The 144,179-nt window shown below is 45.0% G+C and overlaps 3 protein-coding genes and 4 long non-coding RNA genes across 9 annotated transcripts in view; 4 read left to right on the forward strand and 3 right to left on the reverse strand.

Annotated features, from left to right (window-relative positions):
* Positions 1-2,346, reverse strand: part of LOC127326910 (uncharacterized) — a 3,292-nt gene extending 946 nt beyond the window's left edge. For 2 of the 3 annotated variants that reach the window (XR_011750631.1, XR_007868199.2), the window contains exons 1-5: positions 2,211-2,346; positions 1,959-2,091; positions 1,726-1,821; positions 264-1,526; positions 1-80 (exon numbers count right to left, since the gene is read on the reverse strand). The exon at positions 1-80 is cut by the window's left edge and continues 1 nt beyond it. This is a non-coding gene — a long non-coding RNA (uncharacterized lncRNA). The remainder of the gene's footprint in view (positions 81-263; positions 1,527-1,725; positions 1,822-1,958; positions 2,092-2,210) is intronic. The other variant, XR_011750630.1, reaches the window with a different exon arrangement.
* A 4,231-nt stretch (positions 2,347-6,577) lies between these two features.
* LOC127326923 (uncharacterized) lies at positions 6,578-65,870 on the reverse strand. The gene is made up of 5 exons (XR_007868215.2): positions 64,837-65,870; positions 28,386-28,654; positions 7,695-7,973; positions 7,259-7,500; positions 6,578-7,154 (listed from the first exon to the last, which is right to left on the reverse strand). It is a non-coding gene; the product is annotated as an uncharacterized lncRNA (long non-coding RNA).
* Positions 65,871-66,072: 202 nt separating this feature from the next.
* LOC139834299 (uncharacterized) lies at positions 66,073-67,786 on the forward strand. The gene is made up of 4 exons (XM_071824774.1): positions 66,073-66,136; positions 66,230-67,201; positions 67,291-67,526; positions 67,631-67,786. The coding sequence occupies exons 1-4, from the start codon at positions 66,073-66,075 to the stop codon at positions 67,784-67,786; spliced, it is 1,428 nt and encodes a 475-aa protein (XP_071680875.1).
* Positions 67,787-75,874: 8,088 nt separating this feature from the next.
* On the forward strand, positions 75,875-77,422 carry LOC127338187 (uncharacterized). The gene has a single exon (XM_051364410.1). The coding sequence runs from the start codon at positions 75,875-75,877 to the stop codon at positions 77,420-77,422; it is 1,548 nt and encodes a 515-aa protein (XP_051220370.1).
* Positions 77,423-80,320: 2,898 nt separating this feature from the next.
* On the forward strand, positions 80,321-81,591 carry LOC127326894 (uncharacterized). The gene is made up of 5 exons (XR_011750632.1): positions 80,321-80,460; positions 80,685-80,735; positions 80,833-81,048; positions 81,131-81,208; positions 81,277-81,591. It is a non-coding gene; the product is annotated as an uncharacterized lncRNA (long non-coding RNA).
* Positions 81,592-87,571, reverse strand: LOC127326904 (uncharacterized). Its single transcript, XR_007868193.2, has 6 exons — positions 87,026-87,571; positions 86,303-86,489; positions 84,792-85,054; positions 84,226-84,295; positions 81,916-82,977; positions 81,592-81,785 (listed from the first exon to the last, which is right to left on the reverse strand). It is a non-coding gene; the product is annotated as an uncharacterized lncRNA (long non-coding RNA).
* A 26,503-nt stretch (positions 87,572-114,074) lies between these two features.
* On the forward strand, positions 114,075-123,438 carry LOC127326887 (homeobox protein HOX1A). Its single transcript, XM_051353662.2, has 12 exons — positions 114,075-114,226; positions 116,208-116,833; positions 118,598-118,763; positions 118,848-118,971; positions 119,059-119,171; positions 119,270-119,842; positions 120,313-120,597; positions 120,709-120,798; positions 120,891-121,466; positions 121,969-122,226; positions 122,354-122,443; positions 122,532-123,438. The coding sequence occupies exons 2-12, from the start codon at positions 116,337-116,339 to the stop codon at positions 122,994-122,996; spliced, it is 3,237 nt and encodes a 1,078-aa protein (XP_051209622.1). The 5' UTR covers positions 114,075-114,226; positions 116,208-116,336; the 3' UTR covers positions 122,997-123,438.
* Positions 123,439-144,179: the final 20,741 nt, after the last annotated feature.

A 144,179-nucleotide genomic window follows, 5' to 3' on the forward strand; every position in this document is an offset into this window, starting at 1 on the left:
TCAATAAGCAGAAGGTGCTTTGCTTGGTCTGTGACATTGCAAGTTGCTTCGTTCATTGTTTTGAAAGTACAATTCCATATCTGCACATAGCCTAGCATTAGGACATCAAATTGATATGAACAGAAGAAGAAAAGGTGCATCCAAAGCATGCATCATGAGTTACTGGTAGTTTGCAAATGCCATGCCCAGAAGTGAAATTTAGGAACCTTAGATGTAACATAAATACTCTAAATTTATGATGTACATGGATCCTGATAACTTACCTTTTGTCGTTAGTAAGCATTTCCCAGTCCAGAACATACATTTAGTGACCATAGCCTAGAAGAGACGACAATTAAGTACCAAATTAATAAAGTACACCAATAAGATTGGTGTGTTTGCGGCTTCTTCATTCCTGGAACATCAGTATTTGTCGATATCGTGGACCATAATACGATCATCCATGCCAAGTAGATGGAAACACGGGAAGCAAAAAAAAAAACTAAGGAAGAATAAGCAAGTCGGAACGCATTAGAATTAAGAACTTGTTTGTAAGTATTTCCTTTTGTTCTCAAGACAGAAGAATTAGACAGACTGTACAAAAAAATGTAAGGAAAATAAAATAGAGCATAAAAAAGAACCTATCTTGCTAGCAAATGAATTAGCAGTTCGATTATTTTTGTTGTGAATATAGAAGATCAGACAGATCGGGGGAACTAAATGTAAGGAAAAGAAAACATCACATAATAATTAAGGAGTTCCCGAGAAGAAAAAAACCCTAACATGACAACAGATGAATCAGCGGTTCAACTATATGATAGCCGGAAATTTCAGACAACAGGTAAATGGTGGAGAAAAACACCATCTCAGCAACAAATGAATCAGCAGTTCAAAACTTCAAATACATGACAACATAAAAGTTCAAGCAGCAGATAAAGTGCGGAAAATATATAATCTAGTAGGAGTACAACAGGGGACAAAACAGATACATTATAAAAGGAGGAAGCGCAGCCATGCTTTATAAGAAGAATCAACTCACTGCTGCTTATGGCTAGTAATTACGAAATCCTATAATGATGTTGAATTTTTTATGTGTGTATTTTGTAAATTATACCTTGTGTCAGGTAAGGCATGCCATCTTGGTTCTTGCTTTTGATCAGCATTTTTAGTAATCCAACATCTTACCACAGAAAATTAAATTCAGCATGTCCAAAACAGATCAGTAGCAATAAAAAGAAGTAGCAAATAAAACGGGAGGCAGGAAGAGAATGTGTAACAACAAATAGTGCATTAAGTAAGAATTCAGCTCCTGGTAGAACAGCATTATTTTCCAAACAGAGGAATATTTTCAGATCGAGGAGTGACTTCTTGAATCTCTGTGCATTGAGTAAACTTGAGTATGAACGGACGGTGTGCTGTTCTGAACATCTTCTATGAGACGGCTACGATAAACATCATAAACGTTTCTCTGAATATCAAGCATGCTTTCAAATTTCTCTGAATTGATCTATGTGGTTGGCTGGTACACAACCCTCCATTTTGTTTCCCTGAAATGGCGGCCACGCATTTATATTAATTATACATAGAAAACAATTAAGTTTGCTACCCAAGAATTGCAAAACATGAGGAAAATGTCTATGGGCAGCTGCAATGAATGAAACTAAAACTTTAATTGGCCAATAGGGAGGAATTGCCACACTTAGCAGAACATTTGATCACTTTCATTTTAGGAATTGGCTGACATACAACTAAACCTGCACATGAATCCGCAATGCATTTCTTCTTCAGGAACACAATAACTGGGAGCAGCTTTGTGGGAGAATAAAGATACAACTTGATACTCTGTGGAGAAGGAGAACAGAAAGCATGTTTGTAAATCTGCTGAGAAACAATTTTGGTTCACAGTACGTGACAAAAACATAGCATGTGAAGCAAAATCAAAGGAAAACACTTTGAATGGCGAATCGACAACAGCTAACCTGGGCGAAACATATTTTGAGGGCCGCTGAGGAGGAAGGCGGAGGAGGGTGATAGGAGAAGGGCGGGAGCCGGCGGTGGGCTAACCGAACTCGACATCCTGACCCATCTCTGCGGCGTTGGCCGGTGCTTCTCCTGTTGAGCGCAAGGAGAGAGGTTAGAAAGCAGAGCAGCAACACGAGCTAGGCGTCGGGGACGCCATCGCTGGAGGAGAAAACCAGGGGCTAACAGAGAATGAATCGACAGCGACTCACCTCGAGTTAGCAACACCGTTTTCCTCTGGTGCCGCTTGGCGGTGGCTCGTGTTGACCCCTTTAAGCCGGAGGATAAGGGACCGCCGGAGGCGCGAACTGGAGCAGGGCCTTGTGCCCCAGGTAGTTGCACCGGTCGATGACGGCATAGATAACCTCCAAACGCGCCTCCCTTCGATGGAGTCTGCGGCCGACGATTTTTTTTCCTCCCTGGAGGCGTGGCCTCAGCTAGGGCACAAGTCCCGCGGCGAGATGTTGCGCTGGCTGCTGCAATCCGAGCCGACCATCGTTGCAGCCATGCGAACGGGAACCGTCGCCGCTACCGTCGATGGGTGCTCCGGATCCCCACCCAGCCTGTGGCATGTGATTCTTACTCGGTTCCTCCTGCGCCATCCTTCACGGCGGCGAGGAGTCTTCCGCCAAGCGGCGCCGCAAGCTGTAGCCAGAACTTTGGTTGGACTCGTTTTTTGGAAATGTTACAACAAAAAATGGGGTGCGGGCGCAACTAGTTGCAAATGGGAGTTTCCCATCTCTTCCTGGACTGTTTGATGTGGACAGCGTGGCAGTAGCACCGCTTTGACCGAGCACAAACATCGGTGGAACACGCACGACCGCCTCGAACCGGCGAGACCCGGATATTAGAGGTACAGCAAAGGAAAGAAATAAACAGCAAAGCAAATTTACCGGATGCAATGCATAGGGCAACCGGAAACCTTCCGGTAAGCACGATTTTTTACATCTCCACTAATATATCTTTACTATTAAATGCCAAAACGACCGTGGTACGTCTCTGGCTTCGCACGATCAATCGATCGATTCCAGCGGCCGTGTTGCAGCGTCTATGGCCCATATAACAACAGAAAAAAAAACAATCGATCAATTCAGCGGCCTGGCCCATATTCGCAACTCTGCCGGGTAGTCCACCTAGCGCGTGCCGCGACTAGCACCAAGCGAGACGGCCAGGTACTAGGATCGCATCCGATTCTCAAAAAAAAAAGGATCGCATCCGGGAGCTCCAACACGTGATGCGGCGGCCAACCTGAACAGCATATTTACATCTATTGCAAATTCAGTTGTGCTGTCTCTCTCCAGTCTCTAATGCTTTGTGGCAAAAACGAACAGAGCTTTCAAGGGAGACTAATTCCAGTCTGGTTCCGTGGTTCTACTGTGTTGTTTAATCACATGAGCTCAAAACTATTAGGAGTACGACCGAATCGATCTAGAGCCTGGCTGTTCGAAGTTCACTAGCTAGCTGAGCCTTCTGTTGAAGCCACCCTCACCTCTTTTATGTTTTATTTTTATTGAGTGCTAACTTCACCTATGCTAGCAGGCTGCAATTTTTGTATTACGCATGATTAATTATAAAAAGGGATGGTTAATTGGGAGCCTACTTGATTCATGATTTTAGAGACTGTTGCCCGTTTACAATGCAACTCCTATGTTTCAGAGGAAGAAGTTGCCCAAAAAAGGCATGATACTAGCATACCCCCGACCCAGCGTCGTCTCTTAGGGGCGGATCGGGGGAACCCTAGCCCGCTGCGCCACCACCCCACTCCGCGCACGCCCGCCGCTCCGCCTCCACCGGAGGAAACCACCGGGCGAAGCCCTCACGGTGGACGGCGACGGTGGGGATTTCGTCTCGTGCCCGCAGCGTCCCCGGTGGCGCAGGATCTCGGTTGGGGAGGCTCGGCCCCAAGCTCCGCGGGCGGCGCTTCTCCGACGCCCTGGGCCTCTGCAGTGCCCTGCTGGCGGTCTTCTCTGGCGAGTGGCCGGCGCGGCGGCGCCTACAATCTTGATTAGCGCTTCAGGGTGGGGTTGCAGCCCCCTTCTACTTCTACGACGTGGGTTGTGTGGTCCGTCGTGTTGCTGCGGCTTGGCGCGCCGGACCTGGTCGACGCCTTGGTGCAGTCTGCCGGCTTCGTCGGTGGTGAGGTTGTTGGCTCATGCGTGTTGGCGCCGCCCCCGCGTTCGGAGGTGTCGTCTCGCTCGCGCAGCCGTCACAGCGGCGCGGGATCTCGCTAGGGGATGCTCGGCCCCAAGCTCCACGGGCGGCGCTTGTCCGACGCCCTCGGCCTCTGCGGCGCCCAGCTAGCGGACTTCTCCGGCGAGTGGACGCTGCGGCGGCGCCTGCAATCTTGCTCGGTGCTTCGGGGTGGGGTGCCAGCCCCTTCTTCTTCTACGATGTGGGTTGTGTGGTCCGTCGTGTTGCTGCGGCTTGGCGCGCCGGACCTGGTCGACGCCTTGATCTGGTCCGCCGGCTTTTGTCGGTGGTGAGGTTGGTGGCTCCTACGCGTTGGTGGCGACGCCACCGCGTTCGGAGGTGTTTGGATCAATGGGATTGCAATGCAACTCCTATGTTTCAGAGGAAGAAGTTGCCCAAAAAAGGCATGATACTAGCATACCCCCAACCCAGCGTCGTCTCTTAGGGGCGGATCGGGGGAACCCTAGCCCGCTGCGCCACCACCCCACTCCGCGCACGCCCGCCGCTCCGCCTCCACCGGAGGAAACCACCGGGTGAAGCCCTCACGGTGGACGGCGACGGTGGGGATTTCGTCTCGTGCCCGCAGCGTCCCCGGTGGCGCAGGATCTCGGTTGGGGAGGCTCGGCCCCAAGCTCCGCGGGCGGCGCTTCTCCGACGCCCTGGGCCTCTGCAGTGCCCTGCTGGCGGTCTTCTCTGGCGAGTGGCCGGCGCGGCGGCGCCTACAATCTTGATTAGCGCTTCAGGGTGGGGTTGCAGCCCCCTTCTACTTCTACGACGTGGGTTGTGTGGTCCGTCGTGTTGCTGCGGCTTGGCGCGCCGGACCTGGTCGACGCCTTGGTCTGGTCTGCCGGCTTCTGTCGGTGGTGAGGTTGTTGGCTCATGCGTGTTGGCGCTGCCGCCGCGTTCGGAGGTGTCGTCTCGCTCGCGCAGCGTCCCTGGCGGCGCGGGATCTCGCTAGGGGATGCTCGGCCCCAAGCTCCACGGGCGGCGCTTGTCCGACGCCCTCGGCCTCTGCGGCGCCCAGCTAGCGGACTTCTCCGGCGAGTGGACGCTGCGGCGGCGCCTGCAATCTTGCTCGGTGCTTCGGGGTGGGGTGCCAGCCCCTTCTTCTTCTACGATGTGGGTTGTGTGGTCCGTCGTGTTGCTGCGGCTTGGCGCGCCGGACCTGGTCGACGCCTTGATCTGGTCCGCCGGCTTTTGTCGGTGGTGAGGTTGGTGGCTCCTACGCGTTGGTGGCGACGCCACCGCGTTCGGAGGTGTTTGGATCAATGGGATTGCAGGTCGGTGGCATTGCGGGTCTTCCTCGCCTCAGTCCGATTGCATGGGGTTGAGGGGTCTGGGCATCTTTGGGGTGTCGTCGTGGAGCTCCCCTTTCCCCTCAACCTCAGGTCATCTCTCCAGGTGAAAGCCTTGACCCTACGGTGCAGGGTTGGACGACGGCGTTGTTCCGTGCCGCTTCCCCTCCTGAGGGCGTCATTTTTGGAGTTCGTGATTCTCTTTGTGCTTCCCCGAGGCTGGACTTGCACAACATCGTGGTTCACAGCTGGTCGGCGATGCGTGTGTTTCGTGTGGTGGCTTGTGTGGCAACGATGGTGTTCAAAAGAGTGTTGGTTTGGTTGCGGCAAGACCTTGTTAGTTTGCTAGCCGGCATGTCCGATATTCCTTCATATTGGTATTCCGTTGCTGCGAAGTCAAAGCTACCATGTTCTTCGTGGTCTTCTATTGGGCAGCTTACAATGACCTGCAAGGGGCGGTCAAGGTGAAGTTCTCCTTTGGCGCGGGTCTTGCGCATCCCCTCTCTGGAGCCCGTCATCCGAGTCAGAGCTGCTTTCCCCTTCACGAGGAGCCACATGTTTGGCGGAGGCCGGCTTGAGCCTCGCGGTGCCACTTTGGCAAGGTATTCTTTGGTGGTTGCTTCTTCGGGGAAGTCGGAGTCGCTGCGGGTGCAGAGTGATGACGATGACGTCGGTGAGCAACCTCGACAACGATCTTCGCCTCGGTGGTGTTTGTGCAGCTTTGCTGGGTTGCCAGGGTGGTTGTGTGTGCCCATGCGACGGTCGTGTTTTGAACACGGTCGGCATGTGTGTTCGTACTGCTTTTTGGCTGGTTTTTCGTTAACAAACCGACCACCTATTCTTCTCTATTAATAAAATGGCAAGTCTTGCCTCAATTAAAAAAAATGATATTGCTAATGGTACAAGTTGCCTGAAACATTGAGTCAGACTACATGTATAAATGGTATTGGATACAACTATCTAAAACAGTGTGGTAAAAAGATTAAGATACAATCAATAATATTGAAGACTTAATTTGTTCCTTTGTACTTTCGTGTGACATAACTTTTTATCCCGTTGCAACGCACGGACATTTTTGCTAGTATAATATATAATAATATAAAAAGACACAGAGGGTGGTGATCCAAACAATCTCAGCCATAGATCATCCATCCAACGCTACAAACAAGGGCGGGCACTCCCTGGTGGACTGGAACCTCTCGCGATCAGAAATCCAGCCAACGATCGAACCACGCTGGCGTACTGGAAGCTCTGGCGCTAAAAAAAAAAAAAGCTTTCCGCAAGAGAATTGAACGTAACCGCACCAGACGTGCGCCGACGCACGACGCACCACGCCTCCGTTGCCGTCACCACCGGCCTGTCGCCGCCGTGCTTCATCGCGCCAGCTGCGCCGATTCCGTCCAGCGCTTTTGCCAACAGCGACCACTGCCACTGCAGCAACGGCTGCCGTCATCCAGTCGTCGCGCTTCTGTCGCGCACGGTGATCGTCACCGTGGGGCGCCAACCACCTCCGCCGAGATCTCTGCGCCGCGGGGTGCCGGCCGCCGCCACTGCGCCATCGTCCGCCTTCCATCGTCGTCCAAACGTCCGGCCATCCGTCCACAAATCGACGACAGCCGCCTAAGGAGGAGCCAACGCTGCATCACTGCAGCTTCTTTTCAAATTTGAAGCCTGCAAAATCACAGGTTTGTTACAATTGCAAGACGCTTCCATTTATTTTGCAACAGATAGTTGCTATAGACATGCAGATTTTGAACAAAGTAATAAGTGCCTACCAAATATGAATCATACTCGAATTAATATATAGCTATATTTCATACTGCGCTTGGACGTAGTTCATAACTGAATAATAATTGATACTGCGCTTGGACTTAATTACCGCAGCTGTAATTGTGTACAGGCACCACTTCATTTGCAGCATCTACGCACTCTCTTCGAAGAAACAAGCTCCAGGTGCAGGGAGCTCCATTAAGCACCAGGTTAAATTAAATGACTCAATGTCAACAATAAAAATGTACTGCAATTGTAAAAACAGAATAAAGTTAATATCAAATCATTTCTGACACATAAACAGAACCTGGCAACGATGACATCTATTTTCTTATGTATCATGTATTATCGTATTAGTGCTAATTCTATGTTTTCCATGGTCAATATTTTCTGAGTATAATTTAAACCAGAGCCGTAGTTGTTGAACTAATTGTTACTTACTTTTCATACAGAGGAAGCACAGATCATAATGTCATCTTCTAGCCACCATCCATTGCAGGACATAACTAACACGAAAGTACAAGGTAGATAACATGAACCTATATTATGTCATTTATACAAGAACATTGTGAACCATTACACAGCTGCAGATCCTAATGAAGCCAAAAAGCAAAGAGATAGAGAGAGGTATGCAAGAAATAAAGATGACATTTCAAATCGCCGGCGCGAAGCACGGGAGTTAAAAAAAAGGCCAACAGACCCAGGGCTTGCTGAAAACACCTCACTGGTAGAAAAACAGGCTTCCGGTGAGCCCCATAAGTCGCGAAGCTATAGGAACCGCGACTAATGGGACCTTTAGTCGCGGTTCGGGAGGCGAACCGCGACCAAAGGCCTGGGCCCAGGGCGCTCGGTGGCCAGCCGGTGCACGTGGGGGGCTTTAGTCGCGGTTGGCCAGGCCAACCGGGACTAAAGCCCCTCCCCTATATATACCCATCCAACAGCCAACACTTAGCCATTTGGAGCCATTCTCTTCACAAACTTCACAAGTGGGTGTTAGGTTTGCTTTTGGTTCCTCTTATGCACATAAGGTGTTTGATGAAATGCCCCAAGAGTATGAAACAAACATGATATGAAGTGTTGGAGCCACACTTGAGCTTTCTCATTTATTTTTTCCTCCTCGATCGCGGTTAGCAACTTGAACCTTTGATGTGTCGTTGATAAAATATGCATGTGTGTGTAGTTCATTGTTTAATTTATATTGTTTGTAGCTAGTTAGTTTAACAAATGCATGATGGTTAATTATATATTTTATATTATATATTGTGCAGATGAATCGACAATGGATGTACGGTAACCGACTCTCCGGCGAGTTCAGTACGGGTTTGAAAGATTTCCTCGTAGTGGCTAATGCGAATAAGCAGGGGGGTTTTGTTATCTGTCCATGTGTTAACTGTAAGAATCAGAAGGGTTACTCTTCCTCAAGAGATGTTCACATGCACCTGCTTCGGCACGGTTTCATGCCAAGCTATAATTGTTGGACCAAGCATGGAGAAAGAGGGGTTATAATGGAAGAAGATGAAGAAGGGGATGATTTCATCGATGAAAGCTATCTTGCTCATTTCGGTGATACTTTCATGGAGGATGCTGAAGGTGAAGGGGAAGGTGAAGGGGAAGGTGAAGAAGAGGCACGTGATGATCCCGTTGATGATCTTGGTCGGACCATTGCTGATGCACGGAGACGCTGCGAAACTGAAAAAAGAGAGGGAGAATTTGGATCGCATGTTAGAGGATCACAGGAAGGCGCTGTACCCCGGATGCGATGATGGTCTGAAAAAGCTAGGCTGCACACTGGATTTGCTGAAATGGAAGGCACAGGCAGGTGTAGCTGACTCGGCATTTGAAAACTTGCTGAAAATGTTGAAGAATATGTTTCCAAAGAATAACGAGTTGCCCGCCAGTACATACGAAGCAAAGAAGGTTGTCTGCCCTCTAGGTTTAGAGGTTCTGAAGATACATGCATGCATCAACGACTGCATCCTCTACCGCGGTGAATACGAGAATTTGAATGAATGCCCGGTATGCACTGCATTGCGTTATAAGATCAGAGGCGATGACTGACATAGGCATCCCAAATGGGCCTGCCGAAGATAGTACCCGGGGTTTACTGAAGGCCCAATACCCGAAGAATAAAGAAGATTCGGGAGCCCAAGATATATTAAGGAAAGTTAGAGTTGTAATAGGAAGTGTTATTTGTAAATCTGGCGGGATGAGTTAGATACCGTCCCGGACTCTGTAACTTGTACAAAACGAAACCCTCGGCTCCGCCTCCTATATAAAGGGGGAGTCGAGGGACGAAGAGGCAATCGAATCATTGTTACAAACCCTAGTTTTCATAATCGTCGAGTACTTTTCGGCTGAAACCTTCGAGATCTACTTGCCCTCTACTTCTAACTAAACCCTAGCCTACAATCCATAGGCATTGACAAGTTGATACCTTGTCAATTGGCGCCGTCTGTGGGAACTAGAGGCGTAAGGATCTGATCTCGATGGCACGTTCAAGATCTTCGACATCATCAACCGCAAGCAACGCTATGGATCGAGGTAAACAGATCGCTGCTGGTCCTGTCGATTTTGTTCCTCACCCACCCTCCCGTTTGGATGCATATGCGTATCTGGCGGAGCCCATGGAGATGACGTTCGGAAGGTTTCACTTTCGCGTCGAGAAGGAAGGATCGTATCGTGTCGAGATTCCGATTTCGTCGGGATCGTCGGCGGTCGATTCCGATTTTTCAAGCTATGCATCGTCAACCGAGTCAGGAGAAGAAGAAACTTCGTCGACACGCTACGTCAGCACCAGAGCAAGAGAGAAACTCGCCAAGATCTTCAACGACATATCGTTTGAGTCATCTGCGGACTCATATATAAGCGATGGCTCAAGCGATGTCGACAGTTACGACTTCATCGACAAATCTATCACAGTGGGCAAGGTCTTCATCAATCTCAACGATGATGTCACCAAACCCAACATAGATCTGAATACAAAATATCATCAGGTTTATGCCATTGAGGATCAAGAGGAAACATCTGAGGCTTTCGACGATCTGGGAAATCCATACGTCGATCCCTCCAACCTGCGACAAGGCCTGGGCAACAAATATGTCGGGCCAGAGCCGCGAGATAGAGTTCAACTTTCACAAGCAGCGTGGGACAGAGCCGCGAGAGCTATGAACGGTACAGAACCAATGGCTACCACGGCCACACCAGAGGAATTACAAGCATATCAATATAGGCTCTCACGAGCTGCCAGAGAATTGGAAAAACAGACAGCCGAGTTAAACAGGAGAAAGGAGGCAGCTTCTGCATCCAGCAGGAGAAGGGCAGATCTAAGTCGATAATCTAGAACTTCGGGTGATAGCCACAGGGAGGCTCGGAACAGAGCAAGATCAAGGTTGCAACATATACCCGAGGCAGAAAGAGAGCACTTGGTCCAAAACCTCGACATGTCCTTCATGTCGATAGATACAAGAGGAAATATCATCCCTAAAACACCAGAGGCCGGGTATATGGCGACACATGCTTTTATCCTTGCATCTAAACCACCTCCAGGTGATCCAAGGGAAACACTATACAATATGGCGGTAGCAGGAGTTGGAGCTATGGGGACAGCGTTTGTATCAACGCCTCCCGAAGGAGCGGCACGGCAAAATAGTCCACGACCTGCAGCAGCAACAGCGGCAGCACCTGAAGGACCAAGTGGAGCAAGAGACACAGCAGCACAAGCAAGGGTCGATAGAGCGCGGCAAAGCAGAAGGGATCATCGGCAATCTCCGGAGCTTAATGACGAAGATATGTGCGGCCTGCCATGCTTCACGAGGAGAGTCCGAAAAACTCGAGTCCCCTCAGGATTCAAGTTACCCGACAACTTCAAGAAGTTCGACGGCCTTCAAGATCCAGAGGATTGGCTAGTTGATTATCTCGAGACAGTGAAGCTCACAGGAGGAACCAGGGCAACAGCTATGCAAAGCATCCAGGTGCATTTGAGTGGAGCCGCACGATCTTGGATAAAGAAACTCACTCCAGGATCTATCGACAGCTGGGAAAGTTTCGAGGATGTGTTCGTCAAGAACTTCAGATCCACGTGCAAAAAACCTGCGTCGTTAGAGGAGTTGAGAGCGTGTCGACAAAAGCCAGATGAGCCAATGAGAAAGTACATTCAAAGGTGGAATATCATCAAAAACTCGGCAGAAAATATATCTGACGAGAGAGCAATAGATGCGTTTGTCGCAGGAATCAGGCGTGGAGATTTTGTCGAGGACTTAGGAAGGACCAATCCAAAGACAGTATCTGCGTTAATGGAGATAGCAAACAGATGGGCAGATGGAGAAGACGCTGTCCACAACAAACGGCACAGGTCGCCAGAGGAGGACCGTGGTCGAAATTATCAACCGAGGCGACGATTTCCTCGGCAGTACCCGAACTATGACGCTCCAGGGCAAATTTCGGCAGGTTTCCGGGCAATCACAGGAGGAAGCAACGAGAGATGATTATCGGAGAAGCGATGAACAGCGAGGCGATAACAGGGATGATTCTCGCAACAACAGACAAAATAGCGGGCCTAGGTTCCCAAGGCCTTTCGTGTCCCCTGAAGAGATGATGAATGGGCCGTGTCAAATGCACTTTTTCCTCGACAGCAACGGTAAAAGACAGTCAGGACACCTGCAGAAAGACTGTCGAAATTTTTAGGCAATGCTAAGATATGCAGAGAACGCTAACGCGCGGGCAACACAGAGAAATCCTCGAGAACCCAGAAGCGAGATTCACTTGCCGCCTCCTCCCGCGATTACAGACGACAATCGGCATCAGCTCAGAATAGCGGCAGCACCTCCACCACCACCTTATGTTGATCCTAACTCCAACGGAGCGGTGTCAATGATTCAGAAGGGAAGGCCGTCCAATAGAGCTCGAGAAAGTAATCTCACGACAGGTGTTTATGGCAGAAAAAATGCCTCCACCAACAGTTGAGTATCTTAATTGGTCAGGACAAGATATTGGCTTCACAATAGCAGATCACCCGCAGCAAGTCCCTCGACCAGGGCAGTCAGCACTTATTCTGCCAGCAGTTATCGCAGGATTTGATGTCTCTTGAGTGTTCATAGATGGTGGCAGCAGCCTAAACCTTATGTATGCAGATACATTGAGGAAGATGAACATATCCTTAGCAAACCTGAAGCCAACAGACACAAGGTTCCACGGCATCACACCGGAGAAACCAAGTTATCCATTGGGGAAGATCAATCTCGACGTTCAGTTTGGGACCCGAGAAAATTACAGAATCGAGAGGCTGGAATTTGAAGTCGTGGATTTTCCGTCGCAGTACCACGCTTTGTTGGGACAACCAGCATATGCTAGATTTATGGCGGTGCCACACTATACATACCTGTTGTGGAGATTGCCTGGACCAAAGGGACCAATCACAGTTAAAGGAAGCTTTGCCTTAGCCGATAAATGCGACAAGGATTTTCATCGGCTATCAGAAACTTTCGGGATGCAAGCTGAGTACTTGGCGTCAAAAAGCATGACCGATTACGACGTACTGCCAGACGTTGGAAGGCCAAATAAAGAATCAACTTTCAATACCAAGAAAAATTCTAAGGAGGTGCAGATTCACCCGACAGACCCGAAAAAGACGACATCTATCGCAAACGACATGGATATCGCATAGGAAAGCGCGCTCGTCGAGTTCCTCCGTGAGCACTGGAAAATCTTCGCATGGTGTCCAGCTGACATGCCAGGAGTACCCAGGGAACTTGCCGAGCACCACCTAAACTTGGATCCATTAGCGAGACCAATCAAACAACCTTTGCGGCGTTTGAACCAAACCGCAAAGCTATGCTATCGAAGTAAATCGACCGAGGAAGCTGGTTTTATCAAAGAGATATCTCTGAAGCCACATGGGTAGCTAACCCGGTGATGGTGCCAAAGAAACACACGACAGTCCTTCGCATGTGCGTCGACTTTACGTGTCTCAATAAACATTGTCCAAAGGATCACTTTCCCCTCCGAGGATCGATCAAATTATCGACTCCACGGCTGGATGTGAACGTCTTTCCTTCCTGGACGCATACTCTGGTTATAACCAGATCAGATTGAAAGAAGAAGACGAGGCCAAAACAGCGTTCATAACACCTTACGGCGTGTTTTGTTACAGAACAATGCCTTTCGGTTTAAAAAACGCGGGAGCAACATACCAGAGGATGATGCAGAAGTGTCTGGCGACACAGATCGGGAAAAACGTGCAAGTGTACATCGACGATGTTGTCATAACGTCAAAAGAGGGGGCAACACTGATCGAGGATCTCAAGGAAACCTTCGACAACCTCAACAAATTCTGCCTCAAGCTGAACCCGACGAAGTGTTCCTTTGGCGTCCCAGCAGGAGAACTTCTGGGATTTCTAGTCTCAGCAAGAGGGATTGAAGCAAATCCCGACAAAATACAAGCTATCATAACAATGAGGAAGCCAACAAAGTTGAAAGAAATACAGCAGCTAACTGGGCGAGTCGCAGCTTTGAGCAGATTCGTCGCCAGGTTGGGAGAAAAAGCGTTACCATTTTACGCTCTAATAAAGCAAGGAGATAAATTCCAGTGGAACGAAGAGGCCGATAGAGCCTTCGAGGATTTGAAGCGCACAATCTCGACACCACCAATTCTGGTGGCGCCGAAGGAAAAGGAACCTCTCCTGCTGTATATTGCAGCCACGCCCCAAGTGGTGAGCACGGTGCTAGTTGTCGAAAGAGAAGAAGAAGGAAAACTCCACGGAGTACAGAGGCCAGTATACTTTATCAGCGAAGTTTTATCGCCATCAAAACAAAGGTACCCTCAGTACCAAAAGCTAGCATATGGAGTGCTCACAACAGCACGAAAATTGCGCCACTATTTTTCGGCACACCCGATCATAGTGGTCAATGAAGCTCCCTTGTCAAATATACTAAACAATCCAGAAGCTACGGGTCGTGTCTCCTTTGGGGAATAGAACTTTCCCTCGGGACATCACGTATGAAAAAAGAAAAGCAATCAAGTCGCAAGTTCACGGGACTTCATCGCAGAATGGATGGAGTTGCAAAATACAGGACCTCCAGATTTGTCGAGAACCTGGACCATGAACTTTGATGGGTCCAAAAGACTAGAAGGAGCTGGCGCAGGAGTAGTACTCATATCACCTGAAGGCGACAAGTTGAAGTACATCCTTCGGATGATGTTCCCTAACGCATCTAACAATGAAGCAGAATATGAAGCCCTCATACACGGGATGAAGATGGCGAAAGCTTGCGGTGCAACTCGATTAAAAATATTTGGCGACTCACAATTGGTGGCTCAGCAAGTCATGAACCAATGTGTGTGATCAATGATAGCATGATGGCATACAAGGAGGTGTACAACGAGCTCGAAAAGTTGTTTGATGGATGCGAAGTAAATCATATTAGCAGATTGAGCAACGACGAAGCCGACGTTCTTGCAAACATCGGGTCGCAATGCCTTGCAGTTCCGCCAGGTGTATTTTGGGAAGAGATAACAGAGAGATCTACAAAATCGACAAAATCAAAAAAGAAGGAGAAGAAACCCTCGGGGGCTACCAAGGAAAAGCAAGAGGAAGAAGAAGAAGAAGATCAGGACCTGGTCATGGTGATACAGATACCATGGATGCAGACGTACATATCGTACATCCTCAGGAAAGAAATACCCGATGATCCAGTTGAGGCAAGACGAGTAATTCGACGCTCCAAAGCTTTCACGGTGGTCAAAGGAGAATTGTACAAGCGAAGTATTTCAGGCGTCCTGCAGAGATGTGTCACACCCGAAGAAGGAAGAATAATTTTGAAGGATGTACACGAAGGAATATGTGGCCACCACGCAAGTAGTCGAGCTATTGCAGCCAAGGTTTTTCGGGCAGGATTCTACTAGTTGACAGCAATCGAGGACGCTAAGGAAATAGTAAGAACTTGCGACGCGTGTCAAAGATTTGCCGCAAAACCCCACTCTCCAGCAGCAGAACTAACACCAATACCATTGTCATGGCCCTTTGCCCAATGGGGACTTGATATGGTGGGCAAGTTACACAAATCCTGGCCAGGAGGAAAGGAGTACATGCTAGTAGCTGTCGACAAATTTACAAAGTGGATAGAAGCGAAGCCGATAAATTCACCAGATGGAGCATCCGCAGTAAAATTCATAAAAGGACTCGTCTTCAGATTTGGAGTGCCCCACAGCATCGTCACAGACAATGGCAGTAACTTCACATCCCACGAATTCAAAGATTATTGCGAAGAAGTGGGTATCAAGTTGCACTTCGCGTCAGTTGCACATCCTCAAACCAATGGGCAAGTCGAGAAAGCCAATGGCATCATCTGCAATGGCATCAAGAAACGCCTGTTAGGACCACTGGAAAAAGCTCGACAAAACTCGCAACAAGAACTACCAAGAGTGATGTGGAGCAACCGAACAACACCAAATACGACACAGAGACACCGTTTTTCCCTGGTCCATGGAGCAGAGGCAAGATACTACCAATAGAAATAGAGCACGACTCCCGCAGTCACAGTATAATGAAGAAACTTCCAAGATAGCATTGGAAGACGACATCGACGCACTCGACGAAGCTCGAGACGAGGTACTATCAAGGGTAACCAAATACCAACAGGACTTGAAGAATTACCACAGTCGACGTTTGCGGCCAAGATCTTTTCCGGTGGGAGACCTAGTTCTTCGGCTCACGCAAAAAAGTCATGAAAAACTCGAGTCACCATGGCTTGGCCCTTACATTGTCACGGAAGTAATCGGAGGAGGAGCATACAGGATAAAGGACAAGAAGACAGGGGTGGAGGAGCAAAACCCCTGAAACGTGGCGCAACTCAGGCGGTTCTACGCCTAGAGTCGAAATATAGTCCTTGTAAAACTTCAATGTACTGAAACGCCCGCGAGTTTTCAGACGCACTCTTTTCCTTTTTCGGGGCACCGAGTGGGGCCGAGAAAGGTTTTTAATGAGGCGGGCTCGCGGTGCTGCAATATAATAAAGATAGTGTCAATATAACTTTTCTTTATCGACATGCTCAAAGTCTTTGACCCGACGAATTTCAATATAGTTCATCGACAAAGAAAAGACTTGCCTTGGTACTAAAATACCTCGTGAGTCAACGAAAATACAAAATAGTACTCAATAAAGAAGCTCGGGGGCTGATATTCGCCATCAATACATATTAAATAAATGCCTTGGTTCAAAACCTCGCAATATACAAATACAGTAAATAGCCACCGAAACACTCGGGAGCTAGACAAATATAGAAATATAATGATTGCTTCACAATATAATCACAATCATGGGTTACAAAGAAGAGTTATCTACAAAGGAAGATAATTAGTCTTGATTCAGTATGTCATCAAGGGTAATTCTGTTTTCTTCAGGAGCAGCGCCAAGAAAATCAGCATAATGACCATCGGCAAAAAAGTCGGCATCCATCCGAAGAAGGTCTTCAATCATTTCTTCGGCTACAGGCGAAACCTTCGTGTTAATTCAGTCGACACCAACTCTTCGGCGCTTTACTTTCTGATGAACTTTCGCAACAACTTGGGTCAGGTCAAGATTTGAGTGGCAGATCTGAAGCATGATAAGAGCAAATCTGGCACCAGCTACCAGTTGAGCTTTGACAAAATCATGGATCCTGTGGGCATCCTTGAATTTCTCCATTAACTCGGGAAGAGTCTTTGGTTGAACGTTCCAAGGAAACATGGAATTATAAACCATGGACAGGGTCTTGGTACAGAAGTCAAGGAAGTCGCGAGTTTGAGAAGCGCGATCCTGAAATCTGACAATTTGGCGGGTCCTCTCTGGGGTAGCCCAAAACAAAGAACCATGATCAAGGGAAAGATTAACGAGGAGGTTCGTCCTAGTATTTACCCTCTCTTCTTCGGCAACAGCATCAGTAAAGGAACCTATTAAAACAACGGAGCAGAAAATTTTAAGAGACGTAGCATGAAGACGGAAGATATTGAGGTTGAAACAAGCATACCCGACATATCCGCACCAGCTTCATTCATCAACTCGAGCATGAAATTTTCTCGAGTAGTCGCCTTTTCAGCCTCGGAAGCAGTGATTTCCTTGGCAGCCACGGCCTCACGAGCTTGCTGAAGTGCAATTTTTTCGGCTTCAGATGACTTGCGAGATTTTTCCATCATCACAAGTGTTTGCTTCTTTGCATACTGAAGTTGCTGCCGAAGTTCATCCAATTCTCGCGGCAAGGAATCTTCGACAGGTGTAGCATCAGCAAGAGTTCTCTTTGAGCGAGAAGAAGAAGGCGAAACATTGGAAGGAGTGGAAGATGGAGTGTAGTTATCAAATACCAACTGAAATTTAAAAGACAACATCAATCAACAAGCAAAAGATAGAGTTTTCATTAATCTTTCGGAATAATTACAAAGGCCTTACAGTGGAGCTAACGAAGTACGTGTCGCCAAATAACTACTTTGGCGACAAGAGCAAAAGAAACAGAGAAAGAAAAACAAAGAGGCATGCAACTAGACCTCCGGCCTTGATGAGCTAGGAGTCGAAGCTGGTTTGATCCCGAGATAAGCCAAGATTTTCTTCGTGTTGGGCTTGGCTGCCTTAATCAGGGACCTCCATCTGGATTGCTCTATTTGCTCGGTGTCGCCAACTTTCGTCCAGTCAACAGTCTGTTGGCTGTCAGCAACTAGAGCAACAGTGCTTTCGACAGCAATCTTCATGTTCTCCTGACGCATCTTTAGTCCAAGATCTTCTGGTGAATTGAAAGTCTTGGCAAGGGTAAGGAAAGTCGGGGGCTCCTCTTTCTTCGGGAAGAAGTAGGGGAACAGCGCCGACAATCCTGCATTCGCATTGGCCACGCCTTCACGAATTTCGGACCCATGAAGCTCCAGATAAGTAAGTGCGTCAAGGAGAGGGTCATTGACAGGATTCTCCAGATCAAAATCTTGGTTTGTTTGGTCTGTCAAGGAAACAAAATGTTGGTCAACAACAAGAAACAGCGGTTCTCATAAAAAATAGAAGGGATCAATAATATTACTGTGAGTGCGTCGACTTTGTGATTTCAGGCGCTTGAGGATCCCCTGCTCACGAGAAGCTTGTGCAGCTTTATGCTCGTTTAAGGCAGATCCAGCATCCTCAAGTCTTTTCTGCAGTTCCTCAACACTAGCAGCTTTTGCTTTGGCTTCATCAGCCTCGGCTTTGGCTTCGCTAGCAACAAGTTCGGCCTTCTTGCGAGCCGCCTCACTTTGCTCAAGTTTTTGAGCAAGTGCGTCGGCACGTTTGTTGGCCTCTGCAAGTTTCTCTATCGAGATATAAAAAAAAGGGGAGAAGAAAGATCAAAAATCGAGACAAGCAACAGGAGCAAAAAGTCAAGAAAAAACGGCAAGTATAAAAGTTGTTACCTTCGGCTCTGCTAGCATACTCACGGTACCCAATAAATTGGGATCCGATTCGGAGAAGCTCTTTGATCATGGGCTGTTAAAGAAGAACATAGCAAGAGAAACATCGGCATGAAAAAGAGAGTGAAGGCGTGAAAAAGCAAAATAGAAAAAATATAGATATCGACAAACTTACATCATCTAAGAGCAGAGTCGACGAGCTGCCCAATTGAGGGGCAGGTTCATCAATTGTTTCAATCCTTGTCCTTTTTGGTGAAGGAGCAAGGGGGCTTGACGGCGGAGTTGTGGTGACGACGTTTCGTTGAGGAGGCGAGGATTCTTCTCCTTCAACTAGCGTGTCTGAGGCAAGTACAGTATGTGACGTGCTTGTCCGAGGAGCCACGTCAACAGTTGGTATTTCTTCCTCGTCATCACTGTTGATCAAAAATCGGCAGCATAAAAAGTAAGACAAGATAAACACCTCGAGCACAGAAAAAGGGAGAAATAAAGGTGACTTACGAGCTGACGAGGGATTCAATATAAGGATCATAAGCTGCCTTCGGATGAGAAGGAACAACTTTTTCAGCCTTAGAAGTGCCAGAATCCTCGGCATCATTCCTTTTCCTTTTGTTCCTTGGGGAAACAGCAGGAGGAAGGGATTGCGTCGACTCGGCGGCTTGATTCAACTTCTTTTTCATGGGAAGCCGCAGATTTGTGAGAACCCGCGACTTCACTTTCAGGAATAGAAGAACCTTGGGTGTCTTCGGCAACGATAACTTTGTTCTTCGACTTCTCCATCCTCAGGAAGAGGAGGAAGGGAAGCCATAGTAGGATGGTTCTGCAAGAAAATAGCGACAAAAGAAAAAATTAGAGAGATATCAATACAATGAGATGCAAGGAAAGTTCGGAACAAGACAGAAACTCGAGAAGACAAAATACCTCGGGGAGAGGATTGGCGGAGCTGTATGGTTCCACGCGACAAGAGGAGGGAATAGGATCCTTCTTGGCCAAGCGGGAAACTCTTCGAATCAACTTCTCCAAGTCCTTTGCAGAAAGATCACTGGAGACTCTATTGGCGTCGTTTTCTCCGGAATACGTCCAAAGGGGATTTTTGCTAGCCTGAAGAGGCTGCACTCTAATCCTAAGGAAGTAGGCAGTGATTTGAACACCAGATAGTTCTTTGCCTCGAGTATTTTGAAGCTGATGAATACGAGACATAAGTGCTTCTGTCGCCTTTTTCTCTTCTTCGGAAGCTTCAGCGTCCCAGGAACGGCGGCGCTGAATTTTGGCACTTCCGTCGAAAGGGATTATGTTGTGTTCCACAGAGTTGGCACTTTCTTCGTGAATGTAGAGCCATCTTTTGTGCCATCCTTGGACAGAATCAGGAAACTTGACGTCAAAATAATCAACGTCAGTTCGGACACAGATAACAACGCCGCCTATGTTATAGGTGGCGTTGTGGGAGCCATTGCGGCGGAGGCAGAAAATGCGTTTCCACAGAGCCCAATTAGGAGGGATTCCAAGGAAGCATTCGCACAGTGTGATAAAAATGGAAATGTGGAGGATGGAATTAGGGGTCAACTGGTGCAGTTGAATCCCGTAAACAAAAAGAAGGCCGCGGAGGAAATCGTGAATTGGGGCCGAAAGGCCGCGGATGAGGTGATCAACGAAACTAACCCGGTACTACATTTGAGGGTTGGGGTACCTTTCTTAACTGGGAAAGCGCATGGCGTCTTCTTTCTTCATCAGGCCAAGCCTCTTCAGCGTGTTGACGTCCTGGTTGGAGATTTTAGATCTCTCCCACTCAAGATCTTCGGCGGCCATCTTGGACTCTGGAGTGCTGTGGCGAGTGAGTCGCGTGCGCGGTGGCATCAACGGCAATGAAAAAAGCAATGTTCGTGAGTGCGGAAGATCAGAGAGAGTTGGGCGCAGGGGAAGTTTTTGCAAAGGGGAACAGATGTGCGGCGCAAGCGAAGGAGTGAACGGAGGTTGAAGAAAGGTTTATATAAGAATCAGGCGAATCAATGCACCGTTGGATGAAGAAATCGTGTGGTGAAAAAAGATCTTCTAGATAAAAGGGTAAAATGGTATTTTTACTGAGATAGGCGTTACTGTACGTGCGCCAGAAAAAGCGGAGGACGTGTGTCCCCCACTTGCACGACGTGTCAACGTGGTGGAAACAATGGACCCACAAGGCAGAAAAATCACGACTATTAACAGAGATGAAGTAAATTTGGTTAAGGGAAGCATGCCGATAAGAAAAATAAAAGAAGATTGGCGACAGGAGAAGTTATTAAATACTTCGGGAGCCTTTGATCAAATACAAGTTTTTGCCCAAATGCTCGGGGGCTACTTCGATAAAAAGTAAAATTTCGAGTATGGCAATATAGAAATTGCGGGAGCCTACAACCAAGCACAAGTCCTTGGCTGTAGCCTCGGGGGCTACTCCCATCGGGAGCGCTGTTCGCGCACCCGAGAGATAAAAAAAAAAGAAGAAGAGAGATCATATTGGGAAATAATGACAATATAGCGACAAGGTGGACTAAAATATTGAGCCTACAACCAAGCACAAGTTTTTGGTTGTAGCCTCGGGGGCTACTCCCATCGGGAACGCTGTTCGCGTGCCCGATGAAATTAACAAAGAAAAGATAGAAAAGCAAGAGAGTATATTTCGAGTTATAATTAACTCTACATATACTCCCATCGGGAGAGCAATATAAGTCATATTTGACTCGATAAAATGTGCCATTCCAACAGCCGGAAAAGCACTCGACAATATATTCTCAGAACGCCAAAGTTGTGATCAATTTCTGAATGCCGCAAATTTGCGAAGGTAAGACCCCAGATCCGTTCTGCTGGGCGTGGCATCGCCGAAGACTGCGCTCTGCTACTTTTATCCGTATCAACAGATACGAAGAAAAATCCTAACGGACGCGTTAGGTACTCGATAAATTTGACTGGGACTCGACAGAATGGTAAGACCTTAAGCGGCACCTGTCGAAGTTTACACCAGTATCCCGGAATCATGTCCTGGGACGTGATCTCGAAGTAGGTTTTTGCGGATTGCCACTAGAGCAGTTAACTAGTACCTGATCCGTCAGATGAACTAGCCCCAACTACCAGTATCCCTGTACAATATAGAATTTTATGTGAAGAAATATAAAAAAGTTAAAGCTCTCGAGTAAAAATAAACAGTGGAGATTTTCCCTGATTCTACGATTCAAGCAAAATCTCGGGGGCTACTGACATAGGCATCCCAAATGGGCCTGCCGAAGATAGTACCCGGGGTTTACTGAAGGCCCAATACCCGAAGAATAAAGAAGATTCGGGAGCCCAAGATATATTAAGGAAAGTTAGAGTTGTAATAGGAAGTGTTATTTGTAAATCTGGCGGGATGAGTTAGATACCGTCCCGGACTCCGTAATTTGTACAAAACGAAACCCTCGGCTCCGCCTCCTATATAAAGGGGGAGTCGAGGGACGAAGAGGCAATCGAATCATTGTTACAAACCCTAGTTTTCATAATCGTCGAGTACTTTTCGGCTGAAACCTTCGAGATCTACTTGCCCTCTACTTCTAACTAAACCCTAGCCTACAATCCATAGGCATTGACAAGTTGATACCTTGTCAATGACCCTGGTGACGATGTTGAGGGCCAGAAACCCAGGAAGAGGGTTCCCGCCAAGCCGATGTGGTATGCTCCTATAATACCACGGTTGAAACGTCTGTTCAGGAACAAAGAGCATGCCAAGTTGTTGCGATGGCACAAAGAGGACCGTAAGTCGGACGGGGAGTTGAGACACCCCGCAGATGGAACGCAATGGAGAAAGATCGACAGAGAGTTCAAAGATTTTGCAGCTGACGCAAGGAACATAAGATTTGGTCTAAGTACGGATGGCATGAATCCTTTTGGCGAGCAGAGCTCCAGCCATAGTACCTGGCCCGTGACTCTATGCATCTACAACCTTCCTCCTTGGTTGTGCATGAAGCAGAAGTTCATTATGATGCCAGTGCTCATCCAAGGTCCGAAGCAACCCGGCAACGACATCGATGTGTACCTAAGGCCATTAGTTGATGAACTTTTACAGCTGTGGGGCAGACCTGGTGTCCGTGTGTGGGATGAGCACAAAGAAGAGGAATTTGACCTACGAGCGTTGCTTTTCGTAACCATCAACGATTGGCCTGCTCTTAGTAACCTTTCGGGACTGTCAAATAAGGGATACAATGCATGCACACACCTGCTTACATGAGGTGAAAGTGTACATTTGCCAAATTGTAAGAAGAACGTGTACCTTGGGCATCGTCGATTTCTTACGAAAGGTCATCCAAAGAAGAAAGAAAGGCAAGCATTACAACGGCAAGGCAGATCACCGGCCGAAGCCTGCGGAACACACTGGTGCTGAGGTATTTGATATGGTCAAGGATTTGAAAGTCATCTTTGGAAAGGGTCCTGGCGGACAATCAGTTCCGAAGGGAGCTGACGGGCACGCAGCCATGTGGAAGAAGAAATCTATATTCTGGGAGCTAGAATATTGGAAAGTCCTAGAAGTCCGCTCTGCAATCGACGTGATGCACGTTACGAAGAATATTTGCGTGAACATCCTAAGCTTCTTGGGCGTGTATGGGAAGTCAAATGATACAAAGGAAGCACGGCAGGACCAGCAAAGTTTGAAAGACCCTGATGACCGGCATCCGGAACGGTTTCAAGGTCGTGCCAGCTACGCTCTGACCAAAGAAGAGAAGGTCATCTTTTTTGAATGCATGAGCAGTATGAAGGTCCGTCTGGATTCTCGTCCAATATAAAGGGAATAATAAACATGGCGAAGAAAAAGTTCCAAAACCTGAAGTCTCACGATTGCCACGTGATTATGACGCAATTGCTTCCGATTGCTTTGAGGGGGCTCCTGCCGGAAAATGTTCGAGTAGCCATTGTGAAGCTATGTGCATTCCTCAATGCAATCTCTCAGAAGGTAATCAATCCAGAAGTTCTACCACGGTTACAGAACGATGTGATCCAATGTCTTGTCAGTTTCGAGTTGGTGTTCCCGCCATCCTTCTTCAATATTATGACGCACCTCCTGGTTCACCTAGTCGATGAGATTTCCATTCTCGGTCCTGTATTTCTACACAATATGTTCCCCTTCAAGAGGTTCATGGGAGTATTAAAGAAATATGTTCGTAACCGTGCTAGGCCAGAAGGAAGCATCGCCAAGGGCTATGGAAATGAGGAGGTAATTGAGTTTTGTGTTGACTTTGTTCCTGACCTTAAGCCGATTGGTCTTCCTCAATCGCGGCACGAGGGGAGACTAAGTGGAAAAGGCACGACCGGAAGGAAATCAACGATATGTATGGACGGCCATTCTCTGACTGAAGCACACCACACAGTTCTGACCAATTCCAGCTTGGTGGCTCCGTACTTTGAGAAACACAAGAATATTTTACGCTCGGACAACCCTGGGAAGCCTGAATCCTGGATTAGGAAGGCCCACATGGAGACTTTCGGCAGTTGGTTGAGAAAACATTTAATGAATGACGATCATGTTGTAGATCAGCTGTACATGTTGGCCAAGACACCATCTTCGACTATAACGACTTTCCAAGGGTACGAGATAAATGGGAATACATTTTACACGATCGCCCAAGATAAAAAGAGCACCAACCAAAACAGTGGTGTCCGCTTTGATGCAGCAACCGAGAATGGGCAAAAGGTCACATATTATGGTTACATAGAGGAGATATGGGAACTTGACTATGGACCCTCCTTTAGGGTCCCTTTGTTCCGGTGCAAATGGTTCAAGCTAACAGGAGGTGGGGTAAAGGTGGACCAGCAATACGGAATGACAATGGTGGATTTCAACAATCTTGGTTACCTTGACGAACCATTCGTCCTAGCGAAAGATGTCGCCCAGGTTTTCTATGTGAAGGACATGAGTAGCAAACCGAGGAAACGGAAAGATAAGAAAACGATCAGTACATCATGCGATGATCCAAAGCGCCACATTGTTCTTTCAGGGAAAAGAAACATCGTGGGAGTGGAGGACAAGACAGACATGTCAGAAGATTATAATATGTTTGCTGAAATTCCGCCCTTCAAAGTGAACACCGACCCAAGCATTAAGTTAAATGATGAGGATGCTCCATGGATACGGCACAATCGTAAGCAAGCAGGGACACAAGGGAAGAAATGATGTGTAATAATTTATTGTACCAAACTTTGTTGAATGAATCATGTGAATTATATTACCCGTGATGTGTTTAGTGTCCATGTTCGAATGATTCAATTGACTCGAGATAGCACTGATGATACCTGCTGGTAGGTTAGAGTGGGTGCGGTGGAAGCCATGAGAGAGTGATGAGAGATTGTAGAGATGTGATAATGCAGGCCAAGCCGGGCTACATATATGTAGTGACAAATGGCGGGAAAAATGGGAGCGGGAAGACAGGAGGCGGGAAGAAAGTGGCGGGAAGAAAGAGGCGGGAAGAAATTGGCGGGAAGAAATTGGCGGGAAGAAAGAGGCGGGAAGACAGGGAAGAAATGGCGGGAAGAGGGGGTCGGCGGAAAGACAGAGGGGGTCGGCGGAAAGACAGAGGTGGGAAGAGGGGGTCGGCGGAAAGACAGAGGCGGGAAGAGGGGGCCAACGAGAAGACAGAGGCGGCCGGGAAGAAATTTTGAATTGAATTAGTTTTATTTTTATGAATTTTTTGATAAATTGTATTTTTAAAATTTTGAATTGAATTAGTTTTATTTTTCTGAATTTTTTGATATATTATTTGTATTTTTAAGATTTTGAATTGAATTATTTTTATTTTTATGAATTTATTGATATATTATTTGTATTTTTAAGATTTTGAATTGAATTAGTTTTATTTTTCTGAATTTTTTGATGTATTATTTGTATTTTTAAAATTTTGAATTGAATTAGTTTTATTTTTCTGAATTTTTTGATATATTATATGTATTTTAAACATTTTGAAATGAATTAGTTTTATTTTTCTTAATTTTTTGATATATAATTTGTATTTTTAATATTTTGAAATGAATTAGTTTTATTTTTCTGAATTTTTGGATATATTATTTGTATTTTTAAAGTTTTGAATTTAATTATTTTTATTTTTCACATTTAGAAAACGAAATAATTTCGAAAAAGGCCTTTAGTCGCGGTTGGCCAGGCCAACCGCGACTAAAGGTCGTTTTCCTTGAGGAACCTCAAATGGGCGAAAAAGGCTTTAGTCGCGGTTGGGGTCCCCAACCGCGACTAAAGGGTACCTTTAGTCGCGGTTGGGGACCCCAACCGCGACTAAAGGGGTCCTATAAAAACTCGCCGCGCGAACCGCCACGGCACTTCTTCTTCTCGCGCGATCCAGAGTGCTTTGCGCTCCTCGACGCCGCCGCCCTCGACGGGAAGCTCTACCGCGCCCGACGCCCGCTGCTGCCGCCACACGCCGACGCCGTCATCCGCCGCCGACGCGAAGCTCGTACGTCGCCGTCGTCCGCCGCCGCGCGCGCCTCTCCCCGGCCTTCTCTCACTTCGATCGCGCGCGCCGCCACACTACCGCGCCGCCGCGCGCTGTTTCTGGGCGCCCCTTGACGCCGCCCTCGACGCGCTTGCTCTCCAGCGTTGCGCCGCCGCCGCCACACGCCGCGCCGCGCCGCCGGCCGGTTACCGCCGTCGATCCGGAGCCACCGGCCAGAGAGAAGGGGGCCGGGGCGACCCGCGGTGAGAGAGAGAGAGGAGATCAGAGAGGCTGCCCCGGCCGTTTTTTTTTAGTTTTTTTTCTTGTTAAAAATATGTGTGTACTAAAATTTCACTTAAAAAGGAACTAATTAAAATTTGACTTAAAAAACTAAATAATTGATACTTAAAATTTACTAAATATATAATTGAGACTTAAAATTTTGAGACTTAAAAAACTAAAAAAAGACTTAAAATTTGAGACTTAAAATTTGAGACTTAAAAATTTGAGACTTAAAATTTGAGACTTAAAATTAACTAAATAATTTGAGACTACAATTTGACTTAAAAAACAAATAATTGAGACTTAAAATTTAAGACTTAAAATTAACTAAATAATTTGAGACTACAATTTGACTAAATAATTTGAGACTACAATTTGACTTAAAAAACAAATAATTGAGACTTATAATTTCCCCACCGGCGCCACACAGACAGGGGGAGAGGGAGGCCGGCGGCCGGCCGGGGGCGCGCGCCACACACGCACACATGCAATCGCTAGGGCGGCGCCCGCCGGCGCCCCAGCCCCTCCAATCTCTCCCGGCGCACACACGCGCTCTTCCGCGACACCCTCTCCCACCCCTTCCAGCTCGCCGGCCCCCTCCTTTTGGCACCGCCCTTTCGCCACCGCCACCGCCCCCCTTCTTCACTTAATTAATTTGTTTTTACTACATGTTTTCAGGACTGACATATGGCGGACGATAGAGCTGACCCGATTCTGGACAACTATGATCCGGACCTTGAAGACCATATGTTCATTGACCCACAAATCGTTAATTCATATGTGTTAGAACACCACCCCGACGACGTGGAGGATGACCTGTGGCGGTTTTTTAGAAAACAGGAACTCAAAAGTGATATTCTATTTCCTTACCATTTTGGGTGAGTGTTTCTGTCTTGAGCACATTCTCTTTTGTTTACTCCATGCATGGTATGTGGCTAATCGATGAGTTATGCATGACTGTGCATGTATCGTGTCCGCAGGTTCCACTGGATTCTTATGGTAATTCAATTTCACACCTCCACAGTTCTCGTCCACGACTCTCTGAATATGGATCCGGCGCTTTGGGCCGACATGAGAAAAATGATGCAAAAGTAATTATTTTCATTCATTTGCGCTCTATATCGATCGGCCTATTTCGTTCATCATTTCCTAATATCAAGTAACTAATTAATAACTCTCTTGTTCATTTAATTTTCTTTGCCTCGTAGGGTTTGGAGATGGTTCGTAGATAAAAAGGTCGGTGAATTCAAAAAAGAGCTACAATTTAAAATGGCAGTGCGGACGACTGGGGATATTCAGCCACCGGGGACCAATCTATGTGGATACTATGTTTGTGAGAGGATCCGGAGATACTGCAATGAGCGGGACCAGAAGTGTGAGAACAACATCATGAGGAATAACCTCCGGAAGACGCTTAGTCTAGAAGCTCGCTTCCGACCACTTCAAGAGGAACTAGCTGGATGGTTGGCGAGGGAAGTCATCGATCCTAGAGGAGAACACCATTACGATGACGTAGAACTTCATATGCACTAAATTATGGATGGAAACTTGTTCAAAATTGTATATGGTCATCCGATATTGAATATATATTGTATATGGTCATCCGATATTGAATATATATTGTATATTCCTCTTGAATTCTTTTTGGTTCTAATTTCAAATTTGTTTGAAATTGTACATTCATATGCATGTATGTAGTACCGTAGGATATGTGAAACTCCTTCAAAATTAAAACCCAAAAGAAATAAAACAATACAAATTAAAAAGAAACCAGATTTAGGGGGAGGGGGGCTAAACCCTAAACCCTGCGGAGGCCTTTAGTCGCGTTTGGCCAGAAGAACCGCGACTAAAGGTCCTCCGCCCTGGCGCTCGCCTGCGGCCCACGTGGACGGGCCTTTAGTCGCGGTTCGTAAGGAACCGCGACTAAAGGGGGGGGCCTTTAGTCGCGCTACTTTGGTCGTGGTTGCGCAACCGCGACTAATGGCAGTTGCCAACCGCGACCAAAGGCCCTTTTTCCACCAGTGCCTTATGTCATTCTCAAACTACTAGGCACATCGATGTCACCCAACAGCAGTACAGAGCACCTGCAGGTAATGTGTTCTAATATGTTCCTATATTGCAAAATTATATACGGAATTCTGATATTTTTTTTGAGAATGTAATTGTAGGTAAGGATCCAATAGTTGAGCAAACCAAGCCATCTATGATGACCACTATATCTAATTCATCACAATTATTAGGTGCAAAATCTTTGTTAAGTGTGGACAATGAGTCCAAAGGTATGTAACATCAACCTGTTATCACCAGAATTTGACCGGATCAGAGGTGGGCCGCGATTGGAGATGGGCTTGAAGGATATACATGGAAGGAATACATGAATCGGCCTTATATGCAAAGTTTGGGCTAGTTTGCCCGTGTATCTGTAATATAGTAGGATACGTGTCGATTAGATAGAGTTTGGCTCGTGCCCGGTTGGGATTATTCCCACGTTAGAAAGTCTACGGACTATAAATATGTATCTAGGGTTTATGAAATAAACAACAATCACGTTCACCACAAACCAATCTAGGCGCATCGCCAACTCCCTTGTCTCGAGGGTTTCTTCCGGGTAAGCATCATGCTGCCTAGATCGCATCTTGCGATCTAGGCAGTACACGTTTATTCGATGTTCATGCGTTGCTCGTGCTGAAACCTTGTTGATGGCGAGCAACGTAGTTATCTTAGATGTGTTAGGGTTAGCATTGTTCATCGTATCATATGCTGTCGTCGTGCAACCCTTAGACGTCTAGCCGCCCTTACACCTATCTTAGGTGTAAGGGCGGCACCCCGCTTGATCATTATTTAGTAGATCCGATCCGTTATGATTGCTCCTTGTTCTTCAAGGATTAGTTTAATATCTGCATAGTTAGGCCTTACAAACGGGTTGAAGGATCCAGTGGCGCGTAGGGTGTAGTTTGCTAGCCCTAGACAGGATGTTCCGGGGATCAACTTCGTGTTGGTTTTTAGGCCTTGTCTAGGGTCGGTTTACGATCACCGTGCGTGGCCGCCAGGCTCAATCACGAGTAGGATGTTCCGATTATGTGGTGAAAACCCTAAATCGTAGTAGGTCGTTTTAGCTTTATATTGATCAAGCAGGACCACCATATATTCGTACACCTCGTACGGATCATGGGTGGATCGGCTCTTTGAGCCGATTCACAGGACAACCTGAGAGCCGATCGAGGCTCGTATTTAATGTTTACGTGTATGCCATGCAGGAAACTAAGCGAGGCACATCCATCACCTTCCTGACCAGGTATAGGTCAGGTGGCACGCCCTTGCACCAGCATCGGACGTGCGTGCCGAGTCTTTGCGGGCCGTCGCTCGGAGGGACCAGGGCCAGCCGCGATCTGGGAGCCTCCCGGCTCTACTGTGTTGCCCGTCGCTGCTCGCTGGTGGGTTTCTGACCGCAACACATTCTGGCACGCCCGGTGGGACAGTCTTCGACATCAACCGCATCGCCATCTACATCTGAGATGGCGGAAGGCACTCCAGTCACGTACGAGGATCTGACCGAGGAGCTCAAGAAGAAGTATGACGAGGTCAAAGCAATCCTCGAAGCCGACCTCATCGGCTCTTTTCATAGAACCCGCTCACATGGCATCAGGTGGAAAGGGTTCTCACCTGAAGGCGCGCTCGATGGAGTGGACCTGTCCGCCCCGTCAGAAGAACGCACCAGGTCTCTGCGTCAGGAGATTAACTTCATGGTAGCTCATTCGCTACACCGCCATTCTGAGAGCCTGGTGAACACTTTGGAGCGTGTCGCTCTTCGGGTGATCCAGAAAATCATGAGGCATCAGTACTCTCCGTCGGGACCAGCTCTAGGGACTCACCAAGGAGAGACGCCACTCCAGTCCCGACCGCCGCTGCCATTCGCGTTGGCAGCACCAGAAGTGCCGAATTCACCGGCATACGCCGTTGACATGCTGGAATGCACGTACCCTGGGAGGTGCCAGCCAAGATTCTCGTTCAACATCAACATGGTAGGACTTGGGCGCCACCCTGGTAAGGACAGAGACGAGGGCAGCTGCTCTCATAGCGAGGACAAGGAGGAAGCCGTTCCACGCGATCGGCTCCGACACTTCCAAAAAATCCTGGTTACAATCAAGATGAAGGCCGATTCCAGAAATCGGCCCGTATTATCCTTACCACACGTTCTCCCTGTATTTAGTGTCGACCTCACAGGTGACGGAAAGCTAGGGTATGGGTTTACATCGGCTGATGAGCTAGAAGAAGTCGACATCGGTCCTGGGGATAAGCCGCGACCAACTTTTATCAGCAAGAAGTTAGATCCACATCTTAGGGGTCAGATGATAGCTCTGTTAAAAGAATACCCAGATTGCTTTGCATGGGATTACACAGAGATGCCTGGGTTAGACAGGAGCATCATTGAACATCGGCTCCCCCTTAAGAAGGGATTTCGGCCGTTCCAACAACGAGCACGTCAGATGAAGGCCGAGTTCTGGAAGAGGTCAAGAAAGAGATCGAGAAGATGTTGGCCGCCGGGTTCATCGAGGCCATGCGGGTATGCTGAATGGATCTCAGTGTCGTTCTGTAGAGAAGAAGGACGGCCGATGGCGTGTGGCCATCGATTTCCGAGATCTCAACAGAGCCACTCCAAAAGATGAATATCCGATGCCTGTGGCAGAAACGTTGATCAATGCAGCTGCTGGCCACAAGGTGTTGAGCTTCATGGATGGCAACGCCGGCTATAACCAAATCTTCATGGCTCCAGAAGATATACACAAGACCGCATTCAGAGTACTGTGGGCGTAGGGCTTGTTTGAATATGTAGTCATGACCTTTGGGTTGAAGAATGCTGGTGCAACGTACCAAAGAGCCATGAATTATATATTTCACGACCTGATCGGCAAGTTGGTGGAAATCTACATCGATGACGTGGTAGTCAAATCTGTCTCCATGGAGGGACACTTGGATGATTTGCGATGCATCCTAGACCGAACTCGAAAGTTCGGACTGAGAATGAATCCAAAGAAGTGTGCTTTTGGTGTGACGGCCGGTCAGTTCCTAGGTTTTCTGGTTCATGAACGGGGAATTGAGATCGGCCTGAAAAGTCAAGAGGCAGTGCGTACCATGCAGCTGCCCACCACGAAGAAGGAGCTCCAACGTCTTATCGGCAAGATCAACTTTGTCCGACGATTCATCTCTAACCTGTCAGGACGAATCGAGCCGTTCATAGCGCTGGTGAAAATTAAATCTGATGACGAGTTTCACTGGGGGCAGAACAGCAGCAGGCGTTTGATGAGATTCAGCGGTATCCGACAACGCCACCTGTGCTAGTTCCGCCCCAACAAGACAGGCCGTTCTATATCTACTTATCAGTAGCTGACACGTCCATCGCTTCGGTGGTGGTGCAACTCTATGAGGGTGTTGAAAAGGTCGTTTTCTACCTCAGCAGAAGGATGTTGGACGCGGAGATAAGGTATCCTGAGGTCGAGAAGCTTTGCCTTTGCCTGTTCTTCACCTGCACCAAGCTTCATCACATCCTTTTGACGACAGAGATCATCGTCATATGCAAGTCAGACGTTGTCAAGCACATGCTGTCGGCCCCTGTTTTGAAAGGCCGACTTGGTAAGTGGATGTTTGCGTTGTCGGAGTTTGATCTTCGGTATCAGCCTGCGAAAGCAGTCAAGGGACAAGCGTTGGCCGATCTTATAGCTGAACGGATTAATACTAATATAGCAGCACTATCTGTACGTGCATGGGCTATGTTCTTTGATGGATCGGCTTGTGACGATGGTTGTGGCATCGGCATTCTGCTCGTGTCGCCTCGGGGGGCAACATATTCTTTCGCCATCAGGCTATTGATACGTCCAATTTGCATCACTATTTTATATCATAATTTGCTGTTATTCATTGATATATTTCATATTGGGACACAATACTTATGTTATTTCATCTATTTTGCATGTTTCATCATTATTGGAGGATCGAACACCGGAGCCAGGATTCTGCTGGAAAAAGCACCGTCAGAACGCAATATTTCGGAAGATCAACTCTGGAAGGAAATTATACCAAAAATCCTATTTTTCAAGATGACGAAGGAAGCCAGAAGGAGGAGCCAGGAGCAGCCAGGGTGGGCCCACACCCTAGGGCGGCGCGGCCCAGGCCCTGGCCGCGCCGGCCTATGGTCTGGGGGGCCCACGACCCTTTTCGCCTCCTTTTCTTCGCCAAACCCTTCGTCCCGAAGACCTAAGCCACAGAGGGTACCTCGCGAAGACTTACAGCCGCCTCTGCGGGGCGGAGAACACCAGAGAGAAAAGAGCTCTCCGGCGGGCAGGAATCCGCCGGGGAAATTCCCTCCGGGAGGGGGAAATCGACGCCATCGTCACCGTCATCGAGCTGGACATCATCGCCATCACCATCATCATCATCTCCACCATCATCACCGCCATCATCACCGCTGGACACCGTCACCGCCGTAGCAATTTGGGTTTGATCTTGATTGTTTGATAGGGGAAACTCTCCCGGTATCGATCTCTGCTTGTTGTTGATGCTATTGAGTGAAACCATTGAACCAAGTTTATGTTCAGATTGTTATTCATCATCATATCACCTCTGATCATGTTCCATATGATGTCTCGTGAGTAGTTCGTTTAGTTCTTGAGGACATGGGTGAAGTCTAAATGTTAGTAGTGAACTATGGTTGAGTAATATTCAATGGTGTGATATTTAAGTTGTGGTGTTATTCTTCTAGTGGTGTCATGTGAACGTCGACTACATGACACTTCACCATTTATGGGCCTAGGGGAATGCATCTTGTATTCGTTTGCCAATTGCGGGGTTGCCGGAGTGACAGAAACCTAAACCCCCGTTGGTATATCGATGCGGGAGGGATCGCGAGGATCTCGAGTTTAAGGCTGTGGTTAGATTTATTCTTAATTACTTTCTTGTAGTTGCGGATGCTTGCAAGGGGTATAATCACAAGTATGTATTAGTCCTAGGAAGGGCGGTACATTAGCATAGGTTCACCCACACAACACTTATCATAACAATGAAGATTATTTAGCCGTATGTAGCGAAAGCACTAGACTAAAATCCCGTGTGTCCTCGAGAACGTTTGGAAATTATAAGTAAACAAACCGGCTTGTCCTTTGTGCTAAAAAGGATTGGGCCACTCGCTGCAATTGTTACTCTCGCACTTTACTTACTCGTACTTTATTCAACTGTTACATCAAAACCCCCTGAATACTTGTCTGTGAGCATTTACAGTGAATCCTTCATCGAAACTGCTTGTCAACACCTTCTGCTCCTCGTTGGGATCGACATTCTTACTTATCGAAGATACTACGATACACCCCCTATACTTGTGGGTCATCAAGACTATTTTAAGCGCCGTTGCCGGGAGTGAAGCGCTATTGGTAAGTGGAATTGGTAAGGAAAACCTTTCTTGTTGTGCTGATTTTATTTACTTTCTTGCTATAAGTCATTATGGAGAGATCTTCTCTTCAATTTCTATTTGGGAAATCTACTACTACTGCAACGGTAGTGGATGAGGTGCCAGGTGAGGAAGTGATACCATATAAAATACCTATGAAAATTATTGAACGTGTTATGGATAACCGCTATGAAGGGGATGGAACTGTCCATCCCGGTGATCATTTACTGTTTTTGCATGAATTATGCGGGTTATTCAAATGTGCAGGTATTGCTATGGATGAAGTGAGGAAGAAACTATTCTCTTTGTCGCTGACCGGTAATGCGGCGCATTGGTATAAATTACTGGATAATGGGGATTCTCTTGAATGGAATGATATTGTGCCCCGGTTTTATTCTAAGTTCTATCCTCCAAGTGAAATTCATAAGGATCGGAATCGCATATATAATTTTTGGCCTCATGATGGAGAGAGTATTGCCCAAGCTTGGGGGAGATTGAAGTCTTTAATGCTCAAATGCCCCATTCATGAGCTTCCTGGTAATGTTATTATTGATAATTTCTATGCAAGACTTTCTTTTCAAGACAAGACCTTGCTGGATACTTCTTGTTCTGGATCATTTACACGCAACAAAGAAGAGTTTAAAAGGGACCTTCTTGATCGGATCCAAGAAAATACTGAAGGATGGGAGAACGACAAGGATAGAGAATCAGGTATAATTTATGATTATAAATGCATTGAAGCTTTTATGGATACTGATAAATTTCGTAATATGAGTGCTATATATGGTCTTGATTCTCAAGTTGCTGTAAATCTTTATAAAGCTTTTGCCTCTCATTATGAATTGCCAAAGAAGAATTTTGATAAGTATCATGAACCGTATAAAGATAAAATTGATTCATCTATTAATAAATGCGTTGTAGTTGAAACTGCTGATCATGTTATTCCTGAAGTTTATATTGAAAAAACTCCTTTCCCTGCTAAAATGAAGGAGTACTCTGTTATAAATAGTGCGGTTCATAAAAGTGAAAAGAAACCTGTAGAACCTGAAGAACAAATAAAAGTTGAACCTGCTGTTGCAATAGTTAAAGATCTTGTGACTGAAAGTGTGGAGGATGGTCATATTATTTTCTGTGAAGATGCTTCTAATATTGTTTCACATCCTAATAAACCCAAACAAGCTAGTGTTCCGATGATATCTATTAAAATTGGTGATCATTGTTATTATGGATTATGTGATATTGGTGCAAGTGTTAGTGCTATTCTGTATGAGCTTTACACGGAGATTATGCACGAAATTGATTCTTGTGAACTTGAAGATATTGATGTGGTTATTCAGCTGGCTAATAGAGAAACTATTTCTCCAATTGGTATTGTTCGAGATGTGGAAGTTTTATGCGGTAAGATTAAATATCCTGCTGACTTTTTGGTACTTGGTTCTGCTGCTAGTGATTATTGTCCTATTATTTTTGGTAGACCTTTTCTAAATACTTGTGGAGCTATTATAGATTGCAAGAAAGAGAAAATTTTGACTAAATTCGCTGGTGAATCTTATGAGTTTAACTTCTCTAAATTTACTAAAACTCCTTATAAAGCTGATTTGCCTAGTAATGATTTTAAAATGGAGCAATGTGCATCTATTGTTCTTGTTCCTAATAATCCTTTGCAGCAACATTTGGAGGATAGCGAGAGCGAAATTTTTAGGAAAGAAAGAGATGAGCTTGAGGAAATTTTTCTTCGCCAACCTATTTTCAAGCATGATTTACCGGTGGAAGATTTGGGTACAACACCGCCACCAAAGGAAGATCCTGTTTTTGATTTAAAGCATTTACCTGATAATCTTAAATATGCTCATATTGATGATAAGAAAATATATCCTGTTATTATTAGTTCTAAGCTTTCAGAGATTGAGGAAGAAAGGTTATTGGAAATATTGAAGAAGCATCGAGGCGCTATTGGTTACACTCTTGATGATTTGAAGGGGATTTCTCCGTCTATATGCCAACATGCTATTAATATGGAAGATGATGCAAAGCCTGTTGTTGAACCTCAGCGTCGTCTAATTCCGAAGATGAAGGAAGTGGTAAGGAATGAGGTATTACGACTTCTTGAAGCTGGTATTATATATCCTATTGCTGATAGTAGATGGGTTAGTCCTGTGCATTGCGTTCCCAAGAAAGGAGGTATGACTGTTGTGCCTAATGATAATGATGAGCTCATTCCTCAAAGAGTAGTTGTAGGGTATAGAATGTGCATTGATTTTCGAAAAGTTAATAAAGTTACTAAGAAAGATCATTACCCTTTACCATTTATTGATCAAATGCTAGAAAGATTGTCTAAAAATACTCATTTTTGCTTTCTTGATGGTTATTCTGGGTTTTCACAAATTGCTGTTAAAGCTAAAGATCAAGAGAAAACTACCTTTACTTGTCCTTATGGAACTTATGCTTATAGACGCATGCCTTTTGGTTTATGTAATGCTCCTGCTACTTTTCAAAGATGCATGTCTGCTATTTTTCATGGTTTTTGTGAAAGTATTGTAGAGGTATTCATGGATGATTTTTCCGTCTATGGGAATTCTTTTGATAGTTGCTTAGAAACCTTGATAAAGTTTTGCGAGAGATGTGAAGAAACTAACCTTGTTCTTAATTGGGAGAAATGCCACTTTATGGTTAATGAAGGAATTGTATTGGGACATAAAATTTCTGAGAGAGGTATTGAAGTTGATAGAGCTAAAGTTGAAGCAATTGAGAAGATGCCCTATCCGAGGGATGTTAAAGGTATTCGTAGTGTTCTTGGTCATGCTGGGTTTTATAGGAGATTTATTAAAGATTTCTCCAAGATTTCAAAGCCTCTTACTAATCTTCTTCAAAAAGATGTACCATTTGTTTTTGATGATGATTGTAAGGAAGCTTTGAAACTCTTAAGAAAGCCTTAACAACTGCTCCTATAGTTGAACCCCTGATTGGAACTTACCATTTGAAATTATGTGTGATGCTAGTGATTTCTTGTAGGCGCTGTTCTTGGACAGCGAGTAGATAAAAACTGAATGTTATTCATTATGCTAGTAAAACTCTTGATGCTGCTCAAAGAAATTATGCTACAACTGAAAAAGAATTATTAGCTGTAGTCTTTGCTTGTGATAAATTTAGATCTTATATTGTTGATTCAAAAGTTACTATTCATACTGATCATGCCGCAATTAGATACCTAATGACAAAGAAAGATGCTAAGCCGAGGCTTATTAGATGGGTACTTCTTTTGCAAGAATTTGATCTACATATTGTAGATAGGAAAGGTGCTGATAATCCTGTTCTTGATAATTTGTCTAGATTGGAAAATATTGCTTATGATCCTGTTCCTGTTAATGATAGTTTTCCAAATGAACAATTGGCTGTAATAAAGGTGAGCTCATGAGACAGGTCCTTGGTATGCTGATTATGCTAACTTTATTGTTTCCAAGTACTTGCCTCCAACCTTTTCAGCTCAGCAAAAGGAGGAAATTCTTTTATGACTTGAGGTATTATTTCTGGGATGACCCACACTTATATAAAGAAGGAGTGGATGGTATTATGCGAAGATGTGTTCCTGAGTATGAACAACAAGAAATATTGAGTAAATGTCATGGTAGTGCTTATGGAGGACATCACTATGGAGAAAGAACCGCGCAAAAGGTTTTACAATCAGGTTTTTATTGGCCAACTCTCTTCAAGGATGCGAGAAAGTTTATTTTATCTTGTGATGAATGCCAAAGGGTTGGTAATATCTCCAGACGCAATGAAATGCCTATGAATTATACTCTTGTTATTGAACCGTTTGATTGTTGGGGATTTGACTTCATGGGACCTTTTCCGTCTTCGGAAGGTAACACTCATATACTTGTTGCTGTTGATTATGTTACTAAATGGGTGGAAGCTATACCTACAAAAAGTGCTGATGGTGAGACCTCTTTAAGAATGCTCTTAGATATTATTTTTCCTAGATTTGGAGTACCTAGATATATTATGACTGATGGAGGTTCTCATTTTATTCATGGAGGTTTTAGAAAAACTCTTGCTAAGTATGGTATTAATCATAGAATTGCTTCTGCTTATCATCCTCAAACTAGTGGTCAAGTAGAATTATCAAATAGAGAGATTAAATCTATTTTGGGAAAGACCGTTAATAAAACTAGAAAGAATTGGGCTAGTAAATTGAAGGATGCACTTTGGGCTTATAGAACTGCTTATAAAAATCCCATGGGAATGTCACCTTATAAAATGGTTTATGGGAAAGCTTGTCATTTACCTCTAGAACTAGAGCACAAAGCTTATTGGGCTGTTAGAGAATTAAATAAAGACCCTAAACTTGCCGGTGATAAGAGGTTGTTGCAATTGAGTTCTCTAGATGAATGGAGAAGTGAAGCATATGAAAATGCTAAACTCTTTAAAGAGAAAGTTAAAAAATGGCATGATAGGAGGATTATCAAAAGAGAATTTAATATTGGGGATAAAGTCCTATTGTATCGGTCTCGTCTTAGATTCTTTGCAGGGAAATTACTCTCGAAATGGGAAGGACCATATGTTGTCGAGGAGGTGTATCGTTCAGGAGCAATCAAAATTAGCTCTCTCCAAGGCAATGCTACGCAAGTGGTGAATGGACAAAGACTCAAGCATTATATCTCGGGTGATTCCTATAATGTTGATGTTGATATTATTCAAGTGGAAACACCGGAAGCTTTCATCAAAGGACAAATTGACAGTCCGCCAGAACTCGACTTCGAATAGGTAACAGTACTGGTAATGAAAAGTACGCAATTTACTTTCCGAACTATATTTTTGCTGTTTTTGGAAAATATGAGAAATTACGAGTTCGAAACGGAGTGGAAAGGACGCACGAGGGGGTGCCACCATAGGGCGGCGCGGCCTGACCTGGGCCCGCGCCGGCCTATGGTTTGGCCGCCTCGTCGCCCCTTTCCGACTCTGGTTCGATCTGGTACTTTCCGTTTGTCGTGAAAAATTTTGCTATATAATCCCCCGGACCCCTGGAGGTCCGTATATCGTGTTTTTGACGTGTTTTGTTTCGAGCTGTTTCTGCCAGGATCTGTTTTCGGTCTAGAAGCACCATGGCCTCCAACAACAAGGGCAAGGGGCTTTCGGAGGAAGAAGTGAAGGAGGTGCCATCAAGACAAGAGCAGCAAGCCGGAGGGAGCAAGCAAATCTTGGTGGGATCTGTTGACACTCGACGTTCTTTTTCTCATAACCTGCAGGGACCTTTACCACCCGCTCTTAGCCTCGACTCCTTCCCCATGATGGAAGAAGTTCTACGGATTACCGATGAGTTTTGTGATCAATATCGGGCTCTAAGAAGAGAAGTGGAGATACTCCAGGAGGAGAATTGCCGTCTCCGAAGAATGATTGAATACCACTCGATTCGCATCACAAGGTCATCATCGCCAACTTCAGATAACAATGAATCTCTTCGAATCTTAGTGTAGAATTGTCAAGCTGAGAAACTGAAGTTGAAGGAGCTTATTAAGAAGCGCGGGAGGAGTTCATCACCACCATCGCCGCAGGAGTAATTCATCATCGGTATTGGCATCCCCTTGGTTTGTTCCAAGCTTGGGGGAGTGCCGCGGTATCACATTATCACTACCTTTTACTTTTATTGTCAAGTAGTGTCATATCATGAGTAGGGAAGTTATCATATAAGATGGGTTGCGTTTGGAAGTATCTCTCCTTTAGTTGGTTATCTATGTATCCCTTGGTGTGAGTTATCGTTATGGAATATTAATGAGAAGTCTTATCATTTACATATTGCACATCTTATTCTAGTTTGCAATCTCTATCATATGATTTACCTTGTTGTTAGTATTGGTATCACTTTGGGAGCATTGAATAAATCTATTTGGTTTTGGCAAACTTAGCATTGGTCAATAGCAACAACACTTTGAGGTTTAAATAGAAAAGAGAAATACATGTAGATGTTTCATTGTCTTTCTTGTTAGCTCATAGCTTATTATTCTGAAGTTAAAATTGTTTGTACTTACAAGGAAGATGCATGATTGTTTCTATCAGATGTATATTTGTTTGTTTCCCTCGACTCTTATGCTTGCTAATTAACCTTGCTAGCCAAAGACCTCATCTTGAGAGGGAATACTTCTCGTGCATCCAAACCTTAACCCAAACCTATGCCATTTGTGTCCACCATACCTACCTACTACATGGTATTTTCTGCCATTCCAAGTAAATACTTCATGTGCTACCTTTAAACAATTCAAAACTTAGTATCTCTTATTTGTGTTAATGTTTCATAGCTCATGAGGAAGTATGTGGTGTTTTATCTTTCAATCTTGTTGGGCAACTTCCACCAATGGACTAGTGGCTTCACCCGCTTATCCAATAATTTTGCAAAAAGAGCTGGCAATGGGATTCCCAGTCCCAAATTGATTAAACTAAATAGACACTCCTCCATGGTATGTGATTGATGGACGGCACCCGAAGGATTCGGTTAGCCATGGCTTGTGTAAGCAAAGGTTGGGGGGAGTGTCATCATCATAATAAAGCTAAAATAAAAAGGCACTCCTTCATGGTATGAGATTGTTGGCAGGCACCCGAGGATTCGGTTAGCCATGGTTTGTGAAAGAAAGGTTGGAAGGAGTGCCACACAAAATGAAAATAATATGGGAGCCGCTCTTAGGAGGTTGTCTGGCAAGGGGGTTAGAGTACCCGCTACCAGTCGTTGACAACAACAAACACCTCTCAAAATGTTACTTTTATTCTCTTTATATGATTGCAAAAATTGAAAAAGCTCTAGCACATGATTTAATCCCTGCTTCCCTCTGCGAAGGGCCTGTCTTTTACTTTATGCTGAGTCAGTAAACCTATTTCCCTCCATCTCAAGCAAGCATTTGAGTAGTTGTGATCAAACCATTATATTGTGATTTGCTACATCATGTCTTTTATTCTTCTTTGTTTAGTACAAGTTTTATCTGAATGAATATAGCTTTGCAAGTTATCAATGATCATGAGTAGACCATTACGATTGAGTATGCAAGTTGTGCCTTATAAACTCTAACATGGGAGCGCTGCTCAATGAGATATAATCTGTTAATTGTTCTCTGACCAAGAACGAAGTTTGCCATCACCAATTATGATTTCTTATGCACCTTTACTTGTGATTACCTTATACTTGTTTCAATATGAGTTATAAGAGATCGTTTACTATAATGTCCTGTGTGAATGAATATGATGCTTCTTGTCCGTATTTTATTCATCGACTCTTCACTCCATAAACATGTGGTCATGTCTATCGAGCGCAGTTTCGCGTGGGGACATGCGACGTCTAAGCTGGGGGGGCGTTGATACGTCCAATTTGCATCACTATTTTATATCATAATTTGCTGTTATTCATTGATATATTTCATATTGGGACACAATACTTATGTTATTTCATCTATTTTGCATGTTTCATCATTATTGGAGGATCGAACACCGGAGCCAGGATTCTGCTGGAAAAAGCACCGTCAGAACGCAATATTTCGGAAGATCAACTCTGGAAGGAAATTATACCAAAAATCCTATTTTTCAAGATGACGAAGGAAGCCAGAAGGAGGAGCCAGGAGCAGCCAGGGTGGGCCCACACCCTAGGGCGGCGCGGCCCAGGCCCTGGCCGCGCCGGCCTATGGTCTGGGGGGCCCATGACCCTTTTCGCCTCCTTTTCTTCGCCAAACCCTTCGTCCCGAAGACCTAAGCCACAGAGGGTACCTCGCGAAGAGTTGCTGACCGCCTCTGCGGGGCGGAGAACACCGAGAGAGAAAGAGCTCTCCGGCGGGCGAGGAATCCGCCGGGGAAATTCCCTCCGGGAGGGGAAATCGACGCCATCGTCACCGTCATCGAGCTGGACATCATCGCCATCACCATCATCATCATCTCCACCATCATCACCGCCGTCATCACCGCTGGACACCGTCACCGCCGTAGCAATTTGGGTTTGATCTTGATTGTTTGATAGGGGAAACTCTCCCGGTATCGATCTCTGCTTGTTGTTGATGCTATTGAGTGAAACCATTGAACCAAGTTTATGTTCAGATTGTTATTCATCATCATATCACCTCTGATCATGTTCCATATGATGTCTCGTGAGTAGTTCGTTTAGTTCTTGAGGACATGGGTGAAGTCTAAATGTTAGTAGTGAACTATGGTTGAGTAATATTCAATGGTGTGATATTTAAGTTGTGGTGTTATTCTTCTAGTGGTGTCCTGTGAACGTCGACTACATGACACTTCACCATTTATGGGCCTAGGGGAATGCATCTTGTATTCGTTTGCCAATTGCGGGGTTGCCGGAGTGACAGAAACCTAAACCCCCGTTGGTATATCGATGCAGGAGGGATCGCAGGATCTCAGAGTTTAAGGCTGTGGTTAGATTTATTCTTAATTACTTTCTTGTAGTTGCGGATGCTTGCAAGGGGTATAATCACAAGTATGTATTAGTCCTAGGAAGGGCGGTACATTAGCATAGGTTCACCCACACAACACTTATCATAACAATGAAGATTATTTAGCCGTATGTAGCGAAAGCACTAGACTAAAATCCCGTGTGTCCTCGAGAACGTTTGGAAATTATAAGTAAACAAACCGGCTTGTCCTTTGTGCTAAAAAGGATTGGGCCACTCGCTGCAATTGTTACTCTCGCACTTTACTTACTCGTACTTTATTCAACTGTTACATCAAAACCCCCTGAATACTTGTCTGTGAGCATTTACAGTGAATCCTTCATCGAAACTGCTTGTCAACACCTTCTGCTCCTCGTTGGGATCGACATTCTTACTTATCGAAGATACTACGATACACCCCCTATACTTGTGGGTCATCAGCTATCTACCCCTTGCACCAACAATGTTGCTGAGTATGAGGCAGTGCGCAAGGGAATGGAGTTCCTTTTGGAAGCCGAAGCATCCAATCAAAGCCTGATCAAGCTGATTAAGAGGAAGATTGACGAGAACCCTAGGGTGTGGCATGAGACGTTGTCAGAAGCTTTGTGGGCCTATCGCATGTCATGCCATGGAGCTATAAAGACTTCGCCGTACCAGCTTATCTATGGGCAGGAGGCCGTATTACCTTGGGAAATTACGGCTGGATCGAGACGTGTCACGTTTCAGAATGACCTGATGATACGTCTCCGACGTATCGATAATTTCTTATGTTCCATGCCATATTATTGATGTTATCTACATGTTTTATGCACACTTTATGTCATATTCGTGCATTTTCTGGAACTAACCTATTAACAAGATGCCGAAGTGCCAGTTGCTGTTTTCTGCTATTTTTGGTTTCAGAAATCCTAGTAACGAAATATTCTCGGAATTGGACGAAATCAACGCCCAGGGTCCTATTTCGCCACGAAGCTTCCAGAAGACCGAAGAGGAGACGAAGTGGGGCCACGAGGTGGCCACACCCTAGGGCGGCGCGGCCCACCCCTTGGCCGCGCGGCCCTGTGGTGTGGGCCCCTCGTGCCGCCTCCTGACCTACCCTTCCGCCTACTTAAAGCCTCCGTCGTGAAACCCCCAGTACCGAGAGCCACGATACGGAAAACCTTACTGAGACGCCGCCGCCGCCAATCCCATCTCGGGGGATTCAGGAGATCGCCTCCGGCACCCTGCCGGAGAGGGGATTCATCTCCCGGAGGACTCTACGCCGCCATGGTCGCCTCCGGAGTGATGTGTGAGTAGTCTACCCCTGGACTATGGGTCCATAGCAGTAGCTAGATGGTTGTCTTCTCCCCATTGTGCTTAATTGTCGGATCTTGTGAGCTGCCTAACATGATCAAGATCATCTATCTGTAATTCTATATGTTGCATTTGTTGGGATCCGATGAATAGAGAATACTTGTTATGTTGATTATCAAAGTTATGTCTATGTGTTGTTTATGATCTTGCATGCTCTCCGTTACTAGTAGATGCTCTGGCCAAGTAGATGCTTGTAACTCCAAGAGGGAGTATTTATGCTCGATAGTGGGTTCATGTCTCCGTGAATGCGGGAAGTGACAGAAATCTCTAAGATTATGGATGTCTTTGTTGCCACTAGGGATAAAACATTGGTGCTATGTTCAAGGATGTAGTTACTGATTACATTACGCGCAATACTTAATGCAATTGTCTGATGTTACCAACTTAATACCGGAGGGGTTCGGATGATAACCTGAAGGTGGACTTTTTAGGCATAGATGCATGCTGGATAGCGGTCTATGTACTTTGTCGTAATGCCCAATTAAATCTCACTATACTCATCATAATATGTATGTGCATGGTCATGCCCTCTTTATTTGTCAATTGCCCAACTGTAATTTGTTCACCCAACATGCTATTTATCTTATGGGAGAGACACCTCTAGTGAACTGTGGACCCCGGTCCAATTCTCTATACTGAAATACAATCTACTGCAATACTTGTTCTACTGTTTTCTGCAAACAATCATCTTCCACACAATACGGTTAATCCTTTGTTACAGCAAGCCGGTGAGATTGACAACCTCACTGTTTCGTTGGGGCAAAGTACTTTGGTTGTGTTGTGCAGGTTCCACGTTGGTGACGGAATCTCTGGTGTTGCGCCGCACTACATCCCGCCGCCATCAACCTTCAACGTGCTTCTTGACTCCTACTGGTTCGATTAAACCTTGGTTTCTTACTGAGGGAAACTTTCCGCTGTGCGCATCACACCTTCCTCTTGGGGTTCCCAACGGACGTGTCAACCACACGCATCAAGCAACTTTTTCTGGCGCCGTTGCCGGGGAGATCAAGACACGCTGCAACGGGAGTCTCCACTTCTCAATCTCTTTACTTTGTTTTTGTCTTGCTTAGTTTTATTTACTACTTTGTTTGCTGCACTAAATCAAAATACAAAAAAATTAGTTGCTAGTTTTACTTTATTTGCTATCTTGTTTCCTATATCAAAAACACAAAAAAAAAAAATTTAGTTACTTGCATTTACTTTACTTATTTCATCATGTTTCCTCCTAAGTTTGTTCTTAAAGATGTACCGGTAGGCCGAGGGTCTATCCTTGGGAAAGACAATATAGAAGATTTTTTCACTCATATTAGTACGGTCGAAGATTTTGAAGATAGACACTTGGTAGAACTTGCTCCCACTTATGAAATTGCTGTTGCTTCTTTAGTACACGCGTTAGAAGCTAGATTTGTTAATCTTAATCCTGTGATTCAACATATGTTTCTTACACTCAGTGATATGGAAGAAGGAGAAAAGAAAGATTTTGTATTAGAAACCCTTCTTAAAGAATTTGGGGGAATAGCGAGAGAAGCTAGAAAAGTCTTCACTAAATATAATATGCTAGGCTCTTATACCAACTTTTCCAGTACCCTTGAGAAGATGGAAAAGGATAGACAAAAGTACACTAATGAAGTTAATTATGAGGGGGATATTAAAACATCAATACCTTGCAAGCTCTTGGGAATGTGTGAGGCACTAGAAAAGAATTTTGATTGGATTGTTCCTGAAGATTTGTTTAATGAGAGTAGCAAGCCCAAGACTAATGAAAAGGGAGCCTCTGAAACTCACATAGAAAAGATAATATGCATAGTTGAGAAAAATCCACACCCCGCTGTAGAAGTACCACCCTTCGATAATACTTGATACACACTTTCTGCGCCTAGCTGAAAGGCGTTAAAGAAAAGCGCTTATGGGAGACAACCCATGTTTTTACCTACAGTACTTTGTTTTTATTTTGTGTCTTGGAAGTTGTTTACTACTGTAGCAACCTCTCCTTATCTTAGTTTAGTGTTTTGTTGTGCCAAGTAAAGTCGTTGATAGAAAAGTTCATACTAGATTTGGATTACTGCGCAGAAACAGATTTCTTTGCTGTCACGAATCTGGGCTGTTTTCTCTGTAGGTAACTCATAAAATTATGCCAATTTACGTGAGTGATCCACAGATATGTACGCAACTTTCATTCAATTTGAGCATTTTCATTTGAGCAAGTCTGGTGCCTCGATAAAATTCGTCAATACGAACTGTTCTGTTTTGACAGATTCTGCCTTTTATTTCGCATTGCCTCTTTTGCTATGTTGGATGAATTTCTTTGATCCATTAATGTCCAGTAGCTTTATGCAATGTCCAGAAGTGTTAAGAATGATTGTGTCACCTCTGAACATGTTAATTTTTATTGTCGCTAACCCTCTAATGAGTTGTTCTAAGTTTGGTGTGGAGGAAGTTTTCAAGGATCAAGAGAGGAGTATGATGCAACATGATCAAGGAGAGTGAAAGCTCTAAGCTTGGGGATGCCCCGGTGGTTCACCCCTGCATATTCTAAGAAGACTCAAGCGTCTAAGCTTGGGGATGCCCAAGGCATCCCCTTCTTCATCGACAACATTATCAGGTTCCTCCCCTGAAACTATATTTTTATTCCATCACATCTTATGTGCTTTGCTTGGAGCGTCGGTTTGTTTTTGTTTTTGTTTTGTTTGAATAAAATGGATCCTAGCATTCACTTTATGGGAGAGAGACACGCTTCGCTGTAGCATATGGACAAGTATGTCCTTAGTTTCTACTCATAGTATTCATGGCGAAGTTTCTTCTTCGTTAAATTGTTATATGGTTGGAATTGGAAAATGATACATGTAGTAATTGCTATAAATGTCTTGGGTAATGTGATACTTGGCAATTGTTGTGCTCATGTTTAAGCTCTTGCATCATATGCTTTGCACCCATTAATGAAGAAATACATAGAGCATGCTAAAATTTGGTTCTTTGGTCTCTCTAAGGTCTAGATAATTTCTAGTATTGAGTTTGAACAACAAGGAAGACGGTGTAGAGTCTTATAATGTTTACAATATGTATTTTATGTGAGTTTTGCTGCACCGGTTCATCCTTGTGTTTGTTTCAAATAGCCTTGCTATCCTAAACCTTGTATCGAGAGGGATTACTTCTCATGCATCCAAAATCCTTGAGCCAACCACTATGCCATTTGTGTCCACTGATACGTCCAATTTGCATCACTATTTTATATCATAATTTGCTGTTATTCATTGATATATTTCATATTGGGACACAATACTTATGTTATTTCATCTATTTTGCATGTTTCATCATTATTGGAGGATCAAGCACCGGAGCCAGGATTCTGCTGGAAAAAGCACCGTCAGAACGCAATATTTCGGAAGATCAACTGTGGAAGGAAATTATACCAAAAATCCTATTTTTCAAGATGACGAAGGAAGCCAGAAGGAGGAGCCAGGTGGACCCAGGGGTGGGCCCACACCATAGGCGGCGCGGCCCATGGCCTGGCCGCGCCACCATGTGGTGTGGGGGCCCCACAGCCCCTTTCGCCTCCTTTTCTTCGCGAAACCCTTCGTCCCGAAAACCTAAGCCACAGAGGGTACCTCGCGAAGAGTTACAGCCGCCTCTGCGGGGCGGAGAACACCAGAGAGAAAAGAGCTCTCCGGCGGGCAGGAATCCGCCGGGGAAATTCCCTCCGGGAGGGGGAAATCGACGCCATCGTCACCGTCATCGAGCTGGACATCATCTCCATCACCATCATCATCATCTCCACCATCATCACCGCCGTCTCCACCGCTGGACACCGTCACCGCCGTAGCAATTTGGGTTTGATCTTGATTGTTTGATAGGGGAAACTCTCCCGGTATCGATCTCTACTTGTTGTTGATGCTATTGAGTGAAACCATTGAACCAAGTTTATGTTCAGATTGTTATTCATCATCATATCACCTCTGATCATGTTCCATATGATGTCTCGTGAGTAGTTCGTTTAGTTCTTGAGGACATGGGAAGTCTAAATGTTAGTAGTGAACTATGGTTGAGTAATATTCAATGGTATGATATTTAAGTTGTGGTGTTATTCTTCTAGTGGTGTCATGTGAACGTCGACTACATGACACTTCACCATTTATGGGCCTAAGGGAATGCATCTTGTACTCGTTTGCCAATTGCGGGGTTGCCGGAGTGACAGAAACCTAAACCCCCGTTGGTATATCGATGCAGGAGGGATCGCAGGATCTCAGAGTTTAAGGCTATGGTTAGATTTATCTTAATTACTTTCTTGTAGTTGCGGATGCTTGCAAGGGGTATAATCACAAGTATGTATTAGTCCTAGGAAGGGCGGTACATTAGCATAGGTTCACCCACACAACACTTATCATAACAATGAAGATTATTTAGCCGTATGTAGCGAAAGCACTAGACTAAAATCCCGTGTGTCCTCGAGAACGTTTGGTCATTATAAGTAAACAAACCGGCTTGTCCTTTGTGCTAAAAAGGATTGGGCCACTCGCTGCAATTGTTACTCTCGCACTTTACTTACTCGTACTTTATTCAACTGTTACATCAAAACCCCCTGAATACTTGTCTGTGAGCATTTACAGTGAATCCTTCATCGAAACTGCTTGTCAACACCTTCTGCTCCTCGTTGGGATCGACATTCTTACTTATCGAAAATACTACGATACACCCCCTATACTTGTGGGTCATCAAGACTATTTTCTGGCGCCGTTGCCGGGGAGTGAAGCGCTATTGGTAAGTGGAATTGTGTGCAGGTATTGCTATGGATGAAGTGAGGAAGAAACTATTCTCTTTATCGATGTCTGGTAAAGCGGCGCATTGGTATTGGTAAGTGGAATTGTGTGCAGGTATTGCTATTGGTAAGTGGAATTGTGTGCAGGTATTGCTATGGATGAAGTGAGGAAGAAACTATTCTCTTTATCGATGTCTGGTAAAGCGGCGCATTGGTATAAATTACTGGATAATGGGGATTCTCTTGAATGGAATGATATTGTGCCCCGGTTTTATTCTAAGTTCTATCCTCCAAGTGAAATTCACAAGGACCGGAATCGCATATATAATTTTTGGCCTCGTGATGGAGAGAGTATTGCCCAAGCTTGGGGGAGATTGAAGTCTTTAATGCTCAAATGCCCCATTCATGAGCTTCCTGGTAATGTTATTATTGATAATTTCTATGCAAGACTTTCTTTTCAAGACAAGACCTTGCTGGATACTTCTTGTTCTGGATCATTTACATGCAACAAAGAAGAGTTTAAAAGGGACCTTCTTGATCGGATCCAAGAAAATACTGAAGGTTGGGAGAACGACAAGGACAGAGAATCAGGTATAATTTATGATTATAAATGCATTGAAGCTTTTATGGATACTGATAAATTTCGTAATATGAGTGCTACATATGGTCTTGATTCTCAAGTTGTTGTAAATCTTTATAAAGCTTTTGCCTCTCATTATGAATTGCCAAAGAAGAATTTTGATAAGTATCATGAACCGTATAAAGATAAAATTGATTCATCTATTAATAAATGCGTTGTAGTTGAAACTGCTGATCATGTTATTCCTGAAGCTTATATTGAAAAAACTCCTTTTCCTGCTAAAATGAAGGAGTACTCTGTTATAAATAGTGCGGTTCATAAAAGTGAAAAGAAACCTGTAGAACCTGAAGAACAAATAAAAGTTGAACCTTTCTTGTTGCAATAGTTAAAGATCTTGTGACTTTGAAAATGTGGAGGATGGTCATATTATTTTCTGTGAAGATGCTTCTAATATTGTTTCACATCCTAATAAACCCAAACAAGCTAGTGTTCCTATGCTATCTCGTTAGAATTGGTGATCATTGCTATTATGGATTATGTGATATTGGTGCAAGTGTTAGTGCTATTCCTTATGAGCTTTACACGGAGATTATGCACGAAATTGATTCTTGTGAACTTGAAGATATTGATGTGGTTATTCAGCTGGCTAATAGAGAAACTATTTCTCCAATTGGTATTGTTCGAGATGTGGAAGTTTTATGCGGTAAGATTAAATATCCTGCTGACTTTTTGGTACTTGGTTCTGCTGCTAGTGATTATTGTCCTATTATTTTCGGTAGACCTTTTCTAAATACTTGTGGAGCTATTATAGATTGCAAGAAAGAGAAAATTTTGACTAAATTTGCTGGTGAATCTTATGAGTTTAACTTCTCTAAATTTACCAAAACTCCTTATAAAGCTGATTTGCCTAGTGATGATTTTAAAATGGAACAGTGTGCATCTATTGTTCTTGTTCCTAATAATCCTTTGCAGCAACATTTGGAGGATAGCGAGAGTGAAGTTTTAGGAAAGAAAGAGATGAGCTTGAGGAAATTTTTCTTCGCCAACCTATTCTCAAGCATGATTTACCGGTGGAAGATTTGGGTACAACACCGCCACCAAAGGAAGATCCTGTTTTTGATTTAAAGCCTTTGCCTGATAATCTTAAATATGCTCATATTGATGATAAGAAAATATATCCTGTTATTATTAGTTCTAAGCTTTCAGAGATTGAGGAAGAAAGGTTATTAGAAATATTGAAGAAGCACCGAGGAGCTATTGGCTACACTCTTGATGATTTGAAAGGGATTTCTCCTTCTATTTGCCAACATGCTATTAATATGGAAGATGATGCAAAGCCTGTTGTTGAACATCAGCGTCGTCTAATTCCGAAGATGAAGGAAGTGGTAAGGAATGAGGTATTAAGACTTCTTGAAGCTGGTATTATATATCCTATTGCTGATAGTAGATGGGTTAGTCCTGTGCATTGCGTTCCCAAGAAAGGAGGAATGACTGTTGTGCCTAATGATAATGATGAGCTCATCCCTCAAAGAGTAGTTGTAGGGTATAGAATGTTCATTGATTTTCGAAAAGTTAATAAAGTTACTAAGAAAGATCATTACCCTTTACCATTTATTGATCAAATGCTAGAAAGATTGTCTAAAAATACTCATTTTTGTTTTCTTGATGGTTATTCTGGGTTTTCACAAATTCCTGTTAAAGCTAAAGATCAAGAGAAAACCACTTTCACTTGTCCCTATGGAACTTATGCTTATAGACGTATGCCTTTTGGTTTATGTAATGCTCCTGCTACTTTTCAAAGATGCATGTCTGCTATTTTTCATGGTTTTTGTGAGAGTATTGTAGAGGTATTCATGGATGATTTTTCCGTCTATGGGAATTCTTTTGATAGTTGCTTGCGAAACCTTGATAAAGTTTTGCAGAGATGTGAAGAAACTAACCTTGTTCTTAATTGGGAGAAATGCCACTTTATGGTTAATGAAGGAATTGTATTGGGACATAAAATTTCTGAGAGAGGTATTGAAGTTGATAGAGCTAAAGTTGAAGCAATTGAGAAGATGCCCTATCCTAGGGATGTTAAAGGTATTCGTAGTGTTCTTGGTCATGCTGGGTTTTATAAGAGGTTTATTAAAGATTTCTCCAAGATTTCAAAACCTCTTACCAATCTTCTTCAAAAAGATGTACCATTTGTTTTTGATGATGATTGTAAGGAAGCTTTTGAAACTCTAAAGAAAGCCTTAACAACTGCTCCTATAGTTGAACCTCCTGATTGGAACTTACCATTTGAAATTATGTGTGATGCTAGTGATTTTGCTGTATGCGCTGTTCTTGGACAGCGAGTAGATAAAAAACTGAATGTTATTCATTATGCTAGTAAAACTCTTGATGCTGCTCAAAGAAATTATGCTACAACTGAAAAAGAATTATTAGCTGTAGTCTTTGCTTGTGATAAATTTAGATCTTATATTGTTGATTCAAAAGTTACCATTCATACTGATCATGCTGCAATTAGATACCTTATGACAAAGAAAGATGCTAAGCCGAGGCTTATTAGATGGGTACTTCTTTTGCAAGAATTTGATTTACATATTGTAGATAGGAAAGGTGCTGATAATCCTGTTGCTGATAATTTGTCTAGATTGGAAAATATTGCTTATGATCATGTTCCTGTTAATGATAGTTTTCCAAATGAACAATTGGCTGTAATAAAGGTGAGCTCGCGAGACAGTCCTTGGTATGCTGATTATGCTAACTTTATTGTTTCCAAGTACTTGCCTCCAACCTTTTCAGCTCAACAAAGGAGGAAATTCTTTTATGACTTGAGGCACTATTTCTGGGATGACCCACACTTATATAAAGAAGGAGTGGATGGTATTATGCGAAGATGTGTTCCCGAATATGAACAACAAGAGATATTGAGTAAATGTCATGGTAGTGCTTATGGAGGACATCACGCCGGAGAAAGAACCGCGCAAAAGGTTCTACAATCAGGTTTTTATTGGCCAACTCTCTTCAAGGATGCGAGAAAGTTTATTTTATCTTGTGATGAATGCCAAAGGGTTGGTAATATATCCAGACGTAATGAAATGCCTATGAATTATACTCTTGTTATTGAACCATTTGATTGTTGGGGATTTGACTTCATGGGACCTTTTCCCTCTTCAGAAGGTAGCACTCATATACTTGTTGCTGTTGATTATGTTACTAAATGGGTGGAAGCCATACCTACAAAAAGTGCTGATGGTGAGACCTTTTTAAGAATGCTTTTAGACATTATTTTTCCTAGATTTGGAGTGCCTAGATATATTATGACTGATGGAGGTTCTCATTTTATTCATGGAGGTTTTAGAAAAACTCTTGCTAGATATGGTATTAATCATAGAATTGCTTCCGCTTATCATCCTCAAACTAGTGGGCAAGTAGAATTATCAAATAGAGAGATTAAATCTATCTTGCAAAAGACTGTTAATAAAACTAGAAAGAATTGGGCTAGTAAATTGAAGGATGCACTATGGGCTTATAGAACTGCTTATAAAAATCCCATGGGAATGTCACCTTATAAAATGGTTTATGGGAAAGCTTGTCATTTACCTTTAGAACTAGAGCACAAAGCTTATTGGGCTGTTAGAGAATTAAATAAAGATCCTAAACTTGCCGGTGATAAGAGGTTGTTGCAATTGAGTTCTCTAGATGAATGGAGAAGTGAAGCTTATGAAAATGCTAAACTCTTTAAAGAAAAAGTTAAAAATGGCATGATAGAAGGATTATCAAAAGAGAATTTAATATTGGGGATAAAGTCCTATTGTATCGGTCTCGTCTCAGATTCTTTGCAGGGAAATTACTCTCGAAATGGGAAGGACCATATGTTGTCGAGGAGGTGTATCGTTCAGGAGCAATCAAAATTAGCTCTCTCCAAGGCAATGCTACGCAAGTGGTGAATGGACAAAGACTCAAGCATTATATCTCAGGTGATTCCTATAATGTTGATGTTGATATTATTCAAGTGGAAACACCGGAGGCTTTCATCAAAGGGCAAATTGACAGTCCGCGAACTTCGACTTTGAATAGGTAACGATCGGTAATGAAAAGTACGCAATTTACTTTCCGAACAATATTTTTGCTGTTTTTGGAAAATATGAAAAATTACGAGTTCGAAACGGAGTGGAAAGGACGCACGAGGGGGTGCCACCATAGGGCGGCGCGGCCTGACCTGGGCCCGCGCCGACCTATGGTCTGGCCGCCCCGTCGCCCCTTTCCGACTCTGGTTCGATCTGGTACTTTCCTTTTGTCGAGAAATTTTTTGCTATATAATCCCCCGGACCCCTGGAGGTCCATATATCGTTTTCTCGACGTGTTTTGTTTCGAGCTATTTCTGCCAGGATCTGTTTTCAGTTTAGAAGCACCATGGTCTCCAAGAACAAGGGCAAGGAGTTTCCGGATGAAGATGATCGAGATCTTGGGTGGAAAGAGGAAGACAAGGACGTCAAGGAAGAGGATGAAGAAGAGGTGGAGGAAGATTCGCGTGCACACCCGCGTGCTACCATCGCAAGCATCAAGGTGGTGGACAACCCTTTTAGTGCAAACAAGAGCGCAAGAATTCGCACTGGAGGAGCGGTTCCACGTCATTACCTATCTCCGAAAACATCTCTATCAGGAATTCACCATCCCTTCCACAATCTAATTTTCAATAATCAAATTGAAGGGACTCCAAAGGCAGCATTGCCTAGCCAGTGGGATATAGATCGTTCTAACACTGCAGGAGGGAAGGAGCCTGAGGCTGAAGAGTGGGGAAATAACTCCAAGAGCTGGGACTCGCCATCGGACAGACTCCTTAACCGCATCGAGCACAATTCAGAGATGATTCGCAATCTCACATACATGATTGATGAGCTTCAGGAGCTTATTGAGAAGCTTGTCAGGAATTCATCACCACCATCGCCAAAGGAGTAATTCATCATCGGTATTGGCATCCCCTTGGTTTGTTCCAAGCTTGGGGGAGTGCCGCGGTATCACATCATCACTACCTTTTACTTTTATTGTCAAGTAGTGTCATATCATGAGTAGGGAAGTTATCATATAAGATGGGTTGCAGTTTGGAAGTATCTCTCCTTTAGTTGGTTATCTATGTATCCCTTGGTGTGAGTTATCGTTATGGAATATTAATGAGAAGTCTTATCATTTACATATTGCACATCTTATTCTAGTTTGCAATCTCTATCATATGATTTACCTTGTTGTTAGTATTGGTATCACTTTGGGAGCATTGAATAAATCTATTTGGTTTTGGCAAACTTAGCATTGGTCAATAGCAACAACACTTTGAGGGTTAAGTAGAAAAGAGAAATACACGTAGATGTTTCATTGTCTTTCTTTCTTGTTAGCTCATAGCTTATTATTCTGAAGTTAAAATTGTTTGTGCTTACAAGGAAGATGCATGATTGTTTCTATCACATGTATATTTGTTTGTTTCCCTCGACTCTTATGCTTGCTAATTAACCTTGCTAGCCAAAGACCTGTACTGAGAGGGAATACTTCTCGTGCATCCAAACCTTAGCCCAAACCTATGCCATTTGTGTCCACCATACCTACCTACTACATGGTATTTTCTGCCATTCCAAGTAAATACTTCATGTGCTACCTTTAAACAATTCAAAACTTAGTATCTCTTATTTGTGTCAATGTTTTATAGCTCCTGAGGAAGTATGTGGTGTTTTATCTTTCAATCTTGTTGGGCAACTTTCACCAATGGACTAGTGGCTTCATCCGCTTATCCAATAATTTTGCAAAAAGAGCTGGCAATGGGATTCCCAGTCCCAAATTAATTAAACTAAATAGACACTCCTCCATGGTATGTGATTGATGGACGGCACCCGAAGGATTCGGTTAGCCATGGCTTGTGTAAGCAAAGGTTGGGGGGAGTGTCATCATCATAATAAAACTAAAATAAAAAGGCACTCCTTCATGGTATGAGATTGTTGGGAGGCACCCGAGGATTCGGTTAGCCATGGTTTGTGAAAGAAAGGTTGGAAGGAGTGCCACACAAAATAAAAATAAAATGGGAGCCGCTCTTTGAAGGTTTGTCTGGCAAGGGGGTTAGAGTACCCGCTACCAGTCGTTGACAACAACAAACACCTCTCAAAATGTTACTTTTATTCTCTTTATATGATTGCAAAAATGAAAAAGCTCTAGCACATGATTTAATCCCTGCTTCCCTCTGCGAAGGGCCTGTCTTTTACTTTATGTTGAGTCAGTAAACCTATTTCCCTCCATCTCAAGCAAGCATTTGAGTAGTTGTGATCAAACCATTATATTGTGATTTGCTTCGTCATGTCTTTTATTCTTCCTTGTTTAGTACACGTTTTATCTGAATGAATATAGCTTTGCAAGTTATCAATGATCATGAAGAGACCATTATGATTGAGTATGCAAGTTGTGCCTTATAAACTTTAACATGAGAGCGCTGCTCCATGAGATAAGTATAATCTGTTAATTGTTCTCTGACCAAGAACGAAGTTTGCCATCACCAATTATGATTTCTTATGCACCTTTATTTGTGATTACCTTATACTTGTTTCAAGTTGAGTTATATGAGGAAGTTGACTACTATAATGTCTTGTGCGAATGAATATGATGCTTCTTGTCCGTATTTTATTTATCGACTCTTCACTCCATAAACATGTGGTCCTGTTTATCGAGCTCAGTTTCGCTTGGGGACAAGCGAAGTCTAAGCTTGGGGGGAGTTGATACGTCCAATTTGCATCACTATTTTATATCATAATTTGCTGTTATTCATTGATATATTTCATATTGGGACACAATACTTATGTTATTTCATCTATTTTGCATATTTCATCATTATTGGAGGATCAAGCACCGGAGCCAGGATTCTGCTGGAAAAAGCACCGTCAGAACGCAATATTTCGGAAGATCAACTGTGGAAGGAAATTATACCAAAAATCCTATTTTTCAAGATGACGAAGGAAGCCAGAAGGAGGAGCCAGGTGGACCCAGGGTGGGCCCACACCATAGGGCGGCGCGGCCCATGGCCTGGCCGCGCCACCATGTGGTGTGGGGGCCCCACAGCCCCTTTCGCCTCCTTTTCTTCGCGAAACCCTTCGTCCCGAAAACCTAAGCCACAGAGGGTACCTCGCGAAGAGTTACAGCCTCCTCTGCGGGGCGGAGAACACCAGAGAGAAAAGAGCTCTCCGGCGGGCAGGAATCCGCCGGGGAAATTCCCTCCGGGAGGGGGAAATCGACGCCATCGTCACCGTCATCGAGCTGGACATCATCTCCATCACCATCATCATCATCTCCACCATCATCACCGCCATCTCCACCGCTGGACACCGTCACCGCCGTAGCAATTTGGGTTTGATCTTGATTGTTTGATAGGGGAAACTCTCCCGGTATCGATCTCTACTTGTTGTTGATGCTATTGAGTGAAACCATTGAACTAAGTTTATGTTCAGATTGTTATTCATCGTCATATCACCTCTGATCATGTTCCATATGATGTCTCGTGAGTAGTTCGTTTAGTTCTTGAGGACATGGGAAGTCTAAATGTTAGTAGTGAACTATGGTTGAGTAATATTCAATGGTATGATATTTAAGGTTTGGTGTTATTCTTCTAGTGGTGTCATGTGAACGTCGACTACATGACACTTCACCATTTATGGGCCTAAGGGAATGCATCTTGTACTCGTTTGCCAATTGCGGGGTTGCCGGAGTGACAGAAACCTAAACCCCCGTTGGTATATCGATGCAGGAGGGATCGCAGGATCTCAGAGTTTAAGGCTGTGGTTAGATTTATCTTAATTACTTTCTTGTAGTTGCGGATGCTTGCAAGGGGTATAATCACAAGTATGTATTAGTCCTAGGAAGGGCGGTACATTAGCATAGGTTCACCCACACAACACTTATCATAACAATGAAGATTATTTAGCCGTATGTAGCGAAAGCACTAGACTAAAATCCCGTGTGTCCTTGAGAACGTTTGGTCATTATAAGTAAACAAACCGGCTTGTCCTTTGTGCTAAAAAGGATTGGGCCACTCGCTGCAATTGTTACTCTCGCACTTTACTTACTCGTACTTTATTCAACTGTTACATCAAAACCCCCTGAATACTTGTCTGTGAGCATTTACAGTGAATCCTTCATCGAAACTGCTTGTCAACACCTTCTGCTCCTCGTTGGGATCAACATTCTTACTTATCGAAAATACTACGATACACCCCCTATACTTGTGGGTCATCAAGACTATTTTCTGGCGCCGTTGCCGGGGAGTGAAGCGCTATTGGTAAGTGGAATTGTGTGCAGGTATTGCTATGGATGAAGTGAGGAAGAAACTATTCTCTTTATCGATGTCTGGTAAAGCGGCGCATTGGTATAAATTACTGGATAATGGGGATTCTCTTGAATGGAATGATATTGTGCCCCGGTTTTATTCTAAGTTCTATCCTCCAAGTGAAATTCACAAGGACCGGAATCGCATATATAATTTTTGGCCTCGTGATGGAGAGAGTATTGCCCAAGCTTGGGGGAGATTGAAGTCTTTAATGCTCAAATGCCCCATTCATGAGCTTCCTGGTAATGTTATTATTGATAATTTCTATGCAAGACTTTCTTTTCAAGACAAGACCTTGCTGGATACTTCTTGTTCTGGATCATTTACATGCAACAAAGAAGAGTTTAAAAGGGACCTTCTTGATCGGATCCAAGAAAATACTGAAGGTTGGGAGAACGACAAGGACAGAGAATCAGGTATAATTTATGATTATAAATGCATTGAAGCTTTTATGGATACTGATAAATTTCGTAATATGAGTGCTACATATGGTCTTGATTCTCAAGTTGCTGTAAATCTTTATAAAGCTTTTGCCTCTCATTATGAATTGCCAAAGAAGAATTTTGATAAGTATCATGAACCGTATAAAGATAAAATTGATTCATCTATTAATAAATGCGTTGTAGTTGAAACTGCTGATCATGTTATTCCTGAAGCTTATATTGAAAAAAACTCCTTTTCCTGCTAAAATGAAGGAGTACTCTGTTATAAATAGTGCGGTTCATAAAAGTGAAAAGAAACCTGTAGAACCTGAAGAACAAATAAAAGTTGAACCTGCTGTTGCAATAGTTAAAGATCTTGTGACTGAAAATGTGGAGGATGGTCATATTATTTTCTGTGAAGATGCTTCTAATATTGTTTCACATCCTAATAAACCCAAACAAGCTAGTGTTCCTATGCTATCTGTTAGAATTGGTGATCATTGCTATTATGGATTATGTGATATTGGTGCAAGTGTTAGTGCTATTCCTTATGAGCTTTACACGGAGATTATGCACGAAATTGATTCTTGTGAACTTGAAGATATTGATGTGGTTATTCAGCTGGCTAATAGAGAAACTATTTCTCCAATTGGTATTGTTCGAGATGTGGAAGTTTTATGCGGTAAGATTAAATATCCTGCTGACTTTTTGGTACTTGGTTCTGCTGCTAGTGATTATTGTCCTATTATTTTCGGTAGACCTTTTCTAAATACTTGTGGAGCTATTATAGATTGCAAGAAAGAGAAAATTTTGACTAAATTTGCTGGTGAATCTTATGAGTTTAACTTCTCTAAATTTACCAAAACTCCTTATAAAGCTGATTTGCCTAGTGATGATTTTAAAATGGAACAGTGTGCATCTATTGTTCTTGTTCCTAATAATCCTTTGCAGCAACATTTGGAGGATAGCGAGAGTGAAGTTTTTAGGAAAGAAAGAGATGAGCTTGAGGAAATTTTTCTTCGCCAACCTATTCTCAAGCATGATTTACCGGTGGAAGATTTGGGTACAACACCGCCACCAAAGGAAGATCCTGTTTTTGATTTAAAGCCTTTGCCTGATAATCTTAAATATGCTCATATTGATGATAAGAAAATATATCCTGTTATTATTAGTTCTAAGCTTTCAGAGATTGAGGAAGAAAGGTTATTGGAAATATTGAAGAAGCACCGAGGAGCTATTGGCTACACTCTTGATGATTTGCTAGTAAACAAACCGGCTTGTCCTTTGTGCTAAAAAGGATTGGGCCACTCGCTGCAATTGTTACTCTCGCACTTTACTTACTCGTACTTTATTCAACTGTTACATCAAAACCCCCTGAATACTTGTCTGTGAGCATTTACAGTGAATCCTTCATCGAAACTGCTTGTCAACACCTTCTGCTCCTCGTTGGGATCGACATTCTTACTTATCGAAAATACTACGATACACCCCCTATACTTGTGGGTCATCATCCACCATACCTACCTACTACATGGTATTTTCCGCCATTCCAAAGTAAATTGCTTGAGTGCTACCTTTAAAATTCCATCATTCACCTTTGCAATATATAGCTCATGGGACAAATAGCTTAAAAACTATTGTGGTATTGAATATGTACGTATGCACTTTATCTCTTATTAAGTTGCTTGTTGTGCGATAACCATGTTCACTGGGGACGCCATCAACTACTCTTTGTTGAATTTCATGTGAGTTGCTATGCATGTTCGTCTTGTCTGAAGTAAGAGAGATCTACCACCTTATGGTTAAGCATGCATATTGTTAGAGAAGAACATTGGGCCGCTAACTAAAGCCATGATCCATGGTGGAAGTTTCAGTTTTGGACAATATCCTCAATCTCATATGAGAAAATTATTAATTGTTGTTACATGCTTATGCATAAAAGAGGAGTCCATTATCTGTTGTCTATGTTGTCCCGGTATGGATGTCTAAGTTGAGAATAATCAATAGCGAGAAATCCAATGCGAGCTTTCTCCTTAGACCTTTGTACAAAGTGCATAGAGGTACCCCTTTGTGACACTTGGTTAAAACATGTGCATTGTGATGATCCGGTAGTCCAAGCTAATTAGGACAAGGTGCGGGCACTATTAGTATACTATGCATGAGGCTTGCAACTTGTAAGATATAATTTACATGATACATATGCTTTATTACTACCGTTGACAAAATTGTTTCATGTTTTCAAAATCAAAGCTCTAGCACAAATATAGCAATCGATGCTTTTCCTCTATGGAGGACCATTCTTTTACTTTCATTGTTGAGTCAGTTCACCTATTTCTCTCCACCTCAAGAAGCAAACACTTGTGTGAACTGTGCATTGATTCCTACATACTTGCATATTGCACTTATTATATTACTCTATGTTGACAATATCCATGAGATATACATGATGTAAGTTGAAAGCAACCGCTGAAACTTAATCTTCCTTTGTGTTGCTTCAATGCCTTTACTTTGAATTATTGCTTTATGAGTTAACTCTTATGCAAGACTTATTGATGCTTGTCTTGAAGTACTATTCATGAAAAGTCTTTGCTATATGATTCACTTGTTTACTCATGTCATATACATTGTTTTGATCGCTGCATTCACTACATATGCTTTACAAATAGTATGATCAAGGTTATGATGGCATGTCACTCCGTAAATTATCTGTTATCGCTTTACTCGCCGGGACGAGCAGAACTAAGCTTGGGGATGCTGATACGTCTCCGACGTATCGATAATTTCTTATGTTCCATGCCATATTATTGATGTTATCTACATGTTTTATGCACACTTTATGTCATATTCGTGCATTTTCTGGAACTAACCTATTAACAAGATGCCGAAGTGCCGATTCTGTCGTCGCTGTTTTTGGTTTCAGAAATCCTAGTAACGAAATATTCTCGGAATTGGACGAAATCAACGCCCAGGGTCCTATTTCGCCACGAAGCTTCCGTAAGACCGAAGATGAGACGAAGTGGGGCCACGAGGTGGCCACACCCTAGGCGGCGCGGCCCACCCTTGGCCGCGCGGCCCCGTGGTGTGGGCCTCGTGCCGCCTCCCCGACCTGCCCTTCCGCCTACTTAAAGCCTCCGTCGCGAAACCCCCAAGCATCGAGAGCCACGATACGGAAAACCTTATCGAGACGCCGCCGCCAATCCCATCTCGGGGGATTCAGGAGATCGCCTCCGCACCTGCCGGAGAGGGGATTCATCTCCCGGAGGACTCTACGCCGCCATGGTCGCCTCCGGAGTGATGTGTGAGTAGTCTACCCCTGGACTATGGGTCCATAGCAGTAGCTAGATGGTTGTCTTCTCCCCATTGTGCTTAATTGTCGGATCTTGTGAGCTGCCTAACATGATCAAGATCATCTATCTGTAATTCTATATGTTGCGTTTGTTGGGATCCGATGAATAGAGAATACTTGTTATGTTGATTATCAAAGTTATGTCTATGTGTTGTTTATGATCTTGCATGCTCTCCGTTACTAGTAGATGCTCTGGCCAAGTAGATGCTTGTAACTCCAAGAGGGAGTATTTATGCTCGATAGTGGGTTCATGTCTCCGTGAATCTGGGGAAGTGACAGAAATCTCTAAGATTATGGATGTGTTGTTGCCACTAGGGATAAAACATTGGTGCTATGTTCAAGGATGTAGTTACTGATTACATTACGCGCAATACTTAATGCAATTGTCTGTTGTTAGCAACTTAATACTGGAGGGGGTTCGGATGATAACCTGAAGGTGGACTTTTTAGGCATAGATGCATGCTGGATAGCGGTCTATGTACTTTGTCGTAATGCCCAATTAAATCTCACTATACTCATCATAATATGTATGTGCATGGTCATGCCCTCTTTATTTGTCAATTGCCCAACTGTAATTTGTTCACCCAACATGCTATTTATCTTATGGGAGAGACACCTCTAGTGAACTGTGGACCCCGGTCCAATTCTCTATACTGAAATACAATCTACTGCAATACTTTTCTACTGTTTTCTGCAAACAATCATCTTCCACATAATACGGTTAATCCTTTGTTACAGCAAGCCGGTGAGATTGACAACCTCACTGTTTCGTTGGGGCAAAGTACTTTGGTTGTGTTGTGCAGGTTCCACGTTGGCGCCGGAATCTCTGGTGTTGCGCCGCACTACATCCCGCCGCCATCAACCTTCAACGTGCTTCTTGACTCCTACTGGTTCGATTAAACCTTGGTTTCTTACTGAGGGAAACTTGCCGCTGTGCGCATCACACCTTCCTCTTGGGGTTCCGAACGGACGTGTCAACCACACGCATCACCTGACACCTGAAGAGTATGCAACCCTGATGAGTGACACTATTGAGGATGCAACGGAACTCAGACTTTGGTCGTTGGAGAAGATTAAAGAGAACAAAGCCAGGGTAGCTCGGGCATACAATAAGGAGGTGAGACCAAAGGAGTTTCAAGTTGGTGATCTAGTATGGGAAGCCGTGTTGCCACTAGGAACCAAGGATAAAGCATATGGCAAATGGTCTCCTAATTGGCACGGTCCTTACAAAGTCATCCAGGTTCTGAAGGGCAATGCCTACATGCTTGAACAGTTGGATGGTGTGAAGTTCCCAGTGGCCGTCACTGGCCAACATCTCAAGAAGTATTTCCCAAGCATGTGGGATGATGGACAGTGAGATATGGGGGCCGATTTTAAATCGGCCGGTAAAAAATTAATGTGCGTGTGTACATACAAATCACAGCCGATGCACAGACATCGACTTGAGAAAATATGCGAAGACAACAGTATGCTAGTACAGCCGATGCACGGACATCGACTTCAGAATAATAAAAGCCGATGCATTGTTATCGACTCTAGAGGAACAAGCTCAATTGAGCAGGTTAACAGATCGGATTCAGATCAGTGATCATGATATTTGAGATAAATCTCCTAGTGGATTTACTGAGGAGTTGAATCTGTGCAGTTAAGGTTGGGGGATGGTTTGGACATGGGCTGGACCTGTTTGACCATGTGAATAGGCAACTAGTGCAAGCCGATGCCCTGCCATCGGCTCTCTGTACAGCGACTTCGTTCGACAATCGGAAAAGTTGACAAGAAAGCAAAATTAATGGGGAAATACTTCTTCATTGATAATGGGATTTCTTACAAGAGCCGATTGCTCGAGGAAGGAAGAACAAAAGAAAGGTCTATTGACCAATCTACTACTACTAGGCCTATACTAGTAGATCCTAGTCTACGGGCCGTCGCTGCCCTTGTCATCGTCCTCGGAGCTCTCGTCGGCACTGCTGCCGGCGGGCTCCTCGTCGCTGCTCCCGTAGCCCTCTACGGGAGCTTCATCCTCCTCCTCGTCGTCGCTATCGTCGTCATCCCACCAGGTGCGGAGGCGTTTCGCCGGCGGGTAACCCTCGAGGGAGTCGTCGTCGTCTTCCTCCTCCTCTTCCTCAGAAGAGGTGTAACCGTCCCAGGAGAACGAGTCGTCCTCGCTCTTCGACTCCAGCTCCCCATCAGCAAGGAACTGGAGGTCTTCATCTCCGCTGGTCAAGGACTTGTCGTCCTCGGACCAGACGGAGGAGGCGTGGTCCTCCTGATCCCACTCCTCCGGGGCGCGTATGTCCTCCGACGTCGGCTCGCGGGAGGAGGAAGACCGGTAGGAAAGACCGGAGGAGGAAGAGGAGGAAGAGTCCATGGTGGGAGAAGGTTTTTCGAGTGCTACAGAGGAATAGAGGATGAGGAGGGGAAAGAGAAGCGAATTGCTCAATGCGGTTAAATAAAAAGGATACGGTGGAGATTCAGTGCCACAGCAGTTTCCGAGGAAGTGGTGCCCAAAGAAAAAAAAATTTGCCAGGTCACGCGGAGAAGCGGAGGAGGCAAGGCATCATGATGATGGATACTGCGACGGTTCTGCTCTGCCACGACATGACCCGACGAAGGAAAAGCAGAATGATTTTGGAATTGTCATTTCCAAAACCAGGGGGGCATGTGTTATCACCAGAATTTGACCGGATCAGAGGTGGGCCGCGATTGGAGATGGGCTTGAAGGATATAGATGGAAGGAATACATGAATCGGCCTTGTATGCAAAGTTTGGGCTAGTTTGCCCGTGTATCTGTAATATAGTAGGATATGTGTCGATTAGATAGAGTTTGGCTCGTGCCCGGTTGGGATTATTCCCACGTTAGAAAGTCTACGGACTATAAATATGTATCTAGGGTTTATGAAATAAACAACAATCACGTTCACCACAAACCAATCTAGGCGCATCGCCAACTCCCTTGTCTCGAGGGTTTCTTCCGGGTAAGCATCATGCTGCCTAGATCGCATCTTGCGATCTAGGCAGTACACGTTTATTCGCTGTTCATGCGTTGCTCGTGCTGAAGCCTTGTTGATGGCGAGCAACGTAGTTATCTTAGATGTGTTAGGGTTAGCATTGTTCATCGTATCATATGCTGTCGTCGTGCAACCCTTAGACGTCTAGCCGCCCTTACACCTATCTTAGGTGTAAGGGCGGCACCCCGCTTGATCATTATTTAGTAGATCCGATCCGTTATGATTGCTCCTTGTTCTTCAAGGATTAGTTTAATATCTGCATAGTTAGGCCTTACAAACGGGTTGAAGGATCCAGTGGCGCGTAGGGTGTAGTTTGCTAGCCCTAGACAGGATGTTCCGGGGATCAACTTCGTGTTGGTTTTTAGGCCTTGTCTAGGGTCGGTTTACGATCACCGTGCGTGGCCGCCAGGCTCAATTACGAGTAGGATGTTCCGATTATGTGGTGAAAACCCTAAATCGTAGTAGGTCATTTTAGCTTTATATTGATCAAGCAGGACCACCATATATTCGTACACCTCGTACGGATCATGGGTGGATCGGCTCTTTGAGCCGATTCACAGGACAACCTGAGAGCCGATCGAGGCTCATATTTAATGTTTACGTGTATGCCATGCAGGAAACTAAGCGAGGCACATCCATCACCTTCCTGACCAGGTATAGGTTAGGTGGCACGCCCTTGCACCAGCATCGGACGTGCGTGCCGAGTCTTTGCGGGCCGTCGCTCGGAGGGACCAGGGCCAGCCGCAGTCCTGGGAGCCTCCCGGCTCTACTGTGTTGCCCGTCGCTGCTCGCCGGTGGGTTTCTGACCGCAACACAACCTAAAACATCATATATATAAAAAATTAGTTTCAGGCTCTGGTGATTTTTGTCCTAAAGAGGTAGTATATGCAGACCCTAAAGAGCTCAAGAGGCAGAGGGATAGGGAACGCTATGCAAAAAATAAAGATGAAATTTTAAAGCGCCGCCGCCAATCCCGAGAGCTCAAAAAGCAATCAACAGTCCGTATGAATGACGAAAACATGGACCCTGCAGGTCTTCTCTTCTAAACTGACATCATTACTATTCCGTGTTTTCGTAATACAGATTATGGTACATTGCAGAACTAGGTGTTGCAAAATGTTCATAGGTATGGCTACAGTTGTACAGCAAATAGATGCATCCCACAATTCACACACAGGTTCTGCACAATTACATGAGTCCGGAGCTTTGCATATTATCAAGGCTGCAACTCGGAGTGATGTTAATTCTGGGCAAATGTCTAAAGCTTCTACGGAAATTTTAGGGAGCTCACAGCATACTCCACTAAGCAACATAACTAACTACCATATAAATGGTACGTAACCAGCATTAAATTTAAATACTTTACTGCATAAATTTTTGACATGACATCACAACCTAATTGTTTTCATGTTGTATACTACTTTAGCTGTTACGCGGATCGGTTCTGCATACTCCCAGATGTCCAACGATCTTCACATGCCGTGCAACGAGTCAGCTATGTTCGACGACGATAGCAGTGATTGGCTACACAAAAATGATGCATACATGTGGAAAGTGTCTACATCTTCCGGGTTGCATGGCCAAGACAGCTTCGTAACGAACAGTTCGTATTCTGAGAAGAAACGACAACGTGATTGTTCTGAAGAGACACGACAGCGCCATAGGGAACGGTACTCATTAATGCCAGATGGACAGAGGCATGCACGATTGCAGAAGAACCGTGATTATAAAATATCCACTCGGGAAACCAGGTCAGTATCTAGCAAGGATGACATTGTAGCGGTCACAATCTCCTTGCCATGTACACCTATCATACATGCAGAACCCTCAGCAACCCGGCGAACTGGTATTGTTGGCATGCTAATTATGATATTTCCTGACATTTTGTTGCATCTTCCAGGTGAACCTCACACAAACAGCAATGAGGACGCCGATCCTTCGGGGATTTTTGAGCCAACTGAACAAGATGTTGTTTTCGCATGTAAAATTGCAGACTTTAAAAAAAAATGTTTTACCTGTTTAAAAATGATTCTCTCACAGATAACTTGGAAACCATGCAAGAGGAGGAACAAACAATACAGGATGATGACGAGGAGTGCAGGATTTTTAGTGGTATAGGTAAATTACGCCAGAGAATAAATTTATTGCCTCTAAAATTCTAATATAATATTGTGGCACATATATTTTACTCCTAATTATATCTGTGTGCAGGGGATGTGTTCGATTCTTACAGAGTGGCAACTGATGTTCCTCAAGGTAAACAGAATGATGATCCTTATGACTTCGTGTACCACAATCTACCAAAGAAGCATCATGTTTTGAAGCCAGTCAATGACTGCATATATTGTGGAGCAATGAGGCTCCAATATGAGGGCCCCGCGTTCTGTTGCCGAAAAGGAAAAGTCAAGATAGCTACCCCTGAAGTTCCTCAAGAGTTGCGCTTGTTGTTTACAAGTCAGGTTGATGCTGATGCAAAATATTTCAGAAAACACATACGATATTTCAACACCCACTTCTCCTTCACAAGGCTTGGAGTCACCCTTGATAAGACAGTCAGCACTGCGGCGAGAACCGGTGTGTATACATTTGTAGCACAAGGAGCAATGTATTATAAGATGGACGATCTGGTGCCTGGTGGTCAAGGACCTAGACATCTCCAACTCTACTTCTATGATACGGATGAAACATTGGAACATAGAGTAAAGCGCTCTCCAGACCTTGATATCAATATCATACGGAAGATTCTGGAGATACTAGAGGACAACCCATATGTGCAGACCTTTAAGAGCATTGGATCCGTTCCGAACCTAGAAGAATATAGGATATCCCTTAACACAGATATAAGGCTGGACCAGCGAAGGTACAATGCCCCCACAGCTTCCCAGGTTGCAGCGATGTGGGTTGAAGGGAGTGACCCACAAAACACTTTTGATAGGCAAGTTGTCCTCTATGGAAAAGGGGACCGTCCTATTTTTATTAGAGCTTACTATGGTTGCTATGATCCTTTGGCGTATCCATTATTTTTCCCGAGAGGGGAGACGGGATGGAACCACTGGATACCATATGAGACACCACCTAAAGTCGGTCAAGAGGACAACGACGATGACATCGAGCGTGAAGACTTGCAAGGTCTAGATCGGAGTTCAAATGTACTTCTGGAACAAAACACGGATGAGGTAGCAGGTAATTATCCGCATGCTTTTAACTTGTTTGACATTTTATTCTTTGTTTCTGGAGATCAGCAACCAATCATTTCTTTATCCATGTTCTAGACGATGAAGAGAACCACGATGATGATGCAACCGGAGGGTCCAGAAAATTTGTTAGCGCAAGGGAGTACTACTGCTTCAAGCTGCAAGTCAGAAAAGGACTTTTTAACATTATATTGTTTGGTGCACGTGGGTTCCAGCAATGGGCAGTCGACATGTACATCAAGATGGAGACTATGAGACTTGATTTCTTCTCTGATCCTAAGAATCAAAAGAGCATTCGTGCTGATCTATACCAGGTATCATGTTGTTCTCCGTTTCCATTTTATATACACACGCATCGCCCCTTACACATTTAAAAATACCGTGCTAAATGATGTTTTGATTGATTTATTTTCTTAAGGGTGTTGTTGATGTCATGGATGCTGGAGAGACACGTGGTTGTCGGGTTGGTAAGAGAATCGTGCTTCCGAGGACTTTTCCAGGAGGTGATAGAGACATGCAGCGAAGATTCCTTGATGCGATGGCGATAGTCCAACGGTTCGGGAAGCCTGATTAATTTATCACAATGACTTGTACCCCGCACTGGGCCTTGTGGCGAGAGTATACAGGGCCAAATTGCGAAGTATGAAGGATCTCTTGATAAAAAAACATTACTTTGGTGAGGTTGTTGCATATGTCCATGTTACCGAGTTTCAAAAGAGGGGGCTGCCACATGAGCACATGCTTCTGATCATGAGCTCGGATAGCAAGCTAACAAACCCTGACGGATACGACAAGGTGATATCAGCAGAACTTCCTAACAAGGACAAGTACCCTGTATTGCATGCTCTGGTGGTCAAACATATGCCCCATGGACCATGTGGTGCTCTGTTGCGGTCAGAAACCCACCGGCGAGTAGCGACGGGCAACACAGTAGAGCCGGGAACAACTTAGGGCTGCGGCTGGCCCTGGTCCCTCCGAGCGACGGCCCGCAAAGCCTCTGGTACGCACGTCCGATGCTGGTGCAAGGGCGTGCCACCTGACCTATACCTGGTCAGGAAGGTGATGTAGATGCCTCGCTTAGTTTCCTGCATGGCATACACGTAAACATTAAATACGAGCCTCGATCGGCTCTCAGGTTATCCTGTGAATCGGCTCAAGGAGCCGATCCACCCATGATTCGTACGAGGTGCACGAACATATGGTGGTCCTGCTTGATCAAGATAAAGCTAAAACGATCTACGACGATTTAGGGTTTTCACCGCATAATCGGATCATCCTACTCACGATTGGGCCTCGCGGTCACGTACGGTGATCGTAAGCCGGTCCTAGACAAGGCCTAAAAACCAACACGAGGTTGATCCTCGGAACATCCTGTCTAGGGCTAGCAAACGACACCCTACGCGTCGCTGGATCCTCCAACCCTTTGTAAGGCCTAACTATTGCAGATATTAAACTAATCCTTGAAGAACAAGGAGCAACCGTAACGGATCGGATCTACTAAATAATGATCAAGCGGGGTGCCGCCCCTACACCTAAGATAGGTGTAAGGGCGGCTAGATATGCAAGGGTTGCACTACAACAGCATATGATACGAAGAACAATGCTAACCCTAACACATCTAAGATAACTACGTTGCTCGCCATCAAAAAGGCTTCAGTACGAGCAACGCATGAACAACGAGATAAGCTTGTGCTGCCTAGATCGCAAGATGCGATCTAGGCAGCATGATGCTTACCGGTAGAAACCCTCGAGACGAAGGAGTTGGCGATGCGCCGAGATTGATTTGTGGTGAACGTTGGTTGTTGTTTATTTCATAAACCCTAGATACATATTTATAGTCCAGGGGACTTTCTAATTTAGGTGTGCACCTAACCGTGCACAGGTAAAACTCTATCTTTTAATCTAAGATGCGATCTACTATATTACAGATACACGGGCAATCCAGCCCAAACTCTTCGTGCAAGGCCGCTTCAGAGATCTTCCACATGTAATCTTCCAAACCCATCTCCCTTACGGCCCATCTCCTGATTTGGTCAAAATCTGGTGATAACACATGCCCCCCTGGTTTTGGTAATGATAATTTCAAAACCACTCTGCTTTTCCTTCGTCGGGTCATGTCATGGCAGAGCAGAAACGTTGCAGTATCCTTCATCATGATGCCTTGTCTTCTCAACTTCCCTTGCAAAATTTGATAGCTTTAGCATCACTCCCTCGGAAACTGCAATGGCATTAAATCTCCACTAGGCTCCTTCTTTATTTAACTGCGCCGATTGATCATCCCTCTTCATCCCCTTCCTCTGTTCTAGCTATCGGCACCGAAAAAACCCTCTTTCCCTGTAGCAATGTCTTCCTCTTCCTCCGCCTCCTCCGGCCTCTCCCTCCAGTCCTTCTCCTCGAGCGAGCCGGAGTGGAACTTCGATCATGTGCCAGACGGCGACCTGCCTCTGACCGATGGGGAAGACGACCTCAAGTTCCTCATCGAAGGGAAGCTGATAAGCGAAAGCGAAGACGACCTCCATCCTTGGGTGAAACCCACCTCCTCCGACGGGAAGGAGAAAGAAGAAGAAGTAGGGGAAGAAGAGGAAAAGGAGGAGGGCGACCCCTCCTCCCCCGCTAAGCTTCTGCCGGCAAAGCGATTCCGCGCTTGGGCGGACAGTGAGGACGATGATGATGACGAGGAGGAAGAGGAGGAGGATGAATCCTCCTCCTCCATCGGATACCCACCGACAAAGCGCTTCCGCTCTTGGGCGGACAGCGAGGATGATGATGATGACGAGGAAGACGAAGCTCCGGCCGAGGGCTGGGGCAGCAGCGACGAGGAACTTCCTGGGAGCAGCGCCGACGACATCGACGACGGCGACGATGAGGACAGCGACGACTAGTAGAGTAGGACTAGTAGTAGCAGTGCACTAGGCACCAGATCCCCCTTTTGAGAGCCATCGGATCTTTCCTGTAAAGCCGCTCCTTTGAATTGATGATAATTGTTCTTCCAATTTATCTTTCAATTAATCCAATTTCAATCCTTCCGCTTGCCACACCAAGACCGATAGCAACGTATCGGATTTTTCTTCCTTAGACGCCCATGAAGCCGGACTCAGATATCGATTAGACCGTCAGTCAAGCACTTCTCAAATTCAGACTGTGATTTGATACCTGACAATGATATTTCGCAACCCTATAGCCGATGACTGTTCATCGGCCATTTTGAGAATCCAGTCTCCTTATTTTTCTTGCAGCAACAGGACGGTCCAAACCCTGTAAAAGATGACGGCTTCCCTTTCCGGCTCCTCTCCATAGCCTTAGCAGTCTCCTTCTGCAAACAGCTCACCGCCTTCAGAGAAGGTCATGATGCAGGGTCAGCCGATGCAACTCCAATCGGCTCCCAAGAATAGAGCATCTACCAAGTTAGTTGCCCCCCGAGCCTTAATCGAGGCGAGAATATCAGCGAGGATGCTCAGATCAAACAAAGATCAAACAAAAAGGCTTTGACTTCAGGCAATCTGGTACTCTGAGACAGCCACCAGGAAAAGTCAGCCAAACTTGCCCCCATTGATCAGCTTTCTTCCGCTGAACGCCGATGTTGTAGATGACACACCAACAGCTTAATGAGAAAGAGGCTGCCTTGCATGCCAAATTGATGTTACCGCTGAACTGGCGCAAAGGGTTATCGGCTCATTGCAGCCGAGGCTGCTCTCATTGTACATTCCCTCCAAGGAAACATCCTGGCGAAAACCTGAGCCTTGAGCACGTAGCCGGTAGGTCTTGTGTAATTGTACTAGAGTCGATGGCTACGCATCGGCTGTGTATCATGAATTTTTTTTTTACTGGCCGATTTTTCTATCGGCCCCCCAACATTTCGCATGTTCGCTTCACATGTTCACCTGATTAGGTGCCCCCCGAGCCGAATCTGTCAGGGAATTGCAGATATCGGCTCTGTAATTTAGCCAAGGCACCTTATTTGCACGTCGGCTTCGGTAGGACCAATGTTGATTTTTCCTAACTCATCAGCCGACGTAAAACCAGTGCCCAGTAGATCCAAGCAGAACATGTGGTGAGGATAATTTTGGCCGATTGCTGGAATCGGCCTCCATATTGATCGAAGCGCTCAATGAAGGTTTTGTGCTTTTCCTTCATATACCTTTGGGGGCCGATCCCAAGGATCGGCCTCGCCACATTTGCTCATCGGTTTGCTCTTGCTACACGGTCAGGCCAGTGGATAAAACCAGCCTAACCCTTCCCTTCGTCACGTCGATGCGCTCGCAGTCGTCCAAATTGGGTGCTTCGTGTAATCCTGGAGCACTAAGCTCCGTCGGAAGGACGAGCACCATGTTTGTGCCAGCCGAGGTATCATCATCGGCTTTCCTTTGCTTGGGGCGCCACTCCATTTTCCGTGGTCGACCCTCTTCATCCAGGGTTCGCTGAATCTTCGCGGCCAGATCAGGCCGCGCATTTCTTAGCGTGTGCAGATATAACCTTTCGGCTTCCTCCAAGCCGCGCAATCGCTGAACCCTACGCTTTTGGGAACGGCTGAGTCCATCAGGGCACCACCTTGGCCGGTGGTACCTGTCTTCTTCTTCTTCTCCCTCGTCTTCCAGATCCTCGAGATCTTCCGTCTGAGGGGACTCAGCGCGTTTGCTTCGAGGCGGGAGAGGCCCTAAGCATTGGAACACAGACACGTTGGCTGCCTCCTTCTTCTTCTGGTTACATTCTGGGCAATTGCCGATTGTAGGCAATCGGTTCATTCCTGAATCCCAGCAGTGTCTGAAGAAGGGGCAGTCCCAGTGCCTATCTTCGTCGTCCCGCTCCCTCGACTTTTCCTTGGCACGGCGCTCATACTCCTCCTCATCGCGATCATGCCGACGATGTCTCCTGGCTTCTCTATCCAGACGATCTCTATCATCATCGTCGCTGGATCATCGGCGTTGGCTATATTGACTCACATACTTGTTGAGGAGGTGATCAGAGAGAGGTCGCTGATATCTTATGTTCTTCACTTCTCCCTCTGTGACGTAGCGCTTGCCATCGTGACGGAGCCGATCGCGTGGAGCGGCCTCCTCTGTGTCCTTGCTATGAGAGCAGCTGCCCTCGTCTCCATCCTTGCCAGAGTGGTGCCCAGGTCCTACCATGTTGATACTGAACGAGGATCCTGGCTGGCAACCTTCAGGGTAAGTGCACTCCACCATGTTAACGGCGGGAAGGGGTGAGTGTCGACCTTCATGGCGTATCTGGTTGAAAATCGACGTCCTTGTTCTATCGCCATTTGGATCTGCTGACGCCACACCCTACAGTCGTTGGTGGCATGGGAGAGCGAGTTATGCCATTTGCAGTATGGCTTTCCGTTCAGCTCCTGTACCGTGGGGAATTTGAGGCCTTTGGGTATCTTCAACTGCTTCTCCTTGAGTAGGAGGTCGAAGATTTGCTCAGTTTTGGTCACGTCAAAATCAAACCCTCTGGGCGGACCTGGTGGCTTAACCCATTTGCAGGACACGGGGGTTGCCCCCCGAGTCCATTCAGCCACTGCTACCTCTTGATCTCCCGCAGAGCCTTCGTCTTCATCCGCCTCAACCAGGACTACCGCACGCTTGAATTTGTCCTGGTACAAGTCTGGATGGCGCTGTTCATATGCTGACAGTTTCTGAACCATGTGCGCCAGTGAAGGGTAGTCTGCTTGGGAAGCCATATCCTTGATTTGTGAGGCAAGGCCCACCACTGCCAACTCGATCGCTTCTTTTTCGCCACACGAGCCGAATAACATCGGTTCCTTAGATTTCTCGAAGCGCTGGATGTATTCTGCCACGCTTTCTCCACGCTTCGACGTATTTGAGCTAGATCGGCCATGCCGGCCTCAAGCTTCGAGTGAAACTGCATGTGGAACTGTTCTTCCAACTGCTTCCAAGTCCGGATCGAGTCCGGTGGCAACGAAGTGTACCACCCGAAAGCCGATCCCGTGAGGGACTGTGCGAAGAACCTCACGCGTAGTGGATCCGACGCTGAGGCTGTTCCTAGCTGTGCCAAATATCATCTCACATGCTCGATGGAGCTGGAACCATCTGATCCACTGAACTTGGAGAAGTCAGGGAGCCGATACTTGGGTGGTAGCGGGACCAACTCGTATTCATCGGGGTACGGCTTGGAATAGCCGATTGTCCTCCTTTTCGGCACCATGCCGAACTGGTCCCTCAGGATCGTACTGATCTGATCCGCGGTGCTGGCCGGCAGGAGTCGAACTCTGAAGATTCGCCGGGGTGGCGTACTTAGCCAGCCATGCTTGCTTTTCCAGCTCTGAGCCAACTGCAGGAGCTGAGCTCTGGAGGTTCGTCGGGGTGGCATATCTAGCTAGCCACGTCTGCTTCTCAAGATCTGTTGCTGACGTTCCTCCTGCTTTCCTAGAAGTCCCTGCTGTCGCGGCCTGGTTTGTGAGCGCCCGCCATCGCAGCCTCGGCACGTATGTGCACATGTACCCGTGAGGGATCTCCTTAGGCGCCTCATGCAAGAACTGGCAGTCACTAGGGTCACCACCGATCTTGTAGACGACGAATGCCGGTGAATTCGGCACTTCTGGTGCTGCCAACGCAAATGGCAGTGGTGGACGGGACTGGAGTGGCATCTCTCCTTGGTGTGTCCCGAGAGCTGGTCCTGACGGAGAGTACTGGTGCCTCATGATCTCCTGGATCACCCGGAGAGCGACACGCTCCAAAGTGTTCACCAGGTTCTCAGAGTGGCGGTGCAGCGAGTGAGCCACCATGTAGTTGATCTCCTGACGTAGGGACCTGGTGCGTTCTTCTGACGGGGCAGAGAGGTCTATCCCATCGAGCGCACCATCAGGCGAGAACCCCTTCCACCGATGCCATGTGAACGGGTTCGTGGAAAAGAGCCGATGAGGTCGGCTTCGAGGATTGCTTTGACCTCGTCATACTTCTTCTTGAGCTCGTCGGTCGGATCCTCGTACGTGGATCGGAGTGCCGTCCGCCATCTCAGATGTAGATGGCGATGTGGTTGATGTCGAAGCTTGTCCCACCGGGCGTGCTGTAATGTGTTGCGGTCGTAAACCCACCGGCGAGTAGCGACGGGCAACACAAGAGAGCCGGAACAACTTAGGGCTGCGGCTGGCCCTGGTCCCTCCGAGCGACGGCCCGCAAAGCCTCTGGTACGCACGTCCGATGCTGGTGCAAGGGCGTGCCACCTGACCTATACCTGGTCAGGAAGGTGATGTAGATGCCTCGCTTAGTTTCCTGCATGGCATACACGTAAACATTAAATACGAGCCTCGATCGGCTCTCAGGTTATCATGTGAATCGGCTCAAGGAGCCGATCCACCCATGATTCGTACGAGGTGCACGAACATATGGTGGTCCTGCTTGATCAAGATAAAGCTAAAACGATCTACGATGATTTAGGGTTTTCACCGCATAATCGGATCATCCTACTCACGATTGGGCCTCGCGGTCACGTACGGTGATCGTAAGCCGGTCCTAGACAAGGCCTAAAAACCAACACGAGGTTGATCCTCGGAACATCCTGTCTAGGGCTAGCAAACGACACCCTACGCGTCGCTGGATCCTCCAACCCTTTGTAAGGCCTAACTATTGCAGATATTAAACTAATCCTTGAAGAACAAGGAGCAACCGTAACGGATCGGATCTACTAAATAATGATCAAGCGGGGTGCCGCCCCTACACCTAAGATAGGTGTAAGGGCGGCTAGATATGCAAGGGTTGCACTACGACAGCATATGATACGAAGAACAATGCTAACCCTAACACATCTAAGATAACTACGTTGCTCGCCATCAAAAAGGCTTCAGTACGAGCAACGCATGAACAACGAGATAAGCTTGTGCTGCCTAGATCGCAAGATGCGATCTAGGCAGCATGATGCTTACCGGTAGAAACCCTCGAGACGAAGGAGTTGGCGATGCGCCGAGATTGATTTGTGGTGAACGTTGGTTGTTGTTTATTTCATAAACCCTAGATACATATTTATAGTCCAGGGGACTTTCTAATTTAGGTGTGCACCTAACCGTGCACGGGTAAAACTCTATCTTTTAATCTAAGATGCGATCTACTATATTACAGATACACGGGCAATCCAGCCCAAACTCTTCGTGCAAGGCCGCTTCAGAGATCTTCCACATGTAATCTTCCAAACCCATCTCCCTTACGGCCCATCTCCTGATTTGGTCAAAATCTGGTGATAACATGCTCTTAGGAAAAATTGTCCCTGCATGATAGATGGTCAATGTCGGTTTAGCTATCCTCGGCAGTTTTGTGATGCCACACAACAAGGAAAGGACTCATATCCTATCTATAGGAGGAGGCACGATGGTCATCAAGTGAAGGTCAGAAGAGCAGAGCTGGATAATAGATGGGTTGTCCCATACAACCCTGGTCTGCTTATGCGGTATAATTGTCACATCAATGTTGAAGCTTGCTCTAGCATAAAGGCAGTGAAGTATTTATTCAAGTACATCTATAAAGGACATGATCGTGCCTCATTCTCAGTCGATCCAGCGGTAGAGAATGATGGTCAAGTAATCAATGAGATTAAACAATATAGGGATGCTAGGTTCGTGGGGCCACATGAGTCTATCACCAGGATTTGCGGTTTCCCAATGTTCGGTGTCTCTCCCTCTGTTCTCCAACTGCAACTTCATTTGGAAGATATGCAGCCTGTCACATTCAGAGATGGCGATAATCTTGATGACATCATCAACCGGCCCTCTTCTTCCAGTACCATGCTCACTGAATATTTCAAGATGAACCTGGTGGATCCTTTTGCGAGGAACTTCTTGTACAAAGAGTTCCCAGAATTCTACCGGTGGATCAAGGGTGAGAAGAAGTGGCAGAAAAGAAAATTAATGGGGCGGGGGCAGATTGGAAGAATTGTCTATGCGCATCCTGCTGAAGGTGAGAGGTACTTCCTTAGAGTGCTCATGAATCATGTGAGAGGTGCAACATCATTTCAGGATTTGAAAAGTGTAAATGGCAGGCCTTGCATGACTTTCAGAGAATCATGTGAGCGAAGAGGTCTCATAGAGACCGACAAGTCAATTGATGATTGCTTGACCGAGGCAGCTACTTTCCAAATGCCGTATGCTCTAAGAAGGCTTTTTGCAACTATTCTGGTGTTCTGCGAGGTCACCCAAATCCGATCACTGTGGGAGAAGCACCTTGAGTCAATGTCTGAGGACTATCGTCGTAACCAGCCCAACCAGGCCGCACTAGAGCAGATGGTCCTTAGAGACATTAGGGATCTGGTGCATTCCATGGGAAAAGATATTAGCAGTTATGGACTCCTGGATTTGGATCTGGTGGATGATGAGTGTTCGAATGGAGATTCCAGAGAGGTACAAGAGGAGTTGTCGGTTACTTTTGACAAAGAAGACAGAAACATGTTTACATCTCTTAACAAAGAGCAGCGTGCTGGTTTTGATGAAATCCTCTCTCATGTTCTCAACAAAAGGAGCCAGATTTTCTTTGTTGATGGTCCTGGTGGCACAGGAAAGACATATCTATACAAAGCACTCCTTGCAAAGGTCCGTTCCCTAGGTCAAATAGCTATTGCTATAGCTACATCTGGCATAGCGGCATCGATCATGCCTGGTGGGTGCACCGGTCATTCCAGGTTTAAAATTCCGATTAGGCTCACAGACAGCATCACATGCAATTTCACCAAGCAAAGTGGTACCGCAAAGCTGCTCCGTAGGGCATCTTTAATAATCTGGGACGAAGTTGCCATGACAAAGCGCCAAACTGTTGAGACGCTTGATAGGTCCTTACAGGACATCATGGGATCCGATTTACCTTTTGGGGGGAAAGTCGTGGTGTTTGGAGGAGATTTTAGGCAGGTCCTTCCCGTTGTAACACGTGGGACAAGAGCTCAAATCACTGATGCTACGCTACAGAGGTCTTATTTATGGGATAAGATTAGAAAGATACGCCTCACGCGCAATATGAGGGCACAGACCGATCAGTGGTTCTCCGAGTACCTACTGAGAATAGGCAATGGAACAGAAGAGACAATCGGTGGTGACTATTTGCGTCTTCCGGATGACATAGTTATTCCTTTCACTCCTACCGACGAACCAGTTAACAAGCTTATTGAAGATGTGTTCCCATCGCTTCATGAGAACGCCACATGTGGACCCTACATGAGTGCACGTGCCATTCTTTCAACGATCATGAGAACGCCACATGTGGACCCTACATGAGTGCATGTGCCATTCTTTCAATGAAGAATGATCATGTGGACAATCTGAATAAAAAGATGATTGACCGATTTCCTGGCCAGGCAAGGGTATATTATAGCTTTGACTCTGTCGAGGATGATGCACGCAATAACTACCCACTAGACTATCTCAACTCACTCACTCCAAATGGCCTGCCCCCGCATGATTTGAAACTCAAAATCAATTGTCCCGTCATTCTACTCCGGAATCTCGATCCGCACAATGGGCTGTGCAATGGAACAAGACTGATGATTAGAGCATTCCAGGATAACGCAATTGACGCCGAGATTGTCGGTGGACAACATGCTGGAAATAGAGTGTTCATACCGAGGATCCCTTTGTCGCCCTCGGAGGACATTTCACTTCCTTTCAAGTTTAAGAGGAAACCCCGTCCGGTTGAGCTTTGCAATGACCATCAACAAAGCCCAGGGGCAAACCATTCCGACCGTTGGTATTTACCTCCCAGAGCCTGTATTCTCCCATGGCCAGCTTTATGTTGCACTTTCAAGGGGTGTGTCAAGGCAGACCACTCGGATTTTGGCCAAGCCAAATATAGACATAGACCCCACTGGAAAAAGCACAAAGAACATTGTGTACAGGGATGTATTGGAGGGATAGAACAGGTTTGTTCATCCTTTAGGCTGGTCTTTTCTTCTTATATACTTCTATTTCTCAAGTTTCATCTGCTAGGATTTATAAGGTATAAGTTTTGGGATGGTATAGAAAGAAAAGGTGTTTGTAAAAACTTTAAACTCTATTTTGCTTATGAAAGTTACCAGTTCACATCTTTTATTGATCTGCCCTGTTATGGGACAACTTAGATTTTATTTTGAGGAAACACGGCATGTGTTCTGCCAAGTTAGCGAAAGTTTAATTTCAGTTACAAACTAGAGAGGGAATAGCTGACACAGAACAGAACAGACAAAAACAAAGCAAAAATATAGCAGGCTCAGCCAATAAGTCGACTACTGGCTAATATCAGGCTGCCTGCATGGCTCATCTCCTCTACCTTTTTCCTGCAAGTAAGTTCCCAGCAGCATATAACTGTTCTTGGGAAATTCTAGGAGCTAACGCTCATGCATTACAGTCAACATTTTTTTCAAATGTACCAAGCCTCCTTATATAGCCACCATCAATATAATACTGATGATAACTTCAATCCCAAGCAGAGTCCTCTAGATTTGATTAAATGGAGCTAAGATTGTGAGTTTCAGATTTTGCTTATCAATCTACTTACTCCGTCCTAAAATAAGTGACTCAACTTTTTCTAGATCCGGAGGTATCTATAATTAAAATACATCTAGATACATCTGCATTTAGACAAAGTTGAGTCACTTATTTATGAATGGAGTGAGTATATGTTCTGCTAATTTTTGGTAGTCTAAACGTGCAGCTCATAAATCGTTTTTCTTATGCTACTCAGTCTAAGGTCACATACAAGTTATTTTCTGTGTTCCGCAGGTCCCAGGAGAAGTGTGCTGCCTGTAAGAAGATTCTGCACCCATTGGAGAAGGTAAAAAGGTTCCAAACAAGTTATCTTATGTGCTATGTGCAACTCACAGAAGTGTGCTACATATAAGAAGAGTGTGTGGCAATTGGAGAAGATATTCCCTTTAATAATCATACAAATTTGATACTTGTTTGCTTGGTCTTCAAAACTGTTCAGTGGATGTGAGTACGCAATGTCGCCGATGAAATAACTTACTGTCGTACCGTCCTGGATGATGAATCCAACGTCTACGTATTTCTCTAGGAATTATCAGGTTTTGTAAACACTTTAGTGCTTGCTTATACAAGCAGCCTATGTTGTTAATGGAAGCATGTTCGTTGTCTCATTGGCCTGGCTATTGTCGATGTTCTTAATTTGTTTGAAGCCTACTCTCTTTTTCTGAAAGTGCTCCCTTTTCATCTGTTTTGGCTTGTAGTTATGCAAATTGAAAAGCATATTTATATATCCGCAGTGCAGATCACACTAATGTCATGTAATGAACAGACAGAAAACTAGGAGCATACAACAGTAAAATAACATGTGGTACAAGAGATAACACCTTTCAAGATATAGAAATTGTGGCAATATTTTACCTTTCTGTCGTTTTGTCAACACCCAATATATTTCCAAGACTATAAACAACAACCTCCCGCAAACGTTGGATCTACTTTTCACGAATTTCCTGTACCAAAATATAACCTTTGCGTGCAATGATAGCCATATCAGATTTGGGTCCTTGAGTGGCATTACAGGTTCTGCTTGCTTTGTGAATACAACTCGCCCATCAAGAAACAAAGGTATGGTATCTGCCAAAAATAAGAGCATCAGCTTCTTAAAGTTCATCCCTATCAAATTATTATAAACATGTATATAACATTGTAGAAAAGAAAACACGTATGGAATGACAAGGCTAGGTCAACTGAACTAAAAATAGTATACGTGTAAATACATCCTGTGGCTCAAAAGATCAAAGTTAAAGGCTGAAAAAAGATTTGTCACCTTTTTGTGGAAGTTCAGCCAAACTAAAAAATAAATGGCAAAGTTAATTAACATAAATAAAAATAAATGCCACATTTGACCACAATATCAGATGCGGTTTGACAGACCACACCTCTAACTTGAGACGTGTGATGGCCAAGTCTTATTCACTTCCATCTAAAAAAAGTCATATTCACTAACGCTCCTCCTCCATAGATTTCATTTGGCCAAGTCATAGGTGGTTATGTGTGAGTGGACTGCATTAGCCGACTCAGTAGCTACATTGTTGGCTGCATAGCCATCTGTGAGTGGACTGGGCTACTACATGCGTGGGTTATTGGCTGCTGGTCCATGCATATATGTCTATTTAAGGGATTTGTAACATCGTTTGTAGCCAAAGCCAACATAGCTGAGAGGAAGAACAAGAAGAGGAGCTGAGTAGCAGCTCCAACATTTGATCGATCTATCCCATCGTCGCCTTGGTCACTGCAAAGAGAGTAAACTATTGCACCGCTTATAGCCAAGGACTGCACATCCCCCGTGTTTTGCATAGGTAATTCAGTCTCTCAAGTACATATATTTTCAATGGTATGATTTCTTGATAGATCAACTCGAGGTTGGAACTATCTTTTGATGTAAGTAACAAGAAATTGAATTCTGAAAATAGTAGATGCAGATACCTTTTCAAGTCTTTGATAAATTTCTTTTCTCCTACATTGATGAATAGGTCCAATTGTTTTCAAAACTAATTATATACACTTCTTTTTAAATGCACAGATATGGATGTCGATGATGTCTTCATCAATTTACCTAATGGCGCAACCACTGGTATTCTTGTGTATATAAAATATTCATAAATGGCTACATTATATAGGTTCGGTGTCAATTAATTTTTTAATGTAATAACATATTGTATCAATTATAGATATTGCGGGCGTTATCATGTATGTTAGCCCACTGGACCACGAGACATATTTCCCGGTAGGAATGAGGGAAGTAGCAGTGGTGGACTCTAGTAATCACATTGTGTTCCTCCGCATTTTTGATGAACTTGCTCAAAGGCACGAAGAACAATTGTTGCTTGGTGAAAAGCATTATTCATTCGTCATGGCAACCTCTATGGAAGTTGACCAAGCCTCAAGTAAGTCTGGACTCTAAATGGTTAAAAGGTGTTGTACAAAATGCATTTTGCACTATTACTTACTCGATGTTTTTATAAACAGGAAGTCTTTTAAGTACATCAGCAACCACAATTACATTCCATCGATGCTCAGCATGTCATCACTTTGACATGCTTGAAGGTGACTATTTTTTTTATTAGTGCTTCACCATTCCTGATAACTACATGTCTAATTATTTCATGTTGTAGGTGTGCGAGAACGAATTTGTAATGACTTGTATTCCGGTGAAGGGGTCAAAATGTTGTACTTTTAAGGAGGGATGCTCAGAAGCCGGCGAACGAGTGCAATGCAGTTCAGCTACCTCACCAAGCTTCTTCAATCAAACACATCTTCAACCATCTGACGCAAAGTACACCCCGCATCGCGCCAGCTCAAGTTAACAAGTTTGATGAAGTTGATTAGGCACGTAGATCCAGAATAAAAAATTTAGTGGGAAAATTTTAGTTTTGTTAGTCTTATTATTTCTTTCATTTGTTGTAAAAAATAAATATAGCATGTTTTTCTATTCACACGATGCCCCAATCCATATCTCCTATGTTCACAGTTTCCAATCCTCCCACAGCATGGGAAATAAAAGGATGAAATAAGCTTGTATTTGTAGTGCTGTTGTAGCCAAATGTTCTCTGTGCTCACTTAATGCAGTAATTTCTTGACAACAAGAGCCAAAATTCCTATAACCAGTGAGTGAAACATGTAACTGCAAAGCACCAATAAGCATAAAAGAGACTTAATTTTTACCCATGTTACAAGTAACCATGTATCCTTTACAAATACCCTGCAACCAGAGAAGTTGTAGTACCACAGAAGAAAATATAGATATGATGTACCTTCAGGATACTATAATGCATGTGATCTCCTTCCTGGTAGAAGACGCAATATATTTCGCAAGGAGCCCTCCAGATGCGTGGGAAGCTGACAGATCAGACATAACGGCCTACTCCTCCTCCAAATATGCAAGTAGAAGGCCCAACTTAATCATTTAATATATTATAAAGGCATTTGTGGAGATGGGCTATAAGAAAAGGCAATGTCTACAACTATTATGTACGTGGGGTATAAGAAAAGGCAAAAAAACGTGGGCCTGAGATAAATCAGCCGGATAGATCAATAAAAATAGTGTACTGCTACATATACGGATAGTTTGTTACAGAGGTAGATTCCCTACGAGGAAAATATTGCCTCATGATCTCGCTGTAGCAGGCCGCATCCCCACACTCCTCCACCTCGCACCGCGCCAGACTTGATCGATCTCCACCTCGCACCGCGCCAGACTTGATCGATCGATAAGGGACTCCGGACTCCAGCGAACGTGGGCACCTACAACTCTACAGCAACCGCCAGAAGCAGTCACCACGATACTGTTCCCTTCCACAATCGCCCCATCCAAACTCTCCTCCACCTCGCCGGCCTCCTCCACCTCAACTTTGTCCACTCGCCCAACGAATCTGGCTGTGTTGCATCATTATCAATGTCTGGGCCGCCATCCCCGATGCCCTCTGTGGATCAATCTCCACCCAGATTCGGTGCTATTGTCCATGCTATCAATGCGGTAATGATACTAATCTTTGTAACTTCATAGTTTTCAAGGTTTGGTAATTAAATAATTTGCAAGGCTTTGTAATTAAAAGTGATATATGCTTGGTTTTCAGGAAAACATCGAAAGGGGATCAAAGGGTGAGGACACAGATAATAGGCAGATTGAAAAGTGGCTGACCAAATCTGAGACCAACGAGCTAGAAAATATAACCGGCAAAAAGGCTACTTACTCCGAATTGACAAATGTGAGTTTCTTGGTCCTAAAAACTCCCCAATGATTGCACTTCTCCACAGTAATTATCCAACACCCTTTTCCTGGTTTCAGTTTTATTTTTGTTGTTCCCAGGAATTATCTGAAAACAAAACAAGTCAACAACTGCTGTCAGCTCAGAATAAGCACTTAGCAACAACATCCGGCACGGAAGGGCCAGGAACTATGGAGAACGAGTTTGCATCACCCATGCAGATAGAGAAACATATGCGACGGCATAACAAGCCTAAGAAGACACAAGACTATGTGGTTTCTCCAGAAGGCACATAACAAAACCTTCTCTGCCTTGCTTTTGCTATATTTATTATCTTCATTACTAATACATGCTATTACTTCTATTGTGACAGATTATGCCTGCACCGGTGATGATTGGTCCGTGATTGACAAAATCAGAAACGAACCAAGCGACAAGAGATATTTAGTGAGCATCGACGATGGATATCTCAAAAAGGCCGAGTTACTGTCACTTTTAACTCCTGGAGAATTCATTGGCGATGAAGTAAGCATATATAGTTTTGTCACAAGGATTCGCTATTTTATTATGAGTTCTATTATCTCCTATAACCATTGTATGCTTTTGAAATTGTAGATAATAAACGCGTACATAAATTGCATACGTGGTACAGAGCATCTACAAGTGAGGTCAGGTGGAAGTGTGTTCTTAGAGAATGCATGCGTCTCTAAGACGATAAAGAGTTTTAGCTGTCTGGGGCTTGATGACGCACCAACATGGTTATTAGATCGAGTCAGAACTTATTTAAAATATGATATGGTTAGTCTCAGTTTCTTACATCTCCACTAAATTCTATGGAGGATGAATGTTTGTTTATATCGGAACTAAACTAACTAAAAAGTTTCAGATACACATTCCAGTGAACAGTAACAACATGCATTGGTACGTAGCAGTTATAAATACCAGAAAACGAAGTATCCAAGTGCTCGACTCGCTCGGCAGAGGAATGGGCCGCAAAGACCTCGCTGCTATGGTTAGCAATTAGTCCCACTGCCCTATCTTTTGATAAGATGGTTTTCTGTTATTCTTCGGTTGTGATGTTAATATTGTCATTTATTCGTGCAACAGCTGGAAGGATTGCAAAATTTATTGAAATATGCATCGCTTAACATGGAATTAAAAGCTGATAAATGGCCGGACCTAAACGTGACAACATGGCCAAGGGAAGACTGTATTACGAGCAGTCTACAAACAGATGGGTATACCTCTTAACTCAATGCAATCAAAAGTTTGTTTTTTTATATGTCCCATTAATTCTCATTACAAAGAATCATGTGTCCGCAGGTAAGAAAGAATAAAGTGTGCATATGCACTTACCAAATGAGAGTAGATGACATCGTACTTAATCATCTTCATCAGTAGCATACTACTCATCCATCATGTTTACCTACAATAACAAACCATCAAAAACGAGTGTGTTTAAATATAAATAAGGCAGGAACAAAAGCAGTTTAATTGCTATGTCCATTCTCCCCAAACCACATTGCATGTTCTTTGTGATAATATCCTAAAAGAGTTCTAAGCCATAGTGTTAACGCGTTTTTTTCAACACCACATTGCATATTCTACCATGTGTGCTACTTATGTGGTTGTTTTGTTTGTCGATGTTGCTACCATCACATCCCTAGGACTGCATACTCTCATCCATGGACCTAGAAATCGTGACCTGTGGCCGCATTACCATGCCGATAGTGACCCCCTCTCAGCATTTTGGAAGCTTCAAAAGCAAAGAGCGAATGCAATAAGGGCATGTCGATTTTATTTATTCTTTAGAAACAATGGAAAGCATATTCATGGTTGTACTGCGATTGATATAAAATTCATTTTCATTGTCCATATTCTACATAGGAATTCACAATTGGAAAAAACAGAGATGTTATCACCTGTGTATCATTGGGCACCAGACAATACTGGCTGATGCTTCCATGGGCCTTCCGACATGTCGCCGGCCACTGGACATCCTCGCCTCCTTGTTGCAGTGCCAAGTAAGGCGCTGATGCGATGGCGCTGGACATTTGCACCTCCTTTCTGTAATGCCTACCACGGCGCTCATGCGAGGGATTTTAGACGACCATGTAGTTCCTTAACTACAAATGGCAGCCGCACATCTTGTTTGTTTCAAACTGCCATTAGTACTCTTTCCAACCTGTTTGAGATGTACAAGTAAGATTACTGTACATATGTCAAGTCTATAGTTTAACTTACCTATATGCTAATCTTAATCAACATAGTTAGGTTTCCCACTTGAATTCAAATCTATGCATAAACCCTATATTTCTTCACATGAATCCCAGAACATAAATACCTGAGTTCCCTAGAAAAAATTAAATCGTAGTGGCCACTTATATTACCAATTCCATTCTCCCCAAGAGGAAAACAAATTATCGGATTTAGATAAGGGCCCAGGTTTAGTTTTTCATAGTTATGATCTATTGAATCATATTTGCCTCAATGCAGTAGGTAATTCTATATAATTTGGAACTTTATAACACTTTATTTCATGTTATAGGCAAAATAACTTCCATACCATCACTTTAATTTCAAGCTAGCTACAATGCAACAACTCAATACATATCTGATGATGAGTAGATACTGTTATGTCATACAGAAATAAATATGTACATTGGTTATCTATGTATTTTTTTTCTAGAGGGACAATGATGTGTATAATTATACATAATGATTGCTTTGTGTTAAAACACCAGTAAGTAATAGGGAAAGAATACACATATTCAGTGGTGATGGATGTTTAGCTCTGCCTTTTCATAATGGACCATCGAGCCACAATGATTCCGTCCTGCTTTGGGCCTGGCTTGTGTGCACACAATTCCTAGCGCCTATAATGTAAATGTAAAGTAGAGAATGGGCTTAGTTTTGCATGGATCTTCTTAGCTTCGCAAAGTAGAGAATGGGCTTTCATCAATCATGCATCATTTTGTGTCATCAGTAATGATCAACTGTAAGTATAAACACGAGGAGGCCATCCTGGGCTCTCCTATCAAAGCGTTTAAATCCTACAATGCTCCCTCTTTAGACAAATAACAAAGTTGAACTCTGCAGTACCAGGAGCTAGGCCAAGATTCACCATCCTCATCAACAGATTATTTCCATTTTTCACATTTTTTTTTACCCTAGACAGTTGAACTCCCCTGGTGAAAACTTAAGTAAAATAGAAACAAACTTTCCGGTGATTGGTAACTATTGGAACATATTAAGGCCCAATCTACACGGTTAATACATCAGCAGCACTTATGCAGAAAACATAATAATTGGATCAATGACATGCTGTAAAGAGCATCAGAGATGCGATACAACTATATTTTTAGTAGATACACTGTCAGTTAAAGTATAATACAACAACAGGGAAAACAATTTCTGTGCAATGTTTATTTACCTGTTGAGGGGTGGCTCAGTTCATGCCAGCTTTGTTTTCAATGATAAGCGTGATAACCACAGGGATGATACTTTGGGATGTCACAAAAGCCAATTCATGAACACTATAAAACCTCTATTGGTGTATCCTGTAGTCCACTCAAAGTTGTCAAGGAATGACAAACTATCTACAAACATCAATGCCATCCCTGTAGCAAAAGGTAGTTGCATCAGTTGCAAACAGAAACAAACCTCCTCTTTGGTAATTGCTTACTGGGGTCTACGAACGGCTACATACAAAATTACTGCTTATTATTTGAAGATAACATATTGGTGGGGTTCAGATTAGATGTGTAAGTTATCAGCAATGAAGCATTGTCTGACAAGAACCCAGAAGGCCTTAACATATTGGTAGGGCTTGTGATTTTTTAAGCATTATATTGAGTAAACGTTGGATCAAATACATGCGGCATGGCACACCAAGAATATTGTATTGCAAACTTGCAGTTACATTATACATGTATGTGCTTTAAATTTTATTGTCATATTCTAATGCATTTGTAGTATGTTTATCTTGCCAATCTGTTTTCTCAATATTCTGTGGCAGCAAGAATTCACGAATTTGGAACTCTATTAAAAAGTATTAAGAAGATAAATAAGTTCACCCTATACGTGTTCCATATTTTAACTAGCATGCATAGGTAAAAAAAACCTGTGGCGAGGAAGGAAATGGTGAAGGGGATACCTGGCGCCGGCGATGGCCTTCTCGAGCCCCCGATTCAGCGCCCCCACGTCGACCTCCAGCACCCTCATCCCCCGCTCGGATTCCGACGAGTGAAGAGGACCCATGGTTAATAGAGGGACGGGGAGGCCCCGGTGGCGAAGGCGGGTGGCCGCGGCTGCGGATCCAGTGGAGACGGGGAGCGCCCATCCACCTCCTTTTGCCCCTCCCGCTGGGTGCCCTGGCCTTCCATTGGCTTCTGGTCGCCTGGACGAAGAGGACGGAGGAGGTTGCCGTCCAGGCCATCGGCGGCGAGGCAGGAGAGCGGGTGGCCGCGGCTGCGGATCCAGTGGAAACGGGGAGCGCCCATCCACCTCCTTTTGCCCCTCCCGCTGGGTGCCCTGGCCTTCTGTTGGCTTCAGGTCGCCTGGACGAAGAGGATGGAGGAGGTTGCCGTCCAGGCCATCGGCGGCGAGGCAGGAGAGCGGGGGTCCGGTCGACGGCGGTGGGTGGGGGCGGGGGGAGAGCCAGCGAGTACTGTGAGTGCGAATTTTTGTTTTTGACGGTGATGAGACATGGAGTGAGGACGACAAGGAGTGAGGTCCGCGAGGTAATCTCGGGCCTGTCGGCCGTCGGGTGTGCGTGGGCCGTGGGCCGTGGACTGCTCTTGTCTCTGCTACAATTCAGAAAAACAAATTGCCCTCAAATTTTCATTTTTAATGATTTTGAAGGTCGTTTTTTGTGAGGAATGATTATCCTTATTGAATAAATACTAATTTCTGTATCATTAATAATTATAATCATGCAGGTCATCGTGTGGTCTATGGATGTTAAATTTCATGGAATATTTCACGGGGGATATTTTATCCGACATTCCTGAACAGGTATATTTGCTCCATATCGCGATACTTATTCCAGGTTGTATCATTATTACTTGAAAACTAACTTTATTTACTGCTTGATTAATAGGTCAATATGACAGATTTTAGAAACAAACTAGCCGTAATTTTAGTGGATTCACATTTGAACGATGATAATATAAGGAATCGAGACTTGAAAGATGATGAAGAACATACATTTGATCCTACTGATTGTGTCATTGTGGATGGACCTCCTAAAAACAACAAAACATCGAAACTAGCGTCGGAAATTGGGTTCATATCGCAATCATTGCTTCTGTTACCATCTGCCAATCCAACAGACCAGGAATTAATAGATGAACTTTGCCTATACATCAGCAGAGTTGATGATATCCCTTCACTAGAGTAAGCAACATTTTTTTTTCATTTTATTGTATTGTTCTAATAAATTGCGATAGCATACTTGTAATTGTAATTGACATAATTCTAATTTTACAGGACCGAATGGGTTAAAAGTTCGAGTCCTTATCCTATTAGTCTTAATTTAAGACAAATAAGTAGCATACTAAAAATGAATGAAAATATGGACGTTAGTTGCTTTAATATGGCTGCATTTCTGATATCGGCGTGGCACGACATCCAGCTTGCTAGGGATGTCCCAGTCCACTACATGGACTTGAACTTCTGTGTAAGTTACTATAACTATATACTAAATCTATTTATATGTGACTCATTTGTGGCATATACTAATGTTTTTTATTATTATTATTTTAGTTGATGTCTCAATATGCACGAGATCCAAGTCGTAGTGACTATCCTGATGTTGCTCGATTGGCTCAGTTGTTTCTTAGCTGGCCTGACAGCAATGAGTATCATATATCTGAATGCAATATGGTAAGAATTCAATCCTTCATTCTTAAGAGTCAATTATCTGTTATAATGATTGCTATATTTTTAAATGTATCGGTGCAGATTTTATTGCCTTGGGATATTGTTGGGTTATTCCAGTTGTTCGTCTTGGATCGGCACAAAAAAGTTATCTCTTTTTTGGACCCACTTCCAATACCATATTTGGCGAAGACTATACTTAAAAATGTGGCCGGTAATTTTAATCTTGCCCTCGAAGTTGCAAACCCTGCATCAAAGGATGACATAACTAAATGGGGTTGCAAGGCTCTCAAAGTTCCAACAAATCTAGCCGAGTAAGAATCTTAACAATGTGTTACAATCTTAACGTATTTATTCGACCCGCAATGTAACATTATATGCATGCAGTGCTCTGTCGGATTATTTGGTTTTTGAGTTCATGCATTCATGGTACGATGGATTGCTACATTTTCCAGTACCCGCTTGCGCCTCCACCGACCTGTAACATTATATGCGGCCTGGCCCTGGCCTGCGCCTAGGGGTGGTGTGGGGCCCCTTGGCCTCCACCGACCTCGCCCTTCTGCCTATAAGAAGCCTCTCGACGCGTGAACCCTAAATCAATCGGCCTCCATCCACGAAAAGTTTCGTAGCTCCGCCGCCGTCGCAGACAAGATTCGGGGGACAGAAGTCTCTGTTCCGGCACCCTGTCGGGACAGGGAATTGCCCCCGGAGCCATCTCCATCGACTCCATCGTCATCTTCATCGCCATTGCTGACTCCCATGATGAGGAGTGAGTAGTTCTCCCCCGAGGCTGAAGGCTTTACCGGTAGCTATGTGGTACATCTATCTCTCCACGTATGATCTTTTTGTGTTCATGAGCTTTGTAATCTAGTTGAATAAGTAGATGTTATTCTTCAACTATTGTGCTACTCAAGTGGTTTTATTATGTGATCTCCGGGGACACCTTGTCCAACAGTGTGAAGGTGACAGTGTGCACACCGTGTTTGTTTCTTGAGCTTAATTTACATAAATACTTATGAATTGTGGTGCCTAGTTAGTATCATCTTTGTATGCTCAAAGTGACAGTGTGGGGTGTCCATATTTTGGGAATGCGGACTTTAAGGAATGCTTACGCAGACCTACGCAGTGAATTTGTGTTTATTATCAAACCAGAGAGTGGTTCGGAGTAGCGTAGTGAAGTGATAATATCTATGTATTCAATTATGGTATCATTGTTGAGAGTGTCCACTAGTGAAAGTATGATCCCTATGCCTTGTTTCCAAGCATGAAAACACCGTTTACAACCAGTTCTGCTACATGTTTGCTTGCTGTCATTTTTATTTCAGATTGCAATTACTACTTGCAATCATCCATATCACTTGTATTTCACTATCTCTTCGCCGAACTGGTGCACCTATACACCTGACAAGTGTATTGGGTGTGTTGGGGACACAAGATACTTCTTGTATCGTAATTGCAGGGTTGATTGAGAGCGATATCTTTGACCTCTACCTCCCTGAGTTCGATAAACCTTGGGTGATGCACTTAAGGGAAACTTGCTGCTGTTCTACAAACCTCTGCATTTGGAGGCCCAACACTGTCTACAAGAATAGAGGCGTGTGTAGACATCAGGAAAGCTCGCATGGCGGAGAAGGTTAAGGAGGCGGAGATGAAAAAGGCTTCTAAGGCCAGGAACAAGGAGGGAGAGAAGGGCCAGTGGTGGCTCTGCAATGTCACCGATTTTTAACTAAAAGCCCTTCAAGAAGAAGGCCTCATTGCTCCGGGATCATACAGATTCACCAAGGACTCCTCGACTCTGACTTCGGAGGCTAACGAGTGGGTCTTCATGAAAGCCTGGGTGCAGCGAGGCCTCTCGCTTCCGCCTTCAGACTTCTTTCTGCAGGTCCTCAATACTTATGCGCTGCAGCCACACAACATCTGCCCGAACATATACCTCCTTCTCTCCAACTTCGTCACGCGGTGCAAAGGTCATCTCAGAGTCCACCCAAACATCCGGCTTCTCCAATATGGTCAACTGCGGCAGCATGACCTTCATGCTCCGCACGAAGAGAGTGTATCCGCCTCTCTCCTCGCATGAATCCGCCCGGTACTGGAACACCGGGTGGTTTTACATCAACAACGAAACCGTTTCGGGTCGGCACCAGGGACTTCCCGCCTTCCTCGACAATCCTCTGGAGGTGCTAGACTCCTGGAGTTATATCCCCAACCTCGCCTATCATACGGAGCTAGAGAAGATGGTCCGGAGAATATCGAAGCTGGTTCACCAGGGACTGACCAGAATTGACCTTACGCTGAGCTGGTTCACCCGCCGGATCCAGCCTCTAAGGTTTAACCGGCGACTCATCTGCGAATACACCGGCGTAGATGATCTGCTGCGGATTACCAAGGACAACCTCCCCGCGGATTCTCTGAACAAGAGGATCCTGACGCTGGTGAAGGTGGCCCGAGGCCAGGTTGTGCTGGAGATCTCCAAGGACATCAACATCAAAGGAACTTGCCCTCCGGTGAGTTGCACTTAGTCATTTTGTCGTTTGGCTTTGCACTTCTCAATTTGTTATAATTTCTAACTTTTCAACCTCTTCTCCAGCTCAATACTTTGGCAGACGAGTATTTTGGAGAACTATTCCGCCTGGTCGCTGCTGACTCCGGAAAGGCGGAGGAAATTCCAGAAGAGGATGAGGAAGAAAAAGAGAAAACAGAAAAATATGCTCCTCGACCCTCCAAACGTCCCCTAGGCGGATCCTCCGGACCTGATGCCGGTCCTAGCGCCCTCGGCGCTACCAAGAAGGCCAAATCTACTCCGGCCGGAGGCCCACGGTGTCTTGATTCCAAACGAGCAGAGCGCAAGCGCATCAACATGCTCGTGACTTACGGAAAAGGGACCCGTCCCAAACTTCCCGGAGCTGCGTAAGTTTCGACACATGAGTCTCTCTACACACTTTTTATGGCAGAACTGTTATTTAATTTTCCTTTTTTACTTGGATCACGAGCTAGAAGGTCATTACTTCTCGGGGTAAAACCCAGAAAATGATCACAACATTTCTAAAGACATCCCCCGCTGTCATCGCCCGCAACACCCCAGTAATGCCGCCAAGTACCTCTACTGTCGCTCCTCAATAACCTCTGACTGATCCTCAGCCGTTTGTTGACCCTGCTGCCGAAGAACAAGCTCCAAAAGAAATCACTTATATTAGCAACGGGCGCAAGGACGAGAGCTGCTCCAGAAATTTCCGGGATACCACTGAGGAGGCCAAGGAGAAGGAAGAGGCGAGGGTAACCTCTGCAGATAAGGCTGAAGCTCTGGCTGATGATGCCGTTGTATTTGTCCCTAACACTGATGACCCTTCCGACAGCCATGCTACGCCAAAAGCGTACGCCACCAAGTTTTTCCACAAACTTACCGAGGCGGAGAAGTGGGAACTCGAACATGACTTACTGAACTCCATGCTAAACAATGCCTAGAGTAAAGGTGATGCCCAATCTTATGAGATTGAGAAATACAAGAAGAAAACCTGCGAGTTTCTCGACAACCTGCTCCGCAAGCGCAAGGTAAACTATTCTCCCAGTAGCCCCCAAGTATCTAGGCGGAAACCAAATCTATTTTGCACCTTGATACTTTGAGTTTAATAAACTGAAGAATTTTGTTAAAGTGTCGCAGTAGCCCCCAAGCGTGATGTCAGAAATGTTTCCGGCAATGATACTTCGAAAAGTTCTATGTTTTTTTATAGTTTTTCATCAGTTTATTACCGTTTGTAGGAGCAACAAGCTTTGCACTATGAGCTGCACAAGAATGTAGCTCTTCAGCGCCGCATCTCTCTGAGGCAGGCGAAACTCTTGGAGGATGAAAAAGAAAAAGTTGCCACACTTGAACAGAAGCTTGAGGAAAACCAAGGTTCGTTTCCGGTGACTAGATTCCTCTGTCAATTTTCCGGCTTGTGGTGCTTATACATCTTACTTGAATAACTTGGATAGGTGCAGATCTGAAGAGTTCCCTGGCATCTGCCTCCTCTGAACTAGAGTCGAAACTTAAAATGGCGGAGGAGAAGCAAAAAACTAGCTGAGGACCAACTGGCCCATAAGAACTCAGAATTTATACGAGAAAAGTTGATCTTGTCATTCTTGTGGAGAAGCGCAAGAAGGATGGTGAGACAATCCAGAATCTTCAATCTGATGTCCAAATGCTCCAGACCTACATGCGCCAAGCTGAAGCAGGCTGGGACTTGCTCAACAACGAGGTTTTTGGTAAATATATGGATCTGTAATCTTGTGGATCTTCAAAACTGTTAGTGCACTTTGTCCTGAACTTGAATTCTTCGCAGATCCGCTTGGATATGATGAGGCACGCCGCGAAGAATTTCCGCGTGACGACCTCATCAAGCTGGCCGCAGACGACTGCAAGGATCTGATCTCCGCTTTGCGCAAGATCTGCTACAACTTGGCGCTGAAAGATAGCCGCAAGTGCGATGTCCGTGAGCTGATCAGAAGGATGGCCATTCTTTCGAAACTGGTGGTCGATCTGCAAGCATCGTCTGCTCTAGGCGCAGCCCAAACGGCGCTTGCCATGTGCTTAGCCCGGGCTCTGACTCTCAATCTTTATGAAGCAACTGCTTCTATTCCGAAGGACTCAAACCCGAACGAGCTTCTAGACGTGTGCAGTGGCTATGATACCCGGATCATTCGGCATGTGCACCACAACGAATTCTATGACAAGGTCGTTCTTCCTATCGATGAAGCCATCGAAAAAAAACTTCTGAAGAAGGCGGAGGCGGAAAAGAAACCTGCCGGATCCGGTGACGGCAGCCAATACACCTGGACCAGCTCCAAGGATGTTGAAAACAATAAAACCAAGAACGGTGATGAAGCCTCTTCCTTTTCGACACCTAGCGGAGAAATGAACTGTTCATGTGGAAAGAACAAATAACAATGCATCATCCGGTCCCTTCGTGGGTTTGTAATATAAACATCTAGACTTATTTGAAAAAGCTAGGGAAAAACTACACATGCAACTGCTATGAGCGGAAATACTTACCTGCTACCGTTTATATATATGCGTGGTATTTTGATTGAAAGCAAGTGATGGTTTCTGTATTTTCCAGCTTACTTACTTGACCTTACACGAGCCGAAAGACCTTTAGCCGGACAGACTCGCCTACAGTAACGAAGTCTAATGGCAGTTCATCAATAACCGCGGAAACAAGCCCCATCCTAGGTGCCGGAAGTCGCTACAAGGAATCCATAAGTTCGCAACAGAAAACTCATCCACTGGAAAACTTAATCTTACATCCTACTGGACGATTTTTGAAAATCACACCATTATACACGCCTAGGCGGAAACATCCACCTCTGCGTTTTTTGTCGGAAAACATACACGATCGAAAAATGAACAATAAAAGGAGGTAAAAGACTATTGCATATGCTTTATTTCATTGATCATGTATCGTAACTATTGCAAAGTATGTAATTTGATAATTGCTAAGTCTGCAAAGGACGTAGCTATGCTATATTCCAAGGACGGTCTATTTCATCGTATACATCACCCGGATCCTCCCTCTTTCTTTTCCGGTGCCAATTGGCAGGTCTATCCTTTAACTCACGGATATCGATGATGTAATAAGATCCGTTATGTAGCACCTTGCTCACGACGAAAGGTCCTTCCCATGTAGATTGCAACTTATGCTCTTTCACCTGCCGAAGGTGGAGAACCAGGTCACCTTCTTTAAACTCGACGACTGTGATAGCATCAGAGCTTCTGCTGGTATATGGTGGAGCGCTGGTCTGCTAAGTTCCGAGCTTCTTCGAGCAGGTCCACAGATAGCTGTCGAGCCTCATCTGCATTTTCTGCATTATAGGTGAAAACTCATGGAGAATCATGGATGATGTCAGAGGGTGACACTGCTTCAGATCCATATACTCGGAAGAAAGGTGTAAAACCAGTTGACCTGTTAGGGGTTGTTCGTAAACTCCACAGAACAGAATCTAACTCCTCCGCCCAAGCTTCGGCTGCACGTCACAGCGGTTCTTCAAGGCGAGGTTTAAGTCCAGCTAGTATAAGGCCATTGGCTCGCTCGACCTGCCCATTGGATTGTGGATGTGACACAAAGGCAAGGTCAAGCCGGATCCCCATATCATTGCAGTACTCCTTCAGTTGTCCCTACGCAAAGTTTTTGACATTATCTGTGATGATGCTATGTGGGATGCCGTATCTCACCACGAGGCTGCAAACAAATTTCAGTGTCATAGCACCATCGGCTTTTTCTCGCTTGTTTGGCCCTGATCCACTTACTGAACTTGTCAATAGCGACCAGGAGGTACTCAAAACCATCAGGAGATGATTTTTTCAATTTTTTGACCATATCAAGCCCCCAGACCGCAAACGGCCAAGTGATAGGGATGGTCTTCAGCTCTTGAGCTGGGACATTTGGCTGTGTAGCATAGTATTGGCAGCCACGACAGGTTTTGACTATTTTATCAACATTGCTTTAGCTGTTAGCCAGAAAATCCTTGCCGGAACGCAATGAGGGACCTGGGAGCGGCGTGATGCCCGCAATCACCAAGGTGAATCTCTCTAAGAATTGCAATTCCATCTTCATTTGAGACTCATTTTTGGAAAATTCTGTTTGCGCTTCTCTTATAGAGATGCCCATCAATGATTGTGTAGGACCTTGCTCGTCTGACGATCTTTCGTGCGAGGACTTCATCCTTCGCAACGTCTGGTCAATTAAGTAGTCCAGGTAAGGCTTGGTCCAAGACGCAGTGATAACTATCACCTCCTTAGCCGGAGATATCGCCATATCTAGGTTTACGGGTTAGCTCCCTTCACCGAGGGTATCCTCAAGTGCTCAAGGAAAATTCCTGGCGGAACTGGCTTCCTATCGGATCCAAGCTTAGAGAGCATATCTGCCGTTGTATTATCATCTCTCCTGACGTACTTGACTTCATATCCGAGGAAGCACTTAGCGATCTCGTCAACTTCGTCTCTGTAAGCTGCCATAACGGAGTTCCTGGCGTTCTAGGTTCTGGCTACTTGTTGTGCCACCAGGTCGGAGTCTCGCAACATATGATGTGCTTGATCCCGATCTCCTTTGCGATGTGTAGTCCATGTAGTAGAGCCTCATATTCCACCATGTTATTGGTAGCTTCAAAGTGAATCTATAGAACATACTGTAGTTCTTCTTCGGTAGGTGAGTTAAGGGTAACTCTAGCCCCCGAGCCTTGATGCTGCTTGGATCCGTCAAAATGAGTGACCCAAGCCTCTAGTTTCGGCACATGCGTGCCCTCTAGTGCTTCAGTCCAGTCGACGACAAATCCGCCAAAATCTGAGACTTGATTGTAGTCATGGCTTTGTAGTTGATGTCGAAGGTGGAAAGTTCTATTCCCTTCTTCGGTACACGTCCACTCTATTAAGGTGCACAGGTTACAGTATGGCAAGTCCATAGAGTTTCGGGTGACCATGACGCACCCGGGCTCGCCGTGCAGGCGTCTCGTCGTCGAAGGGGACGACAGCTCTGTGTTCGCCTGTACATCGACGCGCTCGGCCCGACCATTTTCTTGTCTTTGGTATGCATCGTTGCGTCGGAGTTGTTGATGATGGTTGACAATGGACCTGTGCTCACAACTGTCATGGGATGCTCCTAGAAGTAGTATCTCAGCTTCCGGCTACCTAGGAACACTCTGATGACCCACAAGTATAGGGGGTGTATCGTAGTATCTTCGATAAGTAAGAATGTCGATCCCAACGAGGAGCAGAAGGTGTTGACAAGCAGTTTCGATGAAGGATTCACTGTAAATGCTCACAGACAAGTATTCAGGGGGTTTTGATGTAACCGTTGAATTAAGTACGAGTAAGTAAAGTGCGAGAGTAACAATTGCAGCGAGTGGCCCAATCCTTTTTAGCACAAAGGACAAGCCGGTTTGTTTACTTATAATGACCAAACGTTCTCGAGGACACACGGGATTTTAGTCTAGTGCTTTCGCTACATACGGCTAAATAATCTTCATTGTTGTGATAAGTGTTGTGTGGGTGAACCTATGCTAATGTACCGCCCTTCCTAGGACTAATACATACTTGTGATTATACCCCTTGCAAGCATCCGCAACTACAAGAAAGTAATTAAGAATAAATCTAACCACAGCCTTAAACTCTGAGATCCTGCGATCCCTCCCCTGATCGATATACCAAATGGGGGTTTAGGTTTCTGTCACTCCGGCAACCCCGCAATTGGCAAACGAGTACAAGATGCATTCCCCTAGGCCCATAAATGGTGAAGTGTCATGTAGTCGACGTTCACATGACACCACTAGAAGAATAACACCACAACTTAAATATCACACCATTGAATATTACTCAACCATAGTTCACTACTAACATTTAGACTTCACCCATGTCCTCAAGAACTAAACGAACTACTCACAAGACATCATACGGAACATGATCAGAGGTGATATGATGATGAATAACAATCTGAACATAAACTTGGTTCAATGGTTTCACTCAATAGCATCAACAACAAGTAGAAATCGATACCGGGAGAGTTTCCCCTATCAAACAATCAAGATCAAACCCAAATTGCTACGGCGGTGGTGGTGTCCAGCAGTGATGACAGCGGTGATGATGGTGGAGATGATGATGATGGTGATGGCGATGATGTCCAGCTCGATGACGGTGTCGATGGCGTCGATTTCCCCCTCCCGGAGGGAATTTCCTGCGGATTCCTCGCCCGCCGGAGAGCTCTTTTCTCTCTGGTGTTCTCCGCCCCGCAGAGGCGGTCAGAACTCTTCGCGAGGTACCCTCGTGGCTTAGGTCTTCGGGACGAAGGGTTTGGCGAAGAAAAGGAGGCGAAAGGGGTCGTGGGCCCTCCACACCACAGGCCGGCGCGGCCGGGGCACTGGCCGCGCCGCCCTAGGGTGTGGGCCCACCCTGGCTGCTCTGGCTCCTCCTTCCGGGGCTTCCTTCGTCATCTTGAAAAATAGGATTTTTGGTATAATTTCCTTCCGAGTTGATCTTCCGAAATATTGCGTTCGACGGTGCTTTTTCCCGCAGAATCCTGGCTCCGGTGTTCGATCCTCCAATAATGATGAAACATGCAAAATAGATGAAATAACATAAGTATTGTGTCCCAATATGAAATATATCAATGAATAACAGCAAATTATGATATAAAATAGTGATGCAAATTGGACGTATCAACTCCCCCCAAGCTTAGACTTCGCTTGTCCCCAAGCGAAACTGAGCTCGATAGACATGACCACATGTTTATGGAGTGAAGAGTCGATAAATAAAATACGGACAAGAAGCATCATATTCATTCACACAGGACATTATAGTAAACAACCTCTTATAACTCATATTGAAACAAGTATAAGGTAATCACAAGTAAAGGTGCATGAGAAATCATGATTGGTGATGGCAAACTTCAGTTCTTGGTCGAGAGAACAATTAATGATTATATTTATCTCATTGAGCAGCGCTCTCATGTTAGAGTTTATAAGGCACAACTTGCATACTCAATCGTAATGGTCTACTCATAATCATTGATAACTTGCAAAGCTATATTCATTCAAATAAAACTTGTACTAAACAAAGAAGAATAAAAGACATGATGTAGCAAATCACAATATAATGGTTTGATCACAACTACTCAAATGCTTGCTTGAGATGGAGGGAAATAGGTTTACTGACTCAACATAAAGTAAAAGACAGGCCCTTCGCAGAGGGAAGCAGGGATTAAATCATGTGCTAGAGCTTTTTCAATTTTTGCAATCATATAAAGAGAATAAAAGTAACATTTTGAGAGGTGTTTGTTGTTGTCAACGACTGGTAGCGGGTACTCTAACCCCTTGCCGGACAACCTCCTAAGAGCGGCTCCCATATTATTTTCATTTTGTGTGGCACTCCTTCCAACCTTTCTTTCACAAACCATGGCTAACCGAATCCTCGGGTGCCTCGCCAACAATCTCATACCATGAAGGAGTGCCTTTTTATTTTAGCTTTATTATGATGATGACACTCCCCCCAACCTTTGCTTACACAAGCCATGGCTAACCGAATCCTTCGGGTGCCGTCCATCAATCACATACCATGGAGGAGTGTCTATTTAGTTTAATCAATTTGGGACTCGGGAATCCCATTGCCAGCTCTTTTTGCAAAATTATTGGATAAGCGGGTGAAGCCACTAGTCCATTGGTGGAAGTTGCCCAACAAGATTGAAAGATAAAACACCACATAGTTCCTCATGAGCTATGAAACATTGACACAAATAAGAGATACTAAGTTTTGAATTGTTTAAAGGTAGCACATGAAGTATTTACTTGGAATGGCAGAAAATACCATGTAGTAAGTAGGTATGGTGGACACAAATGGCATAGGTTTGGGTTAAGGTTTGGATGCACGAGAAGTATTCCCTCAAGACAGGTCTTTGGCTAGCAAGGTTAATTAGCAAGCATAAGAGTCGAGGAAACAAACAAATATACATGTGATAGAAACAATCATGCATCTTCCTTGTAAGTACAAACAATTTTAACTTCAGAATAATAAGCTATGAGCTAACAAGAAAGACAATGAAACATCTACATGTATTTCTCTTTTCTATTTAAACCTCAAAGTGTTGTTGCTATTGACCAATGCTAAGTTTGCCAAAACCAAATAGATTTATTCAATGCTCCCAAAGTGATACCAATACTAACAACAAGGTGAATCATATAGTAGAGATTGCAAACTAAAATAAGATGTGCAATATGTAAATGATAAGACTTCTCATTAATATTCCATAACGATAACTCACACCAAGGGATACATAGACAACCAACTAAAGGAGAGATACTTCGAAACGCAACCCATCTTATATGATAACTTCCCTACTCATGATATGACACTACTTGACAATAAAAGTAAAAGGTAGTGATAATGTGATACCGCGGCACTCCCCCAAGCTTGGAACAAACCAAGGGGATGCCTATACCGATGATGAATTACTCCTTCGGCGATGGTGGTGATGAGTTCCTGACAAGCTTCTCAATAAGCTCCTGAAGCTCGTCAATCCTGTATATGAGATTGCGAATCATCTCTGAGTTGTGCTCGACGCGGTTAAAGAGTCTGTCTGATGGCGAGTCCCAGCTCTTGGAGTTATTTCCCCATTCTTCAGCCTCAGGCTCTTTCTCTCCTGCAGTGTTAGAGCGATCTATATCCCATTGGCTAGGCAATGCTGCCTTGGGAGTCCCTTCAATTTGATTATTGAAAATTAGATTGTGGAAGGGGTGATGAGTGCCTGATGGAGATGTTCTCGGAGCTAGGTGATGACGTGGAACCGCTCCTCCCGTGCGAATTCTTGCGCTCTTGTTTGCACTAAAAGGGTTGTCCACCACCTTGATGCTTGCGATGGTAGCACGCGGATGTGCGCGCGAATCTTCCTCCACCTCTTCTTCATCTTCTTTCTTGACGTCCTTGTCTTCCTCTTTCCACCCAAGATCTCGATCATCTTCATCCGGAAACTCCTTGCCCTTGTTTTTGGAGACCATGGTGCTTCTAGACCGAAAACAGATCCTGGCGTAAACAGCTCGAAACAAAACACGTCGAAACACGATATACGGACCTCCGGGGGTCCGGGGATTATATAGCAAAATTTTTCACGACAAACGGAAAATACCAGATCGAATCCGTAGTCGGAAAGGGGCGACGAGGTGGCCAAACCATAGGCCGGCGCGGGCCCAGAGGTCAGGCCGCGCCGCCTCTATGGTGGCACCCCTCGTGCGTCCTTTCCACTCCGTTTCGAACTCGTAATTTCTCATATTTTCCAAAAACAAAAAAATATTGTTCGGAAAGTAAATTGCGTACTTTTCATTACCAAGATCGTTACCTATTCAAAGTCGAAGTTCGGCGGATCGTCAATTTGCCCTTTGATGAAATCTTCCGGTGTTTCCACTTGAATAATATCAACATCAACATTATAGGAATCACACGAGATATAATGCTTGAGTCTTTGTCCATTCACCACTTGCGTAGCATTGCCTTGGAGAGAGCTAATTTTGATTGCTCTGAACGATACACCTCCTCGACAACATATGGTCCTTCCCATTTCGAGAGTAATTTCCCCGCAAAGAATCCTCGAGACGAGACCGATACAATAGGACTTTATCCCCAATATTAAATTCTCTTTTGATAATCCTCCTATCATGCCATTTTTTAACTTTCTCTTTAAAGAGTTTAGCATTTTCATATGCTTCACTTCTCCATTCATCTAGAGAACTCAATTGCAACAACCTCTTATCACCGGCAAGTTTAGGATCTTTATTTAATTCTCTAACAGCCCAATAAGCTTTGTGCTCTAGTTCTAAAGGTAAATGACAAGCTTTCCCATAAACCATTTTATAAGGTGACATTCCCATGGGATTTTTATAAGCAGTTCTATAAGCCCAAAGTGCATCCTTCAATTTACTAGCCCAATTCTTTCTAGTTTTATTAACGGTCTTTCCCAAAATAGATTTAATCTCTCTATTTGATAACTCTACTTGACCACTAGTTTGAGGATGATAAGCAGAAGCAATTCTATGATTAATACCATACCTAGCAAGAGTTTTTCTAAAACCTCCATGAATAAAATGAGAACCTCCATCAGTCATAATATATCTAGGTACTCCAAATCTAGGAAAAATAATATCTAAGAGCATTCTTAAAGAGGTCTCACCATCAGCACTTTTTGTAGGTATAGCCTCCACCCATTTAGTAACATAATCAACAGCAACAAGTACATGAGTGTTACCTTCTGAAGACGGAAAAGGTCCCATGAAGTCAAATCCCCAACAATCAAACGGTTCAATAACAAGAGTATAATTCATAGGCATTTCATTGCGTCTGGAGATATTACCAACCCTTTGGCATTCATCACAAGATAAAATAAACTTTCTCGCATCTTTGAAGAGAGTTGGCCAATAAAAACCTGATTGTAGAACCTTTTGCGCGGTTCTTTCTCCGGCGTGATGTCCTCCATAAGCACTACCATGACATTTACTCAATATCTCCTGTTGTTCATATTCGGGAACACATCTTCGCATAATACCATCCACTCCTTCTTTATATAAGTGTGGGTCATCCCAGAAATAATGCCTCAAATCATAAAAGAATTTCCTCCTTTGCTGAGCTGAAAAGGTTGGAGGCAAGTACTTGGAAACAATAAAGTTAGCATAATCAAGATACCAAGGACTGTCTCGCGAGCTCACCTTTATTACAGCCAATTGTTCATTTGGAAAACTATCATTAACAGGAACAGGATCATAAGCAATATTTTCCAATCTAGACAAATTATCAGCAACAGGATTATCAGCACCTTTCCTATCTACAATATGTAAGTCAAATTCTTGCAACAGAAGTACCCATCTAATAAGCCTCGGCTTAGCATCTTTCTTTGTCATAAGGTATCTAATTGCAGCATGATCAGTATGAATAGTAACTTTTGAATCAACAATATAAGATCTAAATTTATCACAAGCAAAGACTACAGCTAATAATTCCTTTTCAGTTGTAGCATAATTTCTTTGAGCAGCATCAAGAGTTTTACTAGCATAATGAATAACATTCAGTTTTTTATCTACTCGCTGTCCAAGAACAGCGCCTACAGCAAAATCACTAGCATCACACATAATTTCAAATGGTAAGTTCCAATCAGGGGGTTCAACTATAGGAGCAGTTGTTAAGGCTTTCTTAAGAGTTTCAAAAGCTTCCTTACAATCATCATCAAAAACAAATGGTACATCTTTTTGAAGAAGATTAGTAAGAGGCTTTGAAATCTTGGAGAAATCTTTAATAAATCTCCTATAAAACCCAAACATGACCAAGAACACTACGAATACCTTTAACATCCCTCGGATAGGGCATCTTCTCAATTGCTTCAACTTTAGCTCTATCAACTTCAATACCTCTCTCAGAAATTTTATGTCCCAATACAATTCCTTCATTAACCATAAAGTGGCATTTCTCCCAATTAAGAACAAGGTTAGTTTCTTCACATCTCTCGCAAAACTTTATCAAGGTTTCGCAAGCAACTATCAAAAGAATTCCCATAGACGGAAAAATCATCCATGAATACCTCTACAATACTTTCACAAAAACCATGAAAAATAGCAGACATGCATCTTTGAAAAGTAGCAGGAGCATTACATAAACCAAAAGGCATGCGTCTATAAGCATAAGTTCCATAAGGACAAGTAAAGGTGGTTTTCTCTTGATCTTTAGCTTTAACAGACAATTTGTGAAAACCCGTAATAACCATCAAGAAAGCAAAAATGAGTATTTTTAGACAATCTTTCTAGCATTTGATCAATAAATGGTAAAGGGTAATGATCTTTCTTAGTAACTTTATTAACTTTTCGAAAATCAATGCACATTCTATACCCTACAACTACTCTTTGAGGAATGAGCTCATCATTATCATTAGGCACAACAGTCATACCTCCTTTCTTGGGAACGCAATGCACAGGATTAACCCATCTACTATCAGCAATAGGATATATAATACCAGCTTCAAGAAGTCGTAATACCTCATTCCTTACCACTTCCTTCATCTTCGGAATTAGACGACGCTGAGGTTCAACAACAGGCTTTGCATCATCTTCCATATTAATAGCATGTTGGCATATAGACGGAGAAATCCCCTTCAAATCATCAAGAGTATAGCCAATAGCGCCTCGATGCTTCTTCAATATTTCCAATAACCTTTCTTCCTCAATCTCTGAAAGCTTAGAACTAATAATAACAGGATATATTTTCTTATCATCAATATGAGCATATTTAAGATTATCAGGTAAAGGCTTTAAATCAAAAACAGGATCTTCCTTTGGTGGCGGTGTTGTACCCAAATCTTCCACCGGTAAATCATGCTTGAGAATAGGTTGGCGAAGAAAAATTTCCTCAAGCTCATCTCTTTCTTTCCTAAAAATTTCGCTCTCGCTATCCTCCAAATGTTGCTGCAAAGGATTATTAGGAACAAGAACAATAGATGCACATTGCTCCATTTTAAAATCATTACAAGGCAAATCAGCTTTATAAGGAGTTTTAGTAAATTTAGAGAAGTTAAACTCATAAGATTCACCAGCAAATTTAGTCAAAATTTTCTCTTTCTTGCAATCTATAATAGCTCCACAAGTATTTAGAAAAGGTCTACCAAAAATAATAGGACAATAATCACTAGCAGCAGAACCAAGTACCAAAAAGTCAGCAGGATATTTAATCTTACCGCATAAAACTTCCACATCTCGAACAATACCAATTGGAGAAATAGTTTCTCTATTAAGACTGAATAACCACATCAATATCTTCAAGTTCACAAGAATCAATTTCGTGCATAATCTCCGGTGTAAAGCTCATACGGAATAGCACTAACACTTGCACCAATATCACATAATCCATAATAGCAATGATCACCAATTCTAACAGATAGCATAGGAACACTAGCTTGTTTGGGTTTATTAGGATGTGAGACAATATTAGAAGCATCTTCACAGAAAATAATATGACCATCCTCCACGTTTTCAGTCACAAGATCTTTAATTATTGCAACAGCAGGTTCAACTTTTATTTGTTCTTCGTGTTCTACGGGTTTCTTTTTCACTTTTATGAACCGCACTATTTATAACAGAGTACTCTTTCATTTTAGCAGGAAAGGAGTTTTTTCAATATAAACCTCAGGAATAACATGATCAGCAGTTTCAACTACAACACATTTATTAATAGATGAATCAATTTTATCTTTATATGGTTCATGATACTTATCAAAGTTCTTCTTTGGCAATTCATAATGAGAGGCAAAAGCTTTAAAAAGATTTACAGCAACTTGAGAATCAAGACCATATGTAGCACTCATATTACGAAATTTATCAGTATCCATAAAAGCTTCAATGCATTTATAATCATAAATTATACACTGATTCTCTATCCTTGTCGTTCTCCCAACCTTCGGTATTTTCTTGGATTCGATCAAGAAGGTCCCTTTTAAACTCTTCTTTGTTGCGTGTAAATGATCCAGAACAAGAAGTATCCAGCAAGGTCTTGTCTTGAAAAGAAAGTCTTGCATAGAAATTATCAATAATAACATTACCAGGGAGCTCATGAATGGGGCATTTGAGCATTAAAGACTTCAATCTCCCCCAAGCTTGGGCAATACTCTCTCCATCATGAGGCCAAAAATTATATATGCGATTCCGATCCTTGTGAATTTCACTTGGAGGATAGAACTTAGAATAAAACCGGGGCACAATATCATTCCATTCAAGAGAATCCCCATTATCCAGTAATTTATACCAATGCGCCGCTTTACCAGACAGCGATAAAGAGAATAGTTTCTTCCTCACTTCATCCATAGCAATACCTGCACATTTGAATAAACCGCATAATTCATGCAAAAACAGTAAATGATCACCGGGATGGACAGTTCCATCCCCTTCATAGCGGTTATCCATAACACGTTCAATAATTTTCATAGGTATTTTATATGGTATTACTTCCTCACCTGGCGCCTCATCCACTACCGTTGCAGTAGTAGTAGATTTCCCAAATAAAAATTGAAGAGAAGATCTCTCCATAATGACTTATAGCAGCAGGCAGAAATAAAATCAGCACAATAGTAAAGGTTTTCCTTACCAATTCCACTTACCAATAGCGCTTCACTCCCCGGCAACGGCGCCAGAAAATAGTCTTGATGACCCACAAGTATAGGGGTGTATCGTAGTATCTTCGATAAGTAAGAATGTCGATCCCAACGAGGAGCAGAAGGTGTTGACAAGCAGTTTCGATGAAGGATTCACTGTAAATGCTCACAGACAAGTATTCAGGGGGTTTTGATGTAACAGTTGAATTAAGTACGAGTAAGTAAAGTGCGAGAGTAACAATTGCAGCGAGTGGCCCAATCCTTTTTAGCACAAAGGACAAGCCGGTTTGTTTACTTATAATGACCAAACGTTCTCGAGGACACACGGGATTTTAGTCTAGTGCTTTCGCTACATACGGCTAAATAATCTTCATTGTTGTGATAAGTGTTGTGTGGGTGAACCTATGCTAATGTACCGCCCTTCCTAGGACTAATACATACTTGTGATTATACCCCTTGCAAGCATCCGCAACTACAAGAAAGTAATTAAGAATAAATCTAACCACAGCCTTAAACTACGAGATCCTCGCGATCCCTCTGCATCGATATACCAGCGGGGTTTAGGTTTCTGTCACTCCGGCAACCCCGCAATTGGCAAAACGAGTACAAGATGCATTCCCCTAGGCCCATAAATGGTGAAGTGTCATGTAGTCGACGTTCACATGACACCACTAGAAGAATAACACCACAACTTAAATATCACACCATTGAATATTACTCAACCATAGTTCACTACTAACATTTAGACTTCACCCATGTCCTCAAGAACTAAACGAACTACTCACAAGACATCATACGGAACATGATCAGAGGTGATATGATGATGAATAACAATCTGAACATAAACTTGGTTCAATGGTTTCACTCAATAGCATCAACAACAAGTAGAAATCGATACCGGGAGAGTTTCCCCTATCAAACAATCAAGATCAAACCCAAATTGCTACGGCGGTGGCGGTGTCCAGCGGTGATGACAGCGGTGATGATGGTGGAGATGATGATGATGGTGATGGCGATGATGTCCAGCTCGATGACGGTGTCGATGGCGTCGATTTCCCCCTCCCGGAGGGAATTTCCCCGGCGGATTCCTGCCCGCCGGAGAGCTCTTTTCTCTCTGGTGTTCTCCGCCCCGCAGAGGCGGCTGTAACTCTTCGCGAGGTACCCTCTGTGGCTTAGGTCTTCGGGACGAAGGGTTTGGCGAAGAAAAGGAGGCGAAAGGGGTCGTGGGCCCTCCACACCACAGGCCGGCGCGGCCAGGGCCTGGGCCGCGCCGCCCTAGGGTGTGGGCCCACCCTGGCTGCTCCTGGCTCCTCCTTCTGGCTTCCTTCGTCATCTTGAAAAATAGGATTTTTGGTATAATTTCCTTCCAGAGTTGATCTTCCGAAATATTGCGTTCTGACGGTGCTTTTTCCAGCAGAATCCTGGCTCCGGTGTTCGATCCTCCAATAATGATGAAACATGCAAAATAGATGAAATAACATAAGTATTGTGTCCCAATATGAAATATATCAATGAATAACAGCAAATTATGATATAAAATAGTGATGCAAATTGGACGTATCACACTCCATAGGCTAGCTTCTGAAAGTGAGGGTATATCTGTTTAGATTCCGTTAGGACGTCTCTAATATAATAGACATGCCTTTGGACTCCTTAGTCATGTCCTTCTTCCTTTTGCTCCACCACGATGACGATGTTGATGACTTTGTTAAATGCTGCCAAGTAGAGGAGCATGGGCTCTGACTCTTCAGGAGCTACCAAGATAGGTGGGGAGGAAAGTCTACACTTCAACTCCTGAAGTGTTGCATCTGTTGCGTCGTCCCAGACAAATTTGTATGTTTTCTTTAGTAACTTGTACATGGGTAGTGCCTTCTCGCCAAGACGACTAACAAATCTACTGATTGCTGCGACACAACCAGTTAATCGTTGTACATCTTTGAGACAAGTTGACCTTTTGATGTTGAGGATGGCCTTGATTTTTTCCATGTTTACCTCATGCCTCTATGAGAAACAATGAAGCCAAGGAGTTTTCCAGCTGGTACGCCAAAGACACACTTTAGCAGATTTAACATCATCTTGTACCTACGGAGGTTCTCAAAGGTCTCCTGAAGATCGCTGATCAAGTCGGATCCTTTCCGGGTCATGACCGCGATGTCGTCGATGTAAGCGTGCATGTTCCGGCCAATCTGGTCCTTCAGGCACCGCTGCATCGTACGCTGGTAGGTGGAACGTGCATTTTTCAAACCAAAAGGCATGGTGACATAGCAGTAAGTGCCAAAGGGGTGATGAACGAGGTCGCCTTTTTGTCGGAGTTCTTCATCCGGATCTGATGATACCCGTAATATGCGTCAAGAAAACATAGAAGTTCCACCGCTGCCGTCGAATCAATGACTTGGTCAATGTGCGGCAGGGAAAATGGATCCTGGACAATGCTTATTCAAGCCGGAGTAATCGATGCACATTCTTAGTATTTTAGAATTATTTTTGGGTACAAGGACGAGATTTGCGACTCAATCAGTATGGATAACTTCTATTACAAAACCTGCCTCTAGTAACTTTTCTAATTGCATTTCTATGGCATGACGCTTCTTATCTCCAAAGCGTCGCATAGCTTGCTTCACTGGTTTTGCTCCCGGATTTATGTTGAGGTAGTGCTCAGCGATTTCCCTTGGTACTCTGGACATGTCAGAAGGTTGCCATGCGAAGATATCCATGTTAGCTCGCAGAAACTCGACGAGCGCGTCTTCCTATTTAGGGTCCAGGCTAGCTCCGACAGATACCATATTGGAGGCGTCACCTTCCTTGAGGTCGACCTTCTTGGTATCTATCGCAGCCTAATACGTCTCAAACATATCTATAATTTTTGATGCTCCATGCTTGTTTTACACCAATTCATATATGTTTTGCTCATACTTTATTGCACTTTTATATGATTTCCGGCACTGACCTATTAACAAGATGCCACAGTGCCAGTTCTCTGTTTTCTGCTGTTTTTGAATTTCAGAAAGTTGTATAGAAAATATTATCAGAATTGGCGAAACAAAAGCCGAAGTCAATATTTTACCGTAACGAAGACAGAGTCCAGAGGGGAGTCGAAGGGGGGCAGCAGGGCGGCCACACCTGCCCTAGGCGCGGCCTGGCCCTAGAACGCGCCTAGGGGTGGTGTGGGCCCCCCATGGCCTCCACCTACATCGCCCCTCCACCTATTTAATCACGATCTCGGGAAAACCCTAAATACCCGAGCCTCCATCCACGAAAAGTTTTGTTGCGACCGCCATTGCAGAACCCATCTCGGGGGTTCTGAAGCTCTTCCCGGCACCCTGCCGAAGGAGGAAATCATCTCCGGAGGCATCTACATCACCATGCCCACCTCCGAAGTGATGCGTGAGTAGTTCATCCCTGGACTATTGGTCCATAGCAGTAGCTAGATGGCTGTCTTCTCCAATTTGTGCTTCATGTATAGATATTGTGAGCTGCCCTACATGATCAAGATCATCCTTATGTAATCCTACATGTTGTGTTTTCTGGGATCCAATGACTATTGTATACTATGTTGAGGTCGATTATATATTCATGTCATATGTTATTTGTGATCTTGCATACTCTCCGTTGCTAGTAGATACTCTGGCCAAGTAGATGCTTGTGACTCCAAGAGGGGGTATTTATGCTCGATAGTAGGTTCATGCCTCTAGTTTTTTTTGGGAGAATGACAATAACTTCTAAGATTGTAGATGTGATGTTGCTACTAGGGAGAAAACAACAATGTTTTATCCAAGGGTAATTCTATTCTTTACTTTACACACGTTGCTTAATGCGATAATATGTTGCTTGCAACTTAATACTGAAAGAGGTTCCGACGATAACCGGAAGGTGGATTATTAGTCATAGACGTAGTTGGATTACGGTCTATGTATTATGTTGTAATGACCAAACAAATCTCATACTAATCATCTTGTCATGTATGGCCGATATTCTGTCAATTGTCCAGCTGTAATTTGTTCACCCAACATGCTATTTATTTTTATGGAGAGACACCTCTTGTGAACTATGGACCCCGGTCCTTTCCTTTACACTGATAAACTCATCTACTGCAATCATGTTCTATTACTTACTACAAAGCTCTGTTCTCTTTAATTACTGCAAACGTCTCCTTCCACTTGATACATTTAATCCTTTATGTTCAGCAAAACCGGTGAGATTGACAACCTCACTATAAGTTGGGGCAAAGTATTTTGGTTTTGTTGTGTGCAGGTTCCACGTTGTTGCTGACGCCGGTAGTGCGTCCTGCCACTAGTCAGCTAGCAACACCTTCAGAAGTCACGCCTTTCTCCTACTGGTCGATTAAAACTTGGTTTCTTATTGAGGGAAAACTTGCTACTGTGCTCATCATACCTTCCTCTTGGGGTTCCCCAACAGTGTGAAGTCGGCGTAATGATAAGCACCATCACATCCTTGAACGTGGTCTTCTGGTCGGAGATCTGCTTCTTGGTGGTGTGCATCTCAGCCGGATCCACCGTGACTCTGTAGCCTTGCAACTCTGCTCCAGAGATAACTGACTCCGCGAAGGAGGCTTCACCCTCCTCGAAGTCCTGAGCTTTCTTGTAGTCTCCAGATACGGTGATCGTACCGTTAGGACCCAGAATCTTGAGCTTATTGTAGATGTAGCACGGCCTCGCATGGAACTTTTTGTAAGTGGGCCTGCCGAAGATTACATGATAGGAGGTTTTGAAGGGCACAACATCAAATGTGATCATCTCCTCACGGTAGTTATTAACATCACCGAAGGCCACGGGAACTTTGATGCTGCCCAAGGAGTTCGCCTTTTTACTCGGAACCACACCATGTAATACCGTGGTGCTGTGCTTGAGCTGTTTCTTGGTAAGGTTCATCTTCTCCAGAGTCTCCAAGTACATGATATTCAGGCTGGCTCCACCGTCCATGAGGCATTTGGAGAAGTCATACCCGTCGATGCGGGGACTAACAACCAAAGTGTAGCACTCTTTAGGAATGACGGCCGTATGATCGGCACTGTCAAAGGTGCAGGGTTTTTTCCGACCACTTAACGTACTGCGACACAGCCGGAAGTGTGGCGCTCAAGGTCCGGAGGGAGGATTTCTTCACCCGAACTGTTGGAGTTCCGAGGAAGGTGTGATATGCACAAATGCTTTTCTTTCCGAAGGGGTTGGAGGTGTTGGCTGCGTTACCCTCTTTGGGTTTCGGCGAAGCCCTATCCTCATCCATCGCCTCGGAGCTGTCCTCATCCTTATCTTTGTTCTTGCCTTTGCCTCCTTTGTCGCGTGGGCGGTGCTTCCTGGCACGCTTGTATCCTGCTTCTGGATCTGTCTTAAGATCGTTGACCCATTTGCAGTTGCGATTTGTGTGAGACGATTTGCCCGTTGCCGGATCAATGTGAGCCAGGCACGCTATATCCCTATGCTCTTCATAGGTCTGGGGAGCGCGGGATCCAGCAGCGGTGACTTCGTCTGCGCGCTGCTGGCCCATGCCGGCTTCGCCACCGCGACCGCGGCCTGTTCCGCCTCCTTGACCACCATGCTGGAACATCATGGCAACCATGTCGGATCCGCTGCTCTTTAGGTCAACGGAGGGATTCTTCCGCTTGTTATTGCCATCGTGATTCTTCTTCAGCTAGTGCAGGGGTAAGGTTGTGGCTGGAAGTTCTACGCTTGCGTCATCATCGGCGGCAGTGTGGGTGCTGGCGATGGAAATCATTTTGTCCAGGTCCAACTTCTTGTCATTGTAATCGCACTTCAGTTTGTGTCGGAGCAGTCCTCCCCTCTGCAAGCCACCCATGAAGGCTGGCATAGTTGTGCGATCATCGACGTTTTCGCACTCGTTCCTTGTTTCCAACCATCGACAGAGGTACTCTCTAGAGGTTTCGTTTTTCTTCTGAACACATGCTTGTAGGTCAATACCCGTGGATGGTCTTTTGTAGGTGCCCCTGAAGTGTCCCTCAAAGGCTATCTTCAGGTCAAACCAGCAAAACATGGAGTTCTCCGAGAGGTCGCTGAGTCAAGTACGGGCTGGACCAACAAGGTACAACTGGAGCATGCGACATGCCATGTTTGGGGTCCCTCCGGCAAAGTTGACTGCATTGAAGTTGTCATCAATCCAGGTGTCGGGCCTGTCTCTGCCATCATAATGCTTCAAGTTTCTAGGTAGCTTGAGGTTCAAGACTTTCGGTGTGTTGTCCTCCCGGATGCTCTTCCCAAAACATTTTGGGCAAATGTAATCGATCCTGTATTCTTTGAGACGTTCCCGTGCGTCACGTGAGCTCTACCAATGCTCAGGGGATTCTGAGCGGGAGTGTTACCTCCGGCCTCCGCCTCCACCTCTCCTACTAGGTGATGGTGACGGAGATCCGTGCGGGGGCCTACGATTTCCTTACGCTTAGCTTCCAGAGCCTACGGATCCACGAGCGTATCTGGTGTGATTGGGGTCGTCAAGAGCTCCGGCTGCTGAACGTGCTCTCCATGTTCTCCGGCTACCTCCACGAGCGTGTCAGCTTCCATCCCTTGATAGAACTTTAGGCTTCGGCCATGTGATGGCTTCGGTGTATCACAGGTACGAACCCGCGGCGGTGCCTCCGGCTGAGCTGGAGCCGGGATGTTAGCGCCAGACGGAGTCTTCTGCGGATCGTCATCCTCATCATCATCACCTCCAGCCAGGGGCCACGAAGACCTGCTTTCGCGGATATGGTTTGCCATCCTCTTTCTCTGCGTCCTCCAGCTCCTTGCAGTACCTCTTGTACTCCGACGAAGCGATAGGTGAGAACAGGCTTAGGCTGTCGAGAATCGAGTCTTTGTTGTCTCCGGCTCCTTCTTGGTGCTCGGAGTTGTTGTTGTCTCCGGCATCCTCTGCCTGCACGGGTCCAGCGCCTTTCTCTGGAGGGGCGGATCCGGGTTTGTGCGCGAGAAAGTGCACGAAGTGGCACCTTTGCTTCTCTAACACCTGGGAAACCCAGGCGGATCTGCATTGGTATTCCACCATTGTTTCCTGCTCAGGGGCGGATTGGGTGGGCTTTGAAATTTCCAGATTTAAGGCGGAATCTTCCTTAGGAAGCTCTTGCATCTTAGATCAGATCATCGCGGCTACGTCCTGCTCATCGGCGGTCGTAGCTGCGTTACTTCCAGTGCGTTTTCGTCGGAATCAACGGTCTCGCCGATGAAGATGTGTATCCCGCCAATCGGGATGATGGAGAGCTTGACGGGGTCGGTCCTAGCCGGAATCCAACACTCGTCCTAAGGGACGATCGGAAAGTTGCCGACGTACAAGGCACGCCCCACGACGATGGTGTCGCCGACGCCTCCGAAGCTAGAACCCTCCCGGTTCCGGCCTCCAGACGCCGCTGGCCGCACGGTGGGTGCCAATTGTCATTTCCTATTCGACGGTACCCTGGAGGAGGGATCCTCACGAAGGGGGAAGAAGTGGGGGCCATAGGGCGGAGAGCCATTGGGACGGTGGTACGCGGTTTACCCAGCTTCGGAACATGCTGCTCGGAGGCAGGGCCTACAACTGCTTTTCTAGAATTATCTGGGTGCGTTCGCATTGTTACAATGAGTTATGGTTGTGCCTCTAGAGCTCCCGGGATCCGGCTTATAAAGGCTTCAGGATCTAGTGTTTCTATGAGGAGTCCTAGCCGGAATACAAGATGGCTAACTACGGAATATACATTGCGTGCACGTCCAGAATTCACCTAGATCTAGCTTGTCGGCATGGATCCGAACACTTCATGGGCCTCCATGGATCCGACTGCTGGCGTAGGTCGGTTGGGATCCTGCTCCTGTTCCTGAGATGGACTTCCTGCATCTTCTATCAACAGCAACTGGGCCGCCCGGTGGGCTGTAAGCCACCTCCACCATCTGTGGGTCACCCGGGCTTGCCAGATCTAGATCATATCGTTGGCATAGCCATGAAGTATACCCACAACAGTTTGGATCATTTATTGGCAAATTACCTAGAATGCCCTCCCACCTACCACATAGGAGGGTAATTGCGGTCATTTCTTGCCAAACGATCAATGATGCCCTCCCACCTACCATGTGGGAGGATAGTTGAGGTTATTTTTTTGCTTAATGACTAAGAATACTCTCCCACCTACCATGTGGGGGGTAGCTGGGACCATTTTATTGTGAAAAGACGAATAATGCCCTCTCACCAACCATGTGGGAGGGTATTTGTGGTCATTTTTGCCAAATGACTAAGTATGCCCTCCCACCAACCACGCGGGAGGGTAGTTGGAGTTATATTTTTTTTGCTTAATGACGAAGTATACTCTCCCACCTACCACGTGGAAAGGTAGTTGGGATTTTTTTTTTTTTGCTTAATGACGAAGGATACTCACCCACCTACCACGTGGAAAGGTAGGTGGGGTTATTTTTTTTTGCTTAATGGCTAAGTATACTCTTCCACCTAACATGTGGGATAGAAGTTGGAGTGATTTCTTGCCTATCATTTTTTAAAAATGTAAAAAAAATGGAAGAAAAAATACAGAGAAGCGTGAATGTCACCTTTGAAAAGGTTGTTGTTTTTTCCTAGAGTTTTCGCTGCTCTCGGGTCTAGAGCCTTATTCATTGGCAGGCCGAAATGGGCCGAGGCCGGGCCGAAAGGCCATAATCTCCGCTGACCGAGGTAGTTGGGGCGGCGAGCAAACGGACAAGCGCCGCGCACGCAGCGTCAGCGTGGCCTTCTTCCTTCTTTTTAAGCACTCCTCGGCTGGCGTCCTCATCGGTCATCGCTCGCTCACGCCGCCCGGGACACACAGGAGACAGCCGTCCAGCTTCGCCAGAGGAGGCCCTCTCCCGGCGGCGGCGGCGGCTACCGCGGTGAGCACCCTGTCCCCACGCCCCCCTCCGCCCCGCCCCGCCCCTATAGCTTCCCTTTTCCCGCCCGCTACCTCGAGCCCGTTTCCCAGTTCCCGCCTCTTCGCCCAAATCCAAAATGTTTTCGCGGTAGATTTCGCCTCGCGACGGTTCGCGCGGAGGCAGCGGCTCTCCGTGAGATCGGGGAGTTTGCGGTGGTCCGGACGCCGGTGTTCTGCTCTGTTGGGGTTGAGCGGCGGCTGTGTAGGGCTGGTGGGTTGTGCAGGTGCTGTGGATTTGTTGGTTCGGGGTTTCAGTTTAGAAGAGGCATGGTTTCTAGGGTTTCGAACTTCCCTTTGGTCCGGTCATGCTAGAGATCCGGTGCTTAGGACAATAGCGGCTAGGAACTTTGTTGATCTGGTCGGTTCTGGAACCACAAAACCCCCAATTACTTGCCACCATTTGCTCCGTGCTGGTTGCAACCCTGCCCCCTTTCAGGTATTAAGCAAGGGAAGAAATAGCTTTCAACTACTGGTAGAGAATTCCAGGGTGGTCTCGTGCTGTTGGAATTTTGAGATGACCTCCCGCAAAGACAAACTGTGGAAGTTGGTCACTACCGGTAGCAAATTCCAGGATGGTCTAGGTGCTAAAATGGTAGTACATTGCCGATAGCGCTGGCCAGTTGTCTGCCGGTGTCAATAGTTGCCATCCAGGCGAAGTCACACGTCTTGGCAGCAGGGAAATTTTAGCACCCATTCATGTTCGACGCTGCGCTATAAATATGTGCGCAAATTGTTACTAGGGTTCATACTGTGTTGAGAATAACTTAATATGATGCACAATTCGTATTGGTGAATGAAATGAATTTACTGTACTGGATTTAAATCCAGTGTTTTAAGATGTAATTTAAATCCAGTGTTTTAAGATGTAGAGCGGATGGGCTTTTATCCCAGTGGCAGGGACGCGGTGGTGTTTCCCAGCCAGTCCGAGTCCGACTCGGAGTCCCATGCCTCTTCCGTAATTAAAAAACGACGAGGCTCCTCCTTCAATGTTTTTTTTTTAAGATGTAGGGTTATCAATGTAAAGTTATAACTCGATCAGTCCTTACAATGAGTTGTGGTTGTGCAGGTGCTGTGGATTTGATTTTTTGGTTCGGAGTTTCAGTTTAGAAGAGGCATGGTTTCTAGGGTTTTGAACTTCCCTTTGGTCCGGTCATGCTAGAGATCCAGGGCTTAGGACAATAGCGGCTAGGAACTTTGTTGATCTGGCCGGTTCTGGAACCACAAAACCCCAATTACTTGCCATTTGCTCGGGGCAGGTTGGAACCCTGTCCCCTTTCAGGTTTTATGCAAGGGAAGAAATAGCTTTCAACTACTGGTAGCGAATTCCAGGTGGTCTCGTGCTGTTGGAATTTTGAGATGATCTTGTGAATAGACAAACTGTGGAAGCTGGTCACTACTGGTAGCAAATTCCAGGATGGTCTAGGTGCTAAAATGGTAGTACATTGCCGATAGCACCGGCCAGTTGTCTGCCGGTGTCAATAGTTGCCATCCAGGCGAAGTCACATGTCTTGGCAGCAGGGAAATTTTAGCACACATTCATGTTCAACGCTGCGCTATAAAGATGTGCGCAAATTGTTACTAGGGTTCATACTGTGTTGAGAATAACTTAATATGATGCGCAATTCGTATTGGTGAATGGAATGAATTTACTGTACTGGATTTAGATCCAGTGTTTTAAGATGTAGAGCGGATAGGTTCTTATCCCAGTGGCAGGGACGCGGTGGCGTTTCCCAGCCAGTCCGAGTCCGACTCGAGGGACGCGGTGGCGTTTCCCAGCCAGTCCGAGTCCGACTCGGAGTCCTACGCCTCTTCCTTAATTAAAAAACGACGAGGCTCCTCCTTCAATGTTTTTTTTTAAAGATGTAGGGTTATCTATGTAAAGTTATAACTCGATCAGTCCTTGCAATCACCAATGCTGATAATACTCTATTTACTTGTTGCAGGTGCTGTTTAATTTGGAGCAATTTTGTAGTGGTTCCTATTTCACTGCGCACTTGCTGTCCTCAGGAAGACATTTCCCCAAAACTGCGTTTATTATTCATTAGAATAGAGTAATTTCCTGGCCCCACCCGATGGACAAAAGCACTGCTCCTGGTCCTGCTGAGGACATTCTTGAGGATGGGAATCATGCAAACTCTAGCCAGAACACTGAGACCTTTAAGCATCAAAGTTTCCCATACACATCCCAGTCACCGGGTGAAAGGAGAAATTATAAAAGGGCAGCTAACAGGGGAAGGAAAGGATCCGGAGTATCACCAAGTAGAAATTATCCTTTAGGCTCATCTGATAGTACTGCCAGAGGTCTTCGTTCTAGCTCAGTCGAAGAGAAGTCACCTAGTGACTCTGTGCACACTCTAATAGAAAAGGCTGCAAAAAAGCCACCCAGTGACCCTGTACACACTGTGGTAAAACCAGCTGCAAAGAAAACTAAAAAGGGTAAACCCGTGAAGAAAAGTTCGGGCAATGAGTTCTCGACAATTCGTAAGCGAGTTAGATATGTTTTGAATCGGATGAACTATGAGCAAAGTCTACTTGAAGCATATGCCAGCGAAGGATGGAAAAGGCAAAGGTTTGTCGCCTCTATTCACATACTAGATTTGATTTGCTAACATGTTCTCCTGAATTCACCTTTACATTCTTGTCACATTTAGTTGAACCTTTATTTTACCTTTTCTATATGTTATATAGAAAAATAGTGGGTAGCTATCCCCCTGTTTAGAAAACCCGACGCGGATTTGCTACCTTCATGGCTAGGTACGCATAGGTTGAGTGTCCTAGAATTTTTAGATAACTGCTCTCCGCGTCTGAGATGCGAACTTAGTCTGTTAGTCTGGGCAAACTTTGATACCAGGCTGTTCCTATTCATTTGCAAGCGGTAGCACCATGTCTTACGTAAAAAATTGTGGCGCGGTGGCAGAGCATGCCATCTGTGGCCTGTGGCTTTTGTACTCGCAAAAGGAAAACGGTACGAGTGCGTGGCCTAGCCATGACAGCAAGTTGTATGTGTCGGTGCCGTGCATGGTGTTTGCTGTTTTCCCGCGCGTCACTTGAGCCTCTTCTGTACAAATACAGCCCGTGCTCTGCTGGGTCGCTGATCCATGCTAGGACCTTTTTAGGATTTTTACTGCTGATGATGCTGCCGTTTTCCTATAATTAAATCCCCTCGCGTCAGTTGAAGTACACCAGGACATGACCTCACGGGAGCGGCAACAGCTTGTGGACGTGACACTCCAGACGCGTCGGCCTTCCCGTGACCTGTTTTGGATTCTTGATGTGGACACTGGGATGGTGCGGGGCAAAAAAGAAGAGGGCGGTCTATTGAATGACACCACACCGTGTAGTCTTGTCAAAAAAATTATTTTTCCCTACCAAATATGCTATATAATAAGTGTAAAGGAAAGCGGCTACCATAACAGATTTATGATCTTGTTATAACGTCGATGGCGTCTACCGTTGCGACTTCAACCCTGAACGTTTACTACTGTGTGTTCCCATGATCCTACAATTAGATTAGTGTGCGTAGCTATTCCTGTGGGTATCTATGCCCCATGTAGCCATTGGATAAGCCCTATCCGCGTTGATATTATATATGTTAACTTATATGCAACTTCTTTTTCTGGAGCTATAATATATATGTTTACTAGAATTGGTAAGATCTGCTGCAACTAACTTGGTCCCACTGTATAGTATAGAGACTCTGAACTGTCCCAAAATTACTAAAAATTGTTACAAGATAACGGAGCTGTGGTATTAATCTAAAACACTACCTCTTTTGGTCTTTCCTCTTAAATGTCATTTAATCAACCATGTGGATGTTTAGATAAGTTTAAAACTGATGGATGTGTTTCACCATGTGTACATTTAGTTTGAGGAATACACTTACAATTCCTGAGGTCTAACTTTCTATAACTCAATCAGTTGTGTCGTGAATCTCTTTGGGCCTGAGGTTCCACTTGATATTTTTGTCTTTTTGAGAAAAGAAAGAAAAAGGAACTTTGAGCGCTCATCGTAGTAAACACTTCATCATGGTTTTATCATTGTATCTCTATTGAAGTCTTTCTGTTTTGAGAGGATATATGTGATTCGTGTACAGCTAAAAGTTCAAATTAATGAATTATCCTCAGTGCCAGTGGTAATAAATGATCTTGGGTTCAGTAAAATTTACATTCTTATTTTACTCCTATTTTATCTGAGGTGCAAGAGCATTTCTTTTCTCTTCTTTTTGCTTAATGTTCATGTTCGAGGACACAGTTCTTGGATATTTTTAGTTGTGAGTTCGCTGTACCGCAAGTTAGAAAATAAAAATGTTAGTCACCCATATACAAACATGCAGTTTGGAAAAGATAAGGCCCGAGAAGGAGCTGGAACGAGCCAAGGCGGAAATTGTGCGGTGTAAATTGAGAATACGAGAAGCTTTCCAGAGTCTTGATCATCTTCTATCTATGGGGAAACTCCAGGAATCTTTGTTTGATTCTGAAGGAAAGATATCTTGCGATGATGTATGTAAACACATTATCTTTTCTAATGTAGTGCTCTGTTATGTTTAGCATTTTAGTCAGTGACCATGCTTCCCCATCTTGCAGATTGTTTGTTCCACCTGTAGTACCCAAGACGTTACATTGAATAATGACATCATTCTCTGTGACGGAGTTTGCGACAGAGGATTCCACCAGAACTGTTTAAACCCCCCTTTACTGACTAAAGATAGTAAGATTTATTTTCCCTATCTGTTACAATATCTAAGTTTCTGCTATCTCTACTATTAATTCATTCATGAGATCCACTCCCTTGTAGTCCCAGCGGGAGATGAAGGATGGCTTTGCCCTGCATGTGATTGCAAGATAGATTGTATAGACATAATAAATGAACTCCAAGGGACCGATCTTTCCATTGATGACTCTTGGGAGGTAACAGTTTGGCTGTTAAGAATACTTAGGATTGGCCTTGTTTCATAGCTAGTGAGTCTAAACTATATTCCACCCTGATACTACATAATTTTTTGCAGAAAGTTTTTCCTGAGGCAGCTGCTGTGGCACATGGACAGATGCAAACTGATGTACCTGATCTTCCATCGGACGATTCTGAAGATGATGACTTTGACCCCAATATTGCTGAAGAGCATGTGGCTGGTCATGTAGAAGTATCATCAGAAGAGGATGAGGGTGAAGATTCAGACTCTGATGACTCAGATTTTATGACCTCTTCTGACAACTCAGAACATGTTAAGGAGAAAGAGAAAGTTGATGACCTTGGATTACCTTCTGAGGACTCAGAAGATGATGACTATGATCCAGCAGGTCCTGATTCAGATAAAGATATCCAAGAGAAGCAAGATGAGTCAGACTTCACATCGGACTCTGATGATTTCTGTGCTGAGATTGCTAAGTCTTGTGGTCAGGATGAAGTTTCGTCAGGTCCTAAGGTCGGAGATCATAGTAATGACATAGAGGGAGCTACTGTTCAGCCTAACACAGCAATGTCGCATCTCACTTCTAAGGATCTTGAAATCGACTCAGATTTGATTTTACCCTCAGGGAGAAGGCAGGTTCAAAAGTTGGACTACAAAAAACTGTATGATGTAAGCCCTTAACTTGCCTGCCTGCATGCATATTTTGGCAATAATTTTGCCGATGTTTCTACCTTTCTGGCCCTGCGAAAGCCTATGGTGTATTTTTTATCAATTACCAGTGATGTCCTTTATTCAGGAAACATAGGTAAATCCAGCAGTTCCAAGATTTAAAAACATTTATGGGGATGATCGACATGATTAGAATGCGATAGCTATAACTAGGAATATGTGCATACCTTGATAATTTAGCAATGTATACATAGCTGATGTCGATCTGCCCTTTCTTGAATTTTGTTATTGCAAGGTTGTGTGGAACACACAAGAGCTTTTGAGCTGATGCCAAATTATTACATCTAGTACAGTTATCTAGTTGAATTTAGTAACTCAACTTTTATGTAGAACTGTTGGTTGCACATGGATGAATGTGTTTTACTGGGTTATGAACTTGACATGTTTCCTCTTCATGCTGAAACCAAAAGGATGCTTATGGGGATGCCCCATCTGATTCAAGTGATGGTGAAGAGTGGTCTGGGAAGAGCACATCCAAAGAAGATGATGAAGAACGAAATGAAGTGGATTCATTTGCACGCAATAGCTCCAGAGCTGTGCAGCAGAATAGCGAGTTCTCTCCACAGAGTACTCGACAAAGCTTGCATCCTGATGGAATTCATGGTTTAGTAAATGGTCTACATGCAGGGGAGCCTACCTCTGATGGCAGCAATAGTAAAGCTAAGAAACGGCAATTTGGTCCAATAATCACTGAGGTACAATGAGCATTCTCATCTCTTCCTGGTTTTATATTTGTCAGAATCGGCGGGACAAGCTTTGATATCCAAAGTTTGGTTGTAGTTGGTAACACCTCATTTTTCTTGCAGAGGCTGAACAAGCATTTCACAATAGACCAATACCCTAGCCGTGCTGTTAAAGAAAGCTTGGCCCAAGAACTAGGGCTGACATTTCGTCAGGTTTGTACATCTTTGTCATGAATTTCCAATTGCATTGTGACAGTTGACTTAGCATTGAGCAAAAAAAAAACCACAATGGCTTCTTCTAACAGGTTAACAAATGGTTTGAAAGTACCCGTAGTGCCGCAAGAGTAGCTGCTACCAAGAATGGCACTCACATGGAAAACCATGGCAACAAGAGGAAGAGGAGCTCAGTGGTAACTCGCATAGAAGTTGCAGACCCCAAAGAGACGATGTTGGAAAAACCTAATGCATGTAAAAACGAAGCTATCAAACAAGATGGCTCTTCTGGAAACTTAGAACCTTTGGAAAACATAGAGAAAGTTGCTGACCTTGGATTACCTTCTGATGACTCTGAGGATGATGACTATGACCCAACAAGTCCTGATTCTGATAAAGATATTGAGAAGAAGCAATCATGTTCAGACGAGTCAGACTCTGATGACTCCAATTTTATCACCTCTTCTGATAATTTGGAACATGTAAAGGAGAAAGAGAAAGTTGATGACCTTGGATTACCTTCTGAGGACTCGGAGGATGATGACTATGTTCCAGCAGGTCCTGATTCAGACAAAGATATCAAAGAGAAACAAGGTGAATCAGACTTCACATCTGACTCTGATGACTGTGACCAATATGTGGTTTTACCATCTTCAGGGAAACAGCAGGTTCAGTCTTATCACCTGTTCTGATAATGTTTTTGACCTTGATGAAAGTTTTTCATATCTTTATTTGCCTTACTGTCAACTGGGAGAGTGATTACCTTATTCAGAAAATTAAAAAAAAGCCATCATAGGGATGCTCAACATAAATTAGATTGTGAGCATAGACAGACATGAGAGCCTGCTACTATAGAACTAGATACGTATAGCTCTGTCTTAAATTTAGTTATTGTGTAATAATATATGAGCTGATACTGAATTGTTGCATTCTATTTTTTCTTATTGTGTAATAATGTATGAGCTAATACTGAACTGTTGTCTTCAGTTTTTCTTATTGTGTAATAATATAGGACTGTGACCTAATACTAAACTGTTTCCTTCAATTTTTCTGTTAAGCGGAATTTAGTAACTCAATTATCAAGTACATCTTTGCTATTGTGTGAGCATACATGTACGTGTTTCACTGGTTTATGAACTTATATGTTTCCTCGTCTTGCTGAAATCGAAGGATGCTAACCAGGAAGCACCATTTGATTCGAATCATGGTGAAGATTTACCTGAGAAAAACACACCTGAAAAGCACAATGGGAAACAAAGTGAAGCAGGTTCTTTTGTGAGCCAGAGTAATGAATTCACTCCGCAAAGTGCTCAAGGTCAACAAAGCTTGCATGATTTGGTGAATGGAGAACATCAAGAAGAGTTCCTTACCCCTAATGGAAGCAATAGTTCAGTCCCGAAAGGAAAATATGGGCCAATAGTTTATCAGGTACGGTGGCATACTTTCTTCCTACATCAGTGATGTTAGTTTATTCAAAATGAGCTGAACAAACTTATTAACCAGCAATATTTCTATTATAAGTTTGATTGACCCGCAATCACTTCATTTTTTGCAGAGGCTACAGGAGCATTTCACAGCAGATCAATATCCTAGCCGTGCTGTCAAGGAAAGCTTGGCACAAGAAGTAGGTCTGACACTCCATCAGGTTTGTACCTCCTTTTCATGAATTCCCAGTTGCATGTGACAGTTGTCTTGCCATTGAACAAACCCTCACTAAGGCGTTCTGCTAACAGGTTAACAAATGGTTTGATCGTAAGCGGCATAACACTAGAGTAGCATCTAGCAAAAACAGCACCAAGGGAAATGGGAGCTCAGTTGCAGCTCACAAAGTTACAGACCCCGAGACGATGGTTGAAAAACCTGATGTAGGCAATAGTGGTGCTGCAAATGAGGATATGACATCTGGAATTCTGAACAAAGGTATCAAGCAAGATGGTCCACTGAAACGAAACATCGTTGATGTGTTGATGAGAAATGTCAGCTCTCCAAATAGCAGTCAAAGACGCACTACAGCCAAGGGGTCGGTAGGGCCTCCAAAAGGTAAGCCCAGCCAGGATCGTGTAAAGAATGCCTCCTCCAGCCGCGTTGAAAGGCCAAAAGATGGTGATGCAGAGGATGTGATTCTGGCGCTAGAAGCTGTAGATGAGAAAACAAAAAACTCAGTACTGCGGGAGCTGAAGAAGAGGAAAATCGGCTGATGACTTTTCTAGCTAAAAGACCCTTTGGATTCGCAATGGGGGCCATAGTTTTGGGATTAGGGTTCTTTACCCACATGGTGGATGTTTTACTCCCAACAGGAAGCTTGGTTTGGTTTGGGGACTACCTCTTAAGATCGTTATATTCCTTCAGATCGAAAGTGGTTGAAACTGAGAATTCAGAAGTGTAGCGGCAACGGTGTATCATGGACAAACTATAGGATGTTTCGGTGTGCATTCGATGCTGTTGTCTCCTTTACCCAGCTGTGAAATCATGGTCCTGTACAGTCATGGGTTGTGTACTTGTGCCATTTGTTGTCTACCTAGATGAGTAAGTAGGCTGTTTAGCTTAGAATTTATATGATATATGGAGTATTGGACAACGTCATTAGACGTGCATACGTGTTGTACTGTTCGTAAGGAGTATATGCCCCCTTCATTTTCATGATCTCCACTTGTCCCTTTATCTGCATTAGTTTTCACTTGCATACTCCGTTTTGTGAAGACAGTCTGTCAGGCCGATGATATGCTTGTTGAATCTGTGCACGCTGTTAAACAGCTCGATGCAGTAGCCAGCATCAGTTTTGAGCATGCTGAAAAACGATCTTAGAAAAATCTTGCTGCACTTTTGGAAGTAAAATGCGCCGTGATATCTGTTTTCTTTGGAAAGAGACTGAAATATTTGCAAGGCCGTCTCCTGGTTACGGGTTACCCCATAAACGACTCAAGCCGTCACCGTCGCCGAATCTGTACGCCATGGTGGTAGACCGTCACTTGCTTTGCCCAGGTAAATGATGCCTCCTTAGTGGCCTTCTTCATGGTCCAATCTTCCGATGGTGCTTTCTTTCGCTTTGTCAAATGGATGGTGGTGAGTCCTACTCCACAGATTTCACAAGACACGGAATTTCGCTGCACCAGCCGACCACTTGAGACCACCCAAAAAAAGGCGGTCTCCCTCGACGTCGAAACTAGCACATCACGGCGCGGTAGCTTCTCGCAGACACCAAAGTTTATCGAATCCTAAACGACGCAAATTTTTATCGAAACATCGCAATCAAGCTTCAGGCTTGCCTCAGGGTATGAGAGTTTCACTTCACACCAATGGCATGGCCGCGGAGTGCTGAGAGAGTCGAGTGTGCGTGCCAAGTGCCAACTGCATGTCGCTGTTACTACGGGGTCTTTGTTCAGTAGGGCGGGGACGACTTGCCCACTGGAGTACATTGGATTCTTCTATGGGGTTTTTTTTTTGACGTGATTCTTTCATTTTTTTCGATAAAGGGAATATATTAATATCGAGAGATACCAATTACACCCAGCCTCTGCAACAACACACCACCCTAATGGCACTACGGATGCACACAACCAAAAAAAGAAAAGAAAACTAAGAAACAAAAGTCCCGCTACAAGATTACTTGACCTAACAACAAAGAATACATCCACCACCATGACAACACCCGAATTGCACTCTCCAAAAACGACGCCTCCAAGAAGGGAACAGTGCTCCAACACCGTCGTCGCCCGATCAAAGATCTTAGGTTTTCACCACGAAGATAGTCCCCACTCTCGAAACAATGCCTCCACCAAGGTCACCGCTGTGACACAACCAGTTAAGGCGGACCTTGGGTTTTCACCTGAAAGGTAGGACTGCGCTTCACATGTGTTGTCGCCCCCACTTTCATCTATCTTCTGTGGCTTGGGACACCAAGCAAGCCCCTCAACAGCGCGGAGACTTGAACCTCCCTTAGCTAGTCCTCCTTCGGCCTTCATGAAATTCTCTTCTTCCGAGCTTTCATCATGGATCCATAGTCACTTGATGTCAACACGGAAAAAGAGCTTCGCGCCGCTCCTCCGTAACCAAACGGTCGGAATAAACGCATGGGTGCGCACGACCGAATACCTTCGATCCGGCAAACTCCAGGGCAAAGCACTGTTACATTCGCCGCGGAGCCTTAGGAACTCAACCCCGGCCAGATCACGAGTCCAGGCCTCCGGTAGGTCCTCCTCTTCACGCAAGAGAGGCCCTAGGACCGCCGCCTTTATTCAGGCCGGACCCCCACGTCGGCGACCATCCCGGGCTGGCCAACCCAACCCTCCACCGGTGACACCATCGCCGGCTTCCAAGCACCTCCATCTCACCGCCGGATGACGATGATAGATCAAAAATCCACCACCACCAACCGCAGGCCGACCCTCCCCGGCGAAGAAGAGGCCACCTCCTCCGTCAAACCCAAGGCTGCTGCCCGGGCGCCCTCGTGTCGCGGAAGATGCCCGAGATCGCCTCCACGCACCAACGAGAGGCGGGGGTGGATGGCATGGCGCAGACCGAGGGTCTGGCCGCCGCCCACCACCAACCCCTGCCGGAGTGCTGCGGGAAGCCGACGAGAAGAGGGAGACCGCAGCGCCGCCCATCCCACCCGCGCCGACCGGTCCGCCAGGGGACAGCCGACGGGAGGAGGGCCGCCGCCGCCGTCGCCCATCCCACGCGCGTCTGCTGCGCCAAGCATCGAGGAGGTGGGAATCCGGCCGCCGATCTCCACGCGGCGACGAGGAAGGGCCCTCGCCGCCGCCACGCCCCGAGGGACTTTGCCCCGGCGGCACCGGCGGCGGCGGCGGCGGAGGGTTGGGGGCGGAGGGTTAGGGTTGGGGGCGGAGGGTTATGCTCTAATCTTTCATGGTTGATGGAGGTGAAAGTGAAGCTGGATCTATGGCTAGAAGACGAACCGGGTGCTGGATTTCTCCACCATTCCGTAGGCGTCGTGGAAAAGGGCATCTGGTTCTGGGCCTCCATCCTTCCGTCCGTCCGCTGCATGGTCCACGGAGCGGAAGAAACCAAAGCCAGTCAATAAATCCCTAGATGCGTGACCGTTGGACCTCACAGAAGAAAGCCAAGGTTAACAACAACAGCAACACCTTGAATCTTTCACACATTTTTCGATAGAAAGCATATATTGGCAGTTACATTTAGCATCTTGGATTGTCCTAACAGAATTACGGATGCACCCAACAAAAGAAACGACGAAATACAACAGAAAAAAGTCTCGCTACAGTGGTTTATTTCTTGAAACAGCAGCGCTAACACCACCAAGATATCACCATAAGTCTAACTCCTTCAAAAGCGACATCTCCAAGAAAAAAACAGTGCACAAACGATGTCATCATCCGATTAAAGATCTTAGGTTTTTCACTCTGGAGAAAGTCCTCACTCACAAAATAATGCCTTTCAACAAGGTAATTGTCAGACACAACTAATTAAGACTAGGTCTTGGATTTTCACCCTGAGAGGTAAGACAATGAATTTCTCATGTGCTGACGCCCACACTTACGATGCCGCTGCTCCAACACACAAAGCACCAAGCCAGTTCCTCGTCGTCACGAAGACTAGAACCACCATAGCTAGTACTCAGATCCCGACCTCAATGCCATTTCCCGCCAACTGACTTAACCATGGAACAAGAAAGCGTGCTCCATGATGGTAACAACCAGCGGAGCTTCGCAACGCTCTCTCTCTGGAACCAAACGTCCAGGAAAAAACAGCGGTGCACACGAAGAATCCCACCCGATCCAGCAAACTCCAGGCATAAATCGCCCAATGGGGTTCGCCGACGGAGCCTTCCGAAACACGACACTCCAGCCAGATCCGGGGACTCGCATCCGACATACCATCATCTTGGCGTGAGTTGAAACCCTAGGACAACCATCTTTATTCAAAGGAGCGCCAATAGGTCCCACGCCACCAGCCGGTAGGCCTAGGAGGAGGCGAGCCGTCGGGAAGCCAAGCAGGAGAAGCTCGCGGTCGCTAGACGCAGAGCAGGCCAAGGAGTCGCCTCAGCCCTGAACGGGCTTAGATCGGGCCCGCGTGGGCCTCGCCGGCGTCTCCCACGTTGTTGCGCCTGGCCACCCCACCGCACCGCCATGACCGGCCCGCCGCCTCGCCCGTCTACCTCATGTTCTGTGTAGCTTTAGGTCCCTTTTAGCCTTTAGGTCCAAAATCCCATGTCTTCCTTTGTAGATGTAGTGGCTCCTGCTATGAGAGAAATCGATTTGGTCATTTGTGTTAACAATTACTATTCATATTCATTGCTTCGGCAAATAGAGCTTGACTCTGGTTGTTAGGTCCCTTGTGGTGGAACCAGGCCACCCAGGTTCAAGTCCTAAACTTAAAATGGGTGTTTGCATTTACCTGGATTTATTCTAGGATTTAACCGGCGTTATGCTTTCAGTGGTAGGTGACGTGCCCGTCAATAGCGAGATGCTAGTGGTGACTTCGTCAACCTCAAGATATGTCGGCTCAGTTCCTCGATGGTGCTCATAGGGGTAGGATGTACGTGCGTGCGTTCATAGGGGTGTTTGTACGTGCGTGTTTGTGAGCATCTGCGTTGTACTGTGTTTAAAAAAAATCATTGATTCAGATAAAACTTAATTATTATTTTATAAATTACTATTTCTCAACAACATATGGCCTGTGAGGCTGTGACCGAGCCAAGTTGGTGTTATCAACCATCTATGCCTGGGGAGTTATTCGCCAGTTTTTGTGGAGGTTAACTCTTGGAGACTCATGAGCACCAATGCTCCTGTTACTTGAAATGAATTCGCACGAGGGAAACATAGTTGTTTAACCAATTTGTGAGCTTGAGATGTTTTGTTGTATCCGGTCGTCTTCCCTACCACGAGTCAGTTGTATGGGTGGAAGAATCCACGCCTTGTTTGTACTGTATTGACATACTATGTGTATATAGAACCTAGCATTGTTTGCAAACAGTCCCCCAAACGGCACCGGATTGAGTGTTTGAGGGGTGTGTTTTGTTCGTGCCGCGTTTGGGGACGTCGCTCCCCATTCGCGTCCCCCAAACGCCGCCCCCAAACATTAAAACACAACCATTTATTAAATATAGCATACAAATAAATATGTTTGCGGAGATTGTTTTCAAATTAAAATACAACAAACAATAAAACAACTTAACAAATAAATAGGGCTAGATCAAGGTGCCACGACATTTGTTGATAATCCTTTGATCCTCCACAAATGCTCAACGAGATTAGCTTGAAGTTGCTCGTGAATATTGCTGTCACGGATCTCTGCGTGCATGGCGAGGAAATCAGCAAAATCTGCACGCAACTCATGATCAACCTCCGCAAGAGGGCCCTAACACTCATAGGGACCAACATGTGACCTGGCATGATTCTTGCGGTCATCCTCGATGATCATGTTGTGCATGATCACACAAGTCTGCATCACCTCCCACATTTGGTCCTGAGACCAGCTTAGAGCAGGATACCGGACAATTTGCAAATTGAGCTTCAAACACACCAAATGACCGCTCGACATCCTTCCTGCAAGCCTCCTGTCGCGAAGCAAAGTGGAAATTCTTCTGACCTGATGGATTCGGGATTGTTTTGACAAAAGTGCCATTCTGGATATATACCATCTGCTAGATAATAGCCTTTGGTATATTGGTAGCCATTGACCTCATAGTTGCATGGTGGAGCATGACCTTCCACTAGTCTGCTGAACACCGGAGACTGCTGCAACACGTTGATGTCATTGTGTGATCCCGCCATGCCAAAAAAATGATACCAAATCCACATGTCATAATCTGCCACATCTTCAAGCACCACACTGCAATATCCATGACGTCCTTTGTATATACCTTGCCAAGCAAACGGGCAGTTCTTCCATGACCAGTGCATGCAATCGATGCTTCCAAACATTCCAGGGAAGCCCCTGGCAGCAATCCTTGCAGTCTCTTCCTCAGTTGGCCCTCTCAAGTAGTATTTGCCAAACTTTTTCACCACAACTCGGCAAAACTTGTACATGCACTCAATAGCAGTAGACTCACTCATGCGAAGGTAGTCGTCCTGTGTATCGGCAGGTGCTCTGTATGCAAGCATCCTCATGGCAGCGGTGGACTTCTGAAACAACGAGAACCCGACATCGCCTACAGCGTCGTGCTTGAGCTTGAAGTAGGGGTCGAACTCTCGAACGCCGTGGAGGATATTCATGAACAGAGCCTTGCTCATCCTATACCGGCGCCGAAAATTGTCGGCATGTGTTGCGTCATCTGCGAAGTAGTCGTTGTGCAGCATGGTATGCCCCTCCATCATCTGCCGGAGCTTCGACTTCTTTCTCCCCGGCCTTGATCTTCCGCAGCGCGGCCTCTTCCTCTTCTCCGCCTCGGTGTTAAGCACGTTCTGGAGGGCCGCGATGATCAACAAATGCTCCCGGAGGTCGTCGTCGAAGGCTTGCTCGTACTCCAGCAGTAGGGCAATCATCTCGTCGTCGCTATCATGTCTGAAGCAAAATCAATGGTTAAAATTGCGCCACGGCAAACAAGGCAACGAACAGCGGCCAATCGCGCGTACCTGGTAAGTCGTCGAGCACCTTGTGTGCGTGGAGGTGGGGCGGATTTGACGCCACGTTCTGGGACGCGCAGATGAAGCGGCAGCGGAACGACCGGCCAGAGTGCCAGCCGCGAGAACGGTGGCGACTCTTAGAAGAGATCAGTCGTCGAAACGGCCGGCAAATCCAGTGGCGGTGGAGGGGTGGGAGGCGCGGGAGGGAAGGAGTGACGAGATAAAAGGCGCGAACCAACGGTTTATGGAAATAGTCGCCGACATGTGGGAGCCCGCCTAGCTTTTCGTTGTGTCCGGCGTGCCCGGAGCGTCCCCTGTGGGGCGGGGACGGCCTCGGGGCGCCGGACACCGTATCGGAGCGCGCCGGACAAAAAACGGCTTTGGAGGACGCGGCTGAGAATATTTTTTTATCCAGCGCGCCCCAAATCCCTTTGGGGGACGGTTTGAGGACGCAATTGGAGATGCTCTTAGCTAACATAACCTCCCAGACCATCCTTTCCAAAGGATATGCCATGTTATTAGCTTCCTTGGATTTTTAGTCCGTTTGACACGTTACTATGATGAGGCTGATTGTGGTCACTTCATGATATAGTGGCAGAGGATGTGGTTCTTCTGCTAGAAGCTGTAGATGAGAGAACAAAATACTCAGTACTGCGGGAGGTAAAGACGAGGAAAATTGGCAGCTGACATTTCTAGCTAAAGACCCTTTGAATTCTCAGGTTGGGCCATGATTTTGGCTACTACTAGTCAACTATAACTCTTTCTCTGAATCATGTCAGTCAAAATAACGAGTGGAGAAGCTCAGAAGCAGTTACATCCTCTACCCACATGGTGGATGGTTTACTCCAACAGGAAAGCTTGGTTTGATCTGGGCCTCCCTCTTGAGGTCGTCATATTCCTCCAGATTGTATGTGGTTAAAGCTGAAAATTTGAAAATGTCGCAACAATGGTGCGCTGTAATGGTATAGAATGCAGAAGAGGGGATGTTTCGCTGTTATCTTCTTTACCAAGCTGTGATATTATCATGCTCATGTACAGTCATGTGTTGTGTACTTGTGCCATTTGTTGTCTACCTAGATGAGTAGTAACTAGACTGTTCAGCTTAGCATTCGTATGCATTTTGGACAGCGTCATTGGACGTACATATACATGCTGTACTGTTAGCAAATAGTATAAAATCTTCCTTCATTTCATGATCTCCGTTGTCCCCTTATCTGCATTAGTTTTCACTTGCAAGCTACGTTTTGCGAAGACACTTTGCCCGGTCCATGACATGCTTGTTGAATCACGCTGTTAACAAGCTCGATACAGTACACAGCACAGGTTCTGAACATGCTGAAAAATGATCCTGGAAAAACCTCGCTCCACTTTTGGAAGAAAGAAAGGAACCACGAAATTTTTTGTTTGGGAAGAGACTGCAATATTTGCTAGGCCGTCTCCTCGTTAATAACCATGGGCATAGAGAAGATTCAGGCTGTCACTTCGCCGAATCTGTACGCCATGATAGTAGACTGAGTGCCACTTCCTTTGCTGATCGAATGTATTTCAGGTAAATGTTGCCTCCTTATTCAGCCAGTGGCGCTTTCCACGGTCCAATATTCCGATGGTGCTTCCTTTCTCTTTGTCAAATGGATGGTGGTGAGTCCTACTCCACAGATTTCACAAGACATGGTATTCCGCGGCACCGGCAGACCACTTGAGAGCGAAAAAAAGGCGGTCTCCCTCGACGTCGAAACTACCACATCACGGCGCGGTAGCTTCTCGCAGACATCAAAGTTTCCCAAATCCAAAACGACACAAAATTTATCAAAAACGTATCCATCAAGATTCAGGCTTGTCTCGTAGTATGACACCATCACACGGGAGATTTTCACTTCACACCAATGACCAACGGCAGTGTGCCAACTGCATGCCCACTGCATTGGATTCTTCTATGTCTGACGAGGTGAAAGTGAAGCTTGAGCAATGGCTGTAGCTGCGGCTGGTTGAGCGGAGGATGATGCATGGCTAGAAGACGAACCGGGCGCTAGATTTCTCCACCGTCCCGTAGGCGTCATGGAAGAGGGCATCTGGTTCTGGTCCTCCTCCGTCCGTCCGCTGCATGGTCCACGGAGCGGAAGCAACCAAACCGAGTCAATAAATCCGAAGATGCGTGATGGTTGGACCTCACAAGGAAAATGCTCTCAGGGAGAAAGCGAAGGGTAACAACAACAGCAACAGCAACATCTTGGATTTTCCACGCAAAACCTGTGTGCGCTGCACAGATTTGATGCCTCTTCCTGTTTTCACTTATGTATCCTGGTATCCCCGGTCCATAGTGCTGAAACCTAAAAGAAGCTCACTTGCGATTGGCGCCAGAATGGGGAAATAGTGTGGCGAGTCAGTTCGACTGGGTAGTGGATTGGGATCTTTGAGGAGAAGCAGCAGGAGCCAGCCAGTGATATATTGCCGTGTGGTCGGCCAACTAACGAACAGCCCTGAATAGTGTGAGTGAGTGATGACTGCCTGACTGGTGAGTGGTGAGTGATCGCGTCCGAGCGTGGACTGTGGCCACATGACATTGCGTGTGGTCCATAGCGATGAGGAGCCTCCCTCTCACCATGGTCATTGGTCAAGCTAGGTGAAGTGGAGATGGCTGGATTCCGTTGCACGCATGGTTTTCTTTGGTAGTACTATTGGTATGGATGTAAACGGATTGAATAATTTTCACATTGAATTTGTCTTTGAATAAATTTTCGACAACCCATATCTGGTTTGAAGAAATTCGAAGAATAAGGAAATCTGATTTCAAATTTGACACCGGATACGGTCTAGAATATGGCATGCAAAATAACACCCGGATATCCATATCCGAAATTTATTTAGGATCATCCCATGGCTTTTATTGAAATAATCCGGATTTACTTTAAAAGCTAAAGCTGTTAGAGCATATTTAGTATTTAATGAGTTGCCAAGTTCCACCGTTAAAGAACATCTCTCTTGTATAGTCACTCTATCAATATGGAGTTCAAACTAGTTAGGATATATAGTGGGATGTTGAAGCATGCGAGTCGGTGTTATCCTAGATCCACATGAACATACTTCGGTCACGTGGTTATGTTATATTTATTCATTACATGGTGTTACATTATATATTTTATGAGTGTTTTCCGATCTCCTTATATACGTCTCCATATTTGATAATTTTTGTTTTTGTCCTGAGGCAGCCCCGCTTCCGTTGTGAATCCATGGCCTAATATATATGTACCCGAATCTGTAACCGGTCACAATTCGATCAACTCCTCATCCGTCTAGAAAATATGGTATAGGATACGGTAACGCCAAAATTTGATCTGATTGCATGTGTAGCATTAGTCAAAGAAGGTTTTAATTGCCCCAAACACACAATGGCTGATGCTAATGCTATCTCTCATTTCCTTTTCTGCTAGCACTAGTTTTTCTCTCTGGTGGGAACACCACCAGGGCCAAGCTTTCAACTTGATAGAACCTTTTTCTTGGTGCGGGAACTGTCCCCGCCGTGATGCTGTCCGTGCCGCCGACTCCGGGCTAGGCACGGTCGTTGGTGGTTGGTGATGTGGCCTCACTATGGATGGATGACTGGACTGTCATGTCTGACGCGACGCCACACGGTGCCGAACCTGCGGAGTACGACCGGCGTTGCCCACACGAGTCCGACTACCTAGTACACGCACGTACGTCGGTAATTTCCTCTGCTTTTAACAGGCTTGGCCAGTACACACGTACTACTGCGTCTGACTGACTCAAACACACAATTAAGGGTGGTGCATGGTTAAAGTATGCATGTTCATGTCCAAGGAAGGATCCAATGTCACTCCATTAAGTATGAAAATCTTGGTACTTCCTCCAATTCATATTACTTGTCACTAGTATGGATGTATTTAAAACTAAAATATGTCTAGATACATCTATATTAGTGGCAACTAATATGGATTGAAGGAAATATTTACTTTCGCAAGTGAAACACAAGTACAAATATAAGAGCATCGCCAACAGATATGCAGTAAGAAATAACTGATCTTTAAGGTCTTATTAAGAGGCCAAGAAGTCAGCATGCATCCCTAGAAAATGGCTCTAATTTTTGCACCACCTATAAAATATTTCGGCCACGTGGAACTTTGCTCTGACCGTCGACCCCTACGCCCCCACCCCCACAAACACACACGACGCCATAGATTCCGATCCGCTGCCGCCGCCGTAGTGAACTACCAACATATTGGACATCCCACTTCACGGTGGAACCGTTCCCCCTTCAAATTGCGCCACACTTCAGCTGGTAGCCGCTCGCATCGTGGCCACTCGCCTCTGGATGGCACCTCGTAGGTGCCGCTCGAATCTACCGATTTTGGCCGTTCCTCTCCCCTCCGACGTTCATGATGGTCACCGCATCGCCGCCATAGCCCATCTCCAACGATTAATTGTTGCCGCAACCCCCCATGCGATCGTCAACAAGACATTGCTCCTTGCCGGGCTCTTGGTGCTCAGTCAGCGCGGTGCCACCATAACTAGCCGCATCCCCCACCCTAGGTCGTGCCCCACTCTCGCCTCCTTTCGTCATCCTCTAGCAAACTATGTTGACCAAAATTACGCTTAGCATCCGACGCTAAGAAACCATCAAAGCCTTCTCTCTCCCTCCTCACAATCGGATCTCGTGCTCGGTGCCATATTTTACACCACAAACTACGTATACCCTCGCACCCGCTGGCGGGGATAATTACGAACCAGCAATGCTAACATAAATTTTCTTAATTATAGGACCTGGGTTACGGGATGATGTGGAATTAGGGATTCATTATGGTTCCTGAAATCACGGGAAGGAGGAAGATTTACACGAGTCGGCTTCCTCCACCTGATCCCATGAAACTTCCCCATAACAAAATTCCCGTAAGTGTAGACCTTTTCCATTGCACCCCTGGTCGGGCATGTTACCCTCACAGCCCTCTAGAATCTCTAGATTAGGTGTATATACAACACATATCTTTTCCGTTTTGCTCAAGAAAAAACAAATCTTTTCAGTCACCCGTCCTTAAATTGCTCTAAGTTAGGCATGCTTAACCTTGAATTGTTTAAAGATCAGCTTAACTTTTTTGTGAGTATTCTAGATATCAAAAGAGCATGTGATCATCATCACAAAAAAAAGAATGTTGACCTACCTACCCGTCCTTAAAATGTTGTTGATCGCCATTTGAGCGCATCACAAGATGCATGTGATCATCATCACGGTGTGATCTAGAAAGCAACAAAAAAGAATGTTGACCTACCTAGCGATTGTTGACCCCGTGCAGTTGTCGGCCCGGTCGAGGACTCCACGTCACGCGATCGTGGCCATCGAAACCAATTTCTTTTTTGTTTCCCCACTGTGATCTTCCTCTCCTGGTACTAGTGGCGAGCAGCATCATTTTCTCCGGCCTCCTCTTCCGGCCACTCACACACGGTGTGAGCTCTAGCTACGCCCCATTTACCGGTATACCGGCGGCCGCCGCGGTGCGTGCTTTCTGCTTCGGCTGATCTCGTGACCGTCAAAACCGCAGCTGCATGCCACCACTTCCACCTCAACCTTTTCAGCGGCTTCTAGAATGTTCTAGAGTAGTCCGAGCTCTGCCTAATTTTGCGTTCTCCCACTACAGGGGAGAGAAACCACATTCCTACAGGATTTCCTCTATCCTCTATATGCAGAAAATCAGGAAGGCAGGATCACACGACACAGGCGTGATGCAGTACGTATTCTAGCTATGCGATGCATCACGCGTTTACTATGGAAGTAGTACCTGTATTGCGTTGTTTGTGGTACACGTACGGCTCGTGTCCTCGCTACCGGATTGATTGTTGAAGAAGTGATTTATTTTTGGGCACGGGTGTCTTGGGAAAGCATTCATTCCGGCATCGATCGGTCCATCTCTTTGCTTCCGAAATCTACCGTCGCTCCGTCAACGCGTTAGTGTTACAGTGACACCTTCGCCGTGTTACCGTCGAGTTGATCTGCGCCGTCACGTCAAGCTCTGACTGTAGCGGCAACTGGTCCAGCTTTCTCAGCCGACGACGACGACGACCTGTCCGGTTTCACCTACAAATGAAAGAGCGACTTGACCTAGCAACCGGCAGAGGCACAACGATGAGCAGTGCGTCCAGGAGTGTGAGCACATCACCACCGGCCACCCCAGCTTTCTCACCGTTTTCCACCATGACTATCACCGTGTGGGGACTGAACTACCCGTCTTTTTCACTGTGCTAGTACACCTCCTCCGAGGCTAGCCGGTGGCGCCGCGTGGCGGGTTGTCCATGCACCAGCGCGGATTCTCTGAACAGCAAAACCCTCCTACTTGGCCAGGCTGCGTCATGACCAAGTCAATAGTCTTAGCTCAGCTCGAGCGGCTCGACCTCCCGCTTGACGACCTTCAATGGTCGCCCGTCGTCGTCGCCACCCTTGCCAATGAAGAACTCGGCATTGCCTAGGTACGCGATGCGGATTGAACTCCCACGACCCAAACATGTTCCAGGAGTACGAGTTTGGGGTGAACACCAAGTTGTTCCGCAGATCGGGTGAGAGGGAGGACCCGCCGATGGCGGATGTCATTGCGCCGCCTTGTCCTTCCCATGACATGGGTGGCACCGGCACCCTCCGTCCGTTAAGGTGCCATCCAACGAGTAGGTTCACATCAGGCAACGACGGGGACGTAGCGTTTGTTCCGCTCGGCGGGACGACCGCCTTCGCACGAGGACCCCGCTCCGTGATTGTTACGGCCCTTCCTCCACACCCGGGACTTGCCTTCGCGCTTGTTGCCTATGCAATGGGGATCATCACTCTCTAAATGCGGCAGTAGTGCGAGCGTTGCTAACAATGGTAGGCACGAACATATGCATTAAAAAGGACAGGCACACATCCTCCATCAATGCCGGTGCTGGTATCCGATACCAAACGATCGTGACATTGATGGTGGCGCAGAAGGCCAGCGCCGTCCGCTATCAATGTCGGTGAGGGTCTCCAAACGGTTGCAACATTGATGGTGACGCAGAAGGCTAGTGCTATCCACCGGCACATATGCATAGAACATCGAGCGGTGTTGTTGGCAGTGCATGTCACAACGCCACCCCCTCCTAGCGTGTAGATGGCGAGGATGCATTTCAGATGTGTGAGACAAAGGATTTGGGGAACGCTCGACACCCAATAAGATTGGCGTTGGTTTATATTTATAGTGTACAAGAGTTACAATACATATACATTTACAGAAGCTATTGTATATACAGTGTAACACACTCCCTCAATCTTAACCGTGTCATCGAACATCCAACATGTTAAGATTGCGCCTACAGCCTTGAAACAATGGCAAGGACAGTGGCTTTGTGAAGATGTCTCCAAGTTGATCCTTAGAAGAGATAAACCTGACCCGCAGTAGCTTCCGTGCAACACGTTCCCTCACAAAGTGATAGTCAACTTCGATGTGTTTTGTTTGGGCATGAAATACTGGGTTAGATGACAGATATGTTGCACCGATGTTATCACACCAAAGGATAGGAGACTGAGACTGCGAAACTCGCAGTTCTCGCCGTAGGGACTGTATCCAAATCAACTCAACTATAGCATCACTAACAGCTTTATACTTAGCTTCAGTACTGCTTCGAGACACTGTAGCTTGCTTGCGAGCACTCCAGGCAATCAGATTTGAGCCAAAAAACACTGCATATCCCCCCGTGGATCGCCGATCATCAGGATTACCAGCCCAATCAGCATCAGAATTACAAGCTCAAATTAGTTGCAACGGCTCGATTCATTTACGTCGGGCCACAGAGCAGGTTTTTAGTCTCTTCCTATCCACTGTGAGCCAGAACGGAGGTCGACCACTTGAGATGTGTAAGGGTATTTCACCCTTATCCATTATTTTGGTAACGATGACACCGTGCTAAAGTATTTGGCCTAATATGTTTATAAGGATAATCTCAGGTATTAGGCAATGAGGCGTAAATGGTGTATCATAGGAACAAGAAGGCTAAAGGAGACCCCCATTTCAACAACAATCAAAAAAGGGTTACAGGAGAAATCCGGTCACCAGCCCGGTCCAACCGGGCCAGCAACCGGCCAGTCCGGCGTGCTGGCCGGTCAACCGGGCGGCAATCGGGCTCCAAATGAGGAGCCAGCAGATCCGGTTTGCGCCCGGTCAACCGGGCTCCTGACCGGCGGGTCCGGCGCTCCGTCCGGTCGATCGGCCAAGGCGACAGCCGAGGCGGCAACCGCCACCAACCGGAGAAGCGCCGGACGACGCAAAGGAGCTCCGGTCATCGATCCGGTCGAAGCCTCACGACCGGGCTGTCCGGTCTGTGGCCCGGTCAACCGGGTTTGTCGAGGAAAAATGCTGAGGTGGCAAGTGGCAACGGCCAGATTTTGAAGAACACTATAAATACCCCTTCTTCTACCTTGGAAGGGTTAGGCAACATACTACAAGCTGTTCTTGAGCTCTCTCTCTCTTACTCCATTATTAGAAACACCAAAAGCCTCCGATCTCCCTCCTCCTCCACCCAAACTCAAATCCCTCCGGGGAATCACTAGAGGAGGACCCGATCTACTGTTCTACCAAGCCAAATCTCATTCCCCCTTGTATTCATCGAGAAGCTTGCTTCCTAGGGTTCCTTGGAAACCCTAGGTGGGCAAGAGGAGTCCGGAAGCATCCGGGTTGTGGATTCGCTCCGGGCAAGATTGTGAAGGTTTGGAGGCTACCTCAAAGTCTACCACAAGTGAGTGAGCTATTCCTTCGTGGGATAGGCTCCGGAGAATAGGGTGAGCCTTCGTGGCGTGGGGAATCCTTCGTGGGACCTCCACCCTCCAAACGTGACGTACCTTGTTGCAAAGCAAGGGAACACGGGAATACATCCTCGTCTCCGCGTGCTATCGGTTATCTCTAACCGAACTCCTTACTTGTGATTTAAATCGCACGAGAGAGCCTTCGTGCTCGAGATAGTTGTATCTTCATATAGGTTGCTTCACCTAGTTTGCATTAGACTCATCTTTATATTCCGCAAAGCCTAATATTGCAAAGAAAGAATTAAAATTTGTAGAAACCTATTCACCCCCCCTCTAGGTTTACCATCTCTATACTTTCAATTGGTATCAGAGCCTGGACTCTTATTAAGGGCTTCACCGCCTTAAGAGTGAGATGGAAAAACTATTCGAGGGTCTAGATGAAAACTCTAACCTTTCGGTTAAAGAGATGAAATCTAGATTCTTGGCATATGATGCCGAGAAGAAGAAAAAGGAGGATGAGCTACAAAGCCAAATGGCAGAAATGTCTACCATGCTTAAGAACTTGACTAGTGGGCCTCCTAGTACGGCTTCGGCCTCACTAGGGAGTTATCGCGAAGTCAACCATGACTATCCCAAAAACACTTCACCCATGCCTCATATAAACCATAGTGGGAATGTTCCCCATTTTGATGGAACTCACTTTCCTTTTTGGAAATCTTCTATGGAATCTCATATTCGCAGCTGCAGCGTGGAGTTGTGGGAGATCATTGTTCATGGATACCAGGAGCCACAAGATCCCATTCGGTTGACCTCCACCGAATTCTACAACCGTCAACTCAACGCCTCCGCCCGTGACAAGATTAGGAGTGGCATCAACCGCAAGCTCCTTGATCAAGTCAATGACATAGAGTCCGCTAAAGAGTTGTGGGATCGAATCGTAGTACTCCAAGAGGGAACCGATTTGATCCAATCTGCTCTTTATGAGACCGCAAAGCAAGAGGCTCATCAATTCATGATTCGAGAAGGAGAGTCCGTGGCCGATGCTTATGCAAGACTAGGTGCTCTTAGAGTAAGGGTCAAGGGACTCGGTGTTGAGAAGTACAATGACGGCTTCGAGATGAATGAAGCATTCATAAAGTCCAAGGTCATTGCTATGATTGCCGTCAAACAAGAAGACACCAACCTTTCACTCAACTTGCAAATCATGACCAAGAGTGCCGACCTCAACTCCGATGATCTAGTCTCCTATGTGGCCGCCAATGAAAACATGGCCAAAGCGGGAAAGAGGCTCATGGCAATGAACCGTGTTGATGAAGCCTCACACAACCATGAAGCGCCACGCAATCTTGCTCTCAAGGCTAGGGCCGATCATGGAGAAGAAGAAGAATATGAATTTGAAGAAGAGGAAGAGATGACCTCAACTAGTGACATTGTTACCGACTTTGCCTTCTTTGCCAAGAAGTACAAGGGAAAGCTTCCAATGCTCTTCAACGACAAGAAGAAGAAGAGAACTTGCTACAATTGTGATGAAGATAGCCACTTTGCAAATGAGTGCCCTTATGAGAAAAAGGTAGACAAGCCAAAGTTCATCAAAGGGGTCAAGCCAAGGTTGAAGCCAAACCCAATCAATGATCGATACAAGAAGAACAAGGGAAGGACCTTTGTTGGAGCCGAGTACTTGTCCGATGATGAAGAGGAAGATGAGGAGAAGGAGGCCGGGGTGGCCGGTTTGGCTTTCTCTAAGCCCGGGTCACTCTTCACATATGACTACTCTAAGGACTACTCCATGGAGAATGATGTTGGATCCTCTTTCATGGCGAGGATAACTCAAGATGATGACTCCGATGACTCTACCTCATCCACAATCATTGGCTCTTGTCTTATGGCAAGGGAAACCAAGGTAATGGAACCTCCACCTTCCCTATCTAGTGTTCTAGATGATGAGAACGAAAATCAAGATGAATTAATTGTGCTTAAGGAACTCTATGATGTTAGATGCACCCTTCGTGGTGAAGCTCTTGTCAAGTTTGATTTCTTGATGGACTCACTCAAAGAAAAGGATGAGTCCATTGAGGAATTAGAATATCAATTGAATGAGAAGGAACGGAGATTCAATCTCCTAAGACAAGAGCTAAAAACCTAAAGGTGCATATCTCAAGGCCTTAAGCAACAAATTGAAACTTATGAACTTGATAAAGTTAAGGACCTAGAAACTATTGATAGGGCTCAATTATTGACCCAAGAGCTCAATGCCTCAAAGGAGGAGCTTGAAGTTGCTCATGCTTCTCTCACTAGGGATCTTGACCACCTTGAAAGAGCTAACAAGCTTGTCAAGGATGAGCTCAAGAAACTTGGAGAGAACCATGATCTACTTCAAGAATCCTACAAAAAGGCTCTTGGATCAATGAAGGATCCCATTGATGTTGAAAAGCTTGCTTGTTCCTCCATTTCCTTTACTAGTGAGCATGCTAAACTTGTTGAGGAACATATTCGTTTACAAGAGGAACTTTCTTTGCATATTGAGACCAATGCATATCTCGAGTCCTTGGTGACCAAATATGGTCTTGACTATCATCCTAATGAATCTTCTTGTGAGCAAGCATCTATTCTTGAGGAAAATGTTAGGCTAACAAAGGAACTTGCAAAGTTCACCACCGCCAAGAACAAGATGGGATTGGATGACCTCTTGAGTAAGCAAAGGTCAAACAATCAAAAGTATGGACTTGGATACGCTCCCAAGTCCCACAAGAAGAATAACTACAAGAAGGAGAAACCCGCTCAAGATAAGAACAAGAAGGTCACTAACAATGGCAAAGCCTCAAAGGGCAAAGCCACTAGTGGTGACCGCACGGGGCCAAACGATCACTATGCATTATTTGTTGATTATTATGGTGATGTCTATGCTAACTATGTTGGCCCTCCTAATGGCTATGCTTATAGAGAGTACTCAATTTGGGTACCAAAAGATATTGTTGCCATTGCAAAGGAACCCATTAATCGATGGGTTCCTAAATCCTCTACTTGATTTTGTAGGGGTATTCCTCCGGTGGTCCAAAATGGGTGTTTGATAGTGGATGCACCAATCATATGACCGGAGGAAAATGTGTGCTTGATCAATTCATTGAAGATATCAACAAGAAGTCAAGCATTACCTTTGGTGACAACTCAAAGGGAAAGGTACTTGGGTATGGCAAGGTAGCAATCTCTAAGGACTTGTGCCTTGAGACGGTTATGCTTGTTGAACACCTTGGCTATAACTTACTTTCTATATATCATCTTGCCGATGCCGGTTACAATTCATATTTCACTAAATATTATGTGCAAGTCTTTAGGAGTGACAATCTCAAATTGGTCCTTGTTGGATATGTGGAGAACAACCTTTACGTGGTTGACCTCTCGAAAGAGAGCCCCTCCTTCTCCACATGTCTAATGGCGGCCAAGCATGACGAAGGTTGGTTGTGGCATCGCCGCCTTGGTCATGTTAACATGAGGAATCTTAAACAACTCCTAAAGGGTGAGCATATTGTGGGACTAACCGGCGTTTCTTTTGAGAAAGATCGTGTTTGTAGTGCATGTGTGGCCGGAAAGCAACTCAAGAAGAAGCATCCCATCAAGAGTATTGTTACCACATCTAGGCCTTTGGAGCTCCTTCATTTGGATCTCTTTGGGCCATCACATTATGATACTCTTGGTGGGAGCAAGTATGGACTTGTCATTGTTGACGATTACTCAAGATACTCTTGGGTCTTTCTCCTTAAGTCTAAGGACGAGACCCATAGAGAGTTCATCACCTTCGCCAAGAAAGCTCAACGTATGTATGAATCCGAGATCAAGGCAATTAGGACCGACAATGGCACCGAGTTCAAGAACTACACTATGCAAGAGTTTGTTGATGATGAGGGCATCAAGCATGAGTTTTCGGCGCCATACACCCCTCAACAAAACGGTGTTGTTGAAAGGAAGAACCGGACTATCATTGAGATGGCAAGAACCATGTTGAGTGAATTCAACTCACCCCACAACTTTTGGGGAGAAGCCATCTCTACGGCCGTCCACTACTCCAACCGGCTCTTCCTCCGTCCCCTCCACAACAAAACCCCATACGAGCTCCTTACCGGTAACAAGCCTAACGTCATGTACATTCGTGTTTTTGGATGCAAATGTCTTGTTAAAAACAACAAAGGAAAGCTCGGTAAATTTGAAACTAGAACCATAGAGGGTATATTTGTTGGATATGCGGAGAACTCTCACGCCTATAGATACTACAACCGGTCCACCGGGACTATTGAAGTATCTTGTGACGTGGTGTTCTTGGAGGATAATGGCTCCCAAGTGGAGCAAGTTGTTCCATGTGTTGCAGGTAATGATGATGATCCATCTAGTGCCATCAAGCATATGGGCATTGGACACATCCGGCCCATGGAGGTTCATAAAGATGATCAAGATGATGGAGTAGATGTTTCAAGCATGCCACAAGTGGAGCCTAGCTCAACTCAAGCCGAACCATCAAGTGCAACTCATGAACCATCCTCTACTCAAGATGAGTCACAATCCGAAGAACAAGAAGAAGATCCTCATTCCACGGAGCAAGATCATGATGACGATCAAGAAACATCCTCAACTCATGATCAAGCTCAAGTGGTCCCTCATGATCAAGTACTAGCAAGAGATGAATTCATTGATCATGAAGGAACCGTTCGGAAGATCAAGGCCGCTACAAGGGCAAGTGACATGAAAGTGGATCAAGTCCTTGGTAGCATCTCAAGAGGAGTGGTAACTCGTAGACACCATGCATTACTTATCACTTATTGTCAACATCATGCTTTTGTGTCTAGTTTTGAACCACTTAAGGTACATGAAGCCTTGGTTGATCCGGATTGGGTAATTGCCATGCAAGAAGAATTGGAGTGTTTCACTCGTAATGAAGTATGGTCTCTAGTTGAGAGACCCAAGGATCATCGCATCAATGTCATTGGGACCAAATGGGTATTCAAGAACAAGCAAGATGAGAATGGCATTGTCATACGAAACAAAGCAAGGTTAGTGGCGCAAGGGTTTGCCCAAATAGAAGGTATGGATTTTGAGGATACCTTTGCGCCGGTAGCCCGTCTTGAAGCTATTCGTCTTTTGCTTGCATTTGCATCTTTCCACAATTTCAAATTATACCAAATGGATGTGAAAAGTGCATTTTTGAATGGTCCCCTAAAAGAAACCGCATATGTGGCTCAACCCCGGGTTTCAAGACCCATGCCGACCCAACCACGTGTATTTACTCCATAAGGCACTCTACGGTCTCAAGCAAGCTCCACGTGCTTGGTATGAGTTCCTTAGGGATTTATTACTACATGATGGGTTTTGCATGGGTACGGTCGATTCCACCCTTTTCACCAAGCGGGTTAAAGGGGGTGGCCTCTTTATATGTCAAATATATGTTGATGATATTATCTTTGGTGGAACTAACCCCAATCATAACAAAGCTTTTGAGCTATTGATGACTAGGAAATTTGAGATGTCCATGATGGGAGAGTTGAAGTTCTTTCTAGGCTTCCAAGTGAGGCAACTTGCAAAAGGCACCTTCATCTCTCAAGAAAAGTATGTGAGGGACATGCTCAAGAAATTCAACATGACCAATGCGAGTCCAATGAAGACACCCATGCCCGTAAAGGGGCAACTTGGTTCATGTGACGGTGAGAAGGATCTGGACATAAAGGTATACCGCTCCATGATAGGATCCTTGCTCTACCTTTGTGCCTCTAGGCCGGATATCATGCTAAGTGTAGGGATGTGTGCTCGTTTTCAATCCGCTCCCAAGGAGAGCCATTTAGTGGCGGTCAAACGGATACTAAGATACCTTGTTCTCACTCCTACTCTCGGGCTATGGTATCCAAAGGGGTCAACCTTTGAACTCATCGGCTATTCGGATTCCGATTGGGCCGGTGATAAGGTTGATCGGAAGTCTACCTCCGGGGCTTGCCAATTTATTGGCCGGTCATTGGTGAGTTGGTCATCCAAGAAACAAAACTCCACCGCCCTATCCACCGCCGAAGCCGAATACATATCCGCGGCATCTTATTGCACTCAAT

This window comes from Lolium perenne, chromosome 1, assembly GCF_019359855.2.
Source record: "Lolium perenne isolate Kyuss_39 chromosome 1, Kyuss_2.0, whole genome shotgun sequence".
NCBI classification, from domain to species: Eukaryota; Viridiplantae; Streptophyta; class Magnoliopsida; order Poales; family Poaceae; genus Lolium; species Lolium perenne.

What these genes read in the sequence shown, in the direction of transcription:
- LOC139834299 (XM_071824774.1), top strand. Translation starts at nt 66,073, where the DNA reads ATGCAAGAGGAGGAACAAACAATACAGGATGATGACGAGGAGTGCAGG. An exon ending in CAGGATTTTTAGTGGTATAG is followed by an intron (nt 66,137 to 66,229) that starts GTAAATTACGCC and finishes ATCTGTGTGCAG; the next exon opens with GGGATGTGTTCGATTCTTAC. An exon ending in TTCGTGCTGATCTATACCAG is followed by an intron (nt 67,527 to 67,630) that starts GTATCATGTTGT and finishes TATTTTCTTAAG; the next exon opens with GGTGTTGTTGATGTCATGGA.
- LOC127338187 (XM_051364410.1), top strand. Translation starts at nt 75,875, where the DNA reads ATGCAGCCTGTCACATTCAGAGATGGCGATAATCTTGATGACATCATC.
- LOC127326887 (XM_051353662.2), top strand. Translation starts at nt 116,337, where the DNA reads ATGGACAAAAGCACTGCTCCTGGTCCTGCTGAGGACATTCTTGAGGAT. An exon ending in CCATTGATGACTCTTGGGAG is followed by an intron (nt 119,172 to 119,269) that starts GTAACAGTTTGG and finishes AATTTTTTGCAG; the next exon opens with AAAGTTTTTCCTGAGGCAGC. An exon ending in ACTACAAAAAACTGTATGAT is followed by an intron (nt 119,843 to 120,312) that starts GTAAGCCCTTAA and finishes TGAAACCAAAAG; the next exon opens with GATGCTTATGGGGATGCCCC.